We start from the raw sequence: 144,179 nt of genomic DNA on the forward strand, positions 1-144,179 counted from the left end.
AGTGAGAATCCCACCGCCCGCAGACAGGCGAGGAACCCGAAGAGCTGGATGCTGGACCACTAGCATGCATTAGCATTAGCCTCCACAAGGACGGTCATGGACTCAGGGAGCCCTTGGCCTTCAACCGGAGATCCACAGCTGAAGCCGAGCTGAGTTCCTGGTACATCCCAGCAGGCTCAGCCATGGGCAAGCACCAGCAGTGACTGACCAGAGCCACCCGGCCAGGCCCCGACACAGCCACGGCGGCACACAAGCCCAGGGCCAGCGAACATTAATGCGGCGCTAATTAGCCTAGCCACTGACCAGCTAATTATGCATGGTTCAGTCAAGGCTCAGGGGTTAAAGGGCATATGCTGCTGCTGATGTGCGGGTGCACCACTGCACATCACACATAGACACACACACACACACACACACTCATCTGCAGCCCAAAAGAGTTCTAGCGTAAGTGAATTGTAACTACACAGCTAAATTAAATGGATAAAAGTATTGCTACTCTTAATACAACACTTAAAAGACACTCATTTGCATACAAGGATTTATCCTGCTACATCCTTGTTCGAGTAACTGTTTCTACTATCCATGGTAAGAATTTCATATGCTATCATGGTTAGAGTTAGGTTATGTAAAGATTATGATTATAGTTAAGTTAAACCTAAGGTTAGGTTTAGGGGTATTGTGCTGCTTTTTAAAGTAAAAAGAGATGAAGAAAATCAGGAGATGAGTAGCACTATGATGAATTGCAACTGAAAATTGTAGGGTTGTTCATTAATATACCGATCGGTCCAGCGGTCTAAAGCCCTGCCTCTATGATTGGGAGATTGCTGGTTCGAATCCCAATCATGCAGCTTGCCATCAGCTGTCAGAGCCCTGAGAGAGCACAATGGGCTTTACTCTCTCTAGGTGGGTAGATGCTGCTCTTTCCCCTCATCACTCCTACGGTGATGTCGATCAGCTCAAGGCGTCTGTGAGCTGATGTATCAGAACCGAGTAGCTGTGCTTTCCTCCGAGTGTGCTGTGATGCTACTAGGCAATGATTCATCAGCAGCAGTTTGAAAAGAGGCAGAGTCTGACTTTACATGTGTTGGAGGAGGTGTGTGCTAGGCCTGGACCAACTGGAATTCTTCTCCAAGAAAATTGTAAAAGTTAGTAGCTCTGGTTTGTGTGCATTTGCACATCTGTGTCAGCAATAGGTGTCACTTAAAGTAGCTGAAGTAGAGGTGTCCACAAAAAAATTGCATGTGTAGTGCAGCTTAAAAAAAATACAGTTTTTATAAGAGATGTTTTTTTTGTTTTTTTTCATCAGATACAGAAAAACACAGGCATTTATAATAAAGATTTACCATAAAATTATTTTCTATCACATTAGAGCTGTGATATGTTTTAGCTGTTGACAAAGCTGGCCATTTGTACAGCTCCAGTGACACACTCCGCGGTCTGTCACCTTAATGGGAGAATTAAATGCTACATTAATTACACAACAGAGAGCGCGTAGCCGGGAGCGTCCTCACGGTCTGTTTTATTCTCCCTCGCTCGCAGGGCAGCTGAGATGTGATTTCTTCCTGTCACATTAATTTGCCATTCCTCTGCTTTATTTCCATCCCAATTAGCCCAGCTAAAGCAGACAGCAGCGATAGCGGTGTCGCCAGACCTGATCCGCCACACGCTGCTTGATCCCCGGAATGTGAAAAATTAGCGACAATGATGGTGAACCGCGTAACCGGTTCGGAAACGTTAGTTTTCGGAAAGGTCTCAAGCGGAGTGTGTGAGCTGGGGGACGGAGAGAGCGAGCGAGTGCGGGCCAGAGCGCCACTCGTGCGGTAAAGCCTGGGGTATAATAAGCTGTGAGTTATAGGATATGCCAATTAGCCGTGATGGGTTTTAAAAAGCAGACTTGTGGCCAGAAGGCTGGGTCCCCAGGTGGGACAGGGCTGGAGAGAGGAGGTGCTTAACCTGAAGTGTCTCAGTAAAAAGCCAGCAGTTGGGGGAGATATGACATCCCTGGGCTCGCATCACACTCAGCATACAGTCTTCGCCTAATTAAATCAATAGGGCCTATAACACCAGTTAAAAAAACAAACAGCAACAAAACAAGGAGAATTTAAGTCGGAATAAAAAAAATAAAAAAAAAACACTTAGACCACACCATGTTTACAACATTTAACATTGCCCTGTATAGTACTAGCTTTGGACTTGCTGAATGCAAACCCTATGAACCTATTAGCTTTGTATTTTCTTTATATTTATATATACAGTACACACTACTGAGCAAATGTTTTAAGACACTTGTGAAAATTACAGTTAAAAAGCTTCTCATCTCTGCAGTAAGAGTTTATTTGCACAGTAAAACCAAAAATAAACAGATCACAAATAAAGTATTGTATATTTTACTGTATTTACTATAACTAATCGTTTTAATAATGTACAGTACTTTCTTGAGTTTTTACCATAGTGTGATTATGGAAGTATTTTCAGAATTTCATTATGAATAGCCCAATCGAAATGCTCCAACATGACTTAAAATAAAGTACAATATTTCTTTTTTTACACAATTTCTTTTTGAATAGAAAGGAAAATTACCTACATAACACTGTACTTACATCACTTACATGGAAAGTGTTTTTGCCTTTTTAATCATGAAGCCTATGGGACTATTTACTATTTACTGTTTATACTATACTGTACATAGTTCTTCACAAACATTTGAAAAGTACAGATAAAAAAAAAGAAAAAAAGAAAAAATGTGATATCTTACTGTATTTATGTTAAGATTTTTTTTTTTTTTTTACTTTTTACCATAACATGAACCTATTATTTTACATTATTTTAGAAATTTAAATGCATGGACCAATAGACATTTTCCAAAATAACTTTTTAACACTGACTAATACTTAAAGTTTAGAAGGGCAGGGGACTAAAATAAATTATTCTAACTTTTCATCTTCTTGTACTGGATTTATGACAAAAAAGCTTTAACTGATATGCTTAGTGTTTTTTTCTTTTTACTGTTTGGCATAGGATGAATAATTTTTTTTTATTTTATTTTTTTTCAATTCTGGTATAGAGTGTCATGATGATTGGACCTATAGAAATGCTTAAAAATATTTCTTTAACGTTTGATTTTTAGTTGAAGTTATGATATAAACTTATATAAAGTTCCCGTTGTAAATATGAGGGTATTGTCTAACAGCAACTACTATATATATTAGCTAATAATCTAGCTAATAATAACATTACCACGCATTAAATAAAAAAATATATATCTACTAGTTATTTTTATTTATTAAGAAATTAGTCTTTTAAATGAGTACAGGTACATGGAAAGGAAATCTGTGTTACGTATTATTTTTCAAATTGCCTCCCAGGACCTTTCCTCATTCTATATATAACTCTATATCTAGTGTCTTGCATTGAGAAAGGCAGTGTAGTGTGGTGTAGTGTAAGGGGAAATCACTACATCAGTGTTTTTATGTGTACGCGTGTGCGCCGCCTCCTCCCGACAGCAGCCATATTTATATTCTGCTTGCAGTTCGCTGATCATCTGCCGCCATCTGCATGCTTTTACTGCCTGTGATCAGCGTGCTGCTACAACAGCCTGTCAGCAGCCTTTCCACAGCAGTTACAGCCCAGGCAGTGCCACATCAAGCAGCCCTCGCCCATCATAAACGCAACATCCACTGCACATCATAACCCACCCCCCATCCACTCCTCCCTCTCTCTCTCTCTCTGCCCTTATCTTCTTCTCGTTCTGTCTCTATCATCATCCCCCTCTTCTCGCCGCTCTGTGCCCGCATGGCTGAATGATGGCTGTCTTCACTTTTTGCCTGTGCTCTGAAACGCCCCGGGCCAAATCTGACCACAGCTTTGTTGCACGCTGTGCCCACACAGTCCAGCTCGTTCTCTTCAGAGCATTTCAGAAGGGGTTTTAGTCGTGCTGTTAGAGGCTGCTGAACAACACAATGTGTTGAGCTCTTTTGCTCAGAGTAAGACTGGATAAGAGATTGAACTGAAATGCAAGTATACTAACGTAATGTATATATACAGTTGCAAGAAAAAGTATCGTTATTGCAAACATACCATGAAATATCGTGATATTATTTTAGGGCCATATCGCCCACCCCTAACACAGTCTGCTTAAACTTATACCACATAAAAAATTATATGTTTGCATAGTTTTATTGAACACAACATGTTAACATTTGCTCACAGTGCAGGGTAGAAAAAGTATATAAACCTTTGGATTTAATAACTGGTTGACCCCACTTTGGCAGCAAAAACCTCAACCAAACATTTCCTGTAGTTGCAGGAATTTTGGAGCATTTCTCTTCACAAAACTGTTTCAGTTCAGCAATATTCTTGGGGTATCTGGTGTGAATCGCTCTCTTGAGGTCATGCCACAACATCTCAAATTGGGTTAAGGTCAGGATTTGGTTGTTGATTTACCATGCAAACATATATTTTTTTGTGTGGTATTAGTTTAAGCAGAATGAGTTTGTCTATTATTGTAACTTAGAAGAAGATCAGAACACTTTTAATAACCAATTTATGCAGATATCCAAGTAATCCCAAAGGGTTCACATACTCCTTCTTGCAACTGTATTTAAAATGTTTCACATTCATCTTTTTCTAATCTTCAGGTATTAATAATACAAAGCCAGGATTACACCAGTCTTGGTCGGTAGCCAGGTTTCCATCCAGATTTGCACACAAGTCATACACACTTATGAAAATTCAGTCACCAAACATGTGGGAGTGCACATGCACCAGACAGTTCTGGGTTGGCAGTGCATTTAGCATTTCAGAATGTAATTTAAAAGCATTTAAAATCTTTAAAAAGCTGTATGTTATGATTGGGCCTGTTGTAGGAACAGTTGTTTCTCCAGTCACTGGCCATCTGTGCCAACTGATAACGAGATCATCATTGTTTGACAAATTGACAACTTGTGGAGAGTACAGTAGTATGAAGTACTATGGGCTAGTTTTGAGTAATATGGCATAGTATATTACTAAAGACCTATAGAGTACTATAGATTAATAAAGAGTTGTAACATTTTGTATAGGGTAACATGCGGTAGTATTGGATAGAAGAGGGAGTATTAAGAATATGGGGTAGCATAAAGGAGTATAAGGGAATATAGGGTAGTATAGGGTAGAACAGGAAATTCTACTACCAATATATGGTAGTATAAATTATACTACCAATATATGGTAGTATAAGGGAGTATAATGGAGTTTAGGGAATAAAGGGGACTATAAGGACATTTTACTAAATGGACTCTGGTTTGTCTATACTCTTGATGCAGTTTGTTTGAGCAGATGTGAAATCAGTAATCGCACATTGGTGCAGACTAAAACAACCGTACCGAGTCTCGCAAGAGGAGGTGGTCTCAGTCCGGTTCTATATGAACTATATTTATGGTCCAATCCGACCTAACTATGAAATAAATTGCTGTTCAGGTGCAGCTAATCCTGATTAATTACCCAGATACAGTAATTATCATAGCTATGAACAAATACTCGGCTGCTGCTCCATGCTAAGCTGTTTTCACACTGAATGCTGTATGTGCAGCATTCACCGCTTTCTTGCTTCTGTGACAGACAGCTCTGACCAATCAGAGAAGACAACAGGCTCGTATGGTTTGTTGGGGAGCATTTTGTTGTGTTTACTTTTGTGCCTGTGTGAAAACAAACTAAAGTGAGGGATCCAGACCAAAGAATTAAACTACAGGTGTGAAATTGACACTAAGATGAGAATATGGTATTATGGGATATTGGGGAAAATTTCTAGCGTAAGTATAATAGTATGGAAGTATGGAACAATGGTAGGGCATATTACAGGACAGGATGTGGGAAGGTTCTCCAGTTTGCATTTATTTAACTAGTATGCTTTCTTCTGTGCACTACCTAGTCCTGATAAAGCCACAAATGAAAACAGGAACTAAAACCAGACTAATGGGTCCACACCCACATGGCCTTAGTTACCATTTGTCACTGCAGTGGAAAAGCAGCCTGTTTTTCACTGGACAGCAGAAATAAGCTTCAAATATTTCTGTTCACACAGACATTCCCATAGTATTTCCTGCAAATAAAATATTAGCACGGACTACAATGCGGTACAGTCACCCAGCGCATCACGGAAATCCCCTCCCACTCCTCCTGACAGCACTTAGCTCCTCCCACTTGCCCTGCTGCACGCTGCACGCAACGACAAACATTATTTACCTTTCAAGCCTGACTAAAACCGGTAACTCCGGATCAAACTTGCGGAAACGGCTGAAACAAAACCTTCATTTAAATAATATCACTTTCAGAGTTTTTCATCCAAAGCGGCGTTCTCCTTCAGAATGGAGTCCCCAGTGGCAGCGTTTAGCATACTGTTTGTGAATAACATCCGTTTGAGCTGGTGGGGAGCACCTAGCACGGCCCCTTTGGCTGTGTGAAATGATGCTTTAGTGTCTACTGCATCGCTCGCGGTTATCTCTGTCTATTCTTGAAGGAATTTCCTCAGCATCATAACAGCCTCTGTGACAAGCCTGTAGATGTTAGCGATAGGGGGTGCGGGGTGGGTAGTATTATGGTCTGCTGGGAGGCTTCATTGATTTGATGATATATATATATATATATATATATATATATATATATATATATATATATATATATATATATTCTATAAAGGGTTCCAGAGATGGTAATGCTGGGTTTATGGTATGGGACAGAGTGAGTTTAACTGGAACTTACTAATTGAACCAACTAACTGTTCGGCTAAGTCACATGGGATGGGAGCTGGTGTGTGAATGTGTGTGTGTGTGTGTGTGTGTACAGTATGTGTGTGTTGAGAGAGCCTGGAGGAGTACGGGGACTTTTCCGCATGCCTTGCTAACGGAAGAAGAAGCCACTTACATTAGTGCGGGGCCTTCCTCAGGCCACACATACACACACACACATACACACACAGGCGCTAACGTTAGCACGCTAATGCTTGCTCTCGCACTAATAGGAGGAGAGGATGTTGGGGGGGAAAAAAAAACGCTCCATCTAAATTTACATGCAAAAAACATGAGTGCCAATGGGGCTCTGTGGTTACAAAACAGAGCTTTTTTGGAGAAGGGGTTGGGATGGGCTGGGATGGGGTGGATTGGGATGGGGTGGGGTGGGATGATGCAGGGGGGTGAGGGAGTTAGTTGTCATAGGCGGGCTTAATAACATTATGAAGGCAAAGGGAAGGGGAAGAGTGCGCCTATAGGTATGAGGCTAATTAGCTAAGTTTTGTCTGAGAGAGGGATCCAGGGCTAGAAAGAGAATGCTCTGATTCACAATTCCCCAAAGATTGTCTTCAAAGCTAAAACAGAGGCTACTAAACTCATCAGAAATAATAATAATAAAATGGGGTGCGTGCGACACTGCTGGCAGTTTCCGGCGCTTTCCAGCGCCTTCTGGGACCTCCCGAGCTCCACATCCTCGGCGCCGCTGATGCGGAGCAGAAACAGCCCCTGAAATACATGAACCTGATTACTCCCTACTTACTCCCACCATTCCCTTCCACATGGCCACTGGCACCATAATAAGCGAGCTGATGATGCAAACACAATTATTACACATTAAACCAGAAACAAGGCACGAAAAACGATGCACGGAGGCGTTAAAATGCGGCTTGCTTCTTCTGCATCTTCTTCTTTTCTTTTTTTTCCCCCTGTCTCTTGACATTTGTGGTTGAAGGATATTTTATGAGTTCCTTTTTTTAATCTAATTGCACTCGCTGTACGTTCCCGGCTCTGTGATTTTGGCTGTAGGCGTAGTATAACAAATAAATGTCTCTGACAGTTCGCTAATGAGTTGTTATTGGAGTTACGGGAGGGTGGTGGTGATGGCGGGTGAAGAGGAAGGGGGTGGAGGGAGGCATTACTTTGTAATTTGGGTCCATTAACAGTTTTTCTCATTCTTACTTTCTCACGCTTTTCCTTTCGCTCTTCACTTGCTTTCTCGTTCTCTCGTTCTCTCCTTCGCTTGTTTGCTCGCTAGCTAGCTTTTAACACGTCTTCAGGCATGTTACAGCAGCTGCACTTTAGCGAAGAGGAAAAAAAATAAGTCGATAAAGAAGAAGAAGAAGTTTATTCAGGAGCAAATGGAAAGAAAAGAAGCAAGAAGAAGACCCACCCACCCATTTACCTCCATTATCTCCATTACCTCCGAGACCACCCATTACTAATTAAACTTCTCAACAAACACTCTGTCAGCCCCAGAGAGAGAGCGAGGCGCGTTGCAGCGGGACACCTCCGTCCCTTGACGAGATGATTTACAGTGACGGCAGTGTGTGAGGGGTGTGTGCGGAAGATCTAGACACCTCGACAGGCTGATTTGTCTCAAACGTAATTATGCTCGCAGCCCCCCTCCTCCAATACGTCTTCATTTGTCAAAGGAGCAGATGATGTTCGTCTCGTGTAAATGGGCTTTCTTTAAAGATAACGCCTCGTGACAATGAACCAAATCTCAAGGACAGTTACGCATTATACAGTGTGGGCCTGAATACAAAAAAAAAATCCATTGCTATACTGTTTATGACTACTTTAAAAAGAACTGACGTTAAAACTTAAAACTCGGCAGTAACATTAGCACCACCTGCCTTATTTTAAGTAGGTTCCTATATTGGCACCTCAAAAGATCTGACCAGTCAAGGCTTGGACTCCACCTCTGAGAACCTTTACTGAGGTCTGAGGACATTAGCAGCAGATCCTATAAGTCCTATTCTGTAACTTGTAATGTGGGGCCTCCATGAGCATCAAGGACTCTTTAAGAACTTTTTATCTGTAATCTGGAATATTTTAGTGGGTGTGGTTTGCACACGACACAATTAATCAGCAACACAGTTTATTTTGACAGAAGGAACCAATGACAGATCTGCCTGCTTTCTGAAATGCAATGAGTGGTAGTGATCATTCTTTAGCTTCCATGTTACATGGCAAAAGTCATGGGACATAATTCATATTTTTTTCCCCCACAAAATAAAAAAAATGTTTCCCTGTCTCTAAATCTTTTTTTTTTTTTTTTTTTTTTACCAGATTTTGGAGCATTGCTGTGTGAATCTGATTGCATTCAGCAACAAGATAACAAATGATAAAGTCAGAATGTTGGATGATCATCTCTCCTTCCTGTTTATCGGCACCGGAGAGTCCTAGTTTATTGGCAATAATTATTTACATGGACTAGCAATTGCAGGACTAGAATGGACTAGAAAATGAAATCCTAAAAAAATGTAGTTTATATATATAATATTTTTAAGATTATTAAAGCATTTCTATTAATATTGATCAATTATTTCTAACTTCCTTCTACTTGTTTCAAGTAATCTAATTTACTAAAAGTGTCTTATTGCATTGGCAGATAATTTTGCTTAATTTAGGAAATATGATTAGATTATTGCTTACAATATGCAAAAATATCTGCCAACGGAATAAGGCACTTTCAGTAGATTAAATACAAGGAAAAGTAGTTAGTAATAGGTTCTATTATAACATATTTTCAAAAATGTAAAAAATTGATGTTTAATAGAAGGCGTTCCCACAAAAATTTGGTTTCTAGCAAACAGGCATAAGCAAAAAAAAAACGTAATACATTTATCACAATTAAAAGAAAAAAGAAACAGTCGCCATTCATTGAGAATGTGCTGTAAAGGTGAGATGCTCAGATGCTAATGCTAAAAGGCTCAGAGTATATTTGGTGCAGTGCTGCCTGTTATTTTTTCCTTTTATCGCAGAAAAATACCTTTTTCTAGCTACTGAAAGTCCTCAGAGGAGGCAGAACCTGTCTCAGCCTTCCCACCTGGAGCAGAACTCAGCGGTTAGACTCTTTCTATACGTCCCAGTGTGAATTCTTCTGGCTAAAACACTGAATCTCCTCTCACACACATTCCGCCTGGCCCTGTGTTCGGCCTGCTAGCACCCCTAGCCATCTAGAACAACGTGCCAGCAGACACTACTACACTGGTGACGAGGAGCTTGTTCTATTTCTCTCTCTCTCTCTCTCTCTCTCTCTCTAAGCCTTGTCTTGCTTTTTTTTACAGCTTCTTTTTCTTTTTTCTCTCTTTCTTTCGCTCTCTCTCTCTCTCTCTCTCTCTCTTTCTCTTTTCCCCCATCCGACTGTCCGCTCACATTTCATTACGGCTAGAGGAAACAGGACTGGGAGCCATTGCTGCAGATCCACTTCTATTAAGGCGCCTATTATCATCCCAAATCAGTCGCGTTTTAGCATTTAAGTGTCGAAAGTTCACACAGAATTTTCCAGTGCTGAGCCTCAAGGTATGGAAGGAGCATCAAGCAGCCGTGAAGAAGAAAAAGACAAAGAAAAAGAAGAGAAAAACTCGTCCTCGTGATCTGTTCCTCACAGCCACGCTCCTTATTCTTCTCTTCGCCATCAAACGCAGCCACTGCCAGAGAAATTACAGCACATTTCAGCACAAGGCCTGGAGTTGAGGGGCGGGCGAGTGGTAGTGGTGGTAGTGGTGGTGTCGGGGTATGGGAAGGGAGGGGGGATTCAGTGGATGAGACGCTTGCCGAAAGTGCTTGGCACCAGTAATGAACATTCACACTATTAAGTCAACGGCGCGTGCGGCTGCAAATGTTAAGCTACTAGCCTGAGCTCTTTTGTGTTTGGGTTTGGAGCCACAGCGCTAATCCTATTTACTGTCCCCCCTTAAACTGTTCACTTCTCATGACATCTCACACACTCCACATACACACACATTCCACACACACTCTACACACACATACCGAAGAGATTAGACCGCCCATATCTGGCTTTTCTGGCCGTCTAAAAGAGAGCAGTCTGAATCACATTACTATCTGGCGCATTAATGGAGACATTATGTCAGGAAACAAAACAGTCATTTTAATGCCAATGAGATCTTTCCATAATCCACACCAACAGGAACAGTCTTCTCACTCGCTTACTTTCTCTCTCTCACACACACACCCACTTAATTTCCAATCTTTTTATTATAATAGATTGCCGCATGGCATAGTTTTCTGCTAAATATTACCGTGTGGCATTCAAAATGCTAAATAAATGCTGAAATATCCAGCTTGAGATCAACTTTGGAAGTTTTAGATGGATGAAGATGATTTCTGATGGACAAAGTGGTTGAAAAACTGATCATCCAGGTGAAAAAAAACTGATCAAGCCTGTCAACCTATCGGACTTAGAAAGATCTCAGGCAAACGTAAAAGTAAAACAGATGAGGCGTCATTAATGGACTCTTTAGTAAGAATATACTTAAAACCAGAAATTAGAGGCTGCGTGAACTATTAAGTCAGACAGGAAGGCAATGGTCAATCACAAATAAAGACAGGATGAGAACAAGACCACTTTGTATGGTAGAGAAATGAAAGTGCTAGTAGGGGCAGAGTCGTACTAGTAGAACTAGGCAATGTTAAGCAAAGACCTGAGTGCACAGGTGACAGACATTTCGTAATTAGGAGAGCAGAATGCTGAATGAGTCCATAGCTATAACAAAAAAGTGGAGGAATACAATACAGGTGTGACACCACCAGTCTTATCAAACTTGTAAACAAGTGTAAAATTGGTCAAGTTGTAATGCTAAAAGCTAGTCTGTCAAACTCCAAAAATAAACTGCTATCCAAGGGTGGTGGGTTTGATACCTGGGAACACTAGGCTGCCACTCTCGGGCTCTTTCTTGAGCAAGGTCTTTAACCCTATTTGCTCCAGGGGCACCATAGCATTGCTGACCACATGTCACACCTGCCCACACCTGCAAAAGCTAGTGTCACTCCTGTGTCCTCACCTGCCTGCTCTATCCACATCATGCCCACCTGCATCTGCCCGGCTCGACACGGGCAAACATTTAGCCTTCACCATCCTTGTCTTCATCTACCTCAATGTATCTCAATCCTGGAATCCAATAAAATAATCAGGTCAGGGGGGTGCCAGGATTTTACATATTCTTTCTAATTGGTTCACTTGTCTACCTTGCATTTTTTTTTACTTCATTACATAATTTGAAATCATTTGATGAATTAACCAATGAAAACCCTCTCACCCTTGTTTTATCATTCTTTTGTGCAGCTGTAGCAATGATATATAGCTTTTAGAAACAGTCAATGGTGTTGCATATCAACAAGTACACCGCTGTCCACTGTGGGTGGTAATGCCTGAATGACATATTCTCAGTACACATGAGACTCTGCAAATAAGTTCTGGCAATACAATTGGACCTAAGGAGCAGACAAACCAAGCCTAACCTATTGGCATCATAATTGCGTTGAGCTGTGGAGCAGTGGAACTCTGTTCTCTGGAATGATGGATGGTGCTCCATCCAATACTTTTGGGATGAGTAGGGCAGTTGAGGACCTCACTATTGGTCTTATAGTTGAATGCAATAAAAAAAATCCTGACACCAGTTGTCCAGAATACCTTGGAGAATGCCTTTTCAGGTCTGTAGAGACAACAAAAGCAGGATAAACCTCAATTGGTGTTACGGGATAGGGTGGTGTTGGATCCAAGTGCAGAGCAAAATGGTTGTTTGTTTTGGGATGTATTTAATAATTTATATTTTCAGTCATATATGTTTGCTTAGGTATATTTATAATTATTTGATTACTCAATTGTTTCTGATATTTATAAATATGTTTTAATATTGTTTGTGTCAAAAGGGTGTGCTTGTGGAACTTGGTTTGGTTTTCCACAGAGGAAACTGGAAAATAGGTGGAAAACAAAACTCTGAAGAGGTGCACAAAAAAAGGCGGGAAACAGAACAAAGGAAATGCCACAAAATGGCATGTACAACTGAAACACAGCTTTTTAGCTTCAAATAACTCAAACCAAAACACAATCAAACTCAAAACGGACTGAGCACAGCTCAGACCTCTACTTTTACTTTCTTTTGAGATCTTTTATATCTTTTTTGTGCGACTTTCTTTTCTTTTCTTTTCTTTTCTTTTCTTCTTTCTTTCTTTTATTTTATTTTATTTTCTTCTGTCTTTCTTTCTTTCTTTTATTTTATTTTATTTTCTTACACCCTCTGTTACCGGTCGAGAATGAGTGGTTTGACTGGGCTTTATATAGAGTGCTGCACAGGTTGCCACTGATCACCGCTGGGGATTCTGGGACTTGGAGTTTCGGGACCCAATGCCACTTCTTTTTCCCCTCTGTTGCCCAGCTCCCCTGCTGGTGGCCAGTGGTGCAGCACTGCCCATCACAATCGGCAGCTATAATCCCCACATGCCTAAAAAAAATCTGTCTGAAAGAATGATTACAACTCTGAAAAGATCATTAGGATGATTAGTTAAACTGTTATGCTGCATATGAAGCCATCACACTCATACCAATACTAATATACAGTACTTTCATGTATTAGTTTATTTTTCACTGAGCATGTTTCCTTTTTCCGCGAGTAAAATTAAACCTACTGTGTTGCGTGTTTTCCATCGCTTTTATATTTGATTTCAGTTTATAAATTGGAAATAAGAGCGAGTGCTTAAATATACACAACCCCCCAAACCGTTCCGAAAATGAGAGGCGCTTGGCTTGTGACACAAACAAGCAAATTTCCAACCTTGAAAACCCATCTGATGCAGGGTACGCATCCAAGCAGCTCCCGTGTATTCGCAGCGAGCCTTTCACTAATGTGCACACAGACGCTCGCTCTCGTACTCACACATATATAATTGAGATTTTTCACACAAGGACATGGAGAGCCCGGAGCCAGAGCTTAATTGCATCGGCTATCATTACAAGAGGGGAAAAAATCAACAATTTTAAAAATACACCGAGCACCTTTCATCTTCTCCCAGCTATAATCGCGCTGGTAAGAGGAGTCTGGGAGGGAAGCTTGATGTAGTCGAACTATCTAAACAGCGCCCTTGGGGGTTGGCTGGCGCAATCAGCCGCTCTGAAGCCCATACTTTGGGACGTGAGGGTGTACAGTAAATGCGGGTCTGTTCCCTCGCTGTTCTCTGCGATTTATGGGTTTTTAGGGTTCTTAGGGTTCTGCTGAAAGATAGACGTGATGTGAAGTTAGTGGACATTCAAAAGTAATGGGACACTTGCTAATTCAATATTTTGTCTGAAAAGAAAAACAAGGCTATCATAAAGAGTTTATCCTGCTTTTATTGGAAAAAAACTGTCTCTACTGTTCAGGATAGTAGCAGGAAAGCTTTCTACTAAATTTTAAAGCATGGCTGCGAAGATTTGATTGCATTCAGAGTGCAACAAGAGCATTAGTGAGGTCAGAATATTGGATGATCACCACACTAACTTTGGTTTTGTCAGCGATTGTTATACTGGTGAACACTTTAATACTTTTAGGAGGCATTCTGATCAATTAGGACAAAAAAACTTTTGTTTTAACGCAGGGAAAATATTACATATATAAGGCTTATGTGTCTCAATAGACTGTCTTCAGAAGAACCAACGGATGTAACTTCCTGTTGTAAATGTGTTTTGTAGAAATGTTCCAGATTTTTCAGATAGGTTAATGTGTTAAAGTAACAGGAATCAGTGATAATCCAGAGACACAACTAAAATGTGTATTTTAACTTAAATATTTTGGATTTATTATGGAAAAATATATATTTTTAAAGCATGAGTAGGATTTGGAGTCACACAACAATGCAAAAATGTTTTAAAAATCTCTAAAGGATGTTAATAATTATATTTCATGGCAAAGTTTATAGTTAGAGAGTGTGGACAGTGTTTTAAGTAGTTTTTATCATTTTTTAAATTACATATCTTACTTTTGCAGTTAGGCCAATGTACAAGACACATGTAATTTCTTGTGGAGAGAAATGGCACCCATTTGGTGGACTGGCCCAAAAAAAAAATTTAACTGAGCATAATAATAATTTTTAGAATAAAATCCTAATAATATGAACAACAACAAACTAAAGATAGACAGATAGATAGATAGATAGATAGATAGATAGATAGATAGATAGATAGATAGATAGATAGATAGATAGATAGATAGATAGATAGATAGATAGATAAATTAAGCATAGAAGGTATCTAGGCTAGGTATCTAGCTATCTAGCTATCTATAGTATGTTTTATTATATAACAGTTAAATAATAACAATAAATGTGTAATTGGAATTTCTTTTAAATTAACAGTCAGTATGAATAAAATGTCAAAATTGAAACATTGCAACCACATTTTATTTATTTAAAACGTTTATACATTTGCCATGCTGTGAATTTTTCAAATTATAAAATAGTAAATTATATGTACATATAATTATATATAATATATATAATAGTAATAAAGGCAGTTGTTTATTCATAGCCAATACTATTATAAATACATACACACTACACATATTTTATTATATTGACATTAAGAAATATAAATAATCATTAATTGTTGACTAATATATGAATTGACATCCATGAGCCTTTTAATCACGGAGGACTTTTTTGTGACATTCGGCAGAGAAATGGAGCTGTGGTGAGTGAGGACTCCCTGCCTTACGATGTAGACTTTTATATAATATAATATAATATAATATAATATAATATAATATAATATAATATAATATAATATAATATAATATAATATAATATAATGTGATAGTACATTCTATATAACATTAAATTTGATGTAATAGAATAATAGTAATAATAATCACAGAAGACTTTTATTATGACATTCGCCGGAGCCATGGTGAGACGCGTATGCCAGGGAAGCCACGCCTAGCAAGCTGTGGTGGTGGAGCTGTGGTGGTGCAGGCTCCCAGTCTCGAGCCGTATACTGTTGCTGCAGATTGGCAGTGGCTCGAGTGGCTCTCCCAAAACCCGAAATGGATTAAGCGGTTAACCGTGAAACACAAACACAAACTCCACCTGCCTCAGAGCAGTGCGCTCTACAGGTGAGCCACAGGATCCCACACCCCACAGGTGCTTTTATATTTCACTAATTTATTCTTTTCAGACATAAGGGTGAGTGAATGGAGGGTAAAAAAGAGACAAACAGTTCAGAAATTAACTAGCTAACTTAGCTAACCTAGCCTAGCTGACTAAACTAATGTGGTTAGTTATTAACTAGCTAGTTAGCATGCTAAGGCTCCAACCAGATAGCTTAAAGTAAGCTTGGTGAACTTATTTCCAATGGGTTTATCAACTATTGTGGTGCCTAATTGTATTAGTATTTATATTTTAAATAATCTTAAATATAAAATATGCTATTGCTACTATTATAATATCAGTAACGTTACCTGGCTATCTAGACTGACTAACTTAACTAACTTAGGTAGTTGGTATGTTAAAGAGCCAACTGGTTAGCTTAACAGAACCTCAGTAAACTTTATTTCAGGTGGAGTTATTAACTGTCATGGTGTCTAACTGAACTGGTGGTTAGTGTTTTTTATTTATCTTAAATTTAAAATATGTTTAAATTTAACTATTAAAATATTAACTTAAGTAAATAGATAGCATTAGCTAAATAAACAGATGTAGTGTCAGCTAACCTAGCTAAGCAAGCTGGCATACTTAGGAGCCAACTGGTAAGCTTGACCAATTCTCAGTAAACTTCATTTCAGATTAAATATATTAGCTAGGTTAGCTATTATTACTAGCCATTGTGGTGGCTAATTAGATTAGCAATTATTCGATGTATTTAAAATACAAAATGTTTTTTTTATTAACTTTACATGTGCAATAAGGCCTTCTCAGTGAGAACTTTAAAAATGTTAGAAATTAATCTGAGCTCAAATTCCACCTTGTCTTCTGCTGCCTTCAAGGTAATAGACTTTTGGTCTATTCTCATAAAAAAAAAAAAAAAAAAAAAAAACGGTTTATTTTATCTACTCCAAGAGAACGAAGCGAATAAGATTTATCGCAGTAGAACTGTGAATCATACTAGACTTTTACGTTTATTCACGTATTGCTAGTGATTTTATTATTTAGCTAAAAACAACCTGCAAGTGTTCAAGTGTTGTAGCAATAACAGAAGTGTAAGCAGTTTACATTACGAAATGTCTGCATCAATTTATTAACCTCAACATGCCTAAAAATCTGAGTTTCTCACTGGTAAATACAAGTTTGTGTTGCCGTTTATGTGCTCTCATGTTGTAAATACAATATTTCCGGCACGACTTGAAGGCAGCACTTCATCCACTTCGTGCACCTGTGACAGATTAGTGAGGAATGCAGTATCTAGTTAGCTAGCTAGTTACCTAGATTGGTAACTTAGAGGAAACTGACCAATGCTATACATTTCTTGCTATACAAGCTAAATGTACAATTTTCTAAAGGTGGTTAAATACAAAAAGCAAAACATAGTTTGTGAATTTATTTTGCTAATATAAAAAAAATATATATTGACACATTTAGTGCAGATAAATGTAGAGCACTTTATAGTGAGTAGTACTTAGTTAATTTGGTCAGTAGAAGCTGAGGTTGAGAAAATTGCAATCAAAGTATTCTACAAATACTTATTTATCACTATATTTAAAACAATCTAATAACTCGCAACTGTTTTTATATTTATGCAGTGACACTCGGACACAATAAGCAAAGCTGTGCCGTTGTGTGTGTGTGTGTGTGTGTGTGTGTGTGTGTATATATATATATATATATATATATATATATATATTGTTTATATAATGCTATTAATCCATACAATGTGTATATTTTCTGCAGGTAAAGCAGGACAAAAGAAAATTACATTCCAGAGTTGACCCTCTTTGACAAGTCATCTTACTTAAGGTAAGTTGCAACAACTTACTTTAAAACAAGGGTGTCAAACCCCTAGCTGTAGGCTTATATTCTAAACAGCAGCACACCTGATTCCATTTCTTTAATCAGTTGGTTAGCCTTCAGTCTTCTTTGCACGCTCACTGTTATTAATGGAACTAAGGTACTGGTTGGATTTCACAATTGAACACAATTAAAGTATATAGATTTATTTTATACTAACATAATAATGTAAAGAAAGCTTTCTTATGTATTACTTTAAATTATTGGTATGTAAGGCTACAGGTGTATTTAAAATTTGTTGTATTATATACATTATTAATATATTATATTTAAAAATATAAAAAGAGAGGAACATGATTTTATGTGCTAAATAAAATATCTAAAATATCTGTTGACGGTGACAGTTATCAAGTTTGAAAAACTAATCAATGCAATTCTATCAGAAGTTCACACACAAAAAAAAAACTCTTTTTTTTTTTTAACCAATACTTTATTTTGTGTAAACGGACACCATATTAGGTGTTACGAGAATACATACTTTGACCAGTGTCCAATCTACTCATTTATTGCTTTTTTGAGAAACAGAGCCTGAAATGCAATTTGCTTTCAAAATGCTCTAATTCACACTCAGTGTTACACTTTTAATCAAATAGTTTTTTACCTGAGTGGCACACTTTTTGGCTCAAACAAATGCACCTGTTTCCAATAATGTCTGGGAAATGTCCCACCAGGTCCTACACCAATGACTGACTACATGAAGTGTTTATGATCATAACTACTAACATGTTACTATAGTATACAGTATAGGACACTGAATCTTAATGGATGTTAGACTTTGTGATGTTCTGGACCTTGGCCTAAGCAAACTTTCTTTAACTGGAATTTTTAATTAGAATACCCTGCTCTACACTATTGTCATAAACCGATTGTTCTCAATCTGTAGTGCGGTTATCAAATCAAATCAAATCAAATTTATTTGTATAGCGCTTTTTACAACAGGTGTTGGCACAAAGCAGCTTTACAGAAACATGATTACAGGACAAAGAATCAGGCAAAACATTACACATAGAAAATACAGAATACAGAACCCCCAGTGAGCGCGGAGGCAAGGAAAAACTCCCTCAGAGCTGCAGGAGGAGGAAGAAACCTTGGGAGGACCAAGACTCACATTAAAGGGGGGACCATCCTACCACTGGTCAAACGGCTTTTAAATTAAAATTTAAAAAGTCTTTTATACATCCATATAGGTTTTATGTACTCAGGAGTGTAATAGCGCCACTAATGGCTTGGATGTAATCTGTAGTGGAGAGTAAGATGGTCGATGAGCAGCTGATCTGTGGTGGTGGTGGAGAAGAGCTGACTTCAGAAACTTCCATCGGTCTGGCCGGACAGGAGACGCGAGAGCCTGAGGGTCCAACATCGGTATCGGGTCAGACAGGTGGGCAGTCAGTAACTCGGAGGAAAGCAGAGAGATGGAATTAGTTTTTACTGGATTTATGCAAAACTGAGAATATTAAAACATTATCAGAGTGTGGCAAATGACTCCGGCAGAACTGAATAAAACAGCCTAACTAAAGGCAGAGAGCCAGAAGGTAACATAGACATGGAGGCACCCTGAAACACCAGCATCCACCCACTCCACCGTCCACAAACCTGAGTGACCGTGTGCAGTGGGAGAACAACAGCACCAGCATCTCAGTTTACCACAATTTCCTCTGTCCATGAACCCCTGAATCTGCAGCCTTATCTAAAGGGAAAAACATTAATTACCAAAAGCTAAACTAAACAAGTAAGTTTTCAGTCTAGACTTAAAGATTGAGACTGTGTCTGAGTCCCGAACATATTCGGGGAGATTATTCCAGAGTTGAGGCGCTTTATAAGAGAAAGCTCTTCCTCCTGCAGAGCTCCTCTGAATTTTAGGCACTACTAATAAACCAGCACCCTGAGATCTGAGTAATCGCGGTGGTTCATAACAGGAGATGAGGTCTTGTAAATACTCAGGAGCGAGTCCGTGTAGGGCTTTATACGTTAACAGGAGAATTTTATAGTCTATGCGGAATTTGACTGGAAGCCAGTGCAGTGCTGATAGTACTGGACTAATATGGTCAAATTTTCTAGTTTTAGTAAGGACCCTGTCTGCAGCATTTTGAACTAGCTGAAGTTTATTTAAGTTACTGCCGGAACATCCAGACAGTAGCGCATTACAATAATCTAGCCTTGAGGTAATAAAGGCATGTACTAATTTTTCTGCGTCATGCAGTGATAGGGCATTTCTTAGCTTGGCAATATTACGGAGGTGTAGAAAAGCTGTTCTAGTAACATTAGATATGTGTTTATCGAATGCTAGATCTGAATCTATGATAACTCCAAGGTTTTTAGCTGCTGAACCAGGGGTGGCTGAGAAGTCAGCCAGATTTAGCATTAAGTCTGATAATTTATTTCTAGCAGCTTTGGGGCCTAATAGGAGAACTTCTGTTTTATCACTATTTAATAGGAGGAAGTTGTGCGACATCCATGATTTTACATCTTCTACACAATCCTCGATTTTCTTTAATCTCACTCTGTCATCAGGTTTGGCTGATATGAAGAGCTGCGTGTCATCCGCATAACAATGAAAATTCACATTGTGTTTTCTAATAACTTTGCCCAGTGGGAGCATATATAATGTAAATAATAACGGTCCTAATATAGAGCCTTGTGGAATTCCAATTCGGTTATGATGGTTGGACTCAAATATATGACGTATGATGCAAATGTATGAAATTGGCTTCTATTTTAGCCAAAACCAAATCTGCACAATTTTTCCCTTGCTGTAAATGCAGTCAATCAGTCAAGACATGTTTTGCAGCCAAGACAAGTCTGTTTCTTTAGCATTGCACTGGAATTACCAGGTTATCAGGCCTCGCGCCACCAGTCTAGACTGGTGCAAGTCACATGCCTAAATCAACACTCACTGGTTTCAAACTGTGTGGAGCTGTTACAATAGACTAGCTTATATTGTTTCTGACACTGTATGTCATACTGCTACCACCCACCTTATTTCACCACACCCACATTTACGAGTGTACATGGCTTTTCTGAAAAACACTGTTGTATACGGCTGTAAGCACCACTGGATCATCCAGTAATATGACTTACCATGGTTTCATTAGTTTCTTTCTTATTGCATGACATACAGCATATACACACTAATTAACTGCTGTTTCACTTATACCAAATGTTTTCCAGTACCCTATTCTCCCTATATACTCCCTGTACTACCCTATACTTTCTATATCACCCCATCACTCATTTAAAACTCCACAACTGATCTCATCACTCTCCATACCTTTATTTTTACTTTCCATACTCCCCTATAAAAAACATATACTACCCTATACAAACATAAACTATCCTATACTACCCTACACTCTGTATACTACACCACACTACCCTATACTCCTTTAAGAGCAGTGGTGAATCAGTGGTTAGAGCAATGCACACCCTACACAAAATAAAAATCTGAAAACTGTCACATGTAAAAGTACTCCGCCTACCCAAACTGACAGATAAAAGAAAGCACTGATCAGAGAAACAGCCATGAGGCCCATGGTCACTCTGGAAAAGCTGCAGAAATCCCCAGCTCAGGTGAGAGAATCTGTCACAGGACAACTGTAAGACATGCAATACACAAATCTGCTCTTTATGAAAGAGTGGCAGGAAGAAAACTGTTATTAAATAAAATACATGGCTTTTATTGGTTGGATATTTAATTTTACTGATGTGCCAAATGTTTTCTGTTGGTGAAAGGTCTGAACTGCAGGCAGTTTTTTCCATGACGCCATGCTGTTGGGATGGATGCAGCATGTGGTTTAGCGTTGTCTGGATGAAGTATCCAAGGCCTTCTTGAGAGACCCATTGTCTGGATTGGAGCATATATTGTAATAAACCCATTTATTTGCAGTTCAGCATTAGTAGTGCTTTTGCAGATGTGTACGCTGTTCACAGCATAGACACTAATGCTACCCTGTACCATCAGAGATGAGGATTTTTGAACTGCAAAGTGAAAACTGACAATTATACTTTTTTTGTATAGCAATGGATCTGCTGTTGCACTTGGAAGTGCAACAAAAGTAAACAAAGATGGCCGCCTACTTGTCGTCATGAATCATTACGTGAACAGGCATCATCTACATTGGGGATGATAAAGTAAATTAATTGGATTTTTAAATTTCTCTCTTTAACAGGCCTCTAAATCACATCCACATACACAGGGTTAGCCTGGATGCTAAACCGCTAGTCACACCAGTATATGTTTGTTTGTTTGTTTTCTCTAATTTGAGGTAGTGTTCGTCTTTTGTGTCCCCCTCCCTTCCCCTTATTTCTCAAACAGAGGGAGAAAGAGAGAGAGAGAAAGTGTCTTTTTCTTTCTTGCTCTCTCTCTCTCTCTCTCTCACTCATACACACACACACACACACACACTTTCTCTTTCTCTCTCTCTCTCTCTCTTTTTCTGACTGAAAGGCTGCCGTTGCTCCCCCTGAGGGAAACGGGATAATGAGGATCCGTATGCCTCCGTTCTGTCTCATTTCAATTGGAAATGCAGCACGCACGCACACACACACGCCTGCAGTCTCTCACACACACACGCACACACACACACTCGTCCCTGCACTTTGGGTCGGTGATGGCGGTATTATCGGCCCTCGTTTCTTGTCTGACAGTCCATCATATCCGCATACACACACGGCTCCTCGACAAGCCACACTGCTGTCTCTCTGCCTAAACAGGCTGCTGCTGGCCACTGGCCTGCTTTTACACACACACACACACACACACACACACACACGCATCCTCTCTATCTCTTTCTCAGCTTTGAGAGCAGGACTAGAGCTGTACAGCCTTTTCTGGCACGGCCCTGTGCTTATTGATTTCATTCCTAATTCACTCTTATTCACATTTATTTCTCCTCTGCTGGTTTATTCTTTCTGCTCATCAATCAGCTGCACTGCGCAGGCTTTCCCTGTCCGTCTGTACATCCACAAACCTGTTTCAAGCAGACATGCATTAAAAATCAAAGGGTTTTGGTTCTGTACAGGAAAATTTCTGTTTAATTCAAATGTATATTTTAGCACTTTTCCTTTGTGTCTGTTTATCGTGATGGAATAATTACGATTTTATTTATACTGTATTTTAGTATTAAACCAGATCAAAGTGCTTATGTCCATATTTAACAATAGTGATGACTGTAGATTAACTGTAGGTAAGCTGAAGTATGTGTTTTGTACTGTCATAATAAGGTAAATATGAACCCAAAACATAAAAAAAGTATTATTGTTTTTTGGGAACAGTTCAAAGAGTTACTGTCTAACTTAAATATATAAATATATTCCAGTTAAGTAAAAAAAAAAAAAAACTAAACTGTGGCACTACTACATAGTACTGTATATACCTTATGTTAAGTATACAGTAGTTGCTATTTATTTGTGTGTATATATATATATATATATATATATATATATACATATATATATATATATATATATATATATATATATATATATAGGTATAGATATATAGATATATATATATAGATATAGATATAGATATAGATAGATATAGATAGATATAGATATAGATATATAGATATATATATATATAGATATAGATATAGATATTTATATAATTTACCATGTTAAACTAAAGGTCAGAAAAGTTTACCTGATATTATCCAGTTAATAGTGGAAGTATGAAGGCAAACATCCAAAAATGTCTAGATGTATAAAAAGAATAATATAAAACATAGTTTTCTTCAACAACAATGACTATTAGTCAGGTCAGAAAGTTGGATGATCACCATCCCTTCTAAAAGAATTTGATGGAGCTCCATCATTCCAGAGAATGCACTTCCACAGCTTAATCCAGGGGGGTTTATACCCCTCTGTAGCCCACACCTGGCATTAGGCATTGTGTCAGTGAAATCATGTTTGTTTATTGGTTCCAGAGGGTCATATTCTATTGGGCGCACTTACTGTATGTATAGAAGATAGACAAGCTCTGTGTGTGAGAATTCGTACACCTGTGTCAGCAATGGGTGTGATGAAAAGTAGCTGAATATTGCATTTATTAAACAAAACATTTGGACACATAGTGTATGTACTGTATGTCTGTAAACTTAAAGCTTTTCAACAAAAAATAAGATAAAGATTATGTTGTGTTTTATTTTATACTGTATTAATTGGTATTCTTTATTAAATAAATTAAAGAATACCAATAATGGTTAGTTTAACAAAAAAGTTTTACAAACCAAAAGTAGACAAAAAGTATACTTGTTCATAAACCTTATCTTTATCAATATCTCATAGAGAAGATGTGCCACCTATGATAATTCAGAACAATTCACATAAACAAACAGATAAAGAAGCAAACAGTAAATAAATAAATACATATATAAATAAATGCAGCTTTAAAACTTTTATTCTCACTTTAGAATCAAACTGACTAGAACAGTGTGGATCAATTTTTAATACAGGGATTAAGCCTAGTACTGGACTACACAGCATTTTGAATGGAGATTTTCCACTGAAAAATCACTGAAAAATATATACAGTGCCCTCCATAATTATTGGCACCCCTGGTTAAGATGTGTTCTTTAGCTTCTCATAAATTGAGTTTTGTTCAAAATAATATAGGACCACGATGGACAAAAAGAGTAAAATACAACCTTTAACTCAAGTGAATTTATTCAGTAGGAAAAAAATCCCACATTAAGAAATAATTATTTAACATCAAATCATGTGTGCCACAATTATTAGCACCCCTGATGTTAATACTTTGTACAACCCCCTTTTGCCAACAAAACAGCACCTAATCTTCTCCTGTAATGTTTCACAAGATGGGAGAATACAGAAAGAGGGATCTTTGACCATTCCTCTTTGCACATTCTCTCTAAATCATCCAACGACCTGGGTCCTCTCCTCTGCACTCTCCTCTTCAGCTCACCCCACAGGTTTTCAATGGGGTTGAGGTCTGGGGACTGAGATGGCCATGGGAGGAGCTTGATTCTGTGTGCGGTGAACCATTTCTGTGTAGATTTGGCCACATGTTTAGGGTCATTATCTTGCTGAAAGACCCAGTGACGACCCATCTTCAGCTTTCGGGCAGAAGCCACCAGATTTTGTTTTAAAATGTCCTGGTATTTTAGAGCATTCATGATGCCATGCACCCTAACAAGGTTCCCAGGGCCTTTAGAAGAGAAACAGGCCCACAGCATCACTGATCCCCCGCCGTATTTCACAGTGGGCATGAGGTGCTTTTCTGCATACTCAGCTCTTGTGTTACGCCAGACCCACTTTGAGCATTTGTTGCCAAAAAGCTCTATCTTTGTTTCATCTGACCAAAGCACACGGTCCCAGTTGAAGTCATAGTACCGCTTAGCAAACTCCAAACGTTTGCGTTTATGATTGTGAGTGAGAAATGGTTTCTTCCGTGCATGCCTCCCAAACAGCTTGTTGGCATGTAGATAACGCCTTATGGTTGTTTTGGAGACTTTGTGACCCCAAGAAGCTACCATTTGTTGCAATTCTGTAACAGTGAGCTTTGGAGAACTTTTTATTTCTCTTATCATCCTCCTCACTGTGCGTGGTGGCAAAATAAACTTGCGTCCTCGTCCAGGCTTGTTTACCACTGTTCCAGTTGTTTTAAACTTCTTAATAATTCCTCTGACAGTAGATATGGACAGGTGTAGGCGAGTAGCGATTTTCTTGTAGCCATTGCCTGAAGTGAAGGTCAACACACATCTGCCTCACTTGAATGGTATGTTCCTTTGTCTTTCCCATGTCGAAGATAAATGGCCTCTGTGTCACGTCATATTTATACCCCAGGGAAACAGGAAGTTGTGAATTACTAATTAAATGTTCCTACATACTCTGATCAACTTCGTAAACTACTGTAGAAGTGACAGAAATACTTTTATTAAATGTATTTCCTAAGAATTGTTAGGGGTGCCAATAATTGTGGAACAGGTGATTTTATGAAGAATAATTATTTCTTAGTCAGGGATTTTATTTCCCCCTTAAAATTTACTTGAGTTAAAGGTTGGACTTTACTTTTTTTCCCAACGTGGTCCTATATTATTTTGAACAAAACTCAATTTATGAGAAGCTAAAGAACACATCTTAACCAGGGGTGCCAATAATTATGGAGGGCACTGTATATTGTCTACCAACCCAATATGTAAAAAGTTAACCTACAGTATATGAACCTACATAGTGTAAGTATGTTATTAAAAATAATAATTTTCCATTTACATGCTTAATACACTGATTGAGCAGCTAAGGTTGAGGTTAATACATAATATTTAAATGATTTTAAAATCTTTCCTGTAGTTTATCATTTTAATCCAAAACATAACAAGGAAGCGTTTCCAAAAATGTAAAAGCTTACGTCAAGTTATTTGTATCTTTGTACAGCATTTGAGAACCATCTTAAAATAAAAGAGTTCCCAAAAACCTTAATAATTAATGTAAAACTGACACTCTTAAAGTGGCATTGATCCTAAAATTGTCAGAAAAATTGCTAAGATTACTTATCAGGAAACACCCGAGGCGTAGATGTATGAGACTTTATGACAACAGAAAAATACAATATAATTATACAGTATATTTGTTTGTTTAAGTGCAAACAAAACCTATGAAGTCAATTATAAGAAGGAAAAATAAACAGCATTTGAAGTGAATGCAGTATTCAAAACCACGTTTATAAATTATCATCCATCATTAAATGTGACAGCAGCCTAATAAAAGAATGACGAGCGTAAAACATAATAAAGATCGCCCACTTAACAAGATCTGACACGCTAGCAAGCACGCCAGCCGGCTTTTAATTTTCCTCAGTCGTTTGTTTAAGCAATTAGCGGCCGGTCCAGCAGCGACCACCAGGGTCAGCTGGGGTATGACGGGAAAGGTCAGGGGGTCGGGCTGCGTTTGCGGAGCGCGTGGTAGCTGCCAGTTTAGCGCCGGCGGTCCCCACCTATTAGCCTTAATATTGACAAATGCATAACAGTGGTGTCAAATACTCATCGGTGATGCGCCGCGCTGGCGTGCTCTGATGCCGGTCCCTCTAGAGCAGGCGGCAGATAAACAGATTCTCTTCAAACAATTCCAATGACAGCCAAATAGCCTGCTTGTCGCTTATAAAAAACCCTCTAATGATGGGTGTCAAGGGAGCGGCCTGCCTCCTTGTAGCAGACGACTCCCTTGTGTACAAGGATGGTTTGTGTATGTGTGTGTACGGGTGTGTGTTCATAAGTGTGTCTGTCTGTGTGTGTGTGAAGGGAAGGGGGAGCGAGAAAATAATAACAATCCCTAAAATATTCCGATCTGGCCGACTACACCAAGCAAGCATCCCAACCAACAAACCTTTACTGGTTTCCGAAGCCTTTTCATCTCATTTGCTCTCATATCTGCCTCTCTCTCTCTTTTTATCCCTCTCTCTCTCTTTATCTTTTCCCCATCTTCCTCCCATCCGCGGCTCGTTGCCTCCTTTGCGTTCCCGTATGCAAAGTCAACATCCATTAGGATAACCATTAAAGTGCAGCTTTCGGGAAGCGCAATTTTTATCATTGACAATTGGACATGATGGGTACACGCGCATCAGAACAGAGGCCCGTCCTCTCGGATCTGCAGCGGAATGTGCTCGTGTTCAGGCTGGGTCTCGGGTGTGTTCAGGCGGGATTGTTATATCCAGACTACAAGACTACGCAGCATATTCCCTGCGACGAGAGGGTGAGACATTAAAGGCGAATTCAGAGCTGTGTTTTTACTAATGCAATGCTGCGTTAAACATGGCGCTGCCTCCCCACACATCCACACATCCACCACCAGCAACATTTTTCCAATTAGCACTGAGAGGAAACGTGAGAGAGGCTGTTAAACGAACTCTCAGCATTTTATTATCCGCCCGCTTATAAATCCACGTCATCTGCTGCTAATATACTGACTGACAACGCTAACAACGTTGACAACGCTAACAACACTGACGACTTTGACAACATTGCCTGTCTTCTCTCCCCCAGTATATTGACAGCATATTACACACTGTAACACTCTTTTTACCACTTATTTTACACATTTTTTTTAATATCAGAGCTTAATTAAGGGCTCATTCTGCGTTCACTAATGTCCAAATTTAACACTTCATTATGACCTGTATTAATACACAATTACATTAATTATCTTTTACATGGAAATCACTAATAATTGCCTAATATTTGACTCGTCATTCAAATTATTGCCAATTATCAATCCTGACTTAACATATAAATCGCTTGAATTCACACTTGATTACTGTATAATTGGCAGCCTATGATTCCTATAGATTCTTGTTAAGGTTAACACTTAAGCAGCTACTTTGAATAATTTCCAATAGAGTTCCTTCTAGATCAAGTTCATTTTTGTCCCATTTTCTAATGAACACTGCAATGCCAAATGTCATGGGACAGAAATTTATGAGTATAATGTTCCATCATTTTTGCCGTGTCCTGTAGAAGATAAAATAGAATGTTCCCTCCATCTGACACCCACTGTTAGTCCTCATTCCATAATTTCCATAACTTCCAAAATCTACATTGCATTGCCATAAGCACAGTGGCCAGTGTTCAGCCTCACTCACAAGGTAGCACCTCACAACCTATACACAATACATACAAACAATTTCGAAATGTACAGGATTTAATGGATTAAACACTGTTTAAAATCTGTTTAAGACCCACCTACTCGCAGCAAAAAAACAAGCCAGCAGAGCATTTTTCATTTGGGGGAGGAGCAACATAGTCAAATTCACAGGCAGAAACAATCAGAACCTTAATCTTATTTAGACAGAGGCCAGTAGCTTTTTAGTTCCACTTTGGACACTGATTAGTTGCATGTATTTTTATAATTGATCATTTATTATAAACAAAAAACAGGTGCACTCCATCATGGGATGGTGCATAGTAATGCTGCTTTTGCGCATGCGCACCAACCGGGACCATTCATTTGCTGTAACCCGTTTGCTAGTTCAGGAAACAGCACTTTTTACATGCATTAATTGGACCAGTGGCCAATAAGAACAGCCGAGAGGCTCGTGTCTCTGTGACGAGACACGCTAACGGCTCTTGATTAGCTCCGTTTATCTCTAATTAATTACCTTTACCTAATTAGACGCCCCGTTTCGGTGAGACACAGAGTCAAGTAGGCCTGATTATTAGCCTGCTCATTGGGCCTTTTACAAAAGGCTGAAATTAATGGAAGGCGTGGAGAGAATCAGCCGTTTTAATTGCACAGGTGTTGCCTTATGGCGACGCTTCATCATCCCGCCGATTATTAGTGGGGTTTTTCTACAGGGGGACTTTCTGAGAAATTCACCTTGGCAACGCCTCATTAGTTTGGCTTGTTATTGTATTATTTATTACGTTTGGCCTTCCCCCCATTACACGGATTGATTCATGGACCCTCGCTCATTCTCTCTCTCTCCCTCTCTCTCTCCCGCTCTCTCTCTCTCTCTTCCCCTTGCTTGCTCACTCACACTCCTACAAAAACTGCTTTTCCACTGCAGGGCTGAACGGTTCTGAGCACGGAAGGTTACCGTACTGGAGGCTTTTCCACATGGACACAGTTCAGGCTAAATTGGGCTCAGTTTTCTTAACACAGTTAGCTTTCCATATTTTTTGGCCACACAACCATTTAGTGGGAGGGCTTAAAAACTAATAGATCTGCCCATTGGCTAGCTGAGCTGGGCCTGGCTGAAGAAATAGCAATGTTGGATGAACCTGGACGCTGACATGCTAACGCCACATTAGCAATGCTGAATGAGCCCAGTCACCAGGATGCTAACACCACATTATCAATGTTGGATGATTCCAACTGCTGACATGCTAATGTCATGTTAGCCACATTAAATGAACTGCAGTTGCTGGCTTGCAAACGCCACATTAGCAGTGTTGCACGAGAAAAGTCACTGGCATGCAAACTCTGTGTGAGCAACGATGGATGAACTTTGTTTACCAGCATACAAACAACAATTTAAAAATGGTAATCACCCAGTTATTGGCAAATTAATGCTACATTTGTGACACTGCACACTGGAATGAGCCTAGTTGCTGGTATGTTATTACTATGTGAGCAACGTAGAACGAGCCAAGTTGCTGGCATGCTAACACCACATTAGCAATGTTGGATGAGCGCAGTTGCCAACATGCTAACACTGCATTAGCTGGAAGTTGGAACCCTAGTAGTTAGAAGTCTATAGTAATGTTGGATGAGGCTTATATCTGGCATAACAACGCACAGCTCTTTATTGTGCATTTAGTTAGCTAGTTAGCATGCTAGTTTTGCAACTTAGCATGCTTTAATGCAATGCAGTTACTCTTTCTTATTAAGCAACACAACAAATGGAGAAAAAAAAAATAAATCATGTTAAAGTGTCTCTCCCACAGTCTTGGCAACACTACCTCTCTCTTTTTCTTCTTCTCTGTGGTATTCTGTCATTTTAAGCATAATCAAACTGGGAGGGGGGTGGAATGAAAATCTGGAGCGGACCATTGCTGATAGGGATCATTAGCATACACCGTGTAAATACTGATCACCTTTAATTAATTAATAAGAGCTGAAGTGCAATTTACAGCGGAGAGTTCAGCAGGCCGTACCTCTCACAGTGTGGCTCGCAAGCCAGATTAAGAAATTGACCCTCATACTGTAAAACCTCTCATAATAAAACAGGAGCGCACAGCCTGAATTAACTGCCCTACCTACATTTTGTCCGAGCAGCGTCTTCATCAAAGAGCCTGTTTCAAGTCATAATCCTGACAAGCTCCTGCTATACTGCCCTCCCCCCAGCTCTAAAGATGAATATTATTACAATGGAGGGTGAATATATAATGCTTACGGGGCCCATGCAAAATTTATCACACGCATATTATATAGGTGGGTCATACAGAGACGTGTTAGGCACTTCTCTCACCCGCCGCTCCACATCAAACGAGCGAGATGTCGAAGCATCGTAGCTTTTGGTTGGTAAATGAATGTTTAAAATAAGGGATTAACGATTGACCCCGCCCTCTAGCTCTACTTGAATAAAATGCAGTCACAGTTTAACACCTGGCCTGAATCAGATTAAATGAGTCAACGATTTTTCAGTGCCAAACATGTTTTTTTTGTATCATAATTGAAAATTACTCATTGGTAGGCATCAGATCCAAAGTTATTGTATCCAAGAAAAAACAATGCTAATTTTAAATGTATTTTAAATACACTAATCTACTGTAAACGTAAACATAGCCTAATATTAACTACAGTGAAATGAGGAATCCTTACTACTAATATTGGTCTGTATTATTTTTATAACCTTAAAGCAGAAGCATACACAACATGACATTTTAAAATTTTAGCTTTGTCTGAAATGTATGAAATGCTGCCTACTAACACTTTTCCCCCAGGCCCCCAGTAATGTCTTAATCAAAATTTAGGTATCTGGCCTTCTAATGTTTTTAGCAAAAATGCTAATAGCTCAAAAATGCTCACATCATGGTTAAAACTATATGTATAATACAAATCTAACTACAGATTTGTTTTTTCAATGTTTGTTTTAAGAATTATAAATCATTGCCATAAAAGACAGTTCAGATTAGGAAAGTTTAGGTAAGGAAAAAACTATTGGTAACAATATTGGTATTAGATGTAAAAAATGGTTTTGCCAGTTTATTTTATCAAAAATGGTATCAAAAGCAGTAAAATTAAACTAAAATAATTGCAATGTATTACGTTCTATTAATAGTAGCAGTTTTCTTTTAAATGCTACGTGCTACTGTATATAACTATAAATCTTGAGTTTCTCCTTAAAGATCAATAAAGTTTCTTTTATATCTCTGCTGCAGATCAGCAAAGATTAAAAATGACGTTAAATCCACTCCAGACATCACCTGGCATTGCTCTGAATGGGGGGAGAGTTGCAGTGGTCCTGACATGAAAATTGTTAGCCTTTTGAAAATCGGTATTGATTGTAAATGTCACCGAGTGACTCTCTGTGCAGGTTGACAGCTTACAGTGAGGCACCTCAGAAAATGTCCAAGCTGAAAAATATCAGCGTGCCGAGCGGGGAGCGCAGCAGGAGGCGGCGGGGGGCTCTGGGGGAAAGCTGCGGCCTAAAGGAGATAAAAATAAGATGTGCCAATGACAAAGATGCATTGACCTGCATCAGGCACAAAGAAAGACGCCCTTGACCAGCGTGGGCACGCGGGCTGAAGGAAGGCTCGGTCATCGCCACTTCGTCACTCATCAACCTGCCGCCTGCATCACCAGCTGCTGCACTGCTCAAGTCTATGTTTGGATCACTTAAAGTGATGGTTTGTGCAAAAATGATTCTGGTTTCCTATTAACTTACATGCAGTCAATTAGATGAGACATGTCTGGCGTGTTAAGTGTGTTTTTGCAGTTTTGTACTGGAAGCTTATATAAACCATTTAAACAAAAATCATGTTACACAAAAATAAGGATATCAACAAAATAAAGTCAAAAGCATTTTTGGCTTTGGAGCATTGCTGTGAGAATTTGATTGTTTTTTTTTGACATGAGCATTAGTGAGGCTCGGATGTTGGAAATTCACCACCCCACCTCACCCCCAACTAGAGTTTAAATTCTCTGCCTGAGCCCAACCCGATACCCTACCCCAACACAGGCTGAGATTTCCCACCACTTTCCTCGGGCAGTGTTGGGGCGGCCACAAGAAAATGGTCTGTGATGTAGGCGTAATTTTTTTTATCCTATTTATTTTTTTTATATATATAGCTATGGCATAATGATCACAATATAGCAAAGTAACAAATCAAAACAAAACTGTGTTTGAAAAAATGTTACACAAGTTAAAATGCTGTAATCACTCAGCTCTGGGACACACACGTCCATAAAATAATAGGTCTATGCTTCTTTAGTGTTGTAATGTTAATTAACATCACTCTAAACAGATTTTGCTCATTCAAACAGCCTGATTTCTTTTTTAAAAAGGTCCATCTTAATGCACTACTTACAAAAAGAAAGTTGGGTTTAAAACAGGCTTGGGCTCATAATGATGGGTTGGGCTTGGGAAAAATAATTTTTTGAGATTTTTTGGGCCTGATCTAGGTTCTACCCCAACACACCAAAAAAGTATTGGATGGAGCTCCATTAATAAGAAGGGGTATCCACAAACATTTGGACATTTATGAAATTTATCTAAAAAAGCAGAAGATTTTTGTAGAATATTTTAGCATCCTGCTAACGGCATGACTAAATCAAAACTAAAGACAGAGTACAACACTGCTATACTGTGGGTGGGGTAAAAAGAAAAAAAAAAAACTAGATGAACCACTGTCTGACCCCAACTTAAATTACAAAAAAAAAAAAACTATACTGTGTTTTTGAAAATCGATACAGTAATGTAAAACAAAATATTGCAAAACCTTGATATAGTGATATCTTCTAACATCTCAAACATCATTTATTTACTCACATTTTTTAAATGCCAGTTTCCACTCACTAGTTAGTATCCCCTCTCTACATGCCTTCTTTAAGATACCTGAAACCAGCAAACTGACACTGTGTGAGAAAGCTCTACCTATGCTAAAGGTAAGTAGCTGTAAATAAGGTTAAATAGGCAGTTGGAATGCTGGGTTAGCATAGATAGATACTTCAGTATCAGTATCCACAGCTGGAGCTATTTTAGACTGCATTCACTTTGAACCATAAACCATTTAATATAAGATGAAGAGAATTCTGACACAACGGTTTAAAAAACAAAATGGTGAAAGTGGAATCGAAGGAATGCGATGAATAATATTAAGTTGTTTTATTTTAGTTTATTTTATAGTAGGTAAAACCCTCATGATCTTTAAATTACTTGTCCTTTAGTATTAGTTTGATGCTAATATGGTGGTTATTGTCTCCCATAACATTTTAGCATTATAACTGCAGACACCACACATCTGGTTTGATTGTCTGCAATTTTACTGTAAGTTTTGATATCTCTATAAATATTTTTTTTTTAACCAACATGTCAAAAAATTGACCAATAGCCTTCCACTTCATCTTATATCCATTTAAAGTCATTCTAACCATCAGGACCTGTCTTGTCTCCTCTCTTTCTCTCTGTCTGACCAGGTCTGATTGCACCTCTGCCCATAAGTGTGTCTGAAGACATCTGTAACCAACCATGGTCAAGGTAAGTGACCTGGAAATGAAGAGGCAACCAGACACAAATGCATTCTGCAGCCTTTATTCTGAAGACAATGACCAACTTCTGTGGATATTTTTAACCTCATAATTACATCTTTCTGTGGTTTTACACAATTATTTGATTGATGCTAAAGAAGACACACCTAAAACATGTCTAAGACTGATATTTGTGAGTGTAAAGAACATTTATGAAGGCATTAAGGCTTTGTATTTTTTACTGTAGCTCTGCCTTTTCATGACCACTATTGCAAACAATGGTCAAATTCTTTTCCACCAAAGCCAAAATGACTATGATTTTGTGAGACACTTGCTCTAAAATGGAGATTATATACCAATGTAAGCTATGAATACTATTTACAGTGACATGCAAAAGTCTATGCCATGGGATAGTATGAAGTATGTACAGTAAGTTAGTCATGAATCGTTACCTAAGGGGGGATAGCTTGGGAACGCATGCCCTCTTGTGAGTGAGGTTGAACACCGGCCAGTGTGCTTATGGCAAGGCCAGAAAGTGGGTGCAAATTAATAGGACATGTTATTTCTTTAGTGTCAAGGCTAATATTACAACCCACAGTGAACAGCATAGCAGTGCAGTGAGGGGTAAGGATGGTGACCAGTGGTGTCAGGCTAAAATTGTCTGTCTAAACAGTCAAGGAACTCTGGCAGAAATCACAGCTACATTCAATGCAGATCAGTGTGGTGTTATTTATATTCTGTAAGACATGGCAAAAGTCATGGCATGTTTTGGCATGTCACTATTAGTATTGGTCTTAATAAATTTGTATTAGTCTTTGCATTTTATGATATTTAAAAAAAAAAAGTATATAAATATACAGCTTTGGAAAAAAATAAGAGACTACCGTATTTTTCGGGCTATAAGGCGCACTTAAAATACTTATTTTTTCCCAAAAATCGTCATTGCGCCTTATAATGCAGTGCGCCTTGTGTATGGATTTTGCTTGTGTTTACTGACCTCGATTTTTATGTGGTACACGGCGCTCTGTTGTGCAGAATTCCTCACCCACGCCAGAAAAAGATCCCCCTCTTGGGCTAGCGCGCGGTTACCTTTGACTGCCGTACTGCCTCTCGGCTGTGGTTCAGGGTAGCTAGTTTCCACTGTAGCTCCGTGGCCAGAACAAGGTGCCGGTAAACTTTCCTTTCCACCCGTTCTGGGGTAATAGCACAAACTGTTTCTTTTTAGCGCCCACTTCTAAGTAAAGTTAACCTCTTAACACGCGCTGGCCCACCGGCGGGCCAGAAATATTTAATATTTCATAACTGGCTGTGTTTCTGAATAGTTATGAACAGTTACAGGTTCAATATAGACATCCAATATACCATTTTAAAGCTTAGAATCTCTGCTTTTGAGCTATTTAGCCTATTTAGCGGAATATCCTTTCAGAAAATAAACATTTAGGGCGAAATATGCCTTGGTTATGATTTTAATAATTCATAACTCTCATATTTGCGTTTATCGTTCGTCCATATTTCATCGAATGCGGTCATGTCATACACCATTCGAACCGTCTGGCTCTCCGGATTCCAGAACTGTGCTTTTACTGTAGGATGTATGTTTCATGAATTAGAGCTGCGTCAGAGCGCATGTTTCCAGTAATAAAAGGCTCTCCTTTTGTCCTGGGGTAACCTCCGGTCACTGCCGCCACCCCCCCGAACACACACCCGCGCTCAGCCACAGGTCCTACCTTCAAAACGCGTCCAGACTAAAGAGAATCCATCAATCCAGTCTCCTGTAATCCACAGTTATATCCAAACAGCGCTGGAAATCATCCAGAAATGAAACTTATCCAATCTTTATCTCTGTTTTAAAACCGTTTTATTCACCGAATTCGGCACAACACGCTATTATAGTCAGAAGCCTCGCGGAGTAATGCTGTACTTGCTGTGCTTCAACATAATATTATGGTCTGTCGGAGCGTTGCGGCTACCGTTGTCAGGAGCGTCGCGGAGTAATGCGTACTTGCTGTGCTTGTTGATTTATTGCTCAGAGATGTTGTTATTTTTCACAGATATTGTGAAGGATTTATTGCTCAGAGTTATTGTTACTGATATAAATAAAGTTTCATTTAGTGCGCCTTATAATCCAGTGCGCCTTGTGTATGGACTAACACTAAAAATAGACCGTTCACTCATCGTGCGCCTTATAATACGGTGCGCCTTATAGTCCGAAAAATACGGTACTTAAAAATGACAAGTTTCTTTGATTTTACCAAATTAAAAAAACTCTGGGAAATAATCAAGAGGAAGATGATGATGATCACAAGCCATCAAACCAAGCTGAACTGCTTGATTTTTTTGCATCAGGAGTAGCAAAAAGTTATCCAAAAGCAGTGTGTAAGACTGGTGGAGGAGAACATGCCAAGATGCATGTTTGAGGTCTGAAAGCTCAGCATTTTGTTTTTGTTATTTCAGCAAATAAATGCTCTAAATGACAATATTTTTATTTTTATTGAATAACACAATAATGTTCATTTTGCTCAAACATATACCTATAAATAGCAAAATCAGAGAAACTGATTTAGTAACTGAAATGATCTCTTATTATTATTTTTTCCAGAGCTGTATACTGTATATATTCACTCTGTTCTATGGCAGCGCTTTTTATTAATATCACAGCATTTGAAATTTACAAAATTTCCAGTTGGCCTTTTACATTGTGTGAATATTTCATGACAAATGGAGAAACAGAAACGGTCCAGGATTACTTGGAATGAAACTACGTTACATTCAAGTGCGAAAGGTCATTCCTTTCTTCTCCTATAAAGTTGCCATTTTGGAGATGCAAGAACAGCTGCGATTTGTATTCTATTTGTTCCCTTATAACCACTTCTCGTTTCTCTCTCGCTCTTCTCCATTTGCTTGGCAGAGTACAAAGTGCATAGCTTTGTGATTTATCACCGTGTCCATGTTTTGTCCATACACAGTGTATATAGCTCTCGAAATAACAATTGTGAGACTGCAGGCAAAATACATCTTAGCCCGTGCTCTGTACGCTCTGAAATATGCATAGCCTGCACTTTCTGTCTAGAAAGAGAACCTACGGAGTTCGCAGAGCGATGCTCACCAGCCATGTGATTTACCTGACACATCCGTATCGACATGGTTAATCAGTACAGACACATACGCACGGCAACTTCCTGTATTTGTCTACGTTTCATTGCCCGCTTGACAAAGGCCTTTATTTCATCAGTTAACTGTAAGCGATCACCCGATGTGACAAAGCCTTAATGAGGGCCTGTTCTGACTCCCTGAGCACTTCACAGAGGCTGTATCTGGGAGAATAGCAGGCAGGCTGCGCGTGTTCAATGGATCGGAATGAGTGAAATTAGCAGAAATGATATGACACGCTCTGTCATTACAGATTATGTTATGATTTGGCGCTGCGTCAGCTCTGGCATATTCCCCAATGGCCTTAATTCCCTTAAAAAAAACGAAAAAAAAAAAAGTGTACAGCAGGTATTTAATGTGGGATGAAAGCCATTGTGTCACATTAGACATTTAATACACTTTCTGTGTGCAGGTTTCTTCAGCTTTAAACTGTCTATGTCTAACATATGTTCAGCCCCACCTTCTTATCACTACGCTATTAGTCTGCATATAAGTGCCTGCATATACATCAATCATTTACCAAGCCATTTCACACCACCGTTTCCTGATTGACCACTAGACCCTTCATGATGACCAATTTATATGACAAGTATACTATCCCAGGAATAAGTGTGATAAACGATGTCTGTATATCTATTGAAAGACAGTTCCGTGCAACGGCAAAATACAGCATGAGAACTGCATAATAATGAAAGTACACATTACTTTTAAAGAGGGATGCATTTTTAATCCTTTTTATTTATACATAAAATACATTATACATACACATAATACACAATAATGTTCTAAATATAGGAAACATACATAAATTACATTTTTTTTATACAATATTGTGGTCAGGCAAAACGTATGTATGTTTTGTCCATATATATTACACAATCAATTTAGTAATCAAGTAATCAGTTTAGTTGATGTGACATACCTGTTGACCACAGCTTTAATATCAAATCTAAATAAATATGACTTAATTAAAAAAAGACCAGAGTTTTTATTTGACTGTTTAACTGATACAATGTGAAAAGAATGCATCATCTCTGGCTGTTCCTGATGAGATTTAATTCCTTAAAAGTGACAATCCATAAGATTTGGGATTTAGTGTCAACTCTGGTGAAAATGTCTAATTGCACACAAAATGTGGAAAAGTACTTTTTAGGCACTCCTTAACCTAAAACCTACCAGACCACATTTTTTTCCCTCCGCACTCCACAACACTACAGCTTTCAATTCAAAAGAAAAAGTCTAAAGTAATGCTGCTTCAAAAACAAGGAAAAATCCTCCTGCAGGTATTCAATGTGGCACATTTCTCCGTTCTGCTTCAGAAACTCTATTTCCCATGATACACCTGCACTCAACTTTCTGGATATGCCAGATTATATAACTCACCGGCGTTATGGTTCGCCTTCCTCGCCCGATATTGAACCTATTTTATATATAGCTCTTCTGCCTCACATTTCTTTTGTGTTTTGATCCTTTTCTTGCCAATTTTTGTTTACTGACCATCCCTTTGCCTTGCCCTTGTGCTCTGTTTTGGATTTCCTGTGTATGACCTCCAGCATGATTCACTCTGGTATGTTGCTTATTTACGCTGCCATTTTGCTTCTTGCTCTGCCTACTCTTAACTACTCTTATCTGCCATTTAATAAACCATTTTTATTGTATCCAGGCTTGTCTGTTCCATGTTTAACTCCCGTGACATTATTAGGCTATTAATTAAAACACTATGTGTGCCAATTTCTACAGCTTTAAACATGTCTGTCTAAGCCCTGCCTTTTCACCACCACTATTAGCCCGTTTGTGCCTGTTCATACATCAATCATTGGTCAAGCCACCTCCCACCACAGCCTAAGAATTCATAAAGACAAATTAGGTAAATACAGACCTAGGCCTGTCACGATAAGAATTTTTTGTGGACGATATATCTTCCCAGAAATTATTGCGATACACGATATTTTTTGTCATTTTAAGACTATTAAATGCCACTGAAATAATCATAACAGAACAGCATAAAAAACAATTATACACTTTTTAAAGACAACAAAATTTGAATTAATCGTTTATTATAATTGGTTTAGGAATGATATACTTATTTATTTACCTACTGCAGTTCACACTGTGTGTAAGGAGTCACAGGTATTGAAGAATGACTGGCTAAAATACTGTTTACTGCTGTATATGTGAACAATCATACAAATACACACAATAGACGAAATTACGATTATCAAATATTATTGAGGTCATGTTCATTTATTGTACGATAAATCGATATTGCAATTATTGTGACAGGCCTATACAGACCAGTTGAAAATTATGTATACCTATGTATTGGCATGAAATGTTGACATGTTCATTTTAATCCAGTATGAATCTATTGTGGGTACAGTTTCTGCAGTTTAACATGAATCTTTCAAATGTGTATGCTCTTTCCAGGTAACAGCAATAATGTGCTATATGGACCTATGTGTGCCTGCATAAACATCAGTCATTGCTCAAACTTCTTTCCAACACAGCTGATTGACAACACTGCCTAAACATGCTGCGTTACATAAAATAAAACATTGTCATTATTGATTGTTATGATTTGACTGTGCATCAGCTCTGACATGTTCACCATTGGCCTTAATTCCCTGAAGAAAAAGAACTAAAGCAGGTATTTAATGTGGGATAAAAGCTGCTCTGTCACGTAAGACATTTAATAGGAAAAAAAAGAAACAAACAAAGAAATGAAGGACACGTGTCTGAGCATACGTGCCCTCACTGTTAGTGAACGTCAGTCAGGAAATAAATAGGAAATCAGGTGGCGGCGCTGGCAGAAACAAAATCAGCGAATGAAGGAGGCGCTTTGAACTGCCGAGATGCTGCCATGTCACTTTAGCAGGCTATTAAGGCCGATTAATGGGCGAGTGCATGCGCGACTGCTGCTCATTTCAAACATTTAGTGATTAAAGGACACTCGTGTATTACGGTAAACATGGCAGATAAAACGCTCTCTCTCTTTTCTCGCCCATAGGGAACACGCTTCAGTCTTTGCTGATCTACAGAGAGAGCTGATGGTGTATGTAAGTGTGTGTGCGTGTGTGTTTGGTGCCTGCAGCTGGCTATGGTCTGGAGAGAAAGTCTTATTGTCCTATTTTCCTGACGCAGGTGCTGGCCCTCTCAGACGGAGCAGGGCTATTTAAAAAAAAAAAAAAAAAAAAAAAAAAGAAGAAGAAGAAGAAGAAAAAATCTGCCATCACATTTGTTCCCCCGGTTCTGCTCTCCATATTCACTTATGCAGTATTTTAAGCACCGTATTGTTGTCCCATTCCGTGCAGTTTGGGACAGTAAGCAGATTTAATAGCGGGATGTTGGGTCAGGACACGGTATGGTTCGGTCTCAGCGGCCAGGGGTGGTAATCATTGGATATCTCATGATAACGATGATATCACAATACTGTGATTCTGCGATACTCGATACATCGCAAGACCATTCTCTACGATACTTCACAGCATCTGTGTTACTGATTAGGAATTATGGATTTATTGGTGTCAGTTTCACAGAATTTAACAACCAATATTCTTCACAGCAGTTTTACCCTATTCATTAGATGCAGTAATAAAGCAGCAGCTTTAGTAAGTTCATTTATTTTTTCGTATTTAAACAGTAGTAATTGTGGAGTGATGCTAATCCAGTATTAATCAGCAGTGATTGTAGCTTTCCTTGCCTTGCTTATAAAAATTTAATACGTTTCTGACTTTCTGGAGCAATAATTATTCCAGTATTAATCAGTAGTAGTTTTTTTGCTAAAAAAAAACTTTTTTTGCTGTAAATTTAAGCCAGTTAGAACTTTACAGTTCACTTTACACTTTACAACAGTACTTATGGTGTAATAATATTCCAATGTGAATTTTTAGTTTTATTCATTTTTAAAGTCTGACATTATAATCCAGTATGAATCTGCATTATATAGAGGTGCATCTGTAAAAAATAAAAAAATAATATAATTGAAAACTTATTTAATTTTAGTAATATAGTTGAAAATGTGAACTCATATATTATTAAAAAATGTATTACTCACAGAGTGATCTATTTTAAGCCTTTATTTCTGTTATTATTGATGATTATGGCTTTTAGCCAATTAAAACCTAAAAGTCACTATCCCAGAAAATTAGAATATTGTATAAGACCAATTGCTACTTTTGGCAGTGTGGGCAGTGTGCCAAGTCCTGCTGGAAAATGAAAACCACATCTCCATAAAAGTTGTCAGAGCAGAGGGAAGCATAAAGTGCTGTAAGATTTTCCAGGAAAACGCAGTGGATCAACACCAGCAGATGAAATGTCTCTCCAAACCATCACTGATTGGTGGAAACTTCACACTAGACCTCAAGCAGTTTGGACTGTGTGTCTCTCCACTCTTCCTCCAGACTCTTCCCCCTTTGATTTACAAATTAAATGCAAAATTTACTGATGATCGGTGATGGTTTGGAGAGCCATGTACTGTTTACCAATTAGATTAGTCATTTTAATTCAGTATACATATGCAGGGTAATGTTTTATTATTATTTTTTGTTTGCTGCCTTTTTTTTTTTTTTTTTTTTTAACTTATGCAGTATTTTAAGCACCATATTGTTGGCCCGTTCTGTGCAGTTTGGGACAGTAAGCAGATTTAATAGCGAGATGTTGGGTCAGGACATGGTGTTGTTCTGCTGCAGGAACCGGTCAAATTGGCTGAGGCCCAGACACAGATACTTCCTACCAGAGCTGAGCTCAGACCAGCTTACTGTACGCTAAATTAAAGTGTATTATATTGTATAAGAATATTGAGATGTCTTGTATAGTAGTAGTGAAACTTAAGCTGGATTAGATTTGCCTGGAGATGTTTTATGAGTTAAGTGTTTGCTGATGAGATCAGTCATTTTAATCCAGTATGAATATGCAGTGTCATTTTTTTTTATAATACAACAGTAATAATTGGGGACTTATAACTAGTACAGTATGAATCAGCAGTGTGTCTAGTTTTAACCATGTGACTGATCTAGTCATCTGTATGTTTTTTTTTTACAGTTGATGTTATGGTGGAGTTACGTTAATCCAGTATGAATCTGCAGTGTGTAAGTTTTCAGTGTTTTGTCGGACATATAATTAAGAAATAATTAAAAAATTAAAATCTAGTATGAATTTGCAGTTTTTAGAGTCTAATAGAAACTAACTTTAGAAATTATATTAATTTATTATGAATTGGCAGTTTAAGTAGCGTTTATAGTCTGACAGTAAGTGAATCCAATATGAATCTAGTATCCAGTATGAATCCAGAATCCAGTATGAATGTGTAGAGTGTGCAGAGTTCTTGCAGTTTGCCAGTAGGTAGTAGTATGTATTGATTTGTAGAAGTGATGGCAATAACTGTACAGTGATTTTATTCAATAAAAAAAAAGAATAAATGAAACTGAAAATAAATCCATTATGAATCTGCACCGTATGTACATTTTTCACAATAGGAAAGTATCAACTATAGTAAGTTTAATTCAATTTGAATTTGCACCCTGTAGAGTTTTTATTCTATCAGTATTAATTGTTATTAATTATAACCCAGTGTAAATTTGCATTGTTTCTCTAGCATTGTTTTGTTGTGGAGTGGTGTTAATCCAGTATAAATCTGCAGTATTATAGAACATCAGTTTTTCTGGAGGCTGAATGGTGTTCTGTAATAGACTGGACCTGAAACTCCCTTAGGGGCAGTTATACTGTACCGATCCAAGTGCAGCAGAATAACCAAACCTGCCAGCAGACACTGTGGCATACTGTACGTAAATGTTATTGAGTGTGTCCAGTAACTATGACATGAACACACACACACACACACAAAACAAAACCCCTTCCTCTGGGAAAAGCAGTGTAGATCGAATTAAGCTTAGTAGGCCTGTGTATTGGGCCTGTGAATTTGTTGATTCAATATGTATCACAATACAGGGCTTGCGATTCTATATATTGCAGTACACTGTGATATATTGTAATTGGTTGTTTTAATATTTATAAATGTAAGATTTATTTATGTATATATGTGTATATATATATACATACACATATATATATATATATATATATATATATATATATATATATATATATGTGTGTATGTATATATATATATATGTATATATATATATATAAAGAAAAAATACTTTTTATAAAAAAAGAACAGCAGGACCTTACATCAAAGTATACAACACTGCTATCTAGTGAGTATTTTCAAACTAAATAAACCACTGCCTGAACCACTGCCTAACATGTAAACTAATAATTTAAAATCGATACTGTTTTTTTATTATTATAATATATATATTATATCTGTAGACTATTGCAAAACAAAATATTTCACTATGGTATGATAAAAAAATTATAGCCTTAGTGTTAAAGATTATGTCTTATGTCATTTCAATCCCATATTGGGGATCTCATATTCTATATTAGTATTTTCACCCTGTATTTAGTGCCTGTGTTCACGCCCTCTATTCTGACAGTGTCGTGTGTGTGTGTGTGTGTGTGTGTGTGTGCGCGCGTGTTTTGTAAACTGGCCTTCTGTGGATTCACCCTCTCCTTATCACCTGCTAAATGATACTTAATGGTTTTATCTCATACTGGGACGGTTATTAATCGTCCACCTCCCTGTTGGATTGGTAAATAAACAAAACGAGCTGGAGGAGAGGAGGTCGCTCGCTCCTACTCTTTCTTTTTATGTCTTTTCTGCTTTCATTTTCTGCAGTTTCCGTCCTTCCATCGTTTCATTTTTTCCTCTAATTTTTTCATGTCCCAGTTTTTGCTCTCTCAATCCTTTCCCCTCTCTCTCTCTCTCTCTCTCTTTATCCTGTATCATCCCCCATTTCTACTCTCTTCCCTTCTATCTCTCTTTCTCTCTCTCTCTTCATCCTGTGTCTTCCCCTCTTCATCCCTCTCCTCTCCTCTCTCCCCACTGTACCATCCCGCCCCCTCCCTCTCCGCCGCTCGGCTGCTGTCCTCAGCATCTCGGTGGGGCGGGTGACTAATTGCCCCCGTAAATCATGGCGCGGGCCGCGCGCTCCTCCGTTTATTTTTTCCTGACAGTAATTTACTGCTTGCTCTTTTACACACTTGTCATTGCGTGTTTTTCCTCACATTAGAGGCCGGTGGAAAAAAGGGAGCGTAATTAACGGCGCTGCGCAGGCCGGCCGCCGCTCTTTCATCATGGTGTGATAATTGTGCTCCGTGTCTGTCACCATAACCTCTCTCCACGTCCCCTCCCTCACTCTCCCCACCCTATTTGTCAACCGCGGGAATCGGGCTCTTCTCCCAACGCCCCGCCACTCGCCGCCGCGCCCGCTTCCCTATTTGTCCGAAGCCTGGGTCATTTATATCCCCTGCGCCGCTTGTCAAAAATATTAGCCTGATGGCGCAGCACAAGATAAAGGATCTACATGGCGAACACACCTGGACCGATTTCTGCGCTAACGAAGGATTATCGCGGGCTGAGGCGTGATGCCTGAATTGCAGCAGAGTGATGCAATAAACAGCTTAATAAAGCAGACCTGCAGTGCTGAGCAGGGGAGGATTGTGGGAAAAGGCTCTTCGTTTCTTTAATGTAGAGAGTATACTTTCTTCCATTTACCTCGGGAGTAAGACGTTGCAGTTGGGAATGTTATCAAACCCAGGTTAATAGCATTACAATTAAACAAATTTCCAAAATTGAACAATTAGCTAAAGAGTTAGCTAGCTAAACACTTCAGAGTTTACCACAACTACTTTGCCACTCCTTTGCTGGAGTTTCCTGGAAAACTTAATCCAAAAATGTCCTACCTTTACGCCCCAGGTTATGATTGGTAGTATTGTCCCAGGTTAACAATATTAGGTTACTTATACCAGTTGATAGCTGGGGATAATACATAGTGGATGTATGGATGGCCTCATGTCCCAATATTTTAGGAAAGCAATAATGTGTATATGCATGTCATTCAATATATATGGGATAAATTAGGGAGTTGTTAGAGAGTGATGACTCTTCAACTCTTGTCAATAAATACAATCAAATTCTTACAGCAGTCATGCTCCAAGAAAGGAAGCCTTTCATGGATAGTAGAGACAGTTACTCCAACAAAAAGAAGAACAACTCTTTTTAATACCCTTAATAACTTTTTAACACCTTCTTTAGCAGGAAAGGTGTCCCAACACTTTCGTCCATTCTTGTAGATTTACTGGGGATGCTACATATACTATCTTTCACAAGTTGATCAAATATTGATTAAAGAGCATTAGCTTAGCACTACCACACTACTATAATTCTGTAGAAGGCCTAGCACACATTAGCTTTATCATCAAAGAAAGTTTTTACAAATCATAGGGCATCTCATGATACAATATTATCGATACTACTTACTTTGCATAAGATAACGATGAATGCACAACACTGTGATTCTGCAATATCTCAATGTATCACAAGACAATTCTCTTCGATACTTCACTGCATCTGTTACTGAAGAAGATAAAAAAAAAAACTCCAACTACAAACAACCAATACTTTTCATTGCAGGTTTGCTCTTTCCAATAGATTAGCATCACCACATGCAGTAATAAAGCAGAAACATAAGTAACTCAAACTGGGGTGTGAGTCTTTGAGAGTTAAATTATAAAAATAAAGATATCTAATGCCACGTATTAATAATCTCACTTTACTGCAATACCATACTAACGGGCCTCCTGGCATGTGTTGTAAAACCACTTCAGATGATACAGAACGCAGCAGTGCGCCTGGTCTTCAACCGGGCAAAACGGGCACATGTCACTCAACTGCTCATTGAGCTCCACTGGCTACTGGTTGCTGCTTCCATTAAATTCAAAGCTCGCCTAAAGGTGATGACAGAGCAGTCTCCCTCTTACCAGCACTTACCCTTGAAGGCTTACATTACCTCCTGGCCACTGGGCTCCTCAAGTGAACGTCACCTAGCTTTGCCCAACACTCACACAAAGCAGTCCTTCCACTACCAGATCAGGAGAATCTCTCGCTATCTTTAAGAGACTCCTGAAGACAGAGCTCTTCAAAGAGCACTTACTCTCCTAACACCTCTAACTAACTACCTTCTACTACCAGGTCAGGAGAATCTCTCGCTATCTTTAATAAACTCCTGAAGACAGAGCTCTTCAAAGAGCACTTACTCTCCTAACACCTCTAACACACTAACTACTTCTAACCTCATTTCCTTCTTCCCCTACTTTCCTTCTCTATCCCACTATTTCCCTTTGGCCTTTTTAGCCTCCTTGTATTGCAAATGTACATCATTATTTGTAAGTCGCTTTGGATAAAAGCATCTGCCAAATGTTATATGATGTAATGTAATGTATCGCAAAAGAAAACTATACAATATATATACCAGAGGCCTAGCTTTACCACATGGTCCAGCAAAGAGGCTCCTTTAGGTGCTCCTGAGAAACAAAACACACAAACCACAGTTCTAGCTAAAGCACATACGCAGCGCATAACACGCATTCTATTTTTACCATAGGGGTTAGACAGTGATGCACGGCTTTGCCTTATTATCTTGTGTGGTTCCCCAGTGCTGATGAATCCATCACCGGTAACCCGCACCCAAGAGGTTAAGTCATCAATAACTCTCTCTCTCTCTTTCTTCTTTTTTTTTATCGTATAAGAGGGAGAAATCCAGCGGTGGGATTTTGGAGCCTCTCTGCGTCCGCCTCTTTCTGACTGCCTGCGCAGGCCGACTGCGCTGACCCTGCCCCCCCAAAGGTTCCGGCGGATTGTGATAATATCTTTATTGAGACTGTCACAGACAGAGGCTAATGGGATGTGTGGTCAACTTTTCAGGATCCATCACAGCTCAGGCTGAGGAATTAGTATGGGCCTCATGCATCAGCTGCCACAGCTGTCATCTCTCCACTGTTCCCCCCCATCCCCGCCCCCCCGCACCCCTCCACCGTCCCGCTTCATTACAGGCCCCCGCCGAGCACTTTTCCAGCACTCCTGCGCTATTCCACCCCCCCACTCCTCCCCCTCCATCCTCGACTCTTCCTCCTCTCTTATTCTCTCATCCACTGCCCCACGGATGTCGGTTGACAAAGAGTCCAGCCACGCCCCTCCATGTCACTCCCCAACCCCTCCCCGCCACAAAGCAGGAGCTGAAGCTGCTAAATTAGGAGCCTCCGTCACCTCCCTCATTCTTCCTCCTCTGCTCCCTTTCTTCCTCTGAGATCTCAGAAATGAGGGGATGCTGTTGAAAGCTGACCGGCTGGGCCCTCCTTCCTCTTGTCCTTTAACCCCTCAAACTCTACGCGTATAATTCACATATTAATATTAAAGAGCCCATAGCACAGAAAACAAACTGTTCCATTTTACTCTTTTTACAAAACACGATTAAACATTTTAGGGTAGTTTGTAAACATAGCAGTAGCAACTGGTGATCAAATTTAGGAGACTTGGGATGTTGTGATCCGTGTCATAAAGTGAGTTAAGAGTCACACTTTAAATATCCCAAAGTGGGTGGATAAAAGAGAACCTCACAGTCACCTGACAGTGTTTGTATGAAATGTGTTAACCAAGTAAAACATAGCTAAACAAATGCAAAGTGTGTACAATTAAAATATACAGTCATTTTTAATATGTGGTTTTCAGTGCAGACATGCATGCTTAAAAATATATATATATTTGTGGATGTCCCTTTCAATCTATATACAGCATTGTTAAACTACACACACAGTTTGTCTAGTAAAAGATAAAAATGAACATATTGGCATTAAACCTGGTGCCAGGTGTATTCTATAGAGGATTAAAGCCACCAACATTGAGCTGTGGAGCAGTGCAACTGTGATCTCTGAAATGGGCATGTATCACCTTACTTTTGTACATATCGAGTACTTTAAAGCTGCAAAACAGGCCATTTTGAATTTACTATGGTTGTGATGTCAAAAACATGAATATATTTACGTGACAAACTAGTCAGTAACTAATATGTACATTTTGTACAGCAAATACTATGTATTATTTGTGTACACTGTCTATACTACTGTATGTATACTGCATATTATTTAGTTAATTAAAACTGTTATGTTTTGTATTACTTTGCAACTAATGTGATTATAATACCATTACTTATGTAAGTGATTCTGCATTACACAGACAGTACTGTGACCATGACAAAAGTCCTTAGTGTTTATGAGGTTAAACTCTGTCCCTCTCCTCCCTCATCACGAAGGGGTGGAGTCTGCAGTGTTCTGAGAGAAGGGGCGGGGTCTGTGCATTAGTGAGTGTGTTTAAAGCTATTAAGGGTAATTAAGGAGGCTGTTGGCCTCTGCTGTAATGGAGAAGACCTTGGCTTTAATTGCTGTTGGCCGGCTCAGTGCGACCCGACCGGGGTGTGTTGGGCTTCGTCTATGGACTCTGACCTGTATACACACACACACATGCACACACACACACACACACACACACACTTACAGACATATTCTCATACATGCAGGGTCTGTTGGGAACCCGGGCCCTGCGGCCTGAGAGAGAGAAAGAGAGAGAATAAGACAGAAAGAGAGAGATAGAGAGACGTATTTCTCCCTCTCCCCGTATCTCTCTCTCAGATCAAAGTCCTGTAAGAAGGTCAGAGTGAGAATGAAGCGAGGCGAGGAGTGTGTGCAGCTGGGGACCGTGCCCCGGTCCTCGCCCCTCTTCCCCTCATTAGCAAATCAAAGCTGCCCCCGGAAAGATTCCCACTCTTCACCTGATTTTGTCCTTTCACTCTAATCACGCCGCACACACAGCCTGACTGACAGTTTTCTGTATAATTGGCCCATGATCTGGAGCGGCTCTAATAACCAGAAAATCCCCTCTGAGAGATGACCAGACGCTGGTGACCTGCCTTTACATCCCGCTACACACATACACACTGCTACACACACATACACACTGCTACACACATACCCCGGCCTCGTGTACTGACTCAAACACTGTCTCAAATTCACATACACACACACTTCTCCCACATACACGCACACTGTAATCCTGTAGAAGTTGAATTGACTTTTGAAGATTTTTTTTTTTTTTAATCGTGTTTACTGATAATGTTTACTGACAACTCAAAAGCTTCAGTTATTACATCTAAACTGCAAATAAATTTAACTGCTATTTTTTTTTTGTTATATAATTTTTTTGCACAATAGTTCTACTTTGAATCTTATGGTCAGATGAACAGTCTTATTTTTTTATTAAATCTGAGTAAAATATAGATTTGAAATACTCAAATCTCAAAAATAAAAAGAAAAGGCTATAGAATGAACAGTATGGCACACAGCCAACACAGATTTTGTTTGTTATGATGCTTGTTCTTACATCCTACAACACCAGCTATCTTAGATATAAGATCTACAAGGTTTAGTCGTCTGTGTCCAAAGCCAAAAAAAAAAAAAAAGTTAATCTAAGTAATATATGTTGATAAAACTTTAAAGATATCTAATTGAATGACATTGTGGCCACACATTTTAACCAATTAATTCAAAATAGTTAAGAAATGTTTGGAAATATTAAATTTTGCACAATTTTACATGAAACTGACTCAATTTGATTGAGTTTGGACAAAATGTGGATTTACAGTGCATTCACCTTTGTATATTGCAATGTAAATATATTGAAGTGTCAAAAGCGAGCAAAGTAATGAGCCCACCTGGATTTAAGTAAGTAAATGATGTGGGGTTGATGGTTGATGCTGCAGTTGGTCTGCAGGTCTAGGTTCAGCAACAGTATGTGCTGAAAGAATGAGGTCAGCTGACTACCTGAATATACTGAATATAGACCAGGTTACTCCATCAATAAATTTTTTTCTTCCCTGATGATCATGGCCATATTCCAAGATGACAATACCAGGATTCATGGGGCTGGAATTGTGAAAGAGTTCAGGGTTCAGGGAGCATGAGATCATTTTCACACATGGATTGAGAGAGAGTTCACCACAGAGTCCAGATCTTAACCTCATTGAGAATCTTTGGGATGTGCTGGATGGAGAAGAGCTGCTTTGTGCAGTGGTCAGACTCTACCATCATCAATGCTGCTGCAAGATCTTGGTGAAAAATGAATAAAACACTAGATTGAAATAAATCTTGTGACATTGCAGAAGCTTATGGAAACAATGACACAGCAAATGCGTAATGCAATCAAAGCTAATGGCGCTCCAACTAAATATTACAGTGTGTACCTTTTTTTTTGGTGGTATTACTGCATAACAGTGGGTGATAATGATGATGACTGGTGGTGTCTAGCTATAATTGTCCATGTCATGTAAACAGACAAGCAATTTCTCTTGGGACATGGCAAAAGTCATGGGACATGATAGTAGTTCCCATTTTCTGCACTGCACAGATCCAGAAACATGCAGACAGAGTGTGCTACACAGTTTCTGTCTCTGTGTGTATTTGTCACACACTCACGTACACACATTTCCCTCGCTCTCTCGCCAGCGCCACCAGCAGCGCCCCCTGCGCCATCTGTGCGGCCTGCGAGCTGCGAGTGCCATGCTGCTTGAGCGCGGCAGAGCGCTAATCTTAACGTTCAATAATGGGGGCGAATATTCAGCCAAAAGGAGCCGCACTCGCGCTCTAATTACTGTTCATTTGCCAGAGTATCAAAGTCTAATTACTGCTCAATTCAATACTCGCTTGGCCGGAGAGGGAGCCCCGAGGGACTGCTGGGTCATCCTTTTCTCTCTCTCTCTCTCTGTTTCTCTGTTTCTGTCTCTCTCTCTCTCTCTCTTGCTTTCTCACTCTTTCTCCCTCTCTCTCCGAGCGCTAGGATTTGTGCGTGTTCGTCTGCATCCTGCTGCCAGCAAACAAACAAACAAAGCTCCAACAAACAAACAAACGCTGATCAATCCGAGACACACCAAAAGAGGAAGGGAGGAAGAAGAAAGGAGGAGGATGAGGATGATGATACAATGATGATGCGAATGTGGGATGCAGAAGAATGAGAGTGAGAGAGATATAAAGATAGAGAGACATAGAGACAGTGAAGGATGGGGGAGGGGGAGCCCATATACAGCATATACAGTATGATGGCAAGTTTATGTTTTTTTTGTTTGTTTGTTTTGTTTGGTTTGCTTTGTATTTTTAATGTGATTTGGGTAAATATCAGAATATCAGACGAGGGGAGGGGCAGGGAGGGAGCTGCCAGCACATTCTCTCCCTTCATCAGATAAAAAGCCTCTTCTTTTTGTCTTTTTTTTTCCTTTCTCCTCCCCTCTCTCCATTTCCCTCTTGCCATCCTCTCACCTTATTCCTGACAGAAGCTACAGCGATCACTAGCTGCCACCCGTTTGACAGTTTCTGTCACCAATTAGCAGCTAAATCGACATCACCCAAAACAAGAAAACGAAGCAATTTATATGTCTATTATTGAACGCATGGCGTGTCTTACTGTATGTCTGGGTGCTTCTCTCTTATCTCTCTCCCTCTCTCTTTCTCTCTTCTCTCTTTCTGTCTGTCTGCCTCCCACTTTCTCTTTCTCGGCTCTAATGTCGGTTCCTCCCGTAGGTGAGCAAGTGAGCGAGTGAGGGAGTGTTTGGGATGGGCACCGATGGGAGTTTGTCGTTTGTCAGGTGATTTTTTTTTTTTACCCCATAAAACAAAGGGTAAACTCTTTTTTTAATGTCAATGATTTCAGAGGAAACAATAGATGAGCAGGTGTCCTAATACTTTTGTCCATATATCCAGCTTACCACTTCTTTACTACTTTAGGAAATGTTAAACAAGCAGTTTTCCCAATAATTGTGTCATTGATGTGTCATGATCACTTTTATAATGAGATAAATCCCTTTTTTAATATCTATGATTTTGGATATATAGTTTTCATAGTGGAATAAACATTTTTTTAATGTCCTTGATTTTAAAAGAAAAAATAAAATAAGTATTCAAGTAAATAAGCATGTGTCCCAAAACTTTTATCTCTAAAGCAGGATAAACTCTCTTTTTTTTAATATCCTTGATTTCAGAAAAAAAATGAATGGCAGGTGTCCCAACAGGTTTTAAACCTTATAGTGGAATGGAAAAAGAACAGCTGGTAGTTTGGCCTTTGTCAAGTGACTGTTTCAATATTTTTTTTTTTGTTTGTTTGTTTTCTTGATTTCAGAAGAAGCAGGTGTCACAATAATTGTGTCAACATAATAGAACAAACTCTTATTTTAATGTCTGTAAATTAGAAAGAAACATAAGCTTGTGTCCCAATATATTTGTCCATATTTCCATGTAATAGGATAAACTCTTATTAATTCTCTTGTTTTAAAAATAATGTCCCAGTACTTTTGTATGTATAGTAGGACAGACAAAATTTTAATATTCCTGATTTCAGAAGAAACAATGAATGAGCAGGTCTCCCAATACTTTTGTCCCTCTTGTGTCTTTCTCTCTCTCTCTCTCTCTCTCTCTCTCTCTCTCTCTCTCTCTCTCTCTCTCTCTCACACTCTCTCTCTCTCTCTCTTTCTCTCTCTCTCGCTTGTTATCTGTTTTATCAGTCAGTCAGCTTGAGAGCACAAACTGGTCATTATGCTGGCATTAAGCTTCTGATTTACACTGATTTATGCTGCAGTGAGAGAGAGAGAGAGAGAGAGAGAGAGAGAGAGAGAGTGTGTGTGTGTGTGCGCGCGCGCATGTGCATTTGTGGTGGCCACTGCCCCCCCCCCCCCCCTCCCCCCTTCCCCTCTTCCTCTCTGCAGGACGGATGGGTACCAGCTTGAGAAATTTGCATTTACACGATCTGGCTGAGAGGCTTATTAGATCAGGATATTTATTTTCCACTTAAGCCTCATGTTTGATCACACTTTAATAACAGAGCATGTCCCAACCCTCCACCACCCGCTCACACACCTCCTCAGACAACACACACACACACACACATATACATACACATAGAGAAAATAGTCGGAACTTAAACGCTGAAAAAGTAAATATAGAGGAACACAGCAATAGTTTGTTAGTTTTAACTTAAATTAGGCACTTAAATTATTTATTTGAGAAGTTACTATATACATATATTTTTTATTTTTTGGCAGTTGTTCTTTATTTTGTATTAGAAATATGTTAAGAAGGGACCATTAGAAATTCTCTAAAATTAAAAACATGCTTTTAAAAATGTTCTTATTGTAACATGCGTAGTGTAAAGTGTGCCGGTGTGAATCTGTATCTGTATCTAAACACTGAAATGCATCCGTTCAAAATAAACAGCAGTAAATCGATAGTTTGTGGACAGGGGGACTTCAGGGACTCTTAAGATCAGATGTAATTACACAGAAGAGGCAGAATGGCAGCTTTTCTATGAAAATCCATGATGATCCAAACTAACCTCCCACTGAAGCTCATTGATTATTGGCAGGCAGGTAAAATGCTGTGGACTTAACACTCACTCTAATCAATATTTACCTTAAAAAGCCATCTGTAATGGAATGACATTTAGAGAATATGTTACTTGATGTGGATAATAAAGCTCTAGTCTAAACTAGGATAATACAAATGACAATAATGCTATTAAACATAGCTACTTATAGTATTTACTCTCTGTCTCTCCCTCTCTCTCTCTCTCTCTCTCTCTATATATATATCAGTACCGTATAGTGGAAACAGCAACATTTACAGGATATTGATATTTTGTCCCATCCCTAGAAAGCTTAGGTGTGATGTCATTGAAAATGGAATGGAATGAATGGAAAAAAAAAAAAACTTGTCAAATTAAGATATAGTGTATGATTTTGAATATATGTCCTTGATACAGTGCTACTCTGGAACAATACAATGTAATAAATATATATATATATATATATATATATATATATATATATATATATAAATCTTAAACAGATATAACCTGATTAACCCATTTATCTCCAAAAGTAAGTAAAAAATGAAAAGATTAGCAAACATATTGATGTAAAATACACATATAAAATGCGAATCACAATAATACTACTACTTTACAAGGAAAATCTAGTTTTAGAATATTGTATGCAGGACTAACCAATTTGAACACTTAATATGTTTTAACAGATAACAAAATTAAGTAAGCAATAATGTGTTAATGTGAAATGCATATAAAAAAATAAGTATACATTTTATCATGAAAATTGAAAGCATTTACATTAATTACATTTTAAAGTTGACCATTTTTGTCAATATAGATAACGATACTTTTAACGTTAGTAGAATGAAAACAAACCTTGGATTTATTCCCATGAGAAAAAGTGTGTGTGTGTGTGTGTGTGTTATAATTACATGTAGCTCAGTGGCGTGGTCCTGTGTCAGGCTGGTGGAGCCACAGTGGTGAGCTCTTGCCCTAAAGTGCTCCTCATTTAGAACGATCGACAAAATCAATAAGGTGAAATATGTTCCTGCTCTCTCTCTTTCTCTCTCTCTCTCTCTCTCGCTCTCTCACTCTCTCGCTCGCTCTCTGTCCCTCTCTCCCCAGAGCTCTCTCTGCAGCTGGGCTCCATCAGTCTGACTGCACACAAACACACATATACACACACAAACACATTTACACACTTTTGTGTTCACAACATGTAAGGACACGGGGTCACACACATGTCCCAAATGTATTACATGTACAATACATATGAAAGTAAGATTCATATATACAGTATATGGACAACAAGTATTGGGACATCACTTCATTAATACCAATGGTTATTAAAAGGAGTTTATCGTGCCTTTGTTGGATTAACTTGTCTCTACTGTCAGTTGTAGCATTATTTTGGGTCAATTTCTTACAAAAATGTTCACAAGAAGGTATATTTATAAAAAATATATATATGTTCCTTAACACATATGCATGAAACATACTGTGTCCTGAAAAATAGTAGTTTAAGTGTGCTTCACCATCAACAACGATAATTGGCCCCTCATCAGTCTCATTGTGATGCTGACTGATATAGACCTCTGATAGCTGATTTAGCTGAGCTGGGGATTCGGTGCTTTCCTCTGAAAGCATTGGTTGATGCCCAATAGGGGTGGGCGATATGGCCCTAACATAGTATTACAATTTTCACAATTGATATTTTTTCGCGATAACGATACTCTTGGCGATATGACAAAACATTTTGTTTCATTTTATTATTGCATATGATACGATATGGCAAACCCCAAACTGAGATATTAAAAAATAAATATTTTTTTAAATAATTTTATCAGATTTGTAATAGAAGTCAATGATCCAGAATGTCGTGATACTAATAATGCACTCTATATATCTCCATAAATCCAGGATTAAAGTAAAATAAATGATAATAGACAGATATTTTGGGTCTTTAGTGGATATATAATGAGAAATAAGAACAGCGTAAAAAATTTTTTGGCTAATGAAATGAAATGAAAAAAAGTAGTACTCTGATGTGATAATTAGGGGTGAGGGATATGGCACAATATTTCAGGGTATAATATTGTTCGCCATATTAAAAATGTTGCCGATATTATTGCGTGCACTGCGATATGTCACACCCCTAACTAAAATATTAAAAAGAAAAAAACTTTTTTTTAAGAATTTTATCAGATTTGTAACAAAAGTCAATGATCCAGACTGTCATGATAATAATCTTCAAAAATCTCCATATCCATACCCAGGATTAAAGTAAAATAAATGATACTGGACAGAAATAATCTGTCTCTAGTAGATATATAATGGGGAATGAGAAAAGTGTGAATTTTTCTTTTGCTAAAAACAGCAAAAAAGTAGTACCCTGAGGTGATAATTAGAGGTGGGTGATATGGCACCATATTTCAAGGTATAATATCATTCACGATTTTTAAAAATGTCGGCAATATTATTGCGTACGATACGATATGGCACACCCCTAATTGCCTAGTGATGCTGTTTTGATTGGCGACCATTGGAAAAGAGGCGGAGTCTGAGGCAGAGTGTGTCTTTACATCTTCTCCTTATCCTCACCCTTATAGTATTGGGAGCATTTTAAGTGATAGAGGGAGTCTGACTGAAAAATTGGGCACAAATTTGAAAACAAGAGAACAAACTGAAAGAAAAGAAAGAAACCAATGAAATAAATGTCCAAAAAAAAACAAATCCGCATATATGCGCATTTTAACAATCTGCTCACAACAACAGAAGCTCTAGCTAAAGCAGCAGCAGGTAAACGCAGGCTCACAGATCTGCTGACTGGATCTTTCTGTACAGCAGCATCACAGCACCGCCGGCCCGCCGCCTGACCCAAGATACAGCCATGCTCCTCTGGTTCACTAATGCTGATTCACTCAGTGCCTTTCTGCAGCGTCTCGCTTTACGTTTCCTCCCTCTTTCACACATTACACATCTGCTCAAACGCTACAGTTTGGAGGGAGAAGCGTGGCGGCGTGAAGTCAAGCGGGTCAAATCGTTATGCTTAATGACGAGGGGCCCTGAGGAGCTGAATTGATTATGAGGAGAAGGAGGTCCGGACCAAAACTGCTGACTGACTAACCGCAGTGCTGCAGGGTGAGGGATAGAGAGGGAGAGAAAAAGAGAGAGACAGAAAAAAGAGAGAGAGAGAGAGAGCTGCCATTACTTTGGCTGACACAGTTTCCGCACACTTCTGCTACACAGGCCTCTTAAAATAAAAGCTGCGCTCAAGGACCCAACCTTGAAGCTTTTTTCTGTGACAGCAGGGACGTAAAGTTAAACTCAGCAGCCTGACAGCTCTCTCTCCTGTAAAGAGACTCTAAATACCACAAAATACAGTTGAAATATATCCTTTGAAATAAAATGCTAACATGCAAAAAAAGTCTTGGGACAGCAGTATGTAAATTAACTGGTTAAATGGAAGTGTTACCTCAGGGGACAACTTGCTTACACTGGTATAAGATCACTGGTCAGCATGCTCATGACAAGGCAATGTAAATTATGTGAGGTGGAGTGAGGTCTGATAGTGGATGCAAGGTGAAAGATAGACGGATGGATGGATAAAATGGATGTTTCATTTCCGTTTCAACTTCAAAAATGCAGGAGGAGGAATGAGTAATGTAAAATTGTAAAATTGATCTGAAAGCTTAAACCCCTCAGTGTCACTGCAGGTCTGAGAATAGTCCACCAACCAAAAATATCTGGTTAGCAATGTCCTGTGGGCAAAGTGCTGTGGGCAGTGTCCTGTGAGCGGCGTGCTATGGGAAATGGGATGGAGTGCTACAGACTTGCAGCTCTCCAGCCCAAAAGGTTGTTGAACACAGTCGTAGAACAGTTGATCTCAAAGCAGATAAAACCAAGTAGAAAGGAAATAAAATAAATAAATAAACACACCTCTCCTCACGCGGGATCAAACACGTGTCGTCAGGGTCGCGGTCCAATACACTACCGCTGCCCTGACTAGTGAATTGGGACACAGCTGGGAAAAAAATGCCGCCCAAGATCGGGCGGAAACTAAAATCACGCTGAGCATGACAGAGAGACTGGGGAGGAATGTAAACAAACGCTTGCCAGAGAAGCATTTTATTTATTTATTTATTTATTTTTTCATTATCGTTTATTATTGTTCGAACAACTTCACGGTCCAGATGTTTCATGCTTGCGGGGAACATCTGGCACAGGGGCTGCCTATTGCTGACCCCTGCTGTAGTAGGCCTTCTGTTTCTCTCCATAGTGTTAGCATGCAGCAAGTGGATCTCATCCAACATCCCTCCACCACCAAGATACGCCCTTCACCATCTTCTGTACTGTAAATATAGAGACTGTGGATCTTGTGGTACTAAGTGACCAAGTAAGATAAGATAAGATAAGATAAGATAATCCTTTATTAATCCCGCAATGGGGAAATTTACAATGTTACAGCAGTACAGAGGAAAGGACAGAGAAACAGGCCAGGAAAAAAAGATATATAAAAACAAATAATGATAAATCTATATATACAAAAACAATTACAGGAAATATATAAAAGCTACTTTAAAAAAAAATTATATATAGTAAAGGAAATATATATATATATATATACATCTAGTGCATAGAGATATAATTATGGTAGGGTGTGACCAGTATTATTGCACAAAGAGTAGCAGTAAATAAATATCAAATAAATAGTAGATAAAAAGGTGAGAGAAATATTGCACGTTAAACATATTGCACAGATGGTGAAGGTAGATAAGGTGACATGTAGTGAGGTAGATATTGCACACGGTAAGCATTACAGCTATACTGAGTAGTATGTAAGTTTGTATGAAGTACTGAGATAATAAACTAGTGTTTAGTTTGAGTGTGGTGTGTTGTAAAGTCTGATGGCGTGTGGAAGGAAGGACCTGCGGTATCTCTCCTTCACACAGCGCGGGTGCAGCAGCCGGACACTGAAGGAGCTGTTCAGTGCTTTCAGAGAGTGATGCATGGGGTGAGACAGGTTCTTCAGCATGTTCTTAAGCTTAGTCCTCATTCTCCTGTCTCCCACCACCTCCACTGGGTCCAGAGGACACCCCAGGACAGAGCTGGACTTCCTGATGATTCTGTTCAGTCTCTTCCTGTCGGTGGTGGAGATGCTGCTGCCCCAGCAGACCACTCCATAAAAGATGGCTGATGCCACCACAGCATCAAAGAAGGTCATCAGGAGTTTCCCCTGCACGCCAAAGGACCGGAGTCTCCTCAGGAGATGCAGTCTGCTCTGACCTTTCCTGTAGAGAGCAGCCGTGTTGTCGGTCCAGTCCAGCTTGTTGTTGAGGTGGACACCCAGGTACTTGTAGGACCTCACTATCTCAATATCCGTACCCTGGATGTTCAAAGGCACCGGAGGAGAGTGTTTGGTCCTGCGGAAGTCCACCACCAGCTCTTTGGTTTTTCCTGCGTTGATCTGCAGGCAGTTCCTCTGGCACCATTTCACAAAGTCCTGCGTCAGTTCTCTGTACTCCTGGTCATCTCCATCACTGATGAGTCCAACGATAGCAGAGTCGTCTGAGAACTTTTGCAGGTGGCAGCTGGCAGAGCTGTACTTGAAGTCCGCAGTGTAGAGGGTGAACAAGAAAGGAGCAAGAACTGTTCCCTGTGGAGCCCCCGTGCTGCAGATGACCACGTCAGACTGACAGCCCTGCGTCCTCACATACTGCGGTCTGTGTGTAAGGTAGTCCAGAATCCAGGTAGTGAGGTGATGGTCCAATCCTGTGACCTCCAGCTTGTCCTTCAGGAGCATGGGTTGGATGGTATTGAAAGCACTGGAGAAATCAAAGAACATGATTCTCACAGTACTCCCAGCATTCTCCAGGTGGGACAGAGATCTGTGTACCAGATGGATGATGGCATCCTCCACTCCAATGCCAGGTTGATAGGCAAACTGAAGTGGGTCCATTGATGAACTCACCAGGGGGCGAAGGTGGATGAGGAGCAGTCTCTCCAGGGTCTTCATCAGGTGAGATGTGAGTGCCACCGGCCTGTAGCTGTTGAGGTCTTTGGGGTGTGGGGTCTTCGGAATGGGTACCACACAGGATGTTTTCCACAGCTGTGGAACCCTCCCTAGCCTCAAGCTAAGGTTAAAAAGGTACTGGGTCACAGAGCACAACTCGTTGGCACAGGTCTTCAGAACTCTTGAGCTGATGCCATCCGGACCCGCAGCCTTTCTGACCTTGATCTTCTTTAGTGCACATCTCACCTGGGATGTTGTGAGTGTAAGACTGGAGTGGGGGGGCTGAGTGCTGTAGCGTATGTCAGCAGAAGGTCCATTTGGTGGTGACTTTGGGTTGAGAGAGGGAGTGGTGGGTGTAGAGCAGCATGCTGGTAGTGCCAGACGGGGAGATTTCTGCAGTGATGTTTGTGCAGTGGGTGAGTGATCAAACCTGTTGAAGAACAGATTGAGTTCGTTTACCCATTTTTGATCCCCCACTACCTGAGAGTCAGGTTTCTTGTGGCCTGAAATAGTTTTGAGGCTATTCCAGACTCCGCTGACATTATTCTGCAGCAGTTGGTCCTCCATCTTCCTCCTGTAGCTGGCTTTACAATCCCGGATCTTTCTTCTCAGCTCCCTCTGTGCAGATTTCATTCTGTCCTTGTCACCTGATTTAAAAGCCCTCTTTTTCTCCTTCAGGAGGGCCTTAATATCAGGGTTGATCCATGGTTTGTTGTTTGAGAAACACCGCACAGTTTTGGTGGGCACAGTGTTCTCCACACAGAAGTTTACATAGTCCGTGATGCAGTGTGTAAGGCCCTCAATATCATCCCCATGAGGATCACACAATTCCTCCCACAGTGTCGTGCTGAAACAGTCCTTCAGAGCCTCCTCAGTCTCTGCAGTCCATTGCTTCACAGTGCGAGTGATGGCTGGTTCTCTGTGTACAAGTGGTTTGTACACAGGCAGGAGATGAACCAGGTTGTGGTCTGATCTTCCTAGAGGTGGGAGGGGTGATGAGTAATATGCCTCCTCTGAATTGGCATAGAACAGGTCCAGTGTTTTATTGTCTCTGGTGTGGCAGGTAACATATTGGGTGAAGGTAGACAGGGTTGAGGATGGAGAGCAGTGGTTGAAATCTCCTGAGATCACAAGGAGGGCCTGTGGGTGTTGGGTCTGAATCCTGCTCACAGCTGAGTGCAGGACGTCACAGGCAGCATCAGCGTTAGCAGACGGGGGCACGTACACAGTTATCGCGATAGCGTGCGTGAATTCCCGTGGGAGATAGTAAGGTCTCATGCTAACGGCTAACAGTTCGATATCCTTGCAGCAGCTTTGCTCTTTAATAGTGATGTGCCCAGGATTACACCATCTATCATTCACAAACACTGCCAGTCCCCCTCCTTTCCTCTTACCGCTCTCCGCTGTCCTGTCCGCCCGTATGAGGTGAAATCCGTCCAGAGAAAGGAGCGTGTCCGGAGCTAGCGCTGTTAGCCACGTCTCTGTAAACAGCATAACGCTACACTCACGGAATTCCCTCTGGTGTCGGGTCAGCGCCGCCAACTCATCCATCTTATTGGAGAGAGATCTCACATTCCCCATGATGACAGAAGGAAGAACGGGTTTGTAGCGTCTCCTTCTCGCTCGGCGCTCAACACCCGCACGACACCCCCGCCGCCTCCTCTTCAGCTCGCAGGGGATCTCGGGCTGCTCCGCTGGAGGTAGCCTTGTTATGCTAAAGGCTAACAGCTGATCCCGGCTATAAACAAAGAGACCGTCTGCTGGATCCGCGGTCGCGTGTGTAATGTGCCAGAAAAACAAAACAAAGAAAAGCGCAAGCTTGACCAGCTTAATGTCCATGGTGTGCGGACAGTTTAAAAGTACTTAAACTTAAAGAGTTATATAAAAAGAGAGAAAAACAAGAGAAAAAAAAAGCTCACGAAGAGCAGGAGCTGCTGTAACTGGCTGCCACTCGAGCGGCGCCGGAAGTGTGGCGCCGGAAGTATTAAGCCAGTCATCGGATTTCTATGTCTATGTTTCTATTAAACCCTTTCAATGATGTGCTTCTGTGACCCTAAATACAGTTAGCTAAAATGCTAATTCGGTAAGTGCTTCATCTGTAAGCGTTCTGTTACAAACTGTTCAGAACTGTTCGGCCTTGCAAGTGAAAAGAGGCCATTTTTACAGTTTTTTTTCTTCAGTGCAATGAAGTAGAGAACAATTCGATTGTTCTGATAAATTGTAGTGAAAAAGTAACAAACCTGAGGGATGTACGTATATTCAACTGTGTACTGAGGAGTGTGTGTGTGTCTAGTTTACTACACTGACCCAGATCAGCCCAGCTGTAAGAGTGTGTACACCCCTCTCAGAAAAAAAACACTCACTCGTCCCTTTACGATAATGTTCACCTTGAGTGAGTAGGATGGCTCTCTTCTGCCGATCTCTCTCGCTCTTTTTCTCTCTCTCTCTCTCTCTCTCTCTCTCTCTCTCTCTCTCTTTCTCTCTCTCTCTCTCTCTCTCTCTTTCTCTCTCTCTTTCTCCCTTGACGGCTTGCCCACACTCCAGCACCCATCCATACACATGACCTAAAAACAATAAATGACTCTTAGCCCTCGCTCTAAAGTATAAAGTATTTAAAAATAGAGCCCTGGGGGCTGCTTTGTCCGTGGCTGGAGGCGTTATTATAGCCTGCCTGTCACGAGGCATCCCCTCAGGTCATTATTGGCGGGCAGAAGCGGCAGGCCCTTGGCAACCTAACAGAGGCGAGAGCGCTCCATTATCTGGGACGGGGAGCGAGGGAGCGGGAGAAGGGGAGGAGAGGCCTGGACGCCGATCTGAGGAATGCGAGATGGGGCCAATGGCAGCCAGGGCTGTGAGGGAAAAGGGTTTTTTGGGGTGGGGGAGGCCGGTTTTGGGCCCGTTTTTGGCCGGAGCTTGGACGCCCACCCGTTTGGAAGCAGCTTTTTCACTTTTTCGGACGCTGCCGATTTTGGAGCGCTGGCAAAAGAGAGCTTAACCCGATCAAGGACATAATTGCATGTTTTTTTCATCTGTTTTTTTCCCTCGTCTTTGCCTATTTGATGCATATATTCTCTTTAGTTAAATAAAGGCCTGCACGCAGGCGTACCGTTGAAGCAGATCTGGGCAGAGCTACAGTCCGTGCAGATGAGCAAACACAGCAAGGTGCAAAGAGAGAGCGGGCCTTTGTTTTACAGAGCGAGAGACCACCGGCTAAAAGCACAAAGCCCAGCTATTTCATCTCCCATATTTCACATATCCTCGCTCTTGTCTGGGACTTTGCACCGTGCCAAGCTCACACGCCTGGACCCTCTTTCTCTCAGACCTGCTGTGATTTGATGTGAAACTCAAAAGTGATGTGTCACCAGCAGCAAGATAGGTGTCTAAATGTGTGTCCTGAGTGTTGACAGAAGGTGGAGTAGGGGAACTCTGAGAGCCGATACAGCAGCTTAATAAGTGAGCTGAGGAGATCTGGAGATGCAGCTCTTTCTGTCTGTGAGGCCTGGATGAAATTTAATTAGCTCTCCACCTTTTCACACCACTGACCAAATAAACACATCCTCAGCTCAGGCCAAACCCAAATACACTCCAAATACTCCTCAAATGCTCCGATATACACTCTGTGAAATATGTTTTTATGTCCCGTATTTATCCTGCCTTTTTCTGTGTTGGCTGTTTTTGTATGGGTGATATTGCTTCAATAGTCAGAATGGATTTTTTGGCACCAGGGACACCAAGCGCTGAAGAGTTTTAGGCTTGATTTTGTCTTTTATGTCTTTGTAAGGTGGTAATTTGGTTTTGCATTGTTGTCTTTTGCTCTACTTTTTTAGTGGAACCGAGGATACATCACATAATATGCTTGAACCAAATTGTTTGGGTTCCATACCCAACAATCCAATTCATATTTCCAATTCAAAATTAGGTGTGCAAACCAGAACTGAGCCCATTTCCTGTTGCCAGAACTATATATATACTATATACTATATATATACTACTGGTTTGCCTGACTACAGTACACATTTCCACTGTGAGATGGTCCATCCCAGATTGACACTTCTAGACATGGTGAACATAAGGCTTGTGTTGTGTACAGTAAAGTTGTAAGTGGTATTAGTGAATATAGTGACTCTGTATTGTGAAGCTTGTTGCTGATAAATGTGGTTCTATCAACTATTGTTATATGATAGTTTACATAGAAATTCCTCCTGATTCCTAATGGTCCTAAAATGGTTTGATAAAAATATCCAAATTAATTTCAGTCTTTCTTTGCGGAACATAGTTTTAAAACAGTTCAAACATCTTCTAACACATCTGTTACAAACTGGAGATTCTCTACCCGTCTCCTCAAAGACCTGAAGTATTTTAGGTTCATATTTTTTGCAATAAAGTAAATTTCAAAGTAAATGTAAGAAACACATTTTTATTTGCCTTTTCTGTACTGTCACATATTTCTGATTAATACATCATTTTTAAATTTACTCAGTAGTGTATGCAGAATTTAAGAATCGGATATTACTGAGTGTTTCACTAAAAGGAACTGTTGAAAATGGCTTTTAGCACATCACTTTTTTGTTCCCATTCGATTCTTCCAGGTGTTTTCAGGCTCTTACATCACTGAGGATGTCTCATCAAGCACTCGGTGGCAATTGAAAGACACAGATGTCGTAGATTGTTAGCATCTCTGGCACAGGAGATGCAAAGCTGTGTAACAGATAGCATGGATCAATGCACACACTGTCCTTTGTGGAGAGGAGCGCTCGTCCCCTCGCCGTAGTCTTTTGTGCCGCAGTTTGATGATTGTTTTAAAGAGTCGCAATTGCATTCCTTTCATGCATCGGTCCCTGTTAATTTAGCTTAGCGCTTTCAAACGTCTCATTCACGTAGCTTTGACCAGTCACAGCATGGAGGAGGCTGCGGGAATGGCAGGCATCCAGCATGATTAAAGCGCCAGCAAAAGACAGGAGCTGTTTCTCTTTGTCTTCTCTTTTTGTTTCGTTCTGCGTGTCAGTGTGGTACAATTTTAAACCGATAGATGGAAACAACGCACTTGACACGTTTGTGAGCTTGGAGCGTGCTGAGAGAGAAAAAAACAGGACTTTCTCTGGCCATGTCGAGCGTGTGTTGACTTGTCAATCAAACCGGACAGCTGTTTACAGGCTGAGTGAGAGAGATGAAAAAGAGAGAGCCTCAGAACTCCTGCCCAAAGAGAGAGAGAGAAATACTCGCCCAACCAGACAGACCCCACCGGTACTCTAAAAACCTCACCTTACTGACCTCCAACACTTCTCTGTATATCTACTGGTACTTACAATACTGCAGTGGTACTCCCCATTTCCCTATTTTCCAACCATACAAATCACTACCACTAGTCCGCAATACCCTAACCCTGCTGATGTCCATCGATACTTCCATTGCCGCAACCATATTAATCTTATATACCAGTCCTAGCAACACCCCAAACCTCTGGACCTCTAGCAGTACTCACAAAATCTACCAACATTACAGATTTTTACTGGTGCTCACCACATTCAAACCATGCTGTTGTTCTGTAGAAGTATCCCAATCCTTATGATCTCTGCTAGTACTTGCAATACCCCAATAAATCTCACCATACCCCAATCCTGATGATCTCTACTAATACTTACCGTACTCCGGTACTCTAAATCTCTATCAAGACTCGTAATTCCCCAACCCTGTTGATCTCTACCAATGCTCGCCATACTCCAACCCTGTTATCCTTTATTAGTACTCACAAGACCCCAAACCTTTGGAACTTTATCAGTACTCAGAATATGTAAATCCTAGTTAACTCTGTTAGTACTCACAATACCTTTCAACACTCTCTAAAAGCTAGTTTCCACCACTTTGCTTTACACTCTAGCCCTATTGATTTTAATTTCTTATACTCCAAGCCTACTGACTTTTAACTGTACTCCCATAGACCAACTCTACTGACCAACCACTTTACTCCATATGCCACACACTGGACTCCAACACTGCCCCCTAAACCCAAAATGTACTGGCCTCCATTAGTAATCTCATTGCCCAGACCCACTAATCTTCACAACTGTTGTCCTCATGCCACCCTGTTGACCACCACTATTTCCCTGTAATCCCCAACCCTACTAACTTTTATAGTACTGTCTAAAGCACAACCATAGTGATATCCACCAATACTCTCTCATTCCTAAACCTCCTAATTCGGATTACTACTTGATGAGGACGTTGAGGACGGCACAACTTCCTACATTCCAATTCCACTAACCTTTCTCCACTAATCTCCATTATTGCTGTTGTAGTTTTAGTTGTTTTTGTCGTTTCTTTTGTTCCGAGGTTGTGCCAAGCTATTTTTAATTAAACTGAACTTAGAAAGAGGGAGAGTGAGAAGGAGAGAGAGATTTAGAAAGAGAGGGAGCGAGAGAAAAAGAGAGAGAGCATCATTTCATTAAATTCACTCAGTTGCTCCTTTCATTTTCCAATGCTTGTATTGGCTTCATGTTCAAAAACACCAATGACTCTATGACACACACACACACACAAACCAAACTTATGGCCAGCTACTTCTGATGAACAGTTCTTTATTTTAACCTACCTTGTTCCAGCATGGACTATACCATTAGATCCTGCTTTATATATATATTTAACTTAACCCTTTCAGGGCCCAAATTATGTTCCAGTGATGGAGAATGTAATTTGCAGTGGAATCTTGGGTTTAACTGTATTGTATCATTGCCTAAACAGAAAAAAAAAAATCATAACTTGACTCTAAATGAGGTAAAATCAGTACAAATTCTTTCTATATGACTAAAGAACTGTCATTCTTATTTTCCAGTGCAGTGGGTGGGGGTATGGAGTACCCTTTAGTTAGCTTATTCTGCTGTATAGGTGCCACTCTTTAACAGCAGCAAAAATTAGCAACACATTGGATGCTGGCCTCATTAAGCATCACTATCTCGCTGTTAGTGTGCAGACAGCAGTGGTGTTGGCAGCAGGGCACCAGTCTTACTTAGCATTACTACAACAGTATTAGCATCTCTGCTGTCATTAGCAATACTACCATGCTATTAGCATTGCTATCATGTTGTTGGCATCACTTCTACTCTGTTAGCATTGCTTCTATGCCAAAAGCATCACTACCTCTGTGTTAACATTGCTACCACTACATTTCCATTGCCACCACATTAAAATATGCTGTTTAAATGGTAATCTGTCATTCTGATTTGAGGATTTTGTTTGTTTTGGTCGTTAAACAATATTACAGGCTGGTCTTGCATGACCTTAGAAAACTGTCCACTTGCATTGCAAACATGGCCGCCAAAGCAACAGATTTGCCTATGGCTGTGCTCAGCATTGCTACTGTGGACTTAACATTGCTGTCCTTTTAAAAATAAAAAAAGAGCATTCCTGTAGTTAAAATGCCATTGACCATCCAGCAATGGTGGTCCAGCAAAACTAGGCTTACATTAAATTTAACTAAATTTAATTAAATGATCATTATGAAATATATATTTACATTTGCGACAGTTAGCAGACATCTTCATCCAGAGTGACGTACAAAAATTACCCATTGTTTTCTTTGAAAATAGCCTTTGTACAGCTGTAGTTAATGTAGTAATTTATGCAATTACATAAATTATTATAATGCAGTAGCAGATCATAATAATAACAGTTACTTTACACTGTTTTTTATTGCTTATAAAGCACAATTTTTGAAGAACAACATTTTTATATTTGAGTCTTTTTCAGGCTTTTTCCATCACGCTATGTTTACTTGTCACACTCTCGCCGTGTTGGTGCTGAATATGTGCAGACAAAAACACCTGTTTTGAGAAAATGGAGAATCCTCACCTACAGCATGTTCAAAGATTGCCCGTTACCTGCGGCGCCGCCGGCGAGAGCTCATACAGCGAGCACCAAATAAGATAAGCGTAATGCTTATATATTTATCACCAATAATCACACTTCTCTTCGTGTGCCAATACTTCCAGGCAGAAATAATGAGATGCCTTGCCGAGGCAGGTTCCGAATAGAAAGCCTCCACATGAACACGAGCGTCCAGGGACTTTCGCACTGGAGGTGAGGAAAACACCATTAGACACGTGCAAAGCACCATTAACAATTTACCAGATTAAAATGACTTTATAAGTCTCAGTTTCGGGTGCCCACTGCTTCTTCCTCTGCAGCTGCAAATTATAACGTCTAACATTCTCACAGCATCCAGAGTGGAGGCAGGATGGAGGTGTACCTGCGTGAACAGCAGTGCTGGGCCTGTTTTATACTAAAGGATTTACACTGAACAAACATAATATTATGACCCCCTCCTTGATTCTACACACTTTATCAGTTTTTTCAGCTCCACTGCTAATATGGCATGTTGTAGTTCCATGATTACAGACTATAGTTCTGTATCTGTTTTTCTGCATACTATTATTATCCTCCTTTCACCCTGTTCTTCAATACTCAGGACTCCATAGAACCACCACATCACTGCAGTGACACTGATTAGCATGGTGGTGGTGTTAAGGTGGTGTTAAGTGCATGTTTTGATGGTACAGTAAGTGGAGTTTTTAAACACTGTGTTCTCCGCTCTATTAGACACTCCTACCTACAGCTGCTCCACCTTGTAGATAAAGTAAAATCAGAGACAGAAGCTTTGAATCTGTTGCTACACAGTTTGTATTGGTCATTTTGTTGAAAGATTTCTGAAGTTCAACATTCATCTTGAATGCTAAGTGTGGATGTTTAACATTCTTCGATTCACACTGTCGTGTGTACATTTCCCCCACAGTGGACAGAGCAGTGGGTGGTAATGATTGTGACCAAGGCACTGTCAGGCTAGAATAGCTAGAATATGGTGAGGGCACTATGTTTAATATTAAACGTTTCATGTCAGCGGGTCTGGATCATTGCTGTTTATTAATGTTGTGACTACTGATGAAACTCTCTGGAGTGTACAGAGCTGTACCTTCTGCTCATATTCATTCAAATTATGTAAAACTGATAGGAAGGCTTACACTACCTCCCTGCCGCTGCACTCCTCCAATGAACGTCACCTTGCTTTAAAAAAAAACACAGAGTTCCCCAATGGTGGAACAAACTACCTTCCACTACCAGATCAGGAGAATCTCTCACTATCTTTAATAAACTCCTGAAGACAGAGCTCTTCAAAGAGCACTTACTCTCCTACCACCTCTAACTAACTACCTTCCACTACCAGATCAGGAGAATATCTCACTATCTTTAATAAACTCCTGAAGACAGAGCTCTTCAAAGAGCACTTACTCTCCTAACACCTCTAACTAACTACCTTCTACTACCAGATCAGGAGAATCTCTCGCTATCTTTAATAAACTCCTGAAGACAGAGCTCTTCAAAGAGCACTTACTCTCCTAACACCTCTAACTAACTACCTTCTACTACCAGATCAGGAGCGTCTCTCACTATCTTTAATAAACTCCTGAAGACAGAGCTCTTCAAAGAGCACTTACTCTCCTAACACCTCTAACTAACTACCTTCTACTACCAGATCAGGAGCGTCTCTCACTATCTTTAATAAACTCCTGAAGACAGAGCTCTTCAAAGAGCACTTACTCTCCTAACACCTCTAACTAACTACCTTCTACTACCAGATCAGGAGCGTCTCTCACTATCTTTAATAAACTCCTGAAGACAGAGCTCTTCAAAGAGCACTTACTCTCCTAACACCTCTAACACACTAACCTAACCTCTAACCTCATTTCCTTCTTCCTTTAGGGCCTGTCTAAAGTTGTTTTTACCTTTAATTTCTATTACTTTTGTACTTCACTATAGTCGCTTTGGGCAAAAGCGTCTGCCGAATGTAATGTAATGTAACAATAGAGTACATCACAATACAAAACGTACAATGAAATGGTAGTCAGTCACCTGACCTCAACACAGCTGAGCAGATGCACTTTATGCACTTTATGCACTTTATGAAGGGAAAAACTGAATTGAGTCCAGACAAGCTGAATCTGTGTCAGCAATGGATGCAACTCTTAAGTAACTGAGTGCATTTCTTAGGAGTGTCAACAAGCATTTTGACATATAGTTTTTTTTTTTTTAATAGTAATATGCCAGCAATAAATGACAATATATGTAACAGTTTAATTGATAATGATAATAATAATTGAATGATTTGGTAAATTTGGTTTGAATAATATGTGTTTTCTGTGTCTGTAAACACATCAAACACTGTGACTAACATCAAAACATACTTTCAGTTGAACTCAATGTAAAAGACTTCATTTTGGAGCTGCTTTTTTTTTTTTTTTTTTTTTGATCCAATCATAGTGAAATTTTGACACAGTGTGTAAAGAACAAATTCACGCTATGACTGAAAGCAAAAACAGAGCTAAGGTTTTTGTGTATCAATAAGAAAATGTGCATGTTAATTGCTGCATTCTTATATAAATATTTATATATTTGTGTAGAACAAACATTGAATTCATATCAAGTGATCATCATAATTGCTTGCATACAATACAATAGTTTAGTATTTTATTTAGTTCGGACTCCAGAGCCTTTATTTGAAGCAGTGTTGACCTGCATATAAAATCTCGGCACTGAATGGGAACTTCATTTACGTGCCGTTAGCTCAGGCCATATATCCATTAATTAAAGGTCATATATGTCATTATTGTATGTAGTGAATTATTTCAGCTTGAAGACATGATTAGAACACAGGATATGATAATATGCTACCAGGAGATTTGAAGCAATATAAAAGCTAATCCTTAATATGAAACAACTAATACATTCAACATCTCATTTCATAATGTCTATTCCCATAACCAAACATTTCAGGACTCACAGCATTATTAAAGGGTTATTCAGATGCAGTCGAGTGTGTGTTTCCTGCGTTTACAGCGAGCGTGAGCGTCGGGGCGATGGTGATGGTCCCGGAGACTCGTGACACGTGAGGGGGTTGGGGGGGTGGGATGTGCTAATCTGAAGGTTTTTATGGGGAGATGTATATCACTTGCTGGTTGATGATTAAAGATATGATTACGGCGGGACGGCTCCGCAGCGTGGCACATTTATTAGCACACCAACAGATGGGGGCGTACATTTTTCCTCTCAGACGGGTGGGAAATGGCTCCTTGGGCAGCCGTATAAAAATGATGCAGTACTGCGTGCGGCGGGTTATAGCAGCACGGACGCAGAGAGGACAGGTAAAACACAATACAGCAGAATAACAATCCATATTTACTGCCTTTACCACCGGGAACCATCTGTACCCCACATACCCACCCTACTGTAGCCCACCTGAACAGCACTCAAACACTACCTGCCCCATATACTCCACACACAGAACAAAGAGAAAAGAAAGAAAGAAAGAAAGAAAGAAAGAAAGAAAGAAAGAAAGAAAGAAAGAAAGAGAAATAATAAATAAAAGAAAGAAAGAAAGAAAGAAAAACGGTAGTTAGTTAAAAGAAAAGTAATGAATAGGCAATGTGAATGACAGAAGAAAGAATTAAATGAAGAAAAAGAAAGAAAGAAATATGAAGTGTAAGGAAAGAAAGAAAATAAACTGGTAAAAATATGAAAGGTGGACATAAGTATAGAAAAGGCAGAAAAATAGTATTTGGAAAAAGAAAGAAACATGAATGAATAAATGAATGAATGTCAATATTTAAGTAAAAAGACAAAGAAAGAAAGAAATGGATAAAAGAAAGATAGTTATAAAAGAAGGAAAAAAGAAAGATGTTAAATAGAAGTAAGCGAAAAAGAAAAAGAGAAGAATTGACAAAAAAAAGAAAGAAAACAGAAAGAAGAAAACAAAAGTAAAAAAAATGTAAGTCAAGGATTGAATTAATATACTCAAAAAAAGAAAGAAAGAAAAACAGACAATAGGGATATAAGAAGTAAAATCTGGGAAAAAAATATAAAGAAAGAAAATAATGAAAGTAAGTTATTGAAATAAACAGAAAAAAATAGAAGAGAAGCAAAAAAAGTACAGAACTGAAATACAAGTAGAAGGGAACAAAAAATAGATAATGAATAGAAAACAAAGAATAAAACAATGAACAAAGAAGTTATGAAAGAAAGAAAATTCTAAGTAATTAAAGATGGATGGAGCTTCACTCTCACCATCATCACTACAGCTTACAGTATCAGAGTTAACAACAGACCCAATACACACCAGACCAGGGTCAAACCTGTAAAGACACGAAGAGAGGGAGAGCGAAAAAGAGAGACAGAGAGAGAGAGAGAGATGTCACTCATTAGATACGTTCATCAGTCAGACAAACAAGAGCAAACCAATATTCATTATCATATTGATTGAAATAGTTCATTACATGTGTCACTCTAAGGTTTAGAGCCAGTGTGTGTGTAGATAGAAGGGTAGAGAGAGAGAGAGAGAGAGAGAGAGTGAGAGTGGTAGAGAGAGAGAGAGAGAGTAGGAATTATCCAACAAAAGGATCTGTCTGTACCGTGGGGACGTTTCCCTGTTCCAGTTCATTGATTAAGTTGATGAAGTTTAAATGAAGCGGAGGCGGGATAAAAGTGAGGGCATTGACCAGCGGGCGTCGCAGGGAGGAAAAAAACACGGCGGATACACGTGGAAAAGCAAGATTTGCTAAATGCTCTAATCTTCAATCAAATCTAACATCAATACAGACAAAGTTTGGTAATGAGAGATTCAATGAAGCATGCAGGAGAGAGAATTAATCCCCCCTCGCCTAAACTGGGTTCAACTTTGAAGCGCGCTCCTCGGGACAGACAGTTATCTAAATGCTAAATAAGAAACGGATTGTACTTTTCACAGCATGCTAATCATTCCTTCATCTCATCTCCGTCTATTTGTTCTCCGATGGCTTTGGCTTGTTGATCCTGTGATTAGAGCCGCCTTGGAGAGGCAGTGGATTCAATGAGGCTCATGTGCGAGCGGCAACCTCGAAATTGAAGTCACTGCCTCTCAGTGTGAGCATCAAGGCGGTGGCAGAACAGCTGATCTTGTTGGGATCAGGACACAAAAGCAGATAATCTGATCAACAGTCTGACTATAGGGCTACATTCACACAGCAGGTGAAAGTGGCCCAAATTCGATTTTTCTAACTAAGTCTGATATGTATTTTAGGCTGTTCACTCAAAAGAGCATTGTTTAATGTTAAGTTTTGGTTCTGTCTGTGCCAGCATCACACGAGAAGTCAAGAGAAGATGTTAAAGAGATACAGAGAGGCCATGTATGAGATTTATGGAGTTTCTAGAACATTGGACTGGCCGGAAAACAGTTTGTCTCTACAACAATTTCCTAGTTATCCTCACCCCGAGACCGATACGAGAGACTCCACAAGAGGACGAGACAGAAACAGAGACTGAGACTAAGAGAGACTGAGAGAAACTGAGACTAAGTAAGACAGACACTGAGACAGAGACAGATTGAGACCGAAGGAACCAAAGACTGATACTAAGAGAGACAGACACTGAGACATGGACTGAGAGAGAAACTGAGACTAAGTGAGGCAGACAGACAGATTAAGACTAAAGGAGACTGAGACTAAAAGAGACTGAGATTGAGAGAAACTGAGTCTAAGTGAGACAGACACTGAAGGAACCAAAGACTGATACTAAGAGAGATAGACACTGAGACATGGACTGAGAGAGAAACTGAGACTAAGTGAGGCAGACAGATTAAGACTAAAGGAGACTGAGACTTAGAGAGACAGAGATTAAGAGAAACTGAGTCTAAGTGAGACAGACACTGAAGGAATCAGAGACTGTGATACTAAGAGAGATAGACACTGAGACGTGGACTGAGAGAGAGACTGAGACTAAGAGAGGCAGACAGAGACAGATTAAGACTAAAGGAGACTGAGACTAAGAGAGACTGAGATTGAGATAAACTGAGACTAAGTGAGACAGACACTGAAGGAATCAGAGACTGTGATACTAAGAGAGATAGACACTGAGACGTGGACTGAGAGAGAGACTGAGACTAAGAGAGGCAGACAGAGACAGATTAAGACTAAAGGATACTGAGACTAAAAGAGACTCAGATTGAGAGAAACTGAGACTAAGAGAAACTGGGACTGAGAGAAACTGAGACTAAGAGAGAGAGAGGCTGAGAGAGAGACTGAGACAGAGGCTGAGAGAGAGACTGAGACTGAGAGAAACTAAGACTAAGAGAGACTGAGACTGAGAGAAACTGAGACTAAGAGAGACAGAGGCTGAGAGAGAGACTGAGACTGAGAGAAACTGAGACTAAGAGAGACTGAGACTGAGAGAAACTGAGACTAAGAGAGACAGAGGTTGAGAGAAACTGAGACTTAGAGAGACTGAGACTTAGAGAAACTGAGACTAAGAGAGACTGAGACTTAGAGAAACTGAGACTAAGAGAGACTGAGACTGAGAGAAACTGAGACTAAGAGAGACTGAGAGAAACTGAGACTAAGAGAGACTGAGAGAAAGTGAGACTGAGAGAAACTGAGATTAAGAGAAACTGAGGTCGTTTTTATGATCTTGAGACTGGTCTCAAGAGCTACATCAATACCAGACAGTGAGGTTTTAATGAGAGTCAGTCACTGTACGGTCAAACAGCACTGCTGTATTTTAGACTCACTGTCCAGTTAAATATATAAAATATATTTCAGCTCTCTATCTATCAGTCAGTGCAGAGGAGCTCAGGTGAGTGATCTCTGTGGACTGCAGTAAATGATTAAAATGAGCCACTGTGACTTATCACCTCCTTTTCTCCTGTCAAATTAGTGCAGTTTAACACGTCTGCCTCTGATTGATCAGAGATTGTGTTCTAACACTCTGCAGCTGCAGCAAGTGCAAAATGCCCACAACTGATACATGCATATATAAATACATCCATATTTACATACATAAATACATGGCCTACATTACATATAGCCTTCTTATGTCACCTCTGCAGTGATACACATATCAATTTACATCTGTTATTTTCAATTATCACATTATTTTCAATCGCACAAACACCTGTGAAACGTGCCAACCGCTCACTTCTTTATTTATTTTTTAAATGTCATGCAAAAATCTTTACATTTTTTCATTTTTAGTTTTTAAGATTTTAAGAGAACCTAAAACTTAATTTTTTTTGTTTATTGTAAAATTCATTAGTATATTTTTCATATTAAAGGCCATGTAAACATCAAAAGAAATGATAGATAAAATAAAAACAAAAAAACATAAATTTAAATATATGTAATAATGCATTAATGACGTTAGCTGATGTACCGTTTTTCACATTTATGTTGGACCGCCTTTAGTTTTGATTGCGGCACACATTCGCAATCCTGTGTTGCATTCATTTTTCACCAAGATCTTGTATCTGACTGCTGATTTATATATATATATATATATATATATATATATATTACATTCTAGGAAGCATATGTTGCAAACTTAACTTCATACTCTTCAAACCATGCAAACAAGCACTTTGTTTTGTCTATTAAAAAAAAAGAAGTTGTAAACATGTCGTAAATATATACATAAATATATATGACAGCAAATATAAAATTAAGTTTGAATGTGATACACTTTATTCAGCAGTGTTTTCTCATCTTGATGTTTTGACAAAATGAACTGTGTTCATGTATTAGATAAAGGTTTTATGCAGTTTTGGCTCACATAAACTGTCACATGGATATTATGACCAATGACCAATAGGAGAGCTATCTCCAGCATCAAACAGGAAGTAGCTGTTTCCGTTCATTTGTTTCAAAAGATACCAAAATACTTACATTTACATACTTTTTTTCAGGTGTATAGTTAAAAGTTCAAAAGTTGTTTTTTTTTTTACGTTTTTGTATATTTTGTATTTGAAAGTTGTTCCTTACATTATTCCAAAGTTTTTTCTTGTTTTTTTTTTTTACGTTTTTACAGTTTTTAAAATATTTTTCTACTGTGTACAAACAGTTCTAAATTGTTTACTCCTGTACCTTTTATTTGCATAGTGAAAGTTTACCTTTAGATAAATGTAGTAGTATTTGTAAACAGTATTTGTTATTAATTACTGATGTTATATTTAACTAGTGTTAGATTTAATGAAATCTGCAGGTTCATACTGTCTGTGTGTGTAATTGTGTGAGAGTGTGTATGTATGTTCAAATGTATGTGTGTGTGTGTGTGTGTGTGTGTGCTGGTTGTTGCTCTTGTTCCTCTTTGCTGCGCCTCCTCTCCTCTTTCATCTGTCACTTATTCCCCCTCTCAGCGTTCTGTGCGTTATCTTGTCGTCTGACACGTTTTCTTTTCTTTCCGCTTTTCTCCTCTACAGTTTACAGTGCTGGTCCCAATTATATAAATATATATATATAAAAAATATATAAACAAATAAACAAAGCTAGCAGAATATATACATTCATACACACACACACATTCACACATTGGAGAACAATAGACTGCAGTCAGAAAGAAGAGCTGTGGCTAAAATTAGACTGAGTTTATTTACAGAATATAGCACTGATTCATACAGCAGTTAATCAGAGTATCAGTCAGATGGTTCATAAAACAGAGGGAGGGCTTTATCTGCAGAGCTCCACACATTTCAGCTCTTTAACTTCTTTAAACTGACAGATAAAGAACAGAAAGCTGGTAACAGGGTGGTAAAAAACAGCTCATCTTTATCAGCACCTTTTTAAATACAAAGAAAAGCCAAATTATTAAAGCAAATTTAAGGAAATATATTTGCTAGAGCTGCTCTTTTAAACAAATGTATTGAATAAATGTATTTATTAATATAGTTCTAGAGCAATATGAACCAAATTAGACTTTCATTATTTACAGAATATAGCACTGATCCACACACCAGTTTAATAGTTAATCAGTGTATTAGATAGTTCATAAAATGAGAGGTTTATCTGCAGAGTTTCACACATTTCAGATCTTTAACTTCTTTAAACTGACAGATAAAGAACAGAAAGCTGGTAACAGGGTGGTAAAACCACGGCTCATCTTTATCAGCACCTTTTAAAATATGAAGAAAACAGATTCTCAAATCTGAGCAAATTTGAGGCAAAATATTTGCTAGAGCTGCTAATTTAAAAATATATAAATGTATTTTATTAATATAGTTCTAGAGCAATATGGACCAAATTAGGCTTATTTCCAAAATATTTTTTAGTTTATCAGTTATTTAGTGTATTAGACACACACATTTCAGCTCTTTAACTTCTTTAAACTGACAGATAAATAACAGAAAGCTGGTAACAGGGTGGTAAAACCATGGCTCATCTTTGTCAGCTCCTTTTTTTTTAAAATTTGAATAGGAAACAGTACATAACTAAACCAGCTTTTAGCTAGAAGAAATCACCAGCTATTATTCCTAAATCTAAGCAAATGTACAGTGTGCTGATCTTTTAAAAATGTATATGTTCATTTATTAATATATTCAAGCAAAATATAAAATTTGATTGATCTCATTTCCATTATATACTTTTGATCCACACACCAGTTTATCAGTCATATGGTTCATAAAACAGTAGGAGTCTATCTGTAGTGCAGCACACGTTTCAGGCCTTTAACTTCTATAGAGCGACAGATGTAACAGGGTGGTAAAACCTCTGCACTTTTCTTTGTCAGCACCTTTTCTAACATGAACAGGGAACAGGCACAGTACTTAACCAGATTTTACCTGGAACAAAAGCCAGATTGTCAAATCTGAGAAAACTAAAACACTGTGAGATGTGCAGGAGCTGCATATATACAGCTCTGGAAAAAAAAATTAAGAGACCACTTCAAAATGTACCCGATTTTAATATTTACACACATATGTTTGAGTAAAATTTCAAAATAAAAATATCATCAGTTAGAGCATTTTTTTAGAGCTTTCAGACCTTAAAAATAATGCAAATTAAACTATTTAGTTTCATATTTAGTTAGACATAACAACAATACTAATGTTTTAAATACAGAAATTAATATTTGGTATAATAATTTGAATAAATCTCCTTTTAATTACAGTTTTCATGCATCTTGGCATGTTCTCCTTCACCATTCTTTCACACTGCTTTTGGATAACTTTATTCCTTATACTCCTGACGCAAAAATCAAGCAGTTCAGTTTGGTTTAATGGCTTGTGATCATCTATCTTCCTTTTGATTATATTCCAGAGGTTTTCAGTGTGGTTCAGGTCTGGAGATGACAGGGTTTTGATCTAGTGGTGCTTCATCCACACCTTGATTGATCAAGCTGTGTGGCATAAAGCATTTTCCACAGCTGTATATGCAATACATACATTTTTGTATTGTTATGTTTGAGAAATATGATAATAAAGCAGGCTTAGGAGGTTTTCTCCATTTTTTCACAATAAAAAAACTAATATATAATGCAATATATACAGTATATGCTATATTTGAAGAGATAAGTAGTATAGCTAGAGGGAGCAGAAAATAAGACTAAGTTTATTTACAGTACATAACACTGAACCACACACCAGCTTCAGTCTGGTTTATCTGCAAAACTCCAAACATATCAGGCCTTTTTAACTTCTATTAATTAAGAGATAAATTCTGTAAAAAGGTGATAAAACTGTAACCATCTTTGCTAGAATATTTTTTGCTGAAAAAAACTGAAATCTAAGCAAATTTACAGTAAAGAAAATAATTTTATATATATATTTATATATTATTTTTTTTCCATAACTACTGATAATACAGATAGTATATCTGCCAATATAGAAGCCTATATTGATATATATATATATATATATATATATATATATATATATATATATATATATATATATATATATATATATATATATATACTTATACTATATTGAAGCTGATTTATATTATTATTATATCAAATATTATGCATTGATCTATTTATTGATCTGTTTATCTCTTAAAAATGATTGCTAATTAATTACGTATAATATAATTCAAATGTTGACAACAGTAAAAAAAAAAAACATTGATTCTGATCTGAGCAAATTTACCGTAAAGAAAATAATTATCTATTTGTTTTTCATAGAGACTGATAATACGAATAGTACACCTATATTGAAGCCTACATTAAAATAAACACAACTATATTGTAACTCATTTTCATCAAATTTCATGCATTGATCAGTTTATTGATCTATTTATCTCTTAAAACTGATTGCTAATTAATAAAGTTTAATATAATTCAAATGTTTACAACAGTAAAAAAAAAACATTGATTCTGAAATCTGAGCAAATTTACAGTTAACAAAATAATTATCTACTTTTTTTCATAAATACTGATAAAAGCATGCTTTAAATAAAAAATGGACTATATTCTGAATAAAATATATATTATATAAAAAATGTATACTATGAATATATATATATATATATATATATATATATATATATATATACACACAATGTGTAGGCTTTATATGTATAATTTAAATAATTCAGTTATATTTTACATAGTTTTAGAATGTTATCAACTTATTTTATTCTTTTTTAATGGCTTTTAAATAATTTTAATTATTGCAATGTATTTATTTATTATTATATTTTTATGTGTGTGTGTGTGTGTGTGTGTGTGTGTGTGTGTGTGTGTGTGTGTGTGTGTGTGTGTGTGTGTGTGTGTGTGGGTCAGTTATTAAGGGGTAAGGCGGAGTGCGCTGTTCCCGGTGACTGAGTGAAGTGCGGCGCCCTCCCGCGGCCGCGGCGGGTACTGCAGGCCCGGGTGAGAGAGCTGAGTGGAGCCGGGCTGCGGTTTTGTGCGGTTCCGTCTCAAACGCGCTTCAAACGGTTAATTAACACTCGCGAGCAGCGCGGGAAAACTCGGGAAAACGCTGGTTGGCGCCGAATTTTTTATACAGCTGAGAAACTCTGTTAAACTCCTCTGTTTATTACAGATTTCTGCAGAAATTCACTTCCTCAACTCAAATCCTGCTAAAAACACTGAGACAACTTTACAGCAGATAATGAGATAAAGAACAGATACCAACACCTCCCTTCAGAGAGAGAGAGAGAGAGAGCGAGAGAGAGGGGGAATATGAATTTTAATCATTTATTTATATACAGTATCAGTCAAAAGTTTGAACCCCTATTTTCATTTAACATGGTTTCTTTCTTTCTATGATTTTCTTTCACATCTTAAAGCTATACAGGAACACATGCAGAATTATTCTGTAAACAAAATGTATTAAACAAACCAGAATATATTTTATACTTTAGATTCTTTTAGGTAGCACATTTATCTTTGAGGACAGATCTGCACACTCTTGGTATTTTAATCTCAGTGTCTTCACTTAAATAGTTTTCTCAGCGTCTTAAAGAAGGAGTTCCTGGAGGTGCTGAACAATATTTCCTGCTTGTCCATCATGCTGTGAAAGAAGCTCCAGCTCATCCCAAATCACGTTAAATCACCATCTCAGTTAATCAGGTTTAGATCAGGGGATTAATGTGGAGGACAAACACTTTTTTGTTGTTTACTTTGTAATTACATATGTGTCCCCTTAATTGTTTTCATGTATTTAATATTAATCTTCAATGTAGAAAAAATAGTAAATAAAGAAATAAAGAAAAACTGAATGAGAAGGTGTGTCTAACTTTTGACTTTTATACTGTATTATATGTATACGCATACGTGCAACATATAGACACAGACAGACAGACAGACAGACAGACAGACAGACAGACAGACAGACAGACAGACAGACAGACAGACAGACAGATAGATAGATAGATAGATAGATAGATAGATAGAGACAGAAGACAGTGAGGAGGATGCATATGCAAGTATATTAGTTAACAAATCAAGAAAACAAAGAATAAACCAAAAAAAAACATGAACAACAAAGAAACACCAAGTACAAAAGGAAATAAACACAACCTGAACTCCAACACCGACACTGGGACAAGGGGACTATTTCTATACATGGACAAATCAGGAAACACCTGGCGACAGGTAACGAGGGGGCGGAGCTACAGAGAAACACAGGGCTGGGGTGGAGATACAGAGGTTCACAGGCCACATGCAGAGGAAGGTAAACAGACAAACAAACAGGAGGGCAGTAAAAACATGGAGACTGAACAGGGCCAGGATGTGACAATCTGTTTATCTCTTAAAACGGACTGCTAATTAATATAATATCATATCAATAACATGAATTCCTAGTATTTCCCAATAATCCAGAGTAACTGTGAGCACATCAGATTTCCAGATCCCAGTTTTCCTGTTTCTCTCTCTCTCTATCTCTCTTTCTTTTACAGAAGGATATTTTTCACGCATGATGCGTTAATGCCTCCCTCCCCTCCCTTTCTCCACGCCGTGCTGTCTGCCTCCGTCACTTTGGGGCTCCTATTCTGCATTTCTTCCCCAATCCAAATCAAATCTCTTTCATTTTTTTTTCTTGGCCTGTCAAGCTTCCAATTTGGTGAAGGGGGAAGAAAGGAGGTCACGGTGCGCCCGGAGGGATGAGGGGCAGCTGCTCGGCGACCAGCTCTTACGCCACACCTTCAGCTTCCTTTCCAAAGGCATGCATCCTTTACTGCCTCCACCGCCATAATGCTGTGGTGTGGTGTGGCCTAGGAACAACACTCAGCACTGCATCATCATCATCATCATCATCATCATCACTGCTGCACTATTATTACTGGATAGTGTGTATAGTAGTGTAGGGGGATCTGATTGTATTACTTTAATACCAAATATCTCAAATATGTTTTTCTAGTTCTACAGTTAAAGTCTGTAGTTCTGTATACTTTATTATTATCCTCCTATCACCATGTTCTTCAATTATCAGCACCCCACAGGATAGACCACCACAGAGTTAGACGAGTGTATCAGACACAGCAGTGCTGAAGTTTTTACACAACTGGTAATAATGTAATACTTGATCACTATATATTGCCTTGCTGTATATTTTATCATTAATTTCCCTGTAGTTATTGTGGCAGATTGTAACTGAGGCCTACCTGAGACACCGCATAACTCTGGGTAATTGATATCTCATGATTTGACACAATTATAGATGGCATAATATATTATATAAAGTGCATCTTTTTAATTGCAACAAAAAAGTTGCAAGCATGAAACATCTGGCCTGTGAAGCTGTTTGAACTATAATGAACGGTAATGAAAAAAAAAAAAGCTTCTCTGGAGAGCTTTTGTTTACATCCCTTCCTTCTCTTAGTTTCCACCCGTTTTCATTTTTTGATGCCGCGTGAGGAGCGGTGTGTTAATTAATTAATTTTTTTCCTTTCTTCTTGGGTTTACCTGCTTTGAGATCAACTGTTCTGCAATTGGGTTCAACAACCCTCTGGGCTGGAGAGCTACTAGTCTGTAGCACATCCACTTCATTTTCATTTTGCTTGGAAAATATCTGGCCTGCGGCCAAACTTAATTGCTGACCCCTGTAGTATAGACTAAAATAGCGAAATTGAGTACCATAGCATTAGCATGCCGGCTACAAGCCACATCCATCATTATTTTGGGATTAGAACCAGCTATGGGTCCTGTGCCACATTGCTAAGCGTTAGCATTAGCACATTGGCTACAGGCTTCATCCCACATTGCTACCATAGCATTAGGCTACGGGCCTCATCTGAGTTGTTTCTACAGTGTTAGCATGCTGGCTTCTGGTATCAATCAACATCACTGCCATAGTGTTTGTTAGCACACTGGCTAAATGCCTTGTCCCACATTGATTACATAGTCTTGTCCAACATCACTGTTGCAGTGTTAGCATGGCAAAACTAGCCAATCAGTGGATCTCTACATCAATAAATTCTTCCTACAGATGGTTCAGCTTGGTTCGTTGGTTCAGCCCAGTTTGTGTTGTGTTTTAAACCGTGCGTATCCATCAAGAAAAGCCACCAGGAGAGATACCCCCTGTGTCCAAGATGAGTCATTAACTCATTTTATTAAACTAGTGTAAGCTAGTGGAACTGGGGCCTTAAAGAAGCGATCAGTAGGAAATGAGAGCTACACAGTTCAATTTCAAAACACCGGAGAGAGTTGTCTGCCTTGTTTTTGATAGGAACGCATACTCTCAGATTTTTTAATTAATTATAAAGCCCATCCCTAGTAAGCTAACCAAGCGTTTGTGATAAATTACCTGCCTGAAGTAGCTTAACTATCTGTTCAGGAATAAAAGCAGCCAGCTCAGCATCTTTTTGTCCTTCTGAGCTGAACTCATTTACTGTCATTTACTTTTATTTCATTTATTATTTATTTAGTCTTTGGTCGTTTAGCTTTTTTGATGCATTCCCAGGATTTGTAGGCTGTGTAGCAGCTAAGATTTTGGCTGAACCAGTCGGTTGCTAACTTCCATAACAGCAACACTGCTGTTGTGTTTTTTTTTTTTTTTTTTCAATCTGGCAACCTCAGGGGTGGAATTAGTGTTAGTGAATGTGTAGCAGGCAGAGTCAGAGGCCACACCTACTAAGATTTCCATGACATTACACACAGTTCTAGTAATAAAATACTGGCTGAATCTCTGTTGACAAGAGATAACAGTGCTTGAACTTTGCATGTTTCCTAAATATCTGATGGCACATCCTGATTGTTTTATCATTTAATACTGAAAATATAATCCTTACTGCTCCTTTAAGCTGCAGGCCTTCATTTTCACATATATTATTCAATTAATAAAAACATATAATAACATACAACACATGGTAAAAGCAACCTTTGAATGAAATCAAACCAGCAGATTATTATTAGTTAGGATATTCTGCAGGTTTGACTAGGCGATAAGCTGGTGGGACTGGAGCCTAAAGCTGCTGGCCTTTACTTCCACATCGATTTCACTGCCTCATTGTTTTAAGTAAACACCGCAGATCTGCTTAATGATAACAAACGTGACCAAATCCAGTGTGACAGCAACGCTTTGCTGTCCCAAATTAGACAATACCGCACTGGATAATAACACAGCAGCACCACTTGTTCACCCTGCGAGTGTGGCAGATACAACTCTTAACATCCGCGGCACTAATTATATCTCAATTTAAGACGGGCAAACTAGTGTATAATTCAGTAATTGAGTGATTCCAGTCTTGGCTGCCCTCGTGCCTTTAGGGCAGAGCGTGATTAGGACCTGTCAGCTGCTGGAGTGAACCTGAAGCAGCCGAGCGTGCAGGCCTACATGACCTGCTATTGTTAAGCCTTGTCAACATATTCACTTAAATTCCCCGCAGTCATTTAGGAATTGCTGCTTTAGAAAAAGAAGGATGGGTGATGGGGTGGGAGGGGGGGGGGGTTAGTAAAGGAAGAAAGAGGGGGGGGTGATTGTGTGTGGAGAGGTGCACTAATTGAAAAACAATTGGCATTTTATATTCTTAGAAAAGCGTATTAATTAATAGCCCTTCTCCACATGGCACATGATGCCCCGAGCTTCCCCAGCCGACCCCCCTCCGCCTCCCTGCTTCTCTGTAAAAATGCCTGTCTATTATTAAACATCATTTGAAGCGAATTAGTTAACGAGTTAATTTCTCATTAACCTTCAAGCTACAGATTACAGAAGAAGAAGAAGAAGGATATGAATGCATGAATATGAATTTCCATAGCGTAGCCTTTTCAGTATATCGCTGCATTTTTATTAAACTGTATTTAAGCAATATGGAGTACTTATAAGCAGTGTAAATATTATTATATACTCTAGATTTAAGATAGATTTAAGTTCAACCGTCCCACGCTGCCCACCACTGGCCACCGCTGAGGCAGAGACCCCAGCAGCCCACTCCTCCCAGTCAAGCAGCACTGATATAATTGCACGTGACTCGGGCAGAAGCATATTTTTGGGCCGACCAAAACGGTGTATCCCGAACAGGTTTCATCCTTGTCAAAATGTATTGATTTCTGGCCTTTTGTGGAGCAGATGATGTCTCTCTTTGCCGGGTGGAGGTGGTCAGCAGGAGCAGATCGGTGTAAGCGGGTTCAAGCGTGGTCTGCCCTTACACACACACACACACACACACACACATCCTGTAATGAGACTCAACAATGTCAGACCACTCCACACGCTCACTTAGCTCTGATGGATCAACAAGAGGTCATAAAGGCTTCCAACACAGGTCACAAATGTTTAGATATTTGTATACAAGATACTTTAACATCACATCAAAATCTTGTGTCTCCCAGTTTCCCATTTTTCACTGTGATAAATACCTTGCAATAAAATCTTTTTAAATTGAGGATGTTTGTATTAGCTCAAAACAATAAATTATTAATAATTGTCCCCTGACTGGTTTATAGATGGGAGTTGTTTAGCATCATAATGTAATGTAATGTATATTTACACAACTTATATACAGTATATAACAGTGACATTTCAAAGTCTGGACACACCTGTCACACATCATTTAATTTAAAGTTTTTTTTTTTTAAGACTGTTTACATTGTAAATTAATTTTATTTATTTTTAAACAAAAAGTATAAAAAAAAAACAGAATCTGTTTTAAACGTTTGATTCTTCTAAGTATCACATTTCTCTTTAAGGACAGATCTGCACACTCTCGGTATTTTAATCTCAGGTTCTTTATGAGGAAGAGTCACCTGGAATAGTTTTCTCAGCGTCTTGAAGGAGTTCCTGGAGGTGCTGAACAATAGTTGCCGCTCATGCTCATCCCAAATCACCATCTCAGTTGATCAGGTTTAGATCACTCTTTTTGTTTACATGTATCTTAATAGTTTTAGTGTATTTAAAATGAATATACAGTGTAGTAAATAAATAAGCAAAGAAATAAAGAAAATGATTCAATGAGAAGATGTGTCCAAGCTTTTGACTGGACCTGTACATATACATACAGCAATTTTGAATTGTGTAATAATAATAATAATAATAATAATAATAATAATAATAATAATAATAATAATAATAATAATAATAAAGTATAAAATATAAGATAAAATACGTTTCGTTCAGTTTTGGTTACAGAAAAAAAATATTCATTTTGGTGCATTCATTACATATATACACGCACATACACCGTTTAATAGACTATTTGAAAGTCCTTTCTTTTTACTGATGCCTTTTAACCAATGCATACATACACTACTCACACTAACACATACTCTAACACACCCACTGCAACACTTCCCCCACCCAACACACACTTACATGCATGTTGGGTCGTCCTGGCCTTTTTACTGGGGGTTGCGGGGGGCAGGAGATGGGCAGTGAGGAGGAAGAAGGGAGCAGAAGAGAGAGAGAGAGAGAGAGAGAGAGAGAGAGAGAGAGAGAGAGAAAGGAGCGAGCGAGTGGGAGAGACTACGAAGGTGATGAATTTCTCTCAGCCACAATCAGTGCACCTGGGTTTCCTTTGGTGTATCCAGAGGTAAATAATTGATGTGGGGATAAAAGCGTTAGTGGAGGGAGTAAGACAGGCAGACAGGCGCGAGGGGGGTGAAAGCCTGACCACAGCCCACCACCACACCCCCCCCTCCCCTCAACGCCCCCAACCCTCCCAACAAAACCCCTGATCCGGTGCCCGCGCCGCTCCTCCCTCCCCACGTCCCTCCTGAGCTGGGCCCCTTGCTGTTTGGTGGCCCCTTGCGCCACCCCGTCGGACCGGCTCTTGAAGTGCAAATCTGTGTTCTGACTTGTTCCTGGTTGCTGTCAGCATGCTTTCCTCTTGTCAGTGGCGATTGACTCTGGGCTCGTCTCACCCCTGTGCTGCGAGTGTGTAGCGGGATCACTGACAGGCCAGTGACACTGCCCAACCGGATAATGGAAACCTATTGATTTTTTGTTTTTTTCGCTCGCTATCTCTCTCTTCCTGTCTGTTTTTCCTCTTTTATTTATAGCGTGGGCCTTTGCACTTTCCAGAGTCCGAGACGTCACGGCCGCGGAGCGGAGGGGCCACGGTCCACGGCTCAGAGTCCTGATCTCACGGTCACTCCCCCCTGCCACATGAGAGGTGTGTATAGTGGTGGTGGGGTGTGTGTAAGAGAAGAGTCAGGAGTCAGGCCTTTAGAAGAATGGAAAAGAGAAAGAGGCTTAAAAACAATAGAAAAAAAGCAGAAACAGGACATAAAAGACCAGAAAAAAAGTGTCCATCAATCAGTTCCATCAATCAATTAGCAGTTTCTCTACTTATGTCTTGGTGTGTTAGTGCCTTGGTGTCGGGGTCAGGTCCACCTGAGGCTGCTTTCACATGTAGCCTGTTTGTTTGTCCGAATCAAAATAGCAGTTGCAATAAAATAAACTGCAGTTTATAGTGACTGTGCAGAGTTGAAAGGACTTGATCTCCCTAAACTTGACCCCGATTGGTTTGTAGACTTTACTAAATTCAGCAAATTGTCAAATCTGATTTTTATAAAATAATCAGATTAACCCTGGATTCCCTTATTGTCTTTTTTTATAAATAAGGGTAAATCTACAGTTACAGTAGATATAGAAATCACCAGTATAATCTCTTGTACTCATACTGTTGCATGATGTGCCTGCATATGAAGGAGAGTCAGATTTTGGCACATAATTTGGCACATTGACTGCTTTCAATCAGCTTTTTATAATTGGTCAGAAAATCTGATTAGTCTAGAAGACCGTATTTTATAGTTAATCCACTCTAAGACCCCCTCTTTGGTGCAGATCATGAATCAGGGCACCTTTCACTCGTGCTTTTTTGGTTTAGACCAGGGGTGTCAAACTCATTTTGGCCGAGGGCCACATTGGCATATTGGCTGTCCTCCGAGGGCCAGATGTAACTTATAAATGTAATAAAATGTAACCAGATGTAATACAAAATGAATGTAATTACTCCTTAATGTTAAATAACTCTCAATATACTATTTATTCAATCAAATATTACAGTTGCATGGAAAAAATGTTTGCTTGTTGCTCTATTAACATAAATCCTTTTAATTTGTCATGTCATGAAATCCAAAAACTCCATCAATCAAGAACCAAACTATTCAAGTGAATAGAAATGACATGACATCAAGTTATATTAACTTTGAAATTATTAACTGAAATAAGGCTTAATAAATATAAAATCAAATTGTGAGCTGTTAAGAACATAGCATTTCCTCAGATTTAGCAGTTCCTCATCCAACCACTAGTGGGAGCTGCAGCAGCAGCACCACAAGTCCGCAGTCTTTACTGAGTCAGAGCTACAGCCCAGCCACGGGCTACAGGGCTCAGCTCAGCCAGTCTGGAGCGTTTTTAAAATTTTTAAGTTCTTCTGTGTATGAAATAAAGATTTTTGTAACCGAATAATACAGCTCTCTACAGTTCATCTTTCAGCCCAATCACCTAACAGCAGCCGTTTAGAGCATGAGTCACTGCTGGGATTACATTATAAACAGGTCAGTTATCGCGCTGCTAACCTCAGGATGTTTATAACTACGGAGTTTAGTGGACACACCACGGCTGCAAGGTTAGACTGTTGAAGGCTACTGAAGACTATTAAAGGCTATTGGAGGTTATTGAAAGGGTTATTGAGGGCAGAAATTAGTAAAGGCTGGTTAGATAAGTGATTCACGTCCTCGTACTTTGCTGCGGTGAAACTGCGACTAGCGCTGTCCCAGTGATGTTTATTAACGTCATTAAAACAGATTTTGTCAGCTATTGTCTTATAAATATTTACACAGAACTTTTATCTCTCCTAAAAAGCGTTTATTTTGGTCAGTAACACTCTTCGTAACACAAAAGGCATACCGGTCTTTCGCCTTGAAGCACAGCCGTCCGTCTGCATCAACTTCTCTTTTTCTGGACATTATGGGATAAACATTTATATGTCTCAATTCCACCCGCGAAGTTACACCTTCCCTCCGGCAGGGTTTCCACATCAATGACTACACTGCCGTGTAGTGGCAGTAAGCCGTAACTTTGCGGGTAATACAATCGACAAGCATTGTGGGAAATGTATTTTTTGGTCAAAGAACGCTTCTGACTTATTTATTATAGACACTAAGATCTTACAAGCTCTCGCTGGCCACATAAAAAGACGTGGCGGGCCACATTTGGCCCGCGGGCCTTGTGTTTGACACATGTGGTTTAGACCAAACAAGATAAAATGATCTCAGTCTGCATCAACTAAACCGTTATCAGGTTTGTCTGTTGGGTGAAAGCACTTGTTTGGATGGCTTGGAATATCAGACCAAATATAGACAGTTGAGGTTTCCTATTAAACAATGGAAGAAGAAAAAGAACAGCCCGAAATCCAACATCCTACGGTTTGCAGGCGTTTCGCACAGTAGTATAGGTACAACAGATTACCTTGATGAATCCTGTATCTACTGTAACTGTAGATGAACTCTTATTTATATAAACAGAAATTAAATGAATGTGTATTCTGCTGTGCGATGTGCACTCAAAGAGACAGATTAACAAATATAAGGTCAGATTCTTTCATGGAGAAGACCCTCTTTTCTGAGACCACCTTCGTTGGTCGAACCAAATGTTGGTTCTTTGGTTCTGACTGTGACTTTGGTTTCGGGGCACCTATTTTGGTTAGGACCAAACAGAAAAAGTCTAGTAGGTGTGAAAACCAAAGTTTACTGGACCAAATATATATATAAATATATACGTGCAGTAGTCAATGTACCAAACACATGAACCTTGGTTTGAACTTTTTGGTCTGGACTTTTGGTTTTACACTGTGGTTATTGTGGTTACTTAAAACAGATAATGCAAAGTTTATTGCTGAGATTAAACCCCTCTCTCTTTCTCTCTCTTTCCGTGTTTTTCCCCGAAGCCCCGGCCCCGTCTTTTTCACTACCTCTCCGTACCATAAAATATTAAGGATGTGCTTATGCGCTGGAGGGCATTTTTAATTAGCACCTTAGGTTATACTATTAATATGAAACAACTTACCAAAGTCTCTCCTACTCTCGCGCTTTCTGGAGGTTCGATTTAACAAATAAAATACAGCGATTAAAGGCGAACACACAGCTTACCTCCTCTCTCGTTTTACAATGCCAACTCATTATCCCCTCTCTGCTCCCATTAAACACGCTCTCGCTCGCCACCGCGCTTCCCCTTTTCCGCGCAGAGAAGGGATGACACATCTATACAGTTTTAATAGAGGAATCTCCTGAGAGCGGGCCTCTTTGATTCGCTGCCTAATGATAAGCATGCGCTGGTCTGTCAGCGGCCTAGCCCCTGTGGCAGATGGCTGGTGTGGATCTTACACTTAGATACACATTTCTTTATGTCCCTGCCGCCCCCTCAATCCACCCCCATTCATAATGCTGCCAATAGAATAATGGTGGGGTGGGAGGAGGAGAAGAGGGGAGGGGGGCTCAATCCTGGTTATGGTTAGCTCAATCTCATTATAATCCCTCGTTTTTTATTCATTCTGCCCCTCGGGATGCTGTCTGCCCACCGCGCGGCTTGCATCCTTGCTGGAGAGGGAGGCCCTTTTGATTCAGCCAGGAGCACCTAATGAAGTCACAGAGAGATACAATTACTTCCCAAAGCAGGGGCATTAATGTACTCCAAATTCCCTCTGGAGGAACGTGATGACAATTGGTTTGTACAGCTTTGATCGCCTGTCTAAGCCCTGCCCAGGATAAACTGCAGGGTCGCCCACCCCACCCCACCCCACCCTCCCTCTCGCTCTCTCTCTCTCTCTCTCTCTCAGGCGCGAGATTGACCCTGAACACACACACATGGACGGACCAGCCGCAGCCTCCGTTATCAGGGCTGCTGATATCCCACAACAGAGAAAAAGAGCCAGCCAGCCTGCAAGATGAAGAGGATTACAGGTTACATAACAAAATCACAGAGATGAGAGAGCTTTTTGACCGGACGTTTCCTTGATTTTACCAAATTGAAAACCTCTGGAATATAATCAAGAGGAACCAAACTGAACTGCTTGAATTTTTGCGCCAGGAGTGCAGGCATAAAGTTATCCAAAAGCAGTGTGTAACACTAGTGGAGGAGAACATGATGCCAAGATGCATGAAAACTGATTAAAAACCACAAGGGCTATTCCACCAAATATTAATTTCTGACCCCTTAAACTTTATGAATATGAACTTTGTTTTCTTTGCATTATTTGATGTCTGTAAGCTCTGCATCCTGTTATTTATTTCAGCCATTTTTTCACATAAATGCTCTAAATGACAATATTTTTATTTGGAATGTGGGAGAAATGTTGTCCATAGTTAATAATTAAAATACATTTTAATCAAACATATACCTATAAATAGCAAAATCAGAGAAACTGATTCAGAAACTTTTTGCTAAAAACTGCAAAAAAAAAAAAAAGTAGTACCCTTATGTGATAATTAGGGGTGAGTAATATTTACTGCTAGGGTACCACTTTAAAATAAGACTGCCTTTATAAAGGCTTTATAAATGGTTTACAATTAGTTTATTAATGGTTACTTATTAGGTTGTAAATGCCTTAAAATCATTAATAATCAGTTATAACACATACGTAGAAAGGGCAACAATATAGACGGCTGTGGGTTCACTATTTGGCAAACAACAGGTCATTGTTGCCCTTTCTACGTATGTGTTATAACTGATTATTAATGATTTTAAGGCATTTACAACCTAATCGGTAACCATTAATAAACTAATTGTAAACCATTTATAAACCCTTTATAAAGGTAGTCTTATTTTAAAGTGGTACCACTGCTAGTAGTACCAGGCATGACTATGTACTTTTATTTACTTTGAGTTGGATTACTGTTAAATGTTAATAAACTGAAAGACACTGTCCTTATTTAATACATGTATCCATGTGGAAATGCTGTAAGCATTTAAATCAGCTAAATTCCATGAATCAGTCTTTCAGTGTGCACTAATATTGGACAAATACAAATCTACACATCTGTTATTATTATTTTATTCCCTTTAAATTTATTCCCTTTAAATAAAGATAAGTGCTAAAAGAAAGTGTCACCTATTTTACAGACTACTCTAACCTAACTTAAAGTACACAACCAACAGATAAGTTTAACAGAAGTAATAAAGTGATTAACAGCATGTTCTGAATAATACATCATACGAACAGTAAGTAAATGAATGAGAACTTCAGGCTTCAAGGCTCATTGACATTTTTATGATTTAATTCAATTCGAATAAAGCAGATAAACACTTCTTTGGAAGCCTGTAGAATCACTCAAGAGGTCCAAAATGCACATGTGAAACTTCACATATAAGTAAAATGTTCGTAAATAGCTTTATTTACCACAGAAAGATGGAATACATGGTAACGGGTTCTCTCTCAGTACATCCTAAAGTAAGGGATGGCTAGCAGAACGCTTCATGGAGTCGTCAAGATGATCAAACGCAGACCTTCTGAGTGGCACATCTAACATTCGAGCACCAGAAATGATGATTCCACTGAACCCATCTGTTAAATTAGACTTCAGCATTCGCTATGCCATAAGCAGTGTCTGCAGGAGTTACAGCAGTGTGCAGGAATATCACAGAACAGTGTGCTTCAAACATATATATATATACCTAAACACTTAAAATCAGTTTCATTAGGGAGCGCGAGTATTGCATTGTTCTAATATATTCTATTCAGGAATTATCGGTCAGCAGAGGTTTGGATATAAAAGTATCCAGCGTTGACAGTTTGCAGTTCATTTGTTCGAGAGTGCCTTTTTAAAAAAAGCTAAAATCAGTGGCACTAGAGACTCCTTATCATGACTGAGGTTGCATAAGAACGTATAGGATAAATCTTAACTAGTAAATTTACAGTAAGTAAGTACTACAAGTATAGATGTACGCAGTTTAAAAATAGTTTGTACCGCTTTTTCCTCTGAGCAAATATTCATATCTGTACAATTTAATACAGGTTGTCTGAAGAGTAAAGAAACACCCATATTAAATAAAATTGGTTTGGCAGACAATTATCAAAAAAAAAAAAAGGCACAAGCTGTGGCTGATGGGGGCAACCAATTAGGCCATGTTACCAATGCCATTTTGGATTCAGTGGCTTTTTTTTAGGTGTTAGGTGTGTTACACTTCAAACTAGTGGATTTTTTTTTGTTTTATAGTTTTATTTCAAATTTTTCCCATTTTCTTCCCAATTTACACGGCCAATTACCCAACTCAGTCACTAGGACTCCCCCTATCAGTAGTGATGCCCCAACACACCAGGAGGGTGAAGACTAGCACATGCTTCCTCCGATACATGTGAACTCAGCCACCGCTTCTTTTCGAGCTTCTACTGATGCAGCATGGCCGAGCGCTTGGAGAAAAGCGCAGCGACTCGGTTCTGATACATCAGCTCACAGATGCCCTGTGCTGCAGACATCACCCTAGGAGTGATGTGGGCAGAGAGCGCCATCTACCCACCCGGAGGAAACAGGGCCAATTGTGCTCCCTCTGAGCGCCGGCAGCTTAATGGCAAAGCTGCATGAGCGGGGGTTAAAACCTGCGACCTCCCGCTCATAGTGGCAGAGCTTTAGACCGCTGGACCACTCTGCGCAGGAAAATTTACTAATAAAAACCACTGTGTACTTGATGTCGAGGTCAATTTAATTTAATTTAAGATAATATATTACTGTTAACACATTAAAGATAATGTAATCTCAAGCAGAACACGTAGAAATCGCCATGGTAATGAAACACACATATCAATCATGCCAAACTTCAAGAAACTGTCGCCTGTAAATTAAAAGCTGGCCGATTAAAAAAAAACTGCCCTATTGTTGACCCAATCATCCTTTTCACCCTCAGCCACAGCTTGTGTCCATAATTTGATCAGCATCTGCCAAACCCATTTCTCAATTCATATGGGTTCAAACACTCTGTATTTCATATATTTTTGCTGATGTGTCATTGACCTTACAGACCTTACATGTAATGTAAATGGCATGCCATGTCCAATAAAGGCGAGATATAAAAATAACGGAAGAAAAGAGAAGAAAATAAATGGTCCATGTGCTATAATATAAGAAAAACTTTTTTTTTTCCCGCTTTCTCTTTATATACTTCTTATATATATATGTTTCTTAGATTCTAGCAAATAACTTTACATAGAATATGTTTCGTTTACATAATCTCTGCTTATGTGCATGTGCAGGACTGATAGCTACAGCGGTGCTTGAAAGTTTGTTAAACATTTAGAATTTTCTACATTTTCACATAACTTTGACCTAAAACTTAATCAGATTTTCAAAAGTCCTAAAAGTAGATAAGGAAAACAAAATCAAACAAATTAAAGAAAAATTGTAGATTTTGCTAATTATTTGCTGAGGGAAATTATTTGCTGTACTGAGGGAACGTATCCAAAGCATGTGAACCTTTAGAATTTGCTGATAATGTATGTATAGGTAAAATTAAAACTGGTGTTTTTAATCAATGAGATCCCAATCAGCTGTAAGTGGGCGGGGTCTTGTTTTATGTAAAGAACAGGGATCTTAACAACACATTTATGGAAGTGTATTATGGCACAAACAAAGAAGATTTCTTAGAATCTTCCAAGAACAATTACTGAAGCTCAGTAAGCTGTTAAAGTTTACAAAACTCCACAAAAAGTCTCCTTCAGTCTACAGACAGACAGACAGACAGACAGACTGTGTACAAATGAAGGAAATTTGAAACTATTGATACCCTCCTCAAAGATTTCGCCAAGAGCAAGGTTTGCAATAGTCTGCAGGGTCAAAAAGAAGCTGAATGTTTACCATCAGGAGAACATTGATCTTTGCTGACATTGGTGCTCATCTTCAGTTTGATAAAACTCACATGAACAATTCTGAAGGCTATTGTAATGTTATTTTGTTGAACAATGATATCAAAATAGCTGTTTTGGATTAAACGAGAAACATTATGTTTGAAAAAAGTTTTAAAACACTGCATTCCAGCATAAAAACCTTTATTATCCCATCTGTGAAACACGCTGGTGGTAGTATCATGGATTATTGGGCCTATTTTACTACATCTGGGCCAGGAGGAGCTTGCTATTATTGATGGAACATCAAATTCTAAAGAAAAAAAAAACTCAAGACATCTCCATATCCATGTGCTGATTCTCATAAGAACGTGGGTCAGGCAACATGACACCGACCCTTACCATAAAAGTTGTTCTACCAAAGAACAGTTAATAATTAATAATTAATATAAATGAACTCTAAGTCTGACCTTAATCCAGTAGAAAAGCTGTGGGTGGAGCTAAAGCAGCAGTTTTTGGAGAATATCTGTTTGGGGCAATGGGCGTGGCTATAATTATAATTATCTGGGAACACCAGATACTAAAATCAAAGATTCACATTTACATTTAAGGCATTATATTATTATAATAATACTTTTGTCTCTTCTGTTTGTTGATCTGACTTTTCTTATGTACTTTTAGGACATGTTGGAAAATCTGATGACATTTTAATTAATAATTTGATGCAGAAATATAGAAAAGTCTACAGGCTTCACAAACTCTCAAGCACCGCTGTAACTAACAGTAAAGTGAACGGAGCAGGGGTGTAAACGTGGAGTTAGGAGAGCCCCTGAGAGAGCTGGGGAAAGGGCAGAGAGTCCAGAGATGGGTCACACGGCTCCTCGCACTCGGCCATTACCTCCGCCATACCCGCCCCTGTGCCCGGGACACTGGTGTGCATGAGGTGTCTCTGCAGGTGCTTGACCCAGTCCTCCTGCACAGACTGCGGGCCCTGGAAGACTAGATCACAGAACCTTAAAGACAAAGAGAGAGAGAGAGAGAGAGAGAGAGAGAGAGAGAGAGAGAGAGAGAGAGAGAGAGAGAGAGAGAGAGAGAGAGAGAGAGAGAGAGAGAGAGAGAGAGAGAGAGAGAGAGAGAGAGAGAGAGAGAGAGAAAAAAAAGAAAAAGAGAGATACAAAACTTAACACAAATTTAGTAGTTATGTCCAAATATTTTAGGACACCCCTTTGTTTAAGAGCTAAAATCAGATACTTTAAAGTGTACCAATTGCTGACAGTGTTTATTCACTGTAGAACAGTGTTTATTAATAGAATAGGATGTTTGTGGATTACCACCCCAGCTTAACCCCAACTCTCCAACTCATCCATCCAAAAGTATTGTATGAAGCTCCATCATTCCAGAGAACACAGTTCCACGACTTCACAGCTCAATACTGGGGGTCTTTATACCCCCAGTAGTTCCACTGCATTGTAAAATCTCTACAGTTACTCTGAAATGTTTTTAGTCTCCAAAAATAGTATTAGCATTCAGGAAATTAAGCATCAATCAGTACGTTTTTATGTGGAAGGTAAGATCGGATCTTTTCTGGTCAGAAAAAGGGACTTATTTTAGTAAAAGTACAGATCCTTTCCAGATACAATTTAGATTTTAACATCAGGTGTAAACAGGCCCAAAAAGGTCTGTTATAAATTCACAGAGAGAGGTGGACAGAGAGGTTACACAGTTATTACCCATACTCCAGCAGGGATGGTTAGCACAGGGGCACTGAGACACATTAACGATCACGCTACAATAATAATAATTGTTTATTTATATGCATCCCTGAACACCTCCAAATGTAGTTTGAGTGACTGGTTTACAGTGTGTAAAATTTTGTGCTGGCCACTTGTGATCGGAACACCCAGGATGCATTTTAATGCGAGGTGTGAACGCGGCTTTAGAAGATACATGCAGTTCTCTCCGAGAGTTGTCTTGGCCTTTCAGTCTCATCTTGACCTCCACAGATCCTTTGAACTGCCATTTCTTAATAACACCCCACACTTAAGAAAGCGCAAGCTGAAAATGCTTGACTATCTTTTTCTAGCCTTCCCCTGCCTTGTGGGCATCGATTACTTTCCTTCAGATCTTTAGACAGTTGCTTAAAAGGGCCCGTGCTTGCTGAGTGTTAGGACAAGGTTTTGAGAGTTAGTGATTTCAAAAAGCTTGGAGATTTAATTCAGCTGACAGTTCCTGAATACAACCATAAAAAAAACCCAGCATTTCTTGACACTTTGTGAAAACTTCATCAGAGTTAAAACCTTTATAGACAATCATGCACCAAAGTTAGGATATTTTCTCTCTGTCCAATAAAAGACAAATATTTTGACACTAGTGCATCTCAAAAAATTTGAATGTCTTTGAAAAGTTTCTTTATTTCAGTAATTTAGTTTAAAATATAAAACTCATATATTATACAGATGCATTTCAAACACAGAGTGATCTATTTTAAGAGTTTGCTTCTTTTATTGTTGATGTTTATGACTTACAGCCAATGAAAATATAAATATCTATAATAAAATATTATAGAAGACCAATTGGTAGTTTTGGAAGTGTGGGCAGTGTGCCAAGTCCTGCTGGAAAATGAAATCCACATCTCCATAAAAGTTGTCAGCAGAGGGAAGCATGATTTTGGACTTGATAATAAAACACAGTGGATCAACACCAGCAGATGACATGTCTCTCCAAACTATCACTGATCATCAGTAAATTTTACATTTCATTTGGAACTCATGGGAGCAGAGTCTGGAGGAAGAGTGGAGAGACACACAGTCCAAGCTGCTTGAGGTCTAGTGTGAAGTTTCCACAATCAGTGATGGTTTGGAGATACGGATTTCATTTTCCAGAATCAGCAATGCTCCAAATTCTAGAAAGTCTTCCTTGATCAGTAGAAACTCATTTTTGTTGTTGTTGTTGTTATAAGAGAAGGAGAAAGTGTGTGTGTGTGTGTGTAAGTGAGCGTTGGTGTGGGGTAAAGTACCTGCAGGTTAGTGTGTAGATCACTTCAGAGGCTGTGTGTGGAGAGGGGAAGTCCTTCCTCTTTGGTCCAGGTCTGGCTCGAGGACGCACCTGATTACAGTCATATGCTACAAAAAAAAACAAAAAAAAAACACACACACAGTAACACACTGAGCTCAACTGACCATAACGTTTTTTTTAGCTGTTGGGTCGTTCTCAGCACTGTAGTGACACTGGCATATAGCGTGTGTGTGCAGCGTTCTGTGGCTTTCATGGGACTTGGCAAAAGTCATGGGACTTGATACTAGTTCCTATCTTATGAGATGGCATGTCAGTGAATATGCTGCTTACATGTTCCTTCTATCAGGGCGAGCCTCTTCCTGCGGGCGTACGCTCGAAGGTGATTGGACAGACTGACAGCGCTGTGGAAAGTTGCGTTGCAGTGGATGCAGATCTTCTTATTTATTTCTAATTTCTCTGTAAAACAAAAAAAGAGAAAGATACGAATATCCGTGTTGATGAAAAGCAATTAACAAACAGATTGACTCAAATAATAGCAGGTCATAAAAACATACAGGTCTGCCCTAATACCTGTGTACTTCATTTACATGAACATATGTTCTGTATTAAAGTATATTTCGAAGAGTTCAAGGGGTTAATGTGCTATATGCATGGATATATATATATATATATATATATATGTGTGTGTGTGTGTGTGTGTGTCTCGATGCATATGTGAGGGCAACATTTTGAACACACCAGCAGCTTGAAGGAAATAAAGCTGTGATTCCCTCAGAGTCTTCGCCCTCTCACTCCATCTGTTGTCAAACCTTTAAGCTCAGGTTTTCTTGTATTGTTGAGAACAATGTTTATCAAAATACACTCCAGTACACTCCACATGGTTTGTTTTTATTTTGACAGCAGGAGAATGAAAATGTTCAGGAATAATTTCGCCCCCGCAGAGATATGACAGGCTGAATCAGACGCTGCGCTAAAGTTATGCGAAAGCTGGTAATATGTCACGCTGTATCCAAGTTTCAGATACAATACTATATATATATATATATATATATATATATATATATACACTCACCAACTACTTCATAATGTGGCATCTTGCTACAATTTAATGCTGCGGGCAAGTAGGCAAAAGGAGTTTATTTTGCTAAGTGTGGAACACGCCTAAAGAAGTAGAGAAAGAAGAAGGAAAAAGGCTGGAAAATTGGCTTGAAGAAGCGTGCAGTTATATCCCCCCCTTTAATTTAATAAGAAGTGGAAGAGTAGATAAAGGGGGTTGTTGGGGAGGAGGTGGGTTGTGAACTTTCGTCACGAGACGTAGTTAGTCAGGGCAGGTATTTATAGGGCGGTTGATTGATACGGGGTGGAGTTAGAACATAGAGTTCGGGCGTGGTCCTTTTCCCAAACTTTTGTTATTACATAACATCATTTTGTACTAACATTAGTTGCACCCTTTTATTTGCCAACATTATCTTTATGGTTTTATCACACACATTTGATTTTTTTATAGCACCACTAAAACACAAAAGACAAGACCTTAAACAAACCTTCCCCCCTTAAAAATATAAAATAAATATATAAAAAAGAAAAGGAAATTTATTTTCTTGTAAGGAGTTTTTATAGTAATTATTGTTTCTTTGCCTTACTTCTTTTTCTTTGCATTAGAAGGGATGCAAAGGATTTTAAACTTCGCAGAGTTACTTTTATGATCACTGTTTCTTTTAACACGTGAAAAATCTGTAGTTGCACCACTTTTAAAAAAATGTATAGACTTACAGATTGTCCAGTGTTTTGTCTTTTTAATTAACAAATCAATTAAATGTAAAAAAAAAAAAAAAAATTGCAAAATTGCATGCTATGCAAAAAAAGAGTTCTAAGTGCTACCAAAAGATGTTTTCTGCTCAAAAGTGTATATATCTTTTGTAAAGGGTTGTATATAAAAGTTTTATTCTTTTCTAATGTTTGAAGAAAAAAGAATAAAATACAGGTCCTATTAATATTTAAAACCTCTATCAGAAGTTTTTTTCTTGTTTACATGGAACCATTTTAATAGATGTATAAGCACACTCTAAGCAATAAGAACCGAAACAGGACCCCAATGTGGTTCTGTTGGGTTTAAAGGGTTGTACATAGAACTACAGATTGTATATACAGGGGTTGGACAATAAAATTGAAACACCTGTCATTTTAGTGTGGGAGGTTTTATGGCTAAACCGGAGCAGCCTGGTGGTCAATCCTCATTAATTACACATTATTGCACCAGTAAGAGCAGAGTGTGAAGGTTCAATTAGCAGGGTAAGAGCACAGTTTTGCTCAAAATATTGCAATGCACACAACATTATGGGAGACATACCAGAGTTCAAAAGAGGACAAATTGTTGGTGCACGTCTTGCTGGCGCATCTGTGACCAAGACAGCAAGTCTTTGTGATGTATCAAGAGCCACGGTATCCAAGGTAATGTCAGCATACCACCAAGAAGGACCAACCACATCCAACAGGATTAACTGTGGACGCTGTAAGAGGAAGCTGTCTGAAAGGGATGTTCGGGTGCTAACCCGGATTGTATTCAAAAAACATAAAACCACGGCTGCTCAAATCACGGCAGAATTCAATGTGCACCTCAACTCTCCTGTTTCCACCAGAACTGTCCGTCAAGACAATAAATTATTGTGGTCTAAAACCAAGTGTTTCCGTTTCATTGTCCAACCCCTGTATGTGTATTGTACAGATTACCAAAAGTAATGTTCCTTGTATATCTCAAAGGGTTCAAAGGATGTGGAAAGTGAATAAAATGCAGTGTCATATAGAACCATTTACAGAAGAACTTTTTAACTAAGTGAATTGAATTGTCATTATTGTATAAAACCACAGCCTTTACCAAATAACCCTTGGGAATAAAAAAAACAACTTTTTAAGGATGCATTTAAGCATTCACGTGGTTCTTTGAGTTATTGAGGTTCTGTATAGAACCACAGTTCCTACTAAAAATGCTCTAACAAGCTGTTAGTTGGATGGATATATGACCAGACGGATGGACGGATGGATGGATGATGGAATAGACAGGATATGATTGTATAACTGAAGGTATCAGCTATGTTGTGTGGAAACTGCAACAGCTCCCAGTCACTTCACACCAAATGGAGAAAAACATCTGCTACTTAGACTTGTTTTTCCGCGACAAGACACCAAAGGTTATTTAAATTACCTGCGAATTGTTTTACTGACAATTACACGCAACAAACCAACAGATGTCTCAGTTAATTACCTAAATATCTTAAAGCGCAAATAATGATTTTTCCCCTCCTTTCCACTTGTCACTGTCCTGATTAAAGACTTGATTAAAAAGCTTGATTAAAAAGATGTCAAATATCGCAAAAAAAAAAAAAAACTAAACTAAAAATCTGCAGTGAGGAGCTTTAATAAGGCTGTTTAAGTATTCAAATTTCTACAATTCCACCAGACTGTTTGAACTTCCTGCCAAGGCTGTCAGGGCCCCACCTCCGAGCTCTGCATTCACTGCGCACCACTCAGACAGAACAGCCAGAGTAATAAACTTGACTTAAAAAAAAAAAAACATAAAAAATAAAATAAAATAAAATAAATAATAAAAATTGAGCCATGGATTAAATTAAGATGGACGCCCCAAACGGAGAGATGCGATTTGAAATCTTCACTAACGTTTTCTGCACTAATGCGGATGAAACTCTTTATTTGGACAGACATGAAACAAAGGTGTGTAAACACAGCTGATGCGATTCCAGCGTCACTTCAAAGGACGCTGCGGCTTTTACATTTGAATTTCAAAGCCACTTCAGATGACACACATTCTTTTTTATATTCGTGTTACAATAATTCAACGGGTAGCGATCTTTTTTTTTATTTATTTCACCTCCTTTATCGCTGCACTCTCTGCCTTTCTCTCTTTCTCTCTCTCTCTCTTTTTCCTTCGATGGCTTCCGGAGGCGTCTCTAGACTTCAAGGTTGCAGAGAGAGAGCATCAGTGCTTTCCGAAGAGCGAGGTGTCTGCCATACATATTTAATATCGGAGTGTATGATTGAAATTGGGTGGTTGAACATGAGCGACTGTAAATAATGAAAGCGGCGGAGGTGGAAAAAACACACAAAACAGCAATGAAACAAGGTTTTTGTAGCGGCGCTACATATTTATCGTCAACACACAGCGCTCCCCTGCACATGCTGGCTGTAAATCTCTGCGATTAGCGCTACTGCAGTTAATCTATCTGTCATTACATGCCGTTGCAGAGCACCCACCCCCCCCACACACACCCCCAACCTTCCCGAGCGCACCGCAATACCTACACAGTTATGGCTACGTTATAAGAATAAATAACGTTCAGTGATAATCTGTGACCCAGATTTTTCGACACATCATACAATTTAGCCATCACCTGTCTGTCAAATCGCAGCCGTAGCCTTTGATTCCACATCAATAGAAACAAGACAGATCATACACGGCGCTGTCTGTGAAACAGAGGAACCCTCTTGTTACAGTGGAGCTGCATTCTCATTAAAAACTGCTCGACGCGAGCTGGAGTGATCGCCGTAAACTTCAAGCCTGTTAACGTTACACAGAAAGAGGGACGGAGGCAGACGAGGACACTTCTCACACATCTCATACCAACGGCTAAGAAAACCCTCGCTTTTGTAAAAAGAAAATACAAATAGATACAAAGCTAACTGATTTAACTATTAGTTATTATATTCACTAATACCACTTACAACTTTACTGTACACAACACAAGCCTTCTGTTCACCATGTCCAGAAGAAGCTCCGCCCACTTCTCTACTACAATACAGAGTTACTATATTCACTAATACCACTTACAACTAAGAGGCTGTGGACTGGCACAGATATATATGAAACATCTGACCTGTGAAGTTGTTTAAACTATAATGAAAAATATATATAATAATAATAAAATGCCTCTCTTTCTCTCTCTCTCTCTCTCTCTCTCTCTCTCTCCAGATTTTGTGTACATTCCTCCCGTCTCTCTCTCGCGCTCGGCGTGTCCGTTCTCGTTTTTCCACTAGTTCTTGTGCTCCCTTTATAAAGACGTTTTTTTTTCCTCCGCGTGCCAATTCACTAGCCGGGGCAGCGGTCTGCACAGATCTGATTGGCAGAGGAGAGCGTTTGGTGATCTTACACCACACGTGATTGGTCTGTGAGTTTACTTGGCTGCAGAGCATGAAGACATAAGTGTGTCAGAATTAAATCCTTCTCTGTAGTTTATCTGTTTGGGTCCCCATTGGACAACGTCTGGGTCTGGACCTGGACTGCGGTCTGCCTATAAGTGACCCCTGCCCTATACTGTTTCACACTGTAATGCAGAAATGAATGTATATCAACTTAATAACTTAAATAAAGTTCAGCATACTAAATATGAAATAGCTTGGGTTCATACTGTCTGCAATCAATTAAAAAATTCAATAAATGTAAGGAAGTGCACTTTTTACCCCATTTTCCATATTGTTCCAACTTTTTCTAATTAGCGGTTGTGTGAGATGATCTTAGTTTCAGGAAAATCAGTTCTCCTTGTGTGTAGTTATATATTCTGAAAAATGAGGAAATCCTGTAGCACTACTTGCTAAACTTGCGTAAGTTAAACAAGTGGGGCTCTAATTATTCACTACTTTACATTTTATCTAAGAGACTGTAACAAGCGCAGCACAGACAGCGGTGAGTACATTGCGCCATGTCGTTGTTTCTGACTGACTGTCACTTCTTCAATGGTTTCAGAAAGCCTGCTTCAGATTTGAAGTGCCATACTGTACAGAATCTTAACACTGAACGTCTACCTTATAGATATTCAATTAAACCCAGCGCACCGTGTATTTTAAAACCAATCCCAATTATGCCTCAGGCACTGATACTGACTGCACTGCTCTGCAAAAGACTGCAAAGGATTGTAAAGTACAGAAACTATAACTAATACAGTTAATAATATATATGAAGTAATGCACACCCTTGCTATTAATTCATAATTGAGAACATGCTAACTTTTTCCTGCAAAAGTTGAACTGCAAAATTTGACCTGATTTCCAAGTAACTTGTAACTACAGTCTACTGTATTTACACAGCAGCTGTACAGGTGTTACTGAATAATTCTGTAATAATTACAGAGTATTAAACAAAGGAACTGAATACCAGATCCACTACAGAACATAATCTGCACTTAAACACATGTTAGGAGTCTTGCCCAATAAGTGTAAAAAAAAAAAACATTATTAAAGATGCTACATAATCAGATTTTCATACAAGTTTTAAAAGTAGATAAATAGAACCCAGTTAAAGAAATAGGACAAACATATTATACTACAATCATCCAATAAGTGGCAAAAGTATGTGAACCTTTGCTTTCAGTATCTGGTGTCATTTCCCCCCTTTTTCGCAGCAACACCTAGAAACATCTAAAAATTTTAACTATGAGATGTTGGTGGGTTTCCTTCCATTAACTGCTCGCTTCAGGAACTTCCTCCACATTTTGATTGGATTAAGGTCAGGACTTTTACTTGGACATTCCAAAACATTAACTGTATTCTTCTTGAACCATTCTTTGGTAGAAGGACTTGTGTGCTTAGGGTCATTGTCTTGCTGCATGACCCACCGTCTCTTGAGATTCAGTCATCTTCCTTTAGACCAATGTGTTTGAATTCAGAATGCAGCAAAACAGGCCCAAACCATGATACTACCACCACGTTTCACACTAATGACTCCTGTTCTTTAATTAAAACAGGGTGCCCACTCAAAGCCGACTGTCAACGCATTGAATAAAAACACAGTGTTCTAAATTTACCTTCAAATAACTGCTTTATCTTTATCTGCAGGGGTTGGACAATAAAACAGAAACACCTGGTTTTAGACCACAATAATTTATTGTCTCGACGGACAGTTCTGGTGGAAACAGGAGAGTTGGGGTGCACATTGAATTTTGCCGTGATTTGGGCAGCCGTGGTTTTATGTTTTTTGGATACAATCCGGGTTAGCACCCGAACATCCCTTTCAGACTGCTTCCTCTTACAGCGTCCACAGTTAATCCTGTTGGATGTGGTTCGTCCTTCTTGGTGGTATGCTGACATTACCCTGGATACCGTGGCTCTTGATACATCACAAAGACTTGCTGTCTTGGTCACAGATGCGCCAGCAAGACACGCACCAACAATTTGTCCTCTTTTGAACTCTGGTGTGTCTCCCATAATGTTGTGTGCATTGCAATATTTTAAGCAAAACTGTGCTCTTACCCTGCTAATTGAACCTTCACACTCTGCTCTTACTGGTGCAATGTGCAATTAATGAATATTGGTCACCAGGCTGCTCCAATTTAGCCATGAAACCTCCCACACTAAAATGACAGGTGTTTCAGTTTCATTGTCCAACCCCTGTACTTTCTGGATGTTTCTGGTCATATTTATGCAGAGATATAGAAAACTCTTAAACTCTTTCAGGCACCACTGTAGGTGAAAGTTAGTGTTTTCCTCACCTTGACTGCAGCTGGAGTTCTGGTCCTGCGCAGGCAGGTCTGCAGGGGCAACAGTTTTGAATGAAGGAATGATACTGCGAGTCCTGGCCGCCTGCGAGTCACCTTTATCCTCCTGTAGCTCCACGTCCTGTCTCTTCCTCTTTAGAAGTTCTACTAAAGTGCTTGATGAGGTTTCACTGGTTTCATTAATTTCCCTACTCGTCTTCTTCTTCTCTTCTGAATCCAGTCCATTGGATGGCCACTGATGCCGGACCTTCACCGGGACGCCGGTGGGCGTGAGAAAAAGGCCATCGCTGCCAGTAAACTTCTGAGAAATGAAAGATCTGGAGAGGCGTGGCTTTGCCTGAAGAGAGCGGAGAATCTTCCGGTGTTCGTTCTCGTCCTGCAGAAGCTCAGTGAGGATGGAGAGGGGGGATTTGCTGACCCCTGAGATCGGCTTCCCAATCCGCTTCAAGTGACCCCGCACGTGATTGGACAGGCCTGTCTTGGTATCAAACCAGCCCAGACACAGAGGGCAGGTGTGTTCTGTTTGAGACTCGGGCTTATCTGCAATGACAGAAATAAAAACAATATAAACAAGAATAAATATACACAGACAGGCCACTTTAATAAAACCTCATAAATGTTTCTACATACAGTGATTATTATATCTACAGGGGTTGGACAATGAAACTGAAACACCTGGTTTTAGAGCACAATAATTTATTGTCCCGACGGACAGTTCCGGTGGAAACAGGAGAGTTGAGGTGCACATTGATTTCTGCCGTGATTTGATCAGCCGTGGTTTTATGTTTTTTGGATACAATCCGGGTTAACACCCGAACATCCCTTTCAGACAGCTTCCTCTCACAGCGTCCACAGTTAATCCTGTTGGATGTGGTTGGTCCTTCTTGGTGGTATGCTGACATTACCCTGAATACCGTGGCTCTTGATACATCACAAGGACTTGCTGTCTTTGTCACAGAAGCCATGAAACCTCTCACACTAAAATGACAGGTGTTTCAATGTCATTGTCCAACCCATGTAGAAGCACTTTGTAGTTCTATAATTATAGACTGTAGTCCTGTATCTGTTTCTCTGCATACTTTATTATTATCCTCCTTTTACCCAAGACCCCACAGGAACTGGGTAAAAGGTGGGTGGTGGGGTCAGTCTCAGCACTGCAGTGACACTGATTGACATGGTGGTGGTTTGTTAGTGTGAGTTGTTCTGCTATGAGTTGAACACACACAGCAGTGCTGCTGGAGTTTTTAAACATCTTAGTGTCACTGCTGGACTGAGAATTGTCTACGAACCAGAACTATCCAGCCAGCAATGTCCTGTAGAGAGTGTCCTGTGAGCACTGATGAAGGACTAAACAATGACCAGCACACACTCTACAGAAAAGCATGCAGAGAGTTAATTACAGAAGGACTAAAGCTTGTAATTAACAAACAATAAGCTGCTCAGTGGAGCTGATTGCATTGACAGTGAGTGTAAAAACGAGGAGGTGGTGTTAATGGTATTGCTGATTGGTCTAAACGTTCTACACTAATTTACTTTTAAAGCAACAGTTTGACAAATAATCAATAAAGACCTAGTCAATTAGCCAGTACAAACTACAGATAGAATTCAGGCTGATTCAACTTAAGTTAGCTGTTCTTTTGCTATACTATGAACATTTGTCCAGTAAGCCATGTTTTCTGTGTTATAAACCACATTAGCCAGTCTGGATGAGGTTACTTATAATTTGGTGTTGCATGGTTTGAAGCATGCATGTTATAATTTAGGTAGACTTTTCATAAGATAATTGGTGTGGTTTATGGGCGTGTTCACACCTATAGCTCTTCTGCACTCCTCCAAACATGTTAAAGTGAGTATGGTGTGGTTTGGTTCGAATTAATTGGATTTGGTTAGGTTTGGTTTGTTTTTAATTTAGTTTAGGACTAGATTAAATTAAATTAAATTGTACTGAACTGGTTTGAGTTTGGTTTAATTTCATTTTACACTTTGAATCCAAGCACATCAAAATGCATCACAACAAACCATTTTTTTATTTGTTTCTGCTTTATCAGACCTGTCTGGGGAGGAACAAAAATACTATTTTCATTTAGCTTAAACTTGCGGAGCACAGCTAATGGTTGGGTCAAGGTCGGATTGTGCTCTCACCACAAAAAAAAACAAAACAACAACAAGTCTAGAGTATATTTGGGATCAGGCAGAGTTATATTATCAAGATTAAAAACTGATTGTTGCCTCTGCAGAAATCTCTACAGAGTCCAGAATCACGAAAATAAAACCAGATTAATAAATGCAGGTGTGAATGCGCTTAAAGTTTCTAAAACTTGTTACATACAATAAAAGCTTCCCAGAATCTGTTGCAAAATGTGGTTGATTGCGAGTTGAAGTAAACAGATAATTGTGTAAATGATTCACTACTTTAAATCACCTTTCCGGATTCTTCTGTGGAATGAAGGCGCTCTTCTGCGGATACGTGGCTGCCGGTCCTGAGATGCCACCTGTTCAGCTGACAGCATGTGACGAGCATCGTAACTGAGACCCAACCTGTGCAGATGTCCTCTCACGTGATTGGACAAACCCACTCCTGACTCAAACACAGCAGGACAATATGGGCAGGACTTGCGGTCTATCTCGAACACGGGGGACATGCGGTAGCTTGTGTAGGAATCGCTGAAATTTTCGTCAGTAAACTCTGGATTGTCCTCACTCACTGCGCTCTCTATACTCTCCTCTTTCACAATGAAAGTGTAAATTTCATCGTCATCTTCCATGTAGCCATCGTGGTCTGAGTGACCGACAGAGACAGAGCTGTCTTCTTTAAGGGAAAAGTCTTGCTGGATGAATTGATCGGAAATGTAGGGGCTGTGGCCATCTTCACTGCCATCCAGGATCCAGTTTTCAGTGATGTAATTGTGGTAATTATCGTTGTTAGGGTCATCAAAGTCACCTTCCTGCATGGGGTCAGTGTCCAGCCATTCTGGAGACTCTGCTTCTCGTTTTAGAAAAGGATTCTCAGGGGTGTTGTGATAGGGAATGGACATTTTTCTTTTGGAGGGCGATTTCTGCCTCAGCACCTGCCCCACTACAGCGCCTCTTTCTGAGGGATCTTTGGGAGTGTTAGCAGTGCCTTCGTTTAGATGTACTGTTTTGCTGGAGATCCCAGTCTTGGTCGCAAGATGCATGTTAAAACTGGAGAGATATTTTGTCTTTTGTTCTGAGACAGTGCTTTCATATGCTTGATTGTCCTCTTCGACATACGGGAGACCTGTTGTCACATCTATTCTCTCTGTAGGCACATATAATTTACTTGGCTTGTCACATCTCAGGGAAGATGGTGACAGGTTGTTTGCTAAGCTGCCAAAACTCCACTTGATCAGTGGGGAGCTCAATCCTTTACCGGATTTTTGTGCGCCTTTATCTCTCACATAAAGGTCAGCATCGCCATTGGACCACATGGAAAGCCCTGCTTCGGTTGACCCGTTCTGCTTGTCTTTGAGGAACTTTGGCTTCTGGGAAAGTGCAGCTGAGGCATCTGCTTCGGTTTGGCCTGTTAACCTGTTTACTTGGTCTGACATGGGACTTGTATATTCATTAGCTGTCTCCTTGTGAGACTGATGGTCATAATCATAAAGTGGCTGCTTGTGGACAAGGTCCAAGTGCTTTCTCAAAACACTCATCTTCTTTGTCCGAAATGTGCAAATTTTACAAACGAATGCATCAAAGCTTTTAAAAAATCTGTCTTGGCGTGCGCTGAGGTGAGCTGTCCATTGGTGTGCTTCCATATCCAGCTCAGTCATGGCTGTGTAATCACATTCGTCACAAAAGTGATAGCCTTCATCCTTTTCGTGAACTGCGGCATGCTGGTCAAAGGTTGCGGGGCAGCTGGTTCCAAAGGCATACTGGGAACACCGCAGCCGGGCGTCTAGGCCCGGCTGTTCCTCCCTCGGTTTGTTCAGACCTTTAATCTCCTGCATGAGCCTCTCCCTCCTTGCCTGGTGGATCTGCATGTGCTTGTGCAGGGTGGAACGCTCGCGGAACGAACGCCCACACTCTTTGCATATAAAGGGACGGAGGACGCTCTCCTGCCCTACCTGATTATGCCTGTCTAAATGATACATCAGATGTCTATGCAAATGCTTCTTCTCCTTGAAATTAATGTTGCACTTTGAGCATTGGAAGAACATCGACTCTGACTCTTTGCCTGTATCCAACCTACTCTTTAAATGCGCAAGTTTGCCACCCACGTAGGCGTCTGCTTCCCCAACGTCGTGGCCTTCATCGTGCCTGCCTTCCTTCTCGCTTCGAACTAACTTCTCCACGACAGCTGCTTTGTCGCGGGAATTCCCCAGGCGCGAGTCCATGTACGCTCTCAAACTTTCTGTCTCTCTCCTCCTGTCATTTTCTTTGCTAATGGTCAAATCCAAATCCAAGTCCCCATCGGTGATGGAAGCGGAGCTAAAGCCGTCGTTAACTTCTTCCTCGGCCGGGATCCTTTCTACTCTGCACATTTTCCGCTTCCTTCTGCTAGGGCTGGCCAACGCAGAGCCATCTGCTTCTGTCTTTCTCTTTGCCACTCCACCCATTACCCTGCCTTTGAACAGGAGGCGCATGAACTTCTTTTGAAGTCCCCTGTTTAGGTCTTCATAGTCTTCCGATGAGCTTTCTGACGACTCAGAATCCACGTCCCACAAGAACCCTGTTTTCACGCTCTTTCTCGTCCACAGACGGCTGATTGGCCCGTTATCCACAGCGTCCCCCACCAGCACGTCGGCGGAAGCCTCGCGGTCGCTGCTGTCCGACTCGGATGAGGTCCTTGCGGACGGCGCTTTCAGGACGTGCCCTTCTGGTTTTTGCCAAGTGTCTGATTGAAGCTCGCTGGGAGGCTGTAACACCTCAGGGTTGGTGTCTGTCCCAGGCCAAGGGGACGCGTCTTTGTTGGGGACGTGCGGCTCCTCTGAGGTACAGTGTGAAGCAGGTCCATTAACAAGTGCTCCTGAAGGCAATGAATCGTCTGTGCAGGGGGCAGCCGGGACACCGCCACAGACAAATGGGCTCGGCTGTGCTCCATTTAAAAGGCTTTGGTGAGTGTCCAAAGACTGGCACTGCTGTGGTCCCACACTGCTGATGTTGTTGTTGTTGTTGGTGGTGGTGGGAGAAGATGTGTGGCTGCCTGACAGCTCCTGAATGTAATCTTCGGCGGGTTCCACCTCTTTTTCTTCGTCTGCGCTCTCTTTTACTGCCGCCATGATGGACGCACCATCTAAAAAACACAATTAAACAGCATCAAACAGGTCCATTATTAATTTGATTCGATAAACAACAATTAGATAAATAAATGGAAACTGAATAATGATCATATAGTGCAACCATTCATTTAGAGATATCAGAAAGATAAAATTATAACCTTTTAGCCATGCATAAAAGGGGCCTTTTATTTCCCACCCAAAACAAGAAGGCCATTATTTCTTTCTTTCTTTTTTTTTTAAAGCCGCATCATGAGCTTCCACACCCACTGCCACCACATCTATTCACAGCACACCCTGCTGTTAGCCCTGGAAACACTGGTGAGGAAGCTTAATTATGTGAGCGCACCTCTGGGATCAGACCTTCCTGTTTCTCCCACTAAAGTTCTCAGCCGCCTCCTAAAATTGACCAATTTCCATGGGAACAAAGTACACCTCCAATGAGATCATATTATTCTGTCTTAGCACACTCTGATGGTGCCAAAGCACATCCCAGCACGAGACTGTTGTTGCTTCAATCTTGACAAATTGGCACACATGCACCAGCGCAACCACACACACACACGCACACACGTAAATGCGCGCACACACACCACACAAACAACACTTCCCAAAACGCTGGACAGATTGATAGACGGAGAAGAAAACGACTTTTCCGACATTTTCAAGTGTTGAATGTGGCTCGTCTCACAGAGTTGCACCTCAAAATGAATGACATCAAACAGCCTAATTATATTTGATCGGTCGCAGCAGGCTTGGGTTAAAAAAAAAAAAGCTGCAAAATTTAAGGTCTTCTTCGCCTCGCCCTAAAAAACGCCTCACCTCGCCTCGTCCTGTCCCCCTTCAAAGGATCCGGGGTTTGCTGTCGACCCGTAAGGCTAAATGTATGCTCTGAGGATTTGACATTCAGCACTGGATGCTCTCAACAGGAAGCTGCGTTGCTAACGAAGTGGTAAATTCAGTGTTAATGAGTGGCTTCACTGTTACCACCTCCAAGGTAAACCTCCCCAGCTCCATATTCTCTCCATCTGTTCGGGTGTGAGGGGCTTTAGGAGGGGGAACAGACGCTCCACATTTAAAGCAAACTTCACTGCAACAGCAGGGTGGCAAAGCCATCAGAATATGATTTCTGCGTTAAATTTACAGGCCTCATTAGCTGCCAGCTTACACGTCGATCTGTTCCATACATAACAAACAGGGTTCAACTGCAATGCGTCTTTTAAAAATTCATTCGCTTCTATTTACTTCATTTAGTCAATGTTAAAAGGCTGACTTTGCCTTGCTGGAAGCTATTTACAAGGATTACGAGCTTAAATAAATGTACGCCTCTATGCCGGGATCGATCCGAAGCGATTAGCTCCTTTTCTCGCTCTCAATTGCACACGTACTCCCTCTCTCCTCCCTTCTTTCCCTCTTTCTCTCTCCTTTTTTTTTCCTATTTAAAAAATGTTCAATAATGAATGCACAAACAATAATGAATCAGTACAAGTCCCATTGTGATCTGTCTAAATTAACTGCACAAGTAAAAGAGCACTTAACACTTCCATGACACACACATATGTCACTGTGCTTTCTCTCCCCCTCTCCCTGCTCCCTCCATCAGCACTTGCTCTAACACTCAAGTTACACCTCATCTCGAGGTTACTGCTGAAAAAATCAGAGGTGATAATTGCATATTATCATTACACATTATTCTGCAATCCCAGAAGATAAACTTTTCTTGGATGTATTTATTAATCAGAAGGGAATATGAACTACTAGCAGTGCTCCACTTTGTATTCTAAACTTTTAATTCTGTTTCTCTCTGCTTATTCCTAACAAAAAAAATGCAATCAAGACTGGAATACACAGGGAAATAACTCTATAAATGCAGATTATATTCACATGAAAAAGACTGTTATTAATCACTACCTTATGAAAAACTTATGTATCTGTATGTCTACCTAGCTACTAGGTAGTTTGTCTGTTTGTCTGTCTGTATACCTACCTTCCAGCATATCTTTGTACTAGTCTCTGTCTGTCTAACTACTGATCTGTCTATCTATCTATCTACTGACCTTTTTAAATATGTCAATTTGTCCACCTTCCTAACATTCTTTTCATTTGTCTATCTGTCTGTCTACCTTCCCATCAGCCTCTATTTGTATCTATTTGTGTCTGCCTTCCTTATTTACCAGACAATCTATTAATTTGTCTGTCTGTCTGCATAACTACAAACATTTTTATGTAATCGTCTTTGTCTGTTTACCTATTTATTAGTCTATATATCCACTTATCTACCTACTTACTGTCCTATATATCTATTTATGTGTGTCTGTGTTCCTACCTATCTACCTACCAATATGTTCTACTCTCTCTCTTTCTACGTTCTCTCTTTGTACTTGTCTACATACATTACACATTATTCTGCAATCCCACAAGATAAAACTTTTCTTGTCTATTTGTATTAATCAGAAATTTATATGAACTACTAGATCTGCTCCATTTTGTTTTATAAACGATTATTTCAGTTATATTATTTCTTTCTACATATTCCTTACAAAAAAAAATAAACTTGAGACCAAAATACATATAAACAGAGCTTTATAAATACAGATTATATTCACACAGGAAAAGAGGTCTGTTACTAATCTCTATAACCAGCCTATTTATCCATCTTTGGATCTTTCTGCCTCTCAACCTTAATAATGACCTTTTTATCCATCCATATGTCTGTCTGTCTACCTACCTATCTAGCGACCAAGCTATCTATCTATTTGTCTGTCTAGCTACGTAAATATCTGTCTGTCTATTTGCGACCATAACTATCTATATTTTCTACCTGCCAGCCAATCATCTATTGTCTGTATCTTCTTCAATATATTTATTAATCAGAAAAGAATATGAACTACTAGTTCTTCTCCACATTGTGTTCTAAACTTTTAATTCTGTTTCTTCCAACTTTTTCCTTTAAAAAACAAATGCAGTCGAGACAGAAATACGCATGGAAACGGCTCTAGAAATACAGATCATATTCACAGGAATAGAGGACTGTTATAAATCTCGAGCTTAAAAATAACAGCTTAAAGTGGGGTGATGGGGCAGGCCCACATAATTTATTTTTTACCAAATTAGTACAGTGCTGGAAAGGTGTAGTGTTCAGGGTGAAAAGTCATAAAGGTCTGATGATTCCTGCATAAGACTAAAAACAACCTGAAATAAAGCAGGTGCAGGACAAAGCTGGAAATATCCTGATGGCTATAAGAAGTGGAATCAGCTATTTATGCCACTAGTTATATAAAATCATTACTGTGGATTACTTCTACCAGTAATGAAACTGCTGCTTGGGATTACCTATTTCACAGCAGTAACAAAAATCTACCTACATATCTATTGATTTGTCTAATTTGTCTGCATGTCTACCTTTATATTAATCTATGTTTGTCTATCTATCTTTCTATCTGCTGACCTGTCAATTTATGCGTGTGCCAGTCTGGCAGTGCTTTTTTGTTGCTTTTGTTACAGGTAACAGATGGTGCAGTAACATATTAAACCAACAAATGCTGCTATTTGGACTCATAGTGAAGCAGCCTTCTTTTACTGTCTATGGATGCAAAGGACCTAGTGAAGGCAGGGGGCATTCGTTGTCAAGGCGGCCGCCCTAACTATAAAGCACATTTGTCTGTCTACCTACTAACCTAGATATCTACTTGTATGCCTGTCTATGTAACTATCTTCTAATCTATGTGCAACTCATGTATTACCAACATATTTTAAGGTAATTAAAGACAGAGGTGAATTAAAATATTTTTTCACATCATATGTAAAAAATAAATGTTCTTTTCAGTATATATTTTAGTCTTTCTATTTTTTCTCTCTCTCTTTTAAACAAAATCATAGTCAGGCGCTTTCACTGGGTTCAGCTCAGACTTGTCTGAAACAAGAAAAGAGAGTGATGATAGGTTGCGAAAAATCAGCCTGAGACAATAAAAGATACCCAAGAATATTTTTTTAGCAAAAATGTTATATTAAAGATTTTATTCTGCTTTTTTTTATTCTTATGTTTAGAGTCCTATAGCGCTGACAATATTTCTCTAGAGGGACTATAGGGCTATAGGTGCAACGTAAAGTAGCAAATTACCTGTAACTGGACAAATGTCCTCTGTAAAAGTAAATATATATAGGCAGAACCTGTAGCAGCAAATATTATGGGTCACTAGGGGTGGGCGATAAGCCTCTAAAATAATATCACGATATTTCTTTTTTTTTTTTTTTTTTTTGCGATAACGATATACTTGGCGATATAGGAAAACTAAAATAATTAATTCATTTCAGGAATATATTATAATAGTATAACAGTATAATCATAATGTGGCAAAATAAATAATATAGCATAAAATAATATAATGCAGCAAAAAATATTGCTGAATATTTAGTACATGCATATAAACTGCAAACTAAAACAATTATACAATAAATACACCTAAAGCTTCACAGTAAATAATAGACTACTTTTAAGGCAGAACAGCCCTATTATCACGATATGGATTTTTAATATCATGATATTTCTGTGTCACGATATATTGTATACGATATAATATTGCCCACCCCTATGGTTCACATTCTGCCCATACTTTTGTCATTTACCTATGAGGTATGAGGGGAAAACTGTGTAATTTATATTTTTGGACGAACCACCTAAAAAGTTTGGATCAGTACAAAACAGTCCCCCAAGCTGGATGATAAGACATCAGTACCCTATTTCCTCATGAAATCCATGCACATGGATACAGTGGTGTGTGTTATATCTCTGCAGTACACACTTTTCTGCTTCAGGAAGCACTAAGCAGAAGTTCTTCAGCAGTCCTAGTAGTTTTAGTTGCAGAATTAATCAAAGGAGGTTATTAAACAATAACCCACGAAAGATGCTGTCTCTCAGCGTTCCGAGTGAAATCTGAAAGTGCACAAGCAGGAAAAGTTCCCTTTTCCGAATGGCGTCTCCGAAATAACTCTGCTGCTCACGAGCTCTGGACCTGCTGGCTTAGAACAACTCCTGCGAAAAAAGACAGAAAAGAAAAAAAAAAGAAACCTCCCTCAAACAAACTAGTGCTTATCTAAGAAGCCGAGACTGACAACTCAAATGTCCTGGATAGCACAAATGGTGAGATGCTGCCTTTTCCCTGGACGGGCACTGAAAGGCGCGCTGATGCAAAGTTGCAGCAATGTGAGCTCATCCAGATTAAAAATGGACCACAGGAATCCGGCCCTGAACTCGGAGACGAAAGCCGAGCGCGCCCTGTCCTGTCCCGATACTGCAGGCTTTGTGAAACCCACTGAAATTAAAGGAGATTCAACACCTTTCCGCTGCTCTCTCGTGCACTCTCGCATTCTTGTGTACTCTCGCGCTCACCCAGGCCTATCCTCATCAACCTGCTCCTAAAAATAGAGGACTGAACACACAAGCGCAGGAGTTAAGGGTCGTGGTTGACTGAGGAGAGAGCAAGTTGAAGAAAGAAGTCAGACACTAGCCATTATTGTAACTGATCTGTAAGTGACTTAATTGGACAGTATCTGGCCCATTTGAGTCATCTGCTATATACCTAGGTTAAGAACTTGTCAGTACAATACATATCAGGATATAGGGGTTAGAATTCATCACAATATATTGGTGATATAATGCAAGGAAAAAAAAAAACATCACAGTATAAAAAAAATAACTATATACTCACCTGAATAAAAAGAAAGTTTACTTTTTAATACCTTTAAGCTGAAGAGTGGGATCTAATTAAATTGGAAGAAAAAAAAAATTCCATTGACATTTTTGCTAAAATATATTAATATATTTAATAAACATATAAAAATGTTTCTTTTAATACATCTGTCTATCTCTATATATTCTCTCTCTCTCTCTCTATTTATATATTAATATATATATATATATATATATATATATATATATATATCATATTATATATATTATATATATATATATATATATATATATATATATATATATATATATATATATACATATAGCTATCAATATAGATGAATAATGTAAACATAAGACATGAATCTGCATATAAAAATTTGTACTATGTACAAGTACACAATTATTATATGTAACTTATAAAAACATACAAATAAATAAAATTTAAATTAAAATATATAACTGCAGTTTAAAACTGTAAAGAATCAAATAAATAAAGGTTAAATAAACAAAAAGTTGTAGCTATTAAGTTATATATAAAAAAATAATAGTAAGTGAAACGAGGGCAATACTTAAAAAAAGAATAAATCCTAAAGAGTTTATAGAAATATATCTATAACTTTAAAATGCATCTGTGAGCTGTATTCCATTTTGACAGTAAAAAAACAAAAAAAAAAACAAAGAAAAAACAAAGCACAGGTTCCCCACTCACCACTATAGTAATATTATAGATTAAAATATATTATAAGGTTTTAAACTACCTTATAGTTATTATAAATATAGGGGTGTGTTATAGGGGAGTGTATGTCACATACTACACTTCGTATGGGTTTCCTCATCAACCTGCTCCCAAAAATAGAGGACTGAACACTGGAGCACAGGAGTTAAGGGTCGGGGTTGACAGTGGGTTTTAGCACTGAGGGGGAGAAAAAGGGGGGAGATCCAGAAAGTGTGGGGCTGATAAAAGGGGACAGGGCTGGAGTGACAGTCAGGTTAAGACAGAAGTCATGTTCAATAGCAGGTACGGAACATCAAACGGCGAGTTCACAGGAAAGCCTATGCAACCTTGTCTTGAAGGAGGATTTTGTGTTGTGGGGAGTAGATTAGAGCTGCCGCGGCGATGCTGACACGGCCTCATTTGCTGGCCCGCAGTGTTAGGAGCGGGGATTAAACCATATCAACTTTGAAGCCTTAAACAATACCTTTCAAAATTAAAGGGATTAAGAGAGGACGTCTGATGGGGATTTCCCGAGGCTTTGTTAGTTTAAAACTTCCATCTCTTTTTCTTAAAGAGGAGAGAGCGCGAGAGGGGGGGAAAGCGAGGGAGCGAGAGGGTGGTGGTGGAGGGGGAAGGCCTCAGCAGGTCTAAGGTTTCGTGGGCATGTGACTTTTTTTAATGAGAGTAACTCTCACGCTGAGCTAAAGAGTGGCAGAAGCAAACACATGACCCTAAAATCAGCGGCCTGTCTCACACTTACACCCGAGGCAAGTCGATGGATAGAAGTAAAATGACGCACAATAAAGTAAAAAAAAATTACTAGCCTTAAAACACAATATATAGATAAGATTTTAAAGTTTAAAGATTTTAAGATTTTAAATATTATTGTCATATACAGCTCTGCAAAAAAATTAGACCACCTAAAAATGATGGGTTTCTTTGATTTTACCAAATTGAAAAACTCCAGAATATAATTAAGAGGAAGATGGATGATCACAAGCCATCAAAACAAGCTGAACTGCTTGAATATTTGCACCAAGAGTGACATAAAGTTATCCAAAAGCAGTGTGTAAGACTGGTGGAGGAGAACATGCCAAGATGCATGAAAACTAAAACTGTGATTAAAAACTTTATGAATATTGTTTATGAACTTGTTGTCTTTGCATTATTTGAGGTCTGAAAGCTCTGCATCTTTTTGTTATTTCAGCCATTTCTCATTTTCTGCAAATAAATGCTCTAAATTACAATATTTTTATTTGGAATTTGGGAGAAATGTTGTCTGTAGTTTACAGAATAAAACCAAAATGTTTATTTTGCTCAAACATAAACCTATAAATAGCAAAAATAGAGAAACTGATTCAGAAACTGTATATAACACCTCTGCCCCTGGGACATGTTTACATATGTTCTGGGAATGTCCCTTAATTGTAAAGGACTTGGACTTCAAATAGAATTATTTTAGGTGGTTAATTTACTCAATATGGCAAAACTTGAATGTACTACTGCTCAACATTACCATGCTAAGCCTATGACTGTTGAAACAGGGCAGACTTTTGTGTTGTGTATTTTAGATTTTCTGCATGCTATGCACTGAATATGGATACTTCCTCCTAGTGCTGGGCGGTATGACCAAAATGTACATCACGGTATTTTTTCCATGACTGGGCTTTTATATAGGCCTTTGACTTACTGTACTGTACATATAATAAGAGTACATATAATATAAAACACTAAGGCTTTAAATTAAGGCTCTGATTACTATTGAGTTTATTTTGTCCCACAGAATTACATAACATATGAAGAAATCAGACTTCACTAGCAGAAAAACATCTGAAGAATTTAAACAAAAGACCTTAAAAAGAGACGCACCAACAATTTTAATATGACTCTCTTTTTTAAACTATTTTAATAAATAGTTCAATATATTAGAGGCTTGGTTAGAACACTGAGCCACCGATGATCAGGTTGTTGGTTCAATACCTGGGTTTGGTAGGCTGCCACCATTGGTCCATTGACCCTCACTGCTACATGTTTTAAAATGCCACAAAATCACTGTGTGTCTTCTGAGTGTATTCACTAGTGTGAGGGTATTTACTGCACAAATGGGATCAAGGCGGAGGCCAAATCCATCTTGGGGTATATACAATAGTTGTCTTGTCTTGTCTTGTGTTTGTATAGGGATGCCATGAGAACTGATACTTCGGTACCAAGTCGAAAACTAAACCAAAACTAATAAAATGTGATTAGTTTATTTATATAATTTAAATTTCTGATTATAAACATTTGTCGACTCCAAATTTCAGTGTCAAGACCAAGTGCTGAGTACAGAAAAACACAGTGGAAGAGAAGTAAGGGGCTCACTCACGGTTTACACTCAACTGTGTCTTTAAAAAGTGACAGCCACAACAGATTACATATTTACTCACTTAATATCAGCACTTTCCACATTTAAATACCACATCATCTGGCTATTTAAAGGTCACTGAAAGCTGTTTATTTTATTTTAAAGTGATAAAGGGCAGGGTAGAATAATGGTTGAGTAACTGACTTTTTAAAATAATAATTATTAGATATTTCGTCAGCTAACAAAATAATGATTAAATGCAGCTCTTTTTCTAACATAAACTCAACATAACATAGAATTGTAAGGATAAGATGCCTCTGTTCATACAAATGAAATTAAAAAAAAAATTAACAAGAGCATGGCCAATTGTACTCTCTCGGATTATGGCTGCTGATTCCAAAGCAGCATTGACCTGGCATTCAAATGTGCGATCAGCATGCGTGTCAGCATATCAGTTTTACATTTTAAAAGAAAAGGAGTTGTTAGTATTATATAATGTAACAGGAAGTAACAGGAACACACAACTCGTGGTGTGAATTATGGAGATTATGGTTTTTGGATTTGGAGCCAAGAATCGGATAAAAAGATGCAAATGTGAGACAGCCATTTTCCTTTCAGTTTAAAAAAGTTTTTTTTGTACTCGTTTGTCATTAGTGACTTTGATTATTTTTTATTTTTTTATTTTGGCACAGTCTGTTTGTTAGTGTATTAGTGTAATATCTATGTATTAGTGAGATTTCTTGGGCATGTGACTGTTGTAATGAGAGTGACTCTCACGCTGAGTTGAAGAGTGGCAGCGGTGAACACGTGAGCACACGCAAAAACACACACCAACACACCAACGACCCTCCAGCACCAGAGTCGATGGCTGTACGTCAAAAATGATATGAAATGAAGTTTAAAAAAAGAGAGAAAAAAAAAACTCTACACGGCTACGCGACTGTTGCATCATCCTGTTGGTTTTTAAAAGTAGTGTCGCCTGTATTCAATCTGGGAAAAATTCACACCGATTGTTGTTTAGCCGTCACGTTAATATGCATGAGGCGTGCGATGAAAAATACATCTCCTCGGTTGATGCGCTGAAAAGTAGTGAGTGCATGCTCCACGGCACCCATGTCTTATTTAGTCGCAGGGCTAGATGTTTCCCTTTATTAAACGCGATGCTTACCAGCGTGCTGCTTCAGATACTCCGGGACTGTGCGGGCTGCACGCTGTCTGTGTGATCGAGGGCACGCTCTCCACCATCTGTCTCTGCTTGAGTTATGTGAGAAAAAAGGAAAAAAAAGAAAAGAAAAAGAAATTGAAAAAAAAAAAAAAAAAAAAAGAAAAAACTAACTTTGTCGCTGCTGCTTTGCTGTAGAAGCACGTGATCGATCAGATGAAAGCGAGTCAATGTCAACGCTCGCCTCCAAATTGAGGATGGGGATCAGGTCTAGCGGCGTGTTCACATTTAGAGAAATGTCAAGAGCCGCAGGTATCAGGACGTAGCGCCTCTTATTAGCTTTCATTAAAATGTAGTGTGAAGTGCCGGGCGAAGACATGAGCTACATAAAACAGCATAAGAGAGCTAAATTAAAGTGGAGAGGACCACTAATTAACTACATTAACTGCAAGCATGACTTCCCCAACTCAGAGGAAGAGCTGGGGGGGGGGCGGATGCACAAAGCAGGATTTCTCCAACCAAAACTGAGCCAGAACTGTTTACACTGTCAAAAATGAAGGTGCCAGAAAAGGGTTCTCTTCAGAAAGTTCCTCTGAGATGGTAAAAAAGCTCTGGCCCACACTTGCTGCTTTCAGCCAGCGCAAGAACTGCCATGCAGTGACGGCGATGACTTGGTCATCTGAATCTGGGCGCCAGAACTCAGCCACAGCGGTAGTGCGGTTGAGTTGGTTTCTGCTCAAAATAGAACAGAAAATGTCAGAAAAAAATACAGTACATAGACAAAAGTCATCGTTTCTCCCGAAATTAAGAGTAATGAAGCATTGGTGACCAATAAAAATGCTGAACGATCAAAACCCCTACTCCCCAACGCAGCCTATTGAAAAGTATTGGACAGAGAAGCATCCATCCTTCTAGAGAACATAGTTCCAAACAGTTCTACACAGTACAATGCTGGGGGGGCTTTATATCCCTCTATAGCCCAAGCTTGGCATTAGACATTAGGCATTAGGTTCATTTCAGTGCGAGTGCACTGTGATGCTACTCCTGGTCATAGGGGGAGTCATAATTAGTAGGCCTTGTAAATTGGGGAGAAATGGAATAAAAAAAAAAAGTAATAGATAAATAAAATAGTATGTACCATGTTTCCACGCTCTACAAAAAACATGTTGTTCCAAGCTAACATGTTAACATGTTATCACAAGAAAATGTACAAAAATGGCCACCAATTCAGTCAAATGTTGATTTAAAATTTAAACAGGTATGGAAAACACGCATTCCTGTTTTTAAACATCACCACGTTACAATGAACATGTGGTTAAGCACAGGACTGAGAAAGCAGAGCCACACAGGGAGAAAAGCAGAGAAAAGCACAGCCTGTTCTTAAGTGGCCTTTTCTGTGCTAACTACTGTAGCTGATGTAACCCAGGTCCAGAAACAGTGAAAACATATTTCTCTGGCAAAATAACAAGTTGGCACATCATCCACTAATGAGCAAAAGTAGTGTGTAAAGTGTATAAAAGACAAGTCCTCATCAGGGTTGGTTGATTTTATCATCTATCTTTCTTAAAACATTCATTTTTTTTTTTTCATATATTTTTTCGAACTAATCACAGCTGCATTACCTTTAACTTCTCTACAACTTCTATGCTGGCATGTCAAAATTCATTAGATGGTAGTATGCAGACTGATCAGGAACTGTTGCCTCAGGAAACAGAAGCTTTGAAATGGCCACATATGTACTGGGAATATGTCATAAAAAGCATGATGCACTGTCCACTGTAAGTGGTAATGATTGTGACCGGCAGTGTCTGGCTATAACTGTCCATACAAACAGCAACTCTAACAGAAATCGCATCCTCATTCATTGCAGAAGAACCCACAATCATATCCTACAGGTCAGTGCAGCAGTTTTTTGTAGCTTCTGTGGGATATGGCAAAAGTCATGGGACACTATACTAGAAGTAGTCCTGCTTTGAAAAAATGTGTTATTTGTGAGTGTTACAGTACATGCACTTCATAATCTGATTACTACAGAAATTGAGAGTTTCAGTGTCAGTAAACAGCAAATTTACATGATTTTGGTAGTCAGATAACCAGAAAGATTTTCAATTTTACAACCAGCGTCTTCACATCACAGCTATTTTAAGATTATTTAAACCCTTCAGTTTCAATGACTCTCTGTAAGTGACTGGATGCCATCTCTTGGGTGCTGTGTTAAATGTAGCTCGATTTGTTTGCGCTACAAAGGTCTGTTTTCACACATGCAAAGACTGAAACATTCCAAACCGAAGTATGCTGTTTACATGACTACTTAAAGCTCCACTAGGTAGGATTGAGATTTTGTGCTCGTCAGCTCCCCCTTCAGTTGCAGAGTGTAATAAATCTTTCAGGCGGATTAGTTTCTCTTTCTCGTTTTCTGGCTTTCTCAGACATACTCAGTCTCTTTCCAGCTTCTGCCAGAGTGTCTTTATGTTAGTTTGTAAAGAATGAACCAGTAGTCCTTGTAGAACTGTTAGAACTAAAGGTCGGAAAGCAGGTCGCAGTTCTCGCGAGCGTTGGTCGTGGTCGCAAATCTGGTTTGAGCTCAGAGGAGCCCGGCACAGACACGAGAGCACCGCTATTCCTCCTATTACACCTCAATGCAGCGCTGCAGTGAGTTTCAAGCTGTAATTTTACTTCTTTAAAAAGACCAAAAATCAAGGAAATCTTACCTAGTGCTGCTTTAAATAATCATAAAACTTCAGAAATCTGATCACGATTTTTTTTTACCTAACTCTGATCTAAGAAATCAGAGTATGCTGTTGATATGACTTTAATACCACTCAAATACTCAGATATATGCAGTAATCCTATTATAAAAGGGATTATTTTTTAAGTGCAAATAAACAGTCAGTGTTTTTTATATTCTAAACGGTTAAAATAACTCCTAAATAACTTGTTAGAACCTTAATTTTTCAAGTGCGTTACGGTAGAACAGATCGAGTGCAAACACAAATCAGCTCTAAATCAGTCTTGTCAGCTAGGAGTCTATTAAATCCATCAAAGCCATTCAGACTGACCTCCAGCCTAACAAATTCTGACTGTATTACAATACACGGTGCTGATCAAAAAAACGCAAAAGGAGAAAAAAAGGCAGCAGGTCCCAACAGCACAGGGGCTTCTGCAGCGTCCTGCGGACCACCTCTACCAAGCAGACTCCCCGAGGATATTAAAAAACCATCACTTTCTTATTATTCACTGCTGTTTGTCAATGGCATCCATTAAAGCTGAATGAGGAGGTGGACCCTGCATCGCAACCGCTCATTAACACCAGAGTGGCCCTCAATCACAGGAGCCCTGCAACATATCAAAAGAGGGGCCGTGGCAGAAGAGGAGAGGTGGGGTTGGGGGGGATGGGATTTCCCCAATAACCCTGAGAGAGGCCTCATGGAGAGATGTAAATAGCCTCCCAAGAGAATCCCGGCAGGCTGTGAAGGAGATGCTAGCTGGGAGGCGACAGGAAGCTAATGAGTATAATGGTAAATGTATACGAGAGAGAAAACAGAGAGAGAGAGGGATAGAGAAAGAAAGAGAGAGAGAGAGACCGAGAGAGACGAAGGGGGCGGGAGCACTTTCTACATCCCCAATTAATATGATGTTATCAATGCTGGTACCAGTGCTGGTGCTGGTTGGAGGGGTGGGGGGTGCTCTTACCCCCACACCTCCCTGCTTGTACCTTCTGGGCCCGAGTGCCATTCAGCACCAAGCAAGGTCATTAGTCCTGCAGGGAGGGATACGACGAGTTAAAGATGCAATACGCCCAAGATCAAAAAAACCCAACTGACCAAATCAAAGAGGATCAAAATGTCTCTTTTGATAAACGACCGATGTATCAAAAAGAAGTCCCTGTAGAGTTTTATTGTTAGGAGACGTGGATTTGCATTCTTTCTCTGTACAGCCATAATCCATATGCACTTATATATGCAATAATATACTTGTATACATAATTTATGCAGCGTTATTAAGTTAAGAATAAAAAATATATATTTTTAACGATAAGTGAGAAACAAGAAATACAACAAACTAATTTTATATAACTATTTTATATAACAATACATTTCATTTTGGTCATTTTGATTCCGCTCCATTCCAGTCCAACTCCATTATCAAAATTAACAATATAAAGAAAAATGAACAAGAAAAACACCAACAACCAAAACTGCTCAGGAAGCACATTATGGATGTTATTGAAACATTTTCTATTGTGATATATATTGATGTATTAATACAACCCTAATTAATACAAACTAATAACTACTAATACATGAATTCAATTATTGTCAAAAAATAAGTTAAATTAACTTTTTATATTGACTTGTTAAATGATTTGTTATATTAAATTGTAAATTTAATGCTTGATTTTAGCCTGAAACTATTTTATAACATTATACATTAAAAAAAAAAAAACTTTTAAAACCAGCCAGTTAGATCATATTACACAAAACCAACAGCTGACCAGTTTTCTGATTTGTTAAATACAGTCTGTACATTTTCAGTTTGAAACCTAAGATACACTATATGTCCAAATATTTATGGACACCTCTTGTAATGAATGCAGAATTAAGCTACATTAAGCTAGACTTATAGCTGCTGACACAGATGTGCAAATGCACACACACAGCTTGTCTACTCCCTGTAGAGCAGTACTCGAAGTAATGGCAGATGTGGTCTATATATGGTATACAGATAACTTTAATTTTGGAAGAAACCTTTAATGAGCAGGTGTCCAGACACTTTGGCTATATTGAGATTTTTTTTTATTTTATTTTTTAAATAATAATTTTATATATTATATATTTAAAGTTATAGATAAATATTATAATTATTATAGATATGTACAATATATATTATTATAGATAAAATACTATAATTATAAGTGTTATAAGGGTTTTGTTGACATTACTTATTTAATAATGCTGACTGCTGGGTTTTAAGTCTTAATAATAATATTTAATATGTAATAATATGTAATAATAATTTTATATTAAATGAAATGTTCAGGGAAATAAAGGCAAACCTCTCTTTAAAAAAGGTACATTTATTAAGTAAGCCCAGTATTATTTTATGTCTATTTGTTCAATACCACTCCTGACCAACAGATGGCCCATTTTCATTATTTCATTCAACAGAAGTCACAACCTGAGGCATAGCAGAATACTGCTAAAAACTACAAATGGAAAGTGTGGGCCTATTCCAAAAATCCATAAAAATACAATTACTCGACTTATTAAAGCTGCAGCCCTTTGTGATGTATTTAATAAAAAGACATGACATGGCATGTGCCACCCTTCATAAGACTACAGCAACTACATTCATCTGATATCTCACTTTTAACCCTCCTGTTATGTTTAATTGTAACTGAGAATGTCCAAACAATCGAAAAGTAGATTAAACATGTTTTTTCTCCATAAGCATACATTTAACATAATTAACACAGTAATTAATATTTAGTGTCAAATGTTAATTACATCTATGATAAATGACAATAATTCATTAATTCATACAAATCAGAATATAACAGCCCAATAAAGCAAGTGAGCAATTAACTTTGAGCAATATTTTTTTAATAGTTAAGAATATTCAGACTTATTTAAAAATGTTCTAATTGTCTATATTTCCTAAATTAACTTATTATAAATAAAATGAAAATGTATTGTATTTAAAGCAAATGACAGGCACACTACTAGCTTATTCACTTTACCAGCTATATACCATAATTGCACTACTGTTATACGGGTTCTATTATACTGTCATTCCATCTCAATCACCATTAATATTGCACTATTGTCTTTTGCTTACGTATGTCTATTGTGTTCTTGTTGTATTGTACATATAGTGTCTCCCACTCTTTTAGATTATATATTTTATTTCTTTTTATTTATATTTATATATGTTGTTTCACCCCCACCACTACTGCACCTTGTTTCTGTCTCATGTATGTCTATTTGTTTCCCTGCTGTATTGTACCCATAGTGTCTCCCATTCTTTCTTTTATTATATCTATTATCTGTACTTGCTGTAAAATTGGGAAGGAGAGTAACGTAATTTCAATTCTCTGTATGTCCTGTACATATGCAGAATTGACAATAAAACTACTTGACTTAATTTGACTTATGAGCATTAACAAGCTTTCCTACTTATTACTGTTGCGATCATGTCCATGTATTGCCTGATAATTTGATTACACAATTAGTGTGACATGCCTACTTATGGAAATTCCTTTAAAAACATACAAATACTGTTTATATTTAATGTATTTCCTAGATTTCAAGTGCATATCTTTGCAGGTAGGCCTCTTAAATTTTGTCTTCATATAGAATTTTTACATCGGAAATGCTCCATCTTTTTTAGGTAAATTAGAACATCATCACACACGTGTTTAATAAATTATCCATAGGACAAAAGGAAAGGTAAGTATTTCAGGTTCAGGTTATTGTTTCTCATGAACCTAAATCGAAAGTGAAGTATTATAAATGATCAAATTCTGCCCCCTGGTGGTGAATCTCACAGTGGCACCTCTCCTCTCCTTCAGAGAGGCGGTAGAGCGGAGTTGATTTTGTATGTATAGAGGTTTGGAGAGGAGGTGTGAGCTTTTGTGTTTTGTGTAATTCCCTTAATGAAGTGCTTAATTAAGGAAAGCCTCTCATTCGCTTATTCAGGTGTGGATAAGCGAGTGCTACTGGGACACCTCAATGAGCCTTATTCACGCCTGCTTCATCAGGTGAGGGAACTTGTTACCCCACTAATCGTCAACATCACAAAAGGCTTCCTGGATGTTAACGTTAAGAGCTCGCCACGTCTATTAGTGAGGGAACAGAAAGCTCTGTATTGAAGCAGGGTTTACAGTGAGTGAGCGGTAGGCCTACATTCAGCTCGGGGTGAGTGTAGAGGCGGCGAGTCAAACACGTTTCTATCAAAGAATCATGGCAGATATCAATCAGATAACAGGCTTTGGAAAATGCTTCTGATTTTACAGATATTTGAATGGTTATGAATGAAAATAGGTATCGTACAATACATTCAACAGATTGGACAAATAAAGGCCTTTTAATACAAATGGACTGGATTTAGTATGAATATATTCCTAAATGGCGATTTCCAATAAGGCCCATTACATCAAAATAGGCCTATTACTAAACAGACTTTACATTATGTTAAGTTTGTGTACATGTGTATTTTAGGATTAGAATTAGAGTTAAGATTATTTGCCGAAGCCCGACCCCGACCCGATGCCCAACCCCAACTCTTCCCACCACTTTCCTTGAGCCCTGTCCTGTTGGGCTCAAGAAAGTGGTCTGTGACGTAAGCCTACATTTTTAATGCTATTTTTACAAAAAAAAAATAGCAAAATAGCAAATAAATAAAAAAAATCACATTGTGATCGTAAAAAAAAAAGTTAGAATGTAATAATCATGAAGCACTGGCATGTGTAGTGTGCACAAGCCAGCTCCTCCACTTGTCCTCATTACACTCTGAATTCAATCTAAATAAACTATTTTCTTAATTAATAGGCCTATGCTTCTTCCATGTTGCACTGTTCATTAACATCATTCAAAACAGATTTTGCTCATGGGCTCGGATAGGGTCAGACTGGATTTTTTGGGCCAGAGCTAACTGTCTATAACTTGGGAAGATGTTTCAACTAATAGAGGTGTAAAGTAAGTAAACAGTAGGTTCAGACATTCAGCCTGATTATAGTCGTGGTTTTAGCCAAAAGTAGCAATTTTCAATGACTAAACACATATTAGCTCATTAAAGCTCACTAAATGAACATTTAGGGTCAATAACTAAGACAGAATGTTATGTTATGTATAGTTGCATATGGTACATGCACATGACTTGACTTGGTTTGGATTATAATCATGATTTCATAGATATCTAAATGGGTATGGGATGAAAATGGATACGAGAAAATACATATAATACAGATTATACTGGATTAAGTATGAATTCCGCCCTAAAAAGTGACTCCCAGGGTTCAAGCACAGAACAGCCCAGTGAAATTATTCCCAATTACATTACTGTTATTGTGTAGTTTCTAGGGGTAGGCGATATGGCCCTAAAATAATATCATGATATTTCATGGTATTTTGGCGATAACGATACTCTTGATGATATGACAAAACACAAGAATTCTATCAGATTTGTAACAGAAGTCAATGATTCAGAATGTCATGATAATAATAATAATGCACTCCAAATATCTCCACATAGATATAATCTGTCTCCAAGAGATATATAATTGGAAAGGAGAACAGTGTAATTTTTTTCTTTTGCTAAAAACAGCAAAAAATATATATATAGCACGATATTTCAGGGAAAAATATTGTTTACGATATTCAAAAATGTTGGCGATATTATCGCGTACGATACGATATGGCACACCCCTAGTAGTTTCTGTTCATGCACATGACATTATGGTTAGGATTGGGTCTAGGATTTTGAATGGTTTTAAAGTCAGGATTAGGTCTATCAAAAAAATCATGGCAGATCTCCCAGAACAGGCTTGAGAGAAGCAGGCCTTTTTTGGCACTGAGAACAAACAGAAGACATGCTTCTGATTTCACAGATATCTGAACGGGTTGAGAAATGGGATGAGAATAGGTATTGGACACTGCATTCAAGAGACTAAAAAAGTTAAGGCATTTACATAATACAGATTAAACTGGATTAAGTATGAATTTAGCCCTGAATGGTGATTCCCAGTGTCCAAGCAGAGCTTATCCCAAAGAGACTGATGCATTACGTGTAAATTTTGGATGACGTTAAGGTTAGGATCAGGTCTAGGATATGGGATGAAGTTACACTTAGGTGAGGCATGCAGTGAGTAAGCGGTAGGCCTACATTCAGCTCGGGGCAAGAGTAGAGGCTGCAAGTCAGACACATTTCTATCAAAAAATCATGGCAGATCTCCCAAAACAGGCTTCAGAGAAACAGACATTTTTTTGGCACTGAGAGCAAACAGATAACATGTTTCTGATTTCATAGATATCTGCTCAATTTCTCCATCGCCGGAGAAGCGGGTCACGGATCATCGTCCAATTACACAAAATGATTCTGTCAGTTTTTGCACACACAGGATCCTAGCGAGAATCCCACCCCGCTCCCACCTCCTTTTTTGGCATTTTGTTGTGCGTGCTAGAAGTAGATGAAGGTTGCCATGACAAGGTTGCCAGGTTTCCAGGCTGACGTGCCGAGCTGAAGTTTTTGACGCACGTAACTGACAGCCCTGATTTCATTTGACTGCTGATCACACCCAGCTATAGTATCACAGCAGTTCACACATTCGGTCTCGGCTCAAAGTGTTGCGACGCGCCACCAAATGTCTGCGACATCACACGCTCGCGCACACACGCCCGCCTGACACCGCGTACACCCAGGGTGAGCTACTTCTCTGTGTAACAATACTACAAAACAGTATCACATACAGCCAGTAGGCAGCAGCCCCACATCTAACTGCACTTTCCTACCTGTTTAACTTTAAACCTCGCAGTCTCTCCTGCAGCCCAACTCCTTCAGACAGAGCTCTGACTTAAAACAAAAAACTGTACAAGAAAGATAAAAAAAAAAAGTGACAGGGTGGCAACATGGGTCTTACCGAGCTTATCATGGCAAACACTGGCACCATCCAGACGTGGGAAAACAGGCCTACAAAGGAAAAGGAAAGGAAAAAAAAGATAACTACTTCAATATGCTTTCTAAAACACATATTAACAAGACTACTTGTATCAAAGTATTAGAGGGAAAAAGGAAAGCATTGATTTTTTTTAACATTTCCACATAAATAAAATATATCAGATCAACAAAAATAAGCACAAAACAAGAAATAGGACTGGAAGAATACAGTGAATTTAGAATTTTCCTAAGTCTATACCAGTGTCTGAACCAAGGTTATTGTGTTTGATGTGTATTTATATGATACAGTTAGTTTTGGTTTCTACATCCTGCTTTATTCATCACCTCTACAGGCTGTGTCTCCCTATAACTGACACTGATTGGTTTGTAGAATGGTGTCAGTTAGCCAAGTTGCCTTTCCAGGTGTTGTGCCTAATTTAACATCCCCACCAGAATCTGACTCTGCATGCATGTCACAGCGTAGAATGAGTGTTGTAGATTCTCCTCAGATTCATTTTATTTTTGTTTCTAAATAAGGGTTAATCTACAGTTACAGTAGATACAGGAATCTGTTTTTCTTCTGCGCTGCTCAGCAGAAGCTGATCGTTCACTCTCTGAAGGTGAGTTTATGGTCATTTATGGGAACAGCAATGTTATATTATTTTGTATTGTGTTTATTGTTACATTACATTACATTACATTACATTTGGCAGACGCTTTTGTCCAAAGCGACTTACAGTAGTCAAGTACAAAAGTAATAGAAGTTAAAATTAAAACATTTTTAGATAGGGCTTAAAGGAGGTCGAAGGGAAATAAGGGGATAGAGAAGTGAAGGAGGGGAAGAAGGAAATGAGGTACATTGTTGATGTAAAAGACAGGTTTGTGAACTGCAGCATGTCCTTGTGTGCATGTAACAAACAAGGTGTCACGTGCATTGAGTGCACACGGTGCACCTGAATGGCCAAGACAGCAATTTGATGAAAACATCTGATGGCTGTCTCTCTAGGTTCTAATCAGTCATTGGCACACCTGTGTTTTCCACTGCCCAGATAGCAATATGCCAGAAATTGACCTTTATTTCCTTAAATATTTTCTTTGTTTACTTACTAGTTGAGTAGTTCTTTCCATAATATGGATTAGAACATTACTCAAATACAGCTATTCACTGTATACCAACTCTTCCTCTTCACTACTTTACCACTGATGCTCTCAAAAGCATTAAGCGGACAATAAATTAAAGTAACTTAATTAACTCTTGATGAGTTCAGCACAGCTGTTAACTGAAAGCCTGAATTCCAGGTGACTCTACCTCTACCTCTGACTGAGAATGCACAAAGCCTTCATCTAAGCATGAAGTGCTACTTTAAAGAATCTAAAATCATATTTTGACTTGTTTAGCATGTTTTTTTTGTTTACTAAACAACATGTTTTTATTATTTGATTTGGATAAGTTTTAGTTTATTAATCTGCAATGCAGAACATTTTAAAATAACGAAAAAACACTAAATTTAAGGTGTGTCTAAACATTTGACTGGTTCTGTATATATTGAGACAGTCAATTCTCAACAGGATTAAGATTAGGTTTTGAATTTATGCTGAAATTGAAGAAAAAATTATGTTAAGATTTAATAGAATAATTAAATCTTTATTTAATCAGATTATTAAATATATTAAACTGAGCCACAACTGTATTAAGCCACAGCTAGATTACACAAGTCACATAATGTACACTGATATTATTTTATTGGCAAAATGAAACATTTTGATATATTTTACGTCTTATATAATGTTTATATCATGTCTTATTCTGTTCATTTATTGGCTGGTTGCACAGTAAAAAACTGAATACTGCCTGGCTCAAATAAATTAATGTTTGTTTTCTCATTATCTGATTACCCAAGTTCATATAAAGGCAGTAATCCGACAAACTCAGATGTTTTGGAGTAATGTAACTCACTCATTGTCATATTTATTATCTGTTTCAAAGTCAAATTCTGGCATTGAGGCAAGGCTAGTCCAGGCCGGCCCAATCCTGCCCTTGAACAAAACACCTAAATATAGTTTCTCCAGCTTATTGCATCACAAAACAATCCTCCCAATATGATATTCCAGCAAAAAAAAGTGCTTCTCCAAGAATCTAACTCAGTTTCTTTGAGAATTAGGACGGTTAACACTGGCCAAAAAATTACATCAGTCCTTTTCAAAAACACCATCACAAATCTCCAAGGACAGAGCCATAGAAACTGCACTGCATCACACAACAGACACAGGACGAGACAACAAGAACGCAGCCGGACACTTTCACTCTGTCTGATGGCCTGTCGGGTTCAGTGGCTGAGATATGTGGCTGTAGAGAAGGTTAAAGGTTAAATCATATAAAATGAACTGCTAAGCGCTAGTGCTAGCTTGTTTAGCAGAGAATAAACCCTCTCCTTTCCTCCTGTGCGTCTAATAGACCTATGGAGGCCTCTGTGTTCTGGCTACATCAACAGCTCACTGAAATATCTCTCCGCCCCGGCTGCAGTTCTGCTGGGTTGCTAATTCAGGGCAGTGTACTCCCATTAAGCCGTTCCCCAGCGTCTTCATTTATAGTAGTGCGAGATGGGAAGCTGGCGGAAAACAGAAAGGGATGGGATCAGTGTTTTATCATTCTGTCGGTTCCAGCGATGTGCTTCAGCACAAATATTTGACCTTGCAGAGCGAAGCATAATCAATTTGTTGAAAATTGGCCTGCAGTGATTCATTTATTCAGTCACGCTATGAAATCTGTCTGCGAGGGACGGGCTGGCTGGTTTGACTGACTTTTAGTGTGTGTGTGTGTATGTGTGTGTGTGTGTGAGTGGTAAAAAAGGGCTAGAATAACAGTCTTAACTTAAACTATCAACTATCATGCATGTTTAATTGTTTTTTTTTTTTAATTAGTTTGAGAAATATGTTTTTTTTTGGAAGAGGAAATGTTGCATGATGGATTATATAGATATATACAATATATAATATATATTATATATATAAAAATATATATTTTTTTCATTAACATCTATACAATGCAACATGCAACATTTTCTCTTCCAAGTCAACATATATTTCTCAAACTAACTGAATACCAATGACTGCAGTAAACATAATGGGTGTCACGTTACAAGATTATAAGACGCACTAAGCGACACTAGTAACGATTCCTACATTGAAGTGAGCAAGGATGTCGCCATGTTCCCCCTCTATTGGGGAAGCTGGGGGAAGCACCTAAGTAAACCAAACAAGAAGCATTTTCTTTCAAAGTCAAACAAGCGCTGGATGTTAATCTACACAGATTAATGGCAATCGTGTATTTGGGTAAGTAAATTGCTTCCATTTATTTACAGTAAGCCACGATAAGGGTGAGTTTTCAGTGAAGTTTCTCCAGCTCTAAGGCTGGGTGCAGCAGCATTAGCATTAGCCACTAATCGCAGTGCTAGCAGGACATAAATGCCACCAGATATCACCACACTGAGGAACCCTGAGTGTTTCAGTAACCCAGGGTGCTATCAGCTAGCGCTTTATTCCACGAGCTTTTTTTAACACGACAAACATGCAGACTACAGTCCAATCTAATTATAAAGTGCACTGTCGATATTTGAGAAATTAAAAGGATTTTAAGTGTGTAATAGAGTTTCTGATTGGTTGTGCCTGTCACTATATTTAGAGTCTTAGAGTCTTCCTATTCATGGCTATAGGTCAGTGTTGTTTTGGAAGAGAGGATTTACTTTTAATAAATGACTGAACTCCATTAAATAGTCAACACTGAGAACACAAGTTCTATACAGGACACCTCTGCTCTAAAGAGTCTGATTTGAAAGTGTATAAAAAAGTTAAATCGAATATATAAATAAGGTTGTCAAGACACCAATCCTTTAAAAGACAATTTCTTCATGCTTTCCTCTGCATTTTTTTCATGTGCTTTAAGAAGCAAATAACTGCTTGACTCAAAGCTATAAATGGAAAATGAAAATGTTCATATACAAATGAACAGAGGCTGGTTTTGATGCATAGAGACACTGATAAAAGAAAAAAATAAATATATATAATATGTGGCCTTTTAATTAAATAATCCAGGGTCCATTCTTAAAATAAGATATATTACACTGCCTAGCTCGGTTTATGGTCCAATAAGACTGGAAATAAAGTTTGTTCAAATCTTCCAGGTATAGCTCCTGGTGGATTGAGATCTCCTGAGGCCTACAACAGTGCAAGCCTGAAAATTTGTCTCAGAAATTTGGGCAAAATGAGCTCACCATCCAGGAACTTGTCTCCCGCTGCCTGGATTGGAATCAGGCTAATGGCGACTGACAGGCTGTCTGTACTCAATTTTACAAGCTCGGAGTGTGCAAGAACGGAGCCTGAAAAACAGGTAAGGACTGGAGCACCTGTCAGCAGAGCGGGGAAAACGAGCTGAGGAAAGTTCAAGTCTTTGATGCAAAACTACTGCCTCTGATAAAAAAAAATATTACATTGTGGCCCAGAGGGCATGGCTGGTAAAAGCAATCCTTATCAGTCAAAAAAATGTTCTCTAATGCCAGCATTCAGCTTAAAATCCCAGCTGTGCCACATGCAATCATAACAAACATGTCATGACTACCTTCTGCCCTGGTGCCCTGCAGTGTGCCATCCAGTCTAACACAGCAGTCGCCAAACCTTCACCTGGAGATCTCCTAAACGGTTTGTTTCTGTTAAAACACAGAAACAGAATTATTCTCATTCACACAGCGTTCTCCTTGCCTTAAATGTAGGGAATCCTCACTATTTATCCATAAGTTTTCTGGTCACCCCTTTTAATCAATGCTTTCAGCTTGTAAACAGGTGTGAAAATGTGCCCATACAGCTTGCCTAGAAGGCAAAATAATGCCACATGCCATATATTGTGGTACAACAGAGTACCTTTCAGTGAAAGTCTTTTTTTTGTACCCATGTTTTTGCACCAGTTCAGATTATAATGATTATAAACTATTATCACCAAATTAATGTGTGTCAAGAACTTGATGATCCAAAATTGTCTGGCTTTCAAATGAAAAATGTATAATTAAAATATACAGTTTTGGGGGGAAAAATGGGACCACTTCAGTGTCTGAATATAAGTAAATGTTTGAGTAAAATTTTGTTTTATTCTATAAACTACAGACAACATTTCTACCAAATTCTTAATAAAAACATAGTCATTCAGAGCATTTGTTTGCAGAAAATGTCCGAAATAACAAAAAAGATGCAGAGCTTTCAGACCTCAAATAATGCAAAGAAAACAAGTTCATATTTATAAAGTTTTAAGAGTTCAGAAATCAATATTTGGTGAAATAATCTGTTTTTTAATTAAAGTTTTCATGCATCTTGGCATGTTCTCCTCCACCAGTCTAACGCACTGCTTTTGAATAACTTTATGCCACTCCTGGGGCAAACATTTAAGCATGTGAGCTTGTGATCATCCGTCTTCCTCAAAATTATTTTCCAGAGGTTTTCAATTTGGTAAAATCAAAGAAACTCATCATTTTTAAGTGGTCTCTCATTTTTTTCCAGAGCTGTATATTGTTTATTAGTACTGGATGCAGAATACAAAATGCAGCTTTTGGCTGGATAAATGGTACAAATCTGTACTTCAAAGTACATTACATTACATTTGTCAGACGCTTTTGTCCAAAGCGACTTACAATAGTGAAGTACAAAAGTAATAGAAGTTAAAGGTGAAAACATCTTTAGATAGGGCCTAAAGGAGGTCAAAGGGAAATAATAGGATAGAGGAGTGAAGGAGGGGAGGAAGGAAATGAGGTTAGAAGTAGTAAGTGTGTTAGAGGTGTTAACACACTAACACAAAGTGAACACATTTGACCTGTAAAGACCAATATTATACCTATATATATATTATTGAGGGTACAATTATGAAAAGTGTACCTTTAATACCTTTGTATCTTTCTTTTTAAGTGTGTAGAGGGGTATAAAGCCCCCAGCATTAAGCTGTGGAGCAGTGAAACTGTGTTCCCTGGAACTATGGATGGTGCTTCATCCAATACTTTTGAATGAGAGGAGAAGTAAGTAAGTTTGTGAGCGGGAGTGGTGATCTTCCAACATCCTGACCTTACTAACTCTTAAGCCCTCATCACTCAAGCCAACCAAATCCTTACAGTAATGCTCCAAACGTATCCCAACCAACATGCTCAGGTGAGCTCATGAGCTACATAGGGAACATGGGCTTGGTGTGTTCCAGGTGTGCAGTGGCTCTGAGTGGATTTGTACATGTGTTGGGACTGAGTCGGTCAACACATATGGGCCCATCCTTACGCACAACCCAGTCCCAGAGCACAACCCAGTGTATTAACCCCTGCTGCTCCCAATACTGATTTTGGTGGACATCAATATGTAGGGCCAACATGGAGCCCAGGGGCAAAATATTTGATTCCTATCTGTGATGTTCAGAGAAAAATGGCAAATTTAATGAAAACACCACTGCTCTGTTATGCATGGTGGTGGATGGATCATGCTTTGGTAACGGAACATTTCACTGGTAGGTTGATTCAATTAAATATGATTGATCCACATTATATTTCATAAGAAAGATAAATGTATTATTCAAAAGCATTGTCCTGTACTTCTAAATTCATTGAATTGTGCTCTGCCATCAAATAGACATTTCACACAAATGCCTGCATTACACCATATTTTTCAAATTTCTTCTTTTTTTTTTATTTTAAACCTTTTCACTTTCACGTTGGTAACTATTATCATCTGTTCAATAAACGTTTACAAGGCCAGAGATTCACTGACTGTTTTATAGAGGTTTCTGTTTAGATGATGGTGACAATGTGCACTCTGTTGTGTAGGCCTGCAATGCACTGGTGATAGTTTCTCTATTCTGTAGGAGGCGAGTGACCCCAGTGGCAGCTGTTTAAGTAGTTTTCTTTAGTGTTTTTTTTTTTCTCTCTCCACAGTCGCATATGTGTTGCTCAGCTGTACAATGTGGAAATGAAAAGCTTTGGTTAAAATTCAATCCCTAAGAACCTAAATTATATAACATATCAAGTTATAATGTACAATAAGTACATGGTAGAGTTATGGAGCCTCAACCTATAGTCCAATATTTTCCTGATGTAATATATAGTAATTACCTTACACCTACCAAATGGTAGTGGTTTGTGCTCTTATTAAAAAAAAGGTAGCAATATGACAGATATATCTGTATGGAGTTGTAGAGGTTCCTACTGGTGTCCTGCAATAATCAAACGTTGAAGGTTCAAAATGTATGCATAGCGGAAAGGGTGGAGTGTTGATAGCACACCAAACATCAATCCACATATTTTCAATCTGGGTATAGGTCTGGAGATGCGGCTGAACTTTTTCTGTGCTATTTCTACAGGACATTGCTCCTACATATATTGGTGCCAATAATAACAACAATAACAGCTTTTCTGTATCTCTGGTGCAAGCAATACATTTTTTTCTCATAAAATTGCAAAAATCACTTCAATCATTTTCAAATTATAATCCTCCTGCATAGCCATTTAAACTACATCACCAAATGAAGCTACAAGCCAATGTGTGCCTGCATTTATGCTCAAAGTTAAATTCAGATACGTACAGAATCTCACAAAGAGAGTACACCCACTTTAAATTTGCTGTCTCCTCAAAATAACTCAACAAACACCTAGGGCTGCAACTAATGACTATTTTAGCAGTCAGCTAATCTGCCGATTATTTTTTATGATTAGTCGATTAGTCGCAATTATTTTTTGTCATGCCCTCCATTTTTACTTCCTACTGGTGAGGAGAGCCAAACAGTTAGGCCCTAAGACCAATCTTGCAGTAAATTGTTTATAGACAATGTTTTACAGTCGGCGTTGTCATTTACGCCAACTAATCGTTAAAGAAACCTGTCCTATTAAACCGCTGTATAGTCTTGGCCACCGTGCTGCCACTCAGTTTCAGGGTGTTGGCAATCATCTTATAGCAACAATTCTTTATTCAGATCCTCAGAGAATCCTTTGCCATGAGGGAAAACGGCTAATTTGGCTGTGTTTTGAGTTATTTTGAGGGCACACCAATTTACAATTTACTTAAACTGGTTACACATGTAAATTTACACTGACTATTTTATGAAAGTGTCATATCTTCAGTGTTGTCCCACGAAAAGGTACAATAAAATGAGTGTATTCACTTTTGTGAGATACTGTATATGGATACACTCGCAGAAAAGAAGTCTTTAACTTTTTTTTAATAGTTTTTAAAGCCTTTTCTAACTCTACAATAAAAGTAACAATGTTTAAAACAAAAACAGAAAAATATTTAAATTGATATTTGTTTATTCTGTCCCTTTAACTTTAAAATTTACATTTACAATGCACTTTATCAAAAAGTCAGAATGAGTAATCGCTCCCCATTCCAGGACTACAAGCCTTCCTTTGTTTTTAAACCACCACTGAAGAGTGCTTTCAACAGAAGAGAGTAAAGGCTAATGCTAATGCTAACACACACACACTTTAAAACCCAAACCATAGCACATTTAGCCACTATAAAACAGTTATTACACATCAGTAGTCAACAAACAACAACAGATACTACTACACACACTCACACACATACAAAGTGACTTTCACTACAGCTGGATGCTAGTCGGTCAGTACACTGGATAATAAAATATTAAACACATTATACAACAGCCACTACTAGTCACCACTAAACTAAATAAATAAGTCCTGAGTGTATAATTATACAAACAGTAACTAAAAACATACTTATCTGTATATTTATAAAAAACACAAAGATCATACTCCACATACAGAGACAGATCAGATCAGATCAGAGAGCGAACTTAACTGATCGGCACATTCCTAATAATAAGGGCCCTTTAATATGGTAATGCCAATGCAGGTGTAAAACAACAGAAAAAAAGATGAGGTGTAAAAACAACACAAAAAAGAGGTGTCAAACTGAATCAGTCACCTGTGGTGAGTTTGGCAGAGAAGTTTTATGTTTCCACAGGATCTAAAGAACACTTTTGTGCATGTGTTACGAAGGCACACTTCACAACAAGTTCGAAAATGAGCCAAACAGAAAAGAAAACAAGCTGAAAACGAAACCTCTTCAGCAGCCAAGACGCTCAGCTTGAGAAAACACTGGGATAATTAGTGGCTTTCGCCTACAAACACTAAGGGTGACAGAAACTAACCATAAGAGAAACCTGATCAGTGTTTCCTGCTTATTATTTGCACCGTGGGCCGAAGGGCACCTTGCAGGGCCGCACCATCTGGGCTTTGACCCCCTACGGGGCCTGGAAGTGAAGTGAGAGCTGCAGTCAGGTTACTGCAGGCCTGCTGAACCTCTCTAAATGTGGCTTTTCCTGACAAGCTTCCACACGGGACTAGTACAAGCTCGTTTTATTTTTATTCTCTTGCCTTTTTTTAGTGGGTTGCGGTGATGGTGATGGTGGGGGGTGTTCCAGGCTGGCTATAAAAGTATCGTGTCACTTGTTAAAAACGCTCAACAAGGAAAGCGTGCAATTGATAAAAAACAGAGGTGATGGAGTTGCAGGAGCTCGTGTTTGCAGTTACAAATGCTCGCATGAAGATAACATGAGGCGAGACGGAGAGATGATGATTGTTAGAGAGAGTTGCTGCACGTCTGCCCGTGCTTGAAGTGTCAAAGCTGAGCTCGAGCCGGGTGCAGGGGGAGACAGGCAGGCAGGCAAGGCAGGCAAGGCAGGGCTGGGGCTTCTGCTGCTACTTCTGCTGCTGACACGGGGAAACGGGGGGCTTGCCTTAGCTGCTGATTGACAACGCTTTGGCTAGATCCTGACACGAGCCTTGTAAAAGAGCAGATAAAGCGTCAACTTCCAGGGGGGAGGAAAAAAGAGTGAGAAAGAGTGAGAGAGTGATAAAAAGCATGACAAACCCTGCTTGGAAGTGAGCTGACTTGCAGAGATCAGGAGCAAATCCCAACTTTTCCTCCTTCATTGCAACTAGCAAGCACTGCATTCAACTAGCTACCTAACTACACCATATGGACAGAAGTTTTGAGACCTGTTCCTTGCATTTCATTGCTTCTTCCAAAATCAAGGGCATTGCAAAAGAGTTTATCCTGTCTTTGTTGGAATAGCTGTCTCCGCTGTCCAGTGTAGGCTTTCTACTAGATTCTGGAGCATTGCTATGAGGATTTGATGGCATCTAGTCCCCAAATAATCCCAAAAGTAGGTGCCAGGGGTAAGTGATATAAATAAAAATGTAACAAACCCCGATTTGCAGAGATCAGGAGCAAACTTTTCCCCCCTTTATCACAACATGCAAGCATTGCATTAAACTAGCTGACTACATCATATGGACAAAAGTATTGCAACACCTATTTATTGCTTTTCATTGTTACTTCCAAAATCAAGGGTTTTACAAGAGTTTATCCTGCTTTTGCTAACATAGGAGAGTAACATGACAAAAAAAACATTAACAAAGAGTAAGAGCTAACCCAATGATTGCCTTCTTGACACAGCTAGCTAGCGTGGCATTTAACTAGCTAACTGGATAACATGGCCATTCGAGGCTTCTATGGTTAAACCATGTCGAAACCATTTTTTTGTCCACAGATTCCATGTAGACCCTAAGTATAAATGCACACCCATGTGACATTAAAGTGGGCGGCAATTATGGGCCCACTCACTTGGGAATCCCAATTGGGTCCCAGTAACAACACAGGTACAAACCCACTTAAAACCCATCCATGCCCATTTGGAACCCACCTAGCCTGTGTTCCAACCATGTGAATGCCATTTTCCTCCCCATTGCAACTTCCAAGCATCACATTTAACTAAACTGGTACACTTGTTGCATGGACAAAAGTGTTGGGACATCTGTGAATTTTGTTTCACTGTTTCTTCCTAAATTATTTGTATTTAAAAGAGATTAACCTGTTTTTGCTGGAGTAGAAAACAGTCTTAACTGTCCAGGGAAGATTGTCTCCTAGATTTTGGACCATTGCTGGCCCCAACTCACACCAAATGTAGGGTGTCCACACTTGCTGCATAATGTGTTTATACCCCACATAATGACAATTTACCAGGATAACGTACTTCTAATTTTGTTCACTCTGTTGATGAACAGTGTATATTATTCAGAAATAGACCAGAATGTGTTGAATGTGATAGGAACAAAAGATTGTTTAGTCTACATTAGTTTGAAAGTAGACTATAAAAACTGCACTATATGGACAAAAGTATTGGGACACCCTGCTTTTGTTGGAGTAACTGTCTTTACTGTCCCCGAAGGCTTTTAATTAGATTATGAAGATTTGTGGAGCATTGCTGTAAGGATCTGATTGGATTTTAAGAGGTTAGTTGATAAGATGATCACCGTCCCACAATATTCCTAACATCTAACTATCCCTAACTATTAAAGTACTGGGTGGAGCACCATAATTTCAAAGAATACAGTTCTAAATGATCCCCAGTTCAGATTTGTACCCTTCTGGCCCACACATACCATTAGATATGAAGACCATTTCAATAGGTTCATTTTATAGTCTGTAAAATTATATTGGCCGTACTTCTCTAACTACAAATACTAGACAAGCTGTGTAACTTAGTTATTCCAGAAATGGGTGCAACTTAAGTAAGTTAGCAAGCTAGCAAGCTGAAAGCAGAAAGCATTCATGGACACTGAAGGGGAGTCCATCAATTTCTGGACATTAGAGAAATGGTGAGATTCCTGACTTATTTATTCATGTTTTTAGATACAATTGAAAGATTATTCACATTTTTTATTTCCTCACAGCAAACGTTAATGTCACCTCTCTCTCTATTTTATTTTCTCTCTCTCTTTTTCTCTCAGCATAATGTTACCCTAACCTGCTCTGCTAGCCTCCATCCCAAGGACTCCTCGCAAAAAAAAAAAAGGACAGCGGTGCGGTGTCAGCGCTCAGCGCCGAGCCCAGCGCACCCGAACCAGCCTGGCCCGTCCAGAACCGAGCGTTAACCTACCTTACAGACGCGGGGGGCGAGTAAAAAAGCGACAACTTTGCTCATGACACTTCCATTACTGCTCCATTTGCTCTCCACAGCCCTTACACTGTCGCCATTTTGCCTGAAATTCTGCAGGCTGGACTATAATAACTGAGAGGGGGGGGTCCGCGCGGAGCGATCCGCCGCCGCCGCACCTTCACACGGCAGCGCTGAGCGCTTTCAGCCGCGCAAACTCACACGACCCGCGCGCCGCGGTGTGGTTAATCGCCCTAATCCCACTAGTTTGCGTGGTCTTGCTGTAGTAATCAGAGGTGGTCTTTAGCCTCCAAACTGCGGACCCCTACTAGTGTTTTGGATTATTCCAAAAACAGGAGGTTATAAAATACCAGGGTGAAGTTGCTGTGGTCAAGAGTAGTACACAAAAAATGTTTTAGCCAATAGGCAGAAGGTTGCTCCTCACGGCCTATTTTACTGCATATTGTGCGGAAATCCGCCTCAATGTGTTCATAACCTGACTTGTGACTGCACTGAGTAGTTTTTACATGTTAAGTTAAGTTTAATATGGAGCTAAATGCTGACGTAGATATTTGAATCTGCACTTTACATATTTGAATAAAATGTATATATTTGTATAAGCCAAAATGTTACATTGCACGATTTATACATTGAATTTATGTGCTTTGAAACTGTGAGGTGGGGAAATTATTATTATTATTATTTTTTTCAAAAATATTACTTCTGTATTTATTAATCTTTTTTTTAATCTAAAAATATGCTGATCTGAATTATTGAAATAAAGTTATTTAAAAAATGTATTTTTAACAGTACAGCACAAAAAGCATTGTTAAAATTAGCTAATTTAATTTTAAAATGCATTTTTTAAAATATGTAAAGAGTTGTTATTTTTATATGTGACCTTTATCTGTTTACAGACCCAAAGAACAAACTAAATATTATTAAATTCCTACAGTAATTTTGCTCAAGATTCAAGACTAAATACACTTTAAAAAGGGAAATGGTAAAATGGCAGAATATATTATATGTTTTACTGTATGTACACAAGCTATTTATGTTTATCTATAATAGACCCAGATAGCAAAAAGCATTCTGGCCGGATCCGGGCCGAGTCTATCACAAGTTCCGCGCCGGATCCGTAAAACGGTTCTGGGCCGGGGTCCAGATGCACAACGGGCCAAAACCGTCACGGATCCGTTTTACGGAGTCAAAAAGATACTGGGCCAGCACCAGTCCAGACCAAGCGTTTCAGGTGTTCCTTTAGACCGAATATGGGCCGGATCCGCTTACCGTTACACTCGCTGGAACAGGTCCGTTACAGATCTGGACCAGATCTGGATCAGCCCCGGATTAGTTCCGTATTAGCTACGGCCAAGCCACGGCCTTTTCACGTTCCCCAGCCTACTTATTAATGATTATAATGACATATTTCAAAATAAAAGTAGTAAAGAAAGAGCACTAAGCTATTTTACTTCTTTTTTACATTGATAAATTAAAAGAGTTTAATACAGTACATTAAATTACAAATGCAATATTTAAATAATATAATAAAAAAACATTAGTTGTAAATGCAATCCTTAATTAGGTTAGCTAAATGAAATACAATAATTATAAATGCAATACTTAATTAAGCTAATTAAATAAAATACCATAACTTATATATGCAATACTTAATTAAGCTAATTAATGAAAGTACCATCAGTTATAAATGCAATACTTAATTAAGCTAATTAAATAAAATACCATCACTTATAAATGCAATACTTAATTAAGCTAATTATATAAAATATCATCACTTATAAATGCAATATTAATTAAGCTAATTCAATAAAATACCATCACTTATAAATGCAATACTTAAGCTAATTAAAATAAAATACCATCACTTATAAATGCAATACTTAAGCTAATTAAAATAAAATACCATCACTTATAAATGCAATACTTAAGCTAATTAAAATAAAATGCCATCACTTATAAATGCAATACTTAAGCTAATTAAATAAAATACCATCAGTTATAAATGCAATACTTAATTAAGCTACTTAAATAAAATTTGATTTCAATTAAACAATTTATAAATCAACAGGCATTAATACAATTATTTTAATAATAAAACCATTTTTAATTCACATAATATAAACATGCAGACACAGACGTTTTTTGCAGCCAGCTGTGCCTCCACTGATGAGAGCATTCTTGGACACTTAACACCACTACAGTGCAGCCTATAAAAAAGACAAAATAAGAAAATATTTTATTTCAGAAACAGCAGAAAAGAAGTGGCTAGAAATGAATATAGCGTACTAAAATGACAAGTGTTTTTCATTTGACCAAATTTCTAAAAGATATATAAATGTCACAGCTGTATTTAATAGGGGCTAGCTAATTTTCATTTATACCATTTCACATAATAAATAATTACCATTTTACTGGAATTATGCACCCAAAATTAAAAGAAAGATAAATAAAAAGTGCACTTATAGCTTTGGGGTGCATTTCCCAAAAGCTTTGTAAGGCTAAGAACTTTGTTAACTCGTACTTAAAATTATATTGTATTTTATTTACAATAGAATATAAGGATTCAAGGAGATTTTATTGTCATTCGCATCACATGTGGTACATGAGGTGGAACGAAATTGTGATCTCACGATCCAGTTTTACACCCAAAGAGCTGTTATTAATAGATATATAGATAAAAAAAGAATACAATAAAAGAAATAGAATATACAAAATAGATAGATAAATATCCCAAGAATAAAAAAAATAAATAGAGAGTAGAAGGTTCAGCAACATGAAGTCCAGAGTGCAAGTGTGCTATAGCAGCATGATAATGTGAATTAGAGCAGTGGAGATAAAGTGTCTCAGTGCAAGTAAAGTGACCATGTTGGTAAACAGTAAACAGTAATTTGTCCTTGGTGTCAGTGCAGTGTGTTGTTAAGTGGAGTTTAAGAGTCTTACAGCTTCCGGAATGAATAAGTCAGCGGTTTTTGATAAATGCT

General features: G+C 38.8%; 1 protein-coding gene and 2 long non-coding RNA genes across 11 annotated transcripts in view; 1 reads left to right on the plus strand and 2 right to left on the minus strand.

Moving 5' to 3' along the window:
- The first annotated feature begins 15,720 nt into the window (after nt 1–15,720).
- LOC103036598 (uncharacterized) lies at nt 15,721–86,205 on the plus strand. Of its 7 annotated transcripts, XR_007439140.1 has the most exons (6): nt 15,721–15,902; nt 17,646–17,711; nt 31,750–32,062; nt 33,852–33,912; nt 40,060–40,108; nt 42,093–42,814. It is a non-coding gene; the product is annotated as an uncharacterized LOC103036598 (long non-coding RNA). The 7 variants fall into 7 exon arrangements; XR_002650671.2 differs by lacking the exons at nt 40,060–40,108; nt 42,093–42,814 and adding an exon at nt 80,722–81,442; XR_007439139.1 differs by lacking the exon at nt 31,750–32,062.
- A 5,098-nt stretch (nt 86,206–91,303) lies between these two features.
- znf644b (zinc finger protein 644b) lies at nt 91,304–135,500 on the minus strand. Its single transcript, XM_049479103.1, has 8 exons — nt 135,462–135,500; nt 133,819–133,853; nt 129,187–129,236; nt 106,822–109,653; nt 104,394–104,939; nt 97,228–97,353; nt 96,899–97,004; nt 91,304–94,895 (listed from the first exon to the last, which is right to left on the minus strand). The coding sequence occupies exons 1-8, from the start codon at nt 135,498–135,500 to the stop codon at nt 94,700–94,702; spliced, it is 3,930 nt and encodes a 1,309-aa protein (XP_049335060.1). The 3' UTR covers nt 91,304–94,699.
- Nucleotides 135,501–143,268: 7,768 nt separating this feature from the next.
- The window catches only part of LOC111188528 (uncharacterized), a 5,471-nt gene continuing 4,560 nt past the window's right edge, over nt 143,269–144,179 (minus strand). For all 3 annotated transcript variants that reach the window (XR_007439136.1, XR_007439138.1, XR_007439137.1), the window contains exon 5: nt 143,269–143,405. This is a non-coding gene — a long non-coding RNA (uncharacterized LOC111188528). The remainder of the gene's footprint in view (nt 143,406–144,179) is intronic.

Source organism: Astyanax mexicanus, chromosome 5 (genome assembly GCF_023375975.1).
Source record: "Astyanax mexicanus isolate ESR-SI-001 chromosome 5, AstMex3_surface, whole genome shotgun sequence".
NCBI classification, from domain to species: Eukaryota; Metazoa; Chordata; class Actinopteri; order Characiformes; family Acestrorhamphidae; genus Astyanax; species Astyanax mexicanus.

Coding starts and splice junctions, on each gene's coding strand:
- znf644b (XM_049479103.1), bottom strand. CDS start 135,500: ATGGGCCCATATGTGTTGACCGACTCAGTCCCAACACAT. Junction 133,854..135,461: donor CCGACTCAGTCCCAACACAT/GTACAAATCCAC, acceptor CTGCTGTGTTAG/ACTGGATGGCACACTGCAGG. Junction 94,896..96,898: donor ATCTACACACTAACCTGCAG/GTACTTTACCCC, acceptor TTTGTCTTTAAG/GTTCTGTGATCTAGTCTTCC.